Raw genomic sequence first — 118,646 nt, 5'->3', positions numbered from 1 at the left:
GGTTTTGGAGGATCGAACGAATGACTACAATGGATTGAGAACCATTCATCCTTATAGCAACTCTTCCCCATGCCAAACGGGTACGGAATGAGCATGTCTCCGCAATGATCCTGCTCACAGCCTGGCTTTGCCATTGATGGGGCAGTAGCTGATGATTCATCTGCTAGCCATAGTAAGCAGATGATCGTCAGCTGAATCACCCATTGCCCTCTCATTTCTTCTGTAATTTCAGAGGTTAGTTTTATTACCAAGCAGATGTACCTAGGCAATGCTCTTTCATGTAAGCTTTATAGAGGGGAATCAAGACGTGAATCGCGTGATCACCTACAATCTTGAAGACCTTTATTTTGGACTCCATTGACTTAACCATCGGCCATCACAAATTTCGGGCAGATGCTCTTGGACTTGGTCCAGGATTGAATATCTGAGGAGAAAAACTGTAAGTGGACTCCAATGTGGGAATTAATAGAATAAGATTTTCCATGGGAACCATTTGATTTCATCCGTTTCTCATTGGTCTACGCACATTCAGCTGATTTGAAAAAGTAAACACTTCGGAATTAGTATCGGAAATTTCCCACCTTCCATGAAATTCGTTTTCAGTATTGTTGGGTCCCCATCAATGCCATCATTTCCAGAGTGTATTTTATCAAGTTGTGTAAGTGGACTCCATTGACTTAACCATCAGCTATCACAAATTTCGGCCTTTTATGACCTTATTATAATACCCAAATCTAATTTTTCACACAAAATAACACCATTGGCCAAACTTGCCTTTTATACTTAGTACACACACACAAAAAAAAAAAAAAAAACTAGAACCCATCATAAAAACAAAATATTAAAAAAATATTTTAATAAAAAATAATTCCAACTATATTTTTTTTAAATTTCATTTAATTCATCATTAAAAATATAAAAACTATTATGATAATTTTGTTATATTAATTAAATACAAAAACAACATAAATATTAAAATATATATATACATATATTATCATTTATTTGATATCATTAAATATAATTAAATTAAATGAATCATAATTTTAATATTAATTATATTTTAAAGTTAGATATATTATTATTTAATAATATTTAATTTAATTTAATAATTAATACATATTTATAAAATTTATATTTTTTTTATTGATGTATATAATATTATTATTAGATATGATAAAAATATAATTATTATATATTTTTTTATATAGTATAATAAAATATGAAAAAATTATTTCATTGTAATTTTTTTTTTCTTTAATATTTTTTGAGAAGCAAATATAGGAACACGATTACACTCTTTTCGAGTTGACTTGACGCTGGCCAAAGACTCTAAAAATGGGCCAAGGACAATTATTTCCATTGTTTTTTGTAGTCAGAGAGTTGTTGAGTCGACAATAAATTTCTTGTTTGACAGTACGTGGACAAATTTAGACTTCATGCTGGGCAAAGACTTTTGAATGGTTAAAGCCCAAGCAATTATTTCGATTGTTAAGTTGATAATATATTTATTATTTGACAGCACTTGGACAAACTTGAGCCACACACTAAACATGTGTCGGATCCCACGAATGACATGACTTGGTCTTTGTTTCAAATTTCTTTGGAATTAATTACTCTTAAATCTCTTTATTAAGTATAATTTTTTATTTATAAGTTTTTTATTATCACTTTTAATTATTGGTTTAAGTAAAATGTCATTATTTATTATATTTAATTTAAGAATTTAAACTTCATTTAGATATATTTTCATTTTTTTTTTTTGTTTTTAAAATAGAAACTGTTATATAAAAAGTATGAATTTACCTTATGTTTCTATTTTTTTTAAAATATATATTAAAATTTGAGGTAATAAAATTTTTTTAATCTCTCAATTTTTTAATCAATTTAAATAAATCACTGCATTTTTCATATAAGACCATAAGACTTTTTATATTTTATATAGAAGTTAATGTTATTTTTTATTTTTAAAAATATAAAATAAAAAATCTATCCTATTGGACTCTTAATTATTTATACAACTTAATTAATTAAAAAAGATGTATAAATAATAAGCCAAGCAGCATTTTTCTTATGAGACATTTTATACAATAATTTAATTCATGGAACCTATGCATAGTACATTCCCCAACTATTATTATTTATTATTTATTATTTATGATGGTAGTTGTGTTCACTTCAATATGTTCACGTATGGTAGTTGTGTTCTCTTCAATCTATTCATGTACGGGCTGTAAGCATTGATGAGTTTCGTTCGTCTACGAACTGTAAGCATTGATGGGTCAAGACAAAACGTCCAAAAGTAACCTTGGTTCACCACTGGGCAAACCTGCCCTTTTATTATACTTAGTGCACCCAAAAAAAAAAAAACCTAAAATGCATCATAAAAGCAAAGAATATTTTAATAAATAAATTAATTTTAATTATCTTATTTTTAAATTTCATTTAATTAATCACTAAAAATATAAAAACTATTATGATAATTTTCTTAAGATATCTCATTTATATATTAATTGAATATAAAAAAACATAAATATTAAAAAATTTATTCATATTCATATCTAAATATGTAATTACATATCTAAATATGTAATTTAAATTGACAAGTATAATAAAATCACAAATTTAAATGAGGAACTATTCTAAAATGAATATACAAAATTTCAAATCAAAACCAAATTTTTTGCCACCATGCAGTCACTACTTTTATGTCATTCCATAAAAACATAAAAACAAGTGCTTTTAAAAAAAAAAATCACATTTTTATCAATTAAATTTTAAAAAATTAAAAAGTCTAATGTCATATAAATCATATTCAAAACAAAACATTCCTCTAATGTCCGACCATAAAGTTTAGAAACGGTAAGTAATTCCCAATCCAGTCAAAATTATTCAATGCATTAATCTTTACTTTATTCGTAAATTAAATCCTTTAAGACTACCTCTACTTCTCAAAAAAATTGAGAGAAAATGCAACAAAAGAAAAGAAGAAAATAATAAGTATAAGAAAAGAAAAAGTGAAAAAAATAAAAATAAAAATAAAAATTAATAAATTATTCTTATATATCATTTTAAACTCATTTCACTTATTTTTCTCTTTTATGCAAAGATTAAAAAAAAATTAAAATGTATGAAATTTTAACTAATTTTAATTATATTTAATTTTTTTATTTTTTCTAATAAAATCAAATATGATATAATCATTTTCTCTAATTTTTTTTTAATACTTTTCAAAAACCAAGCATTATCTCAATAAACAAATAGTAATCATTTATTAAGAATGCTACCAACCCCATAGCCACTATAAGCAATGTTGAAAGGCAAAATTTACATCCCACAATTACTCTCTATCCAAACACCCAACTAATATGTGTTCTTTCTAAATGAAAATATCATATAGTAGGTTGAAGCAAGTTATGCCCCAAATATGGATAAGTGACTTCCATATTGTGACTAGGTTATTACTTAGAAAAATTTGTTAATCTCACTAAAATAAACTATTGCACTAATCAAACTCCAATTTAACCACCCTTTTATGTTAAACTCATGAACTTAAGAAAAAATAAATTAAAGGTTAGGATAAGAATGTTAACAAGATAGGTTCAAGATGGATTATGTGTTCAAAACCGGAAAAGTAAAAACAAAAAATGAATTAAAATATTTTAAAATTTTTCTATAAATTAGGGGTGAAAAGGAATTTTGGGTAATCGATTTGTGGTTCTTCAAATCCATCTTATTACCAAAAAAAAAAAAAAAGATTTAGACGAGCCCACGTATCTTTGAAAATAACTCTCTTTTATACTTGTCAAATCAGGATCAAGTAGAGTTCAACTTTGCTTTTCAAGTCCTAACTTGTCTATTGGCTTGACAGCTGGACCAAGTTGCCCAGTCATCAAGGCAAGAATTCTTGTGACAACACGATTGATAATTAGGCTAACATTCAATGCTAGAGAAAGATATTGAATTATTGTGAGGACTATTTTTACAAGTCAATATCCAAAAATACTCTTTCTTTTTTTCCCCCTTTTTAAGGACAAATCCTTTGTTGCCAGCCTTGAAATGTGAAGATGGTCACAAGAAGTAAATTTGAACTCAATCCAAACTTTTTTTCGTACTCAAACCCTAAAACATGTATGGATTAAACTCGAGTTGGGTTTGGTTGGATTTAACTCCCATAAGTTATATTTTTAATTTTTTGTCACTTTTTTTAAAAACAATTTTGGAAGGCGAAATTTTTTTAACTTTTAACTTAAAAAAAAAAATCGTTTTTTTTCTTCTTTTTGTTTACCACCTTTTTCACCTTATTATAATAGTCAAATGTAATTTTTCATATAATATAAAACCATCTTCATTTTTTTTTTTAAATTTGGGATAAGTCTTATTTTAAAAACTAATCAAACTAGGTTAATTTTATTCAATTTGAATAAGAAGCAAATTTGGTATAAATTAGTAAAGTAGTAATTCAAAAAATAAAAACAGAATATGATTGAAATTATTGAAATCCGAAAAACAAAAAAATTCAAAGAGAAAAAAAAAATATAGAATTTCTCATTAAGAATTCTCTTACAATACCAATTGTTTTTTTATAATCTCAATTGACAAGTCTACTATATATATTGAAAATTCAAATTTCTGCTACATGTTACATCCATATATACATTCCAAAAGACCATGAGGATATGTCTGGATCATGTGTTGTATCAGTGTGTCATATTCAAGCGACAAAATGAGTGGTTACTAGACATTACCCTAGTCTTTTGAAATATAATGAATTTTTGTTCTAATTTCATTTGAAAAGTTTACTGCCACATAATCATATTTAAAACAAAACATCTCTCTCATATCCAACCATAAGGTTAAGAAGCTGGAAGCAATTCTCAAAGCATTCAAAATTATTTAACCCATTAATCTTTGATTTATTCTCAAATTAAATCCTTTAAGACTACATTTAATTATCAAAAAATTTAAGAGAAAATATAAAAAAGAATCATAAAAAAAATATAAAAATAAAAATAAAAAGCGTTAAACAATAAAATTTAAATTAATAAATTATTTTTATATATTATTTTGAATTTGTTTTCAGTGTTTATGTTCCATCCCTATCATTTCCAGACTGTATTTTATCAAATTTTATCAAGTTGTGTAAGAGGACTCCATTGAGTTGACCATCAGCATCAGCTATCACTGATTTAATGCAGACGCTCTTGGGTCCAGGATTGAATTTCTGAATAGAAACACTCAGGGCACCTTTTTTTTTTTCCTTTTTTCCTTTTTTCTTTTTTTTAAATTTTTTGCACTTTTTTATCTTAATAAAAAAATTACTTTTTTTTCTTATTCCTCTTTCCAACCTTTTAACCTTATTATAATACCCAAATCTAATTTTTCATACAAAATAAAACCATATTCATTTTTGAAAATTCGGGATAAGTCTTATTTTAAAAACTAATCAAATTATGTTAATTTTATTTCATTTTGAGTGAAAAAATAATTTAGTATAAATCATTTAGGAAAAAACTTAATATAATTGAAATATGCTTTTTTATCAATTTTCCTTTTGCTTTAGAAAAAAATAGATTTATTTATTTTTTAAATAAATTGTTACTCAAAAGCAAAACCAATAATATAAAAAATCAGTCATTTAAATGAGGAGCTATTCTAAAATAAATATACAAAATTTCAAATGAAGAAAAAAAATAAAAAATAAAGGGAAAAAAGAAAAGAAAAAATAAAGAAAAAAAATTAATAAAATATTTCTATTAGTTATTTCACTTATGTTTCATCTTTTATATAAAAATTAAATAATTTAAAAATATATAAATTTTTAACTAATTACATTATATTTTATTTTCTTTTGTATCCCTCTAAGTGAAACCATGCATGAGAAAATTATTTTTTTTAATATTTATTTTTCTTTAATCATTTATTAAGATGACTAATTAAGAATGCTAGCAACCCAATAGCCACTATAAACAATATCCAAAGAAAAAATTTACAACCAAGGATTACTCTTTATCCAAACACCCAACTAATGTACCATCTTTAAAAAAAAATGTCACTTAGTAGGTCGAAGCAAGTTATGCCCCAAATATAAATAAGTTACTTCCATATTATGACTAGATTATTACTTAAAAAATTCTATTAATCTAACTAAAATAAGTTATTATGTTAGTGGATTCTATTTTATGTTAACTCCATTTGAGTGACTAAGGTTATATTTGGTTCTCCAAAACTTTATTAAAAAAAAATGAAAAAATAAAATAAAAAAATAAAAAATAAACGAAAATAAAAATAAATTTAAAATTAATAAATTATTTTTATATATTTCTTCAAACTTATTTCATTTTCTTTTTCTATTATATAAAAATTAAATTACTTTTCTAAATTATATAAAAGTTAAATAATTTTAAATATATAAATTTTTAATTAATATTAATTATATTTTATTTTATTTCGTAGCTTTCATAATAAAATCAAAAAGGAAAAAATTATTTTCTTAATATTTTTCTTTCTTCATTATATTTTTATAACCAAATATAACTTAAGTGTATTTTCATCTTCTTCCCTTAGTATTTTTCAATAACCAAATTAAACACTTTATATTATAGTTAAAAAAAATATTAATCCTAAATAAATACAATTTACAAAACATGTAAATAAATTTTTCTTTTAGGAAGTTAAAAAATTTAGACGAGCCTGTGGATCTTTGAAGATAACCTTCCCATTCCTTTGGCATTTTTTTAATTATTTATTTTGTATTTTGGAGGACGATTAGGTAAAGGGGTCTGTCCATCACCATTGGAAAGAGAGACAACGTAGTATGTGTTCTCTAATTCCAATTTTGACAGGTCAGTTGGTGGTACAACTTCTACTCACACGCACAGAAATATTGTAGGAGCCCAATAAAAATTGGCTGGACAGCCGGACTCATCGAGGCAACAATTCTTTTGACAATTATGGATGGCTAACATTCAAAGGAAGAGAAGTGAAGACTGTTTTGACAAGTCAACATTCGAAAATATTCTTCCTTTCTTTTTTAAAACCTATGTAGGAGGAGGATCTTTTGAACCATTTGACGGACTAGTGAAAATTTTAGATATTTTAATATCTTCATTGAAATAGGAATATTAAAATATTTTTATGGAATTTTAAGATAAAATTTTACTATCTCAAAAATCTTAAAATTTGAGATGATAATTTTTTTTTTAATATGTCGATTTCTTAAATATTTTTTAAAATCATTTTCTTTTTAAACTAAGACTTTGAAAGTTCTTCTATTTTTTGTTTTCAAATTTTATTTTAAAATTCAATGAAAAATTATATAATTTTTTTCTTCTATTTTAATTTTATCTTAAAATATAATGATCCATTTTTGCATTTATTTAAAATTTAAAATTTTAAAAATAAAATTTAACACTTTTAAGACTCTAAAATTTATTTTATATTGATTTTAAATTTAATTATATCTTTAAATTTAAATCTTAAATATATATGAATTTTTTAGTCCACTCACTCTCTTTTTATTATTATTATTATTATTATATTTTACCTTCTTCTCCTTCTTTCTTCGATTCCCCTTTCATCCCTTTTTTCTATTTTCTCTTTCTTGTTCTCCCTCTCTCCTCTCACCTCCCACTTACCCGAACTACGACACATTCTCCCACTCCCCGCTTCGGGAGACACCTCCTCCATTCCCCCTCCTCCCTTCTCCCTTCTCCTTTGTCTTTTCTTTTCTTTTTTTATTTTTCCTTTTTTTCTCTCTTTTTCTCCCCATTTTCCCCCCTTTTTCTTTTTCTTTCTTCCATTCTTCTTCTTTCCCCCCCCCCCCCCCCCACACCTAGTCCACTCCGCCCACGCCTCCAGTACGCCACCATCTCCCCCCACCCCCTTTTTCTCCTTTTTTTTTTTTTTCTTTCTCTACCCACTACACCACACCACCTGTCAGCCGATTATCAGCCAGTCGCCGTCGGCCAGCCAGTGACGACACCTCCGGCAGCCGACGACCGCCTCCCGTTCCCCTCATCTCTCATCTCACCACTCTCTCTCTTTTCCTCTAATTCTCTTTCGTTTTTACTTTTTATTTTATTTATTTTCTCAACACACAGTCATCCGAAACCTTCTTTCCATGCTCTCCAAGAAAAAAATGTAAGTTTATTTATACATTTCTTTATTTTATTTTTATTTTTTCTTGATTTGATTTAAATAATAATTGTTTGCAAGATTTTGAGTTGTTAATTATTATGAGATTTGGGCTCTTGTTAGTGAAATATATTGGATTGATTGATAATTGATATGAGTTTTGCTTTTGAATTATTTAATTTAGGTAATATTTTGGATTCTTGGGTTTTACATATTAAATTGGGTTTTAATTTGAGTTGTTGATTTGAATTTTTATATTAAATTAGACTTGAATTATGGAATATGAAATTTAGAATTAAATTTATTTTTATTTGTTATATTTAGGCTTTGGATTGTGGCCTATCATATGGGATATATCCGTTATACTTTATTTATCAATTTAAGCTTGAACAAAATTTATTGCAAATTTCATATCCATACTCTTAGATGTGTATACAAATATATTAATCATGAGTGGTTTCACAAGATTAAAAGATTGCCCCATAAAAAAAAAAAGAAGAAAAAAAATGGCATTAAGCTATTTACAACTATTTTCATAGTTGATAATGAAATTATCTTTTTTAGTAAAAGTTATGATTCACATTAATATTTGGTAGAGTTTGATAAAAATAGTTAACACAATTTGAATCTAATAGATTTTTTTTGTACGTTTAGATTGAATATAATTGTGTTTTAATCAAATTTGCATCAACCATGTTTTGTTTAATAAACATCTTGGTTTTTTTTTTAATCTATATAACTTAAATTCATCTCGAATTGACCTATTTATGTTGATTAACTTTATTATAATTATAATCTATTTAACTTATTTAAAATTTTATTTTGAATAAATAAGTCAATTAAATGGTAAATATATCAAGTTACAAGGGTGATCATATTGATTTAAATAAGACTTAATTTGACCTAATTATTAAATGGGTTAAATGATGTTTTAACCGTTTAATAATTATGTAATATTTAAGTTCATACCGTTAACCTAATTATTACTCATGTCATATTTAGATTGACTTATTTAATTTCGAGTGTCTAAATTTCAAGGCAATATTAACAAAACCCACCAATATGAATCAACAACTCTAATTTTGCATTCAAAAAGATCAATTATGGTGGCTTCAAAAGAGACATTGTTGCACACGTTATCAATGTTTTACATTACGACATTGGAAATTCTTTTCCAAATGTCAAAAAAGTTCTACATTTTTATAAGGCATAAGCTTTGTAAAAGTTGAATCAACCAATAAGCTACAACAAAAACTTCGATAACTAATATTTCAAATTATATTAGGCAAATTATGTGCTACAAAATTTCTTAGAGATCTGCATATTTTCTATGATTCAATCATTATTTTGTTAAAGTAATTAATAGGGAAAAAATAGAGAAAATTTCAAAAAACATAGTAAAAATATTAAAGACTAATTTAGAAAAAAGTTGAATAGTTTTTTATTTTAAAAAAAAAATTATTTAACTAAACAAATTTTAACAGTTTAATATTTTGTGAAAGTCATTTTTGAATTTATCTTCAAAAAATATTTTTCAACAAAATTTTTTAAAATCTCTTGTTTGATTTTGATTGTCATAAAAAAAAAGAGTCAAGCATGTGAGCTATTTACAAGTTGGCCCAAACCATCCTCACTCTTAGGCCCATACTACCACTCTTCTCATGTAACCACCGAAATAAAATCCCTAAAATTCATGAATGTCAATCCAACTATCCAAGAAATAATTTATGATTTTGATTAATTTTACTTGAATTCTTTGACATATTAAAATTTAATGATATTTAAAGAGAGAAAGAAATCAATCCCCATTGAATAAATTCAATTTTTTTTGCACTTTATTGTTTCCATAAGCTAGTATTGGAAACAAATTAGAAAACTAGAAATTTGCTTCACTATTTGTAGCACTAGAAATTTTATAGTTGAAAAAGTTTAAGTTCCTTCATTAATAAAATTATAATTCATATTTCCAAAACATTAACCATGGAACACTTTTATTTTCCCCGTATTATAGCATTATTGTAATATAATTACTACCTTAGGTTTTTATTTGGGTACAAGACTTGCTTTAAAATTAATTCTTATGAACATAAATTTTTTTCCAAAAAGAATACTAATTGTTGCATTTTTACTTATTTTATTTCTTATTATTACTTAGAAATTTTGTAGCCAAATTTTAAACCATCGAACAAATTGCATAGACACGATTTTTAATTTTGAAAATGTTGCTCAAAATCTTAAATTTGTTGAATTAGCATGAAATTTTTGTGGGAAATAAGTGAAGAAAAAAAAATTACGAATGAGTTTCGAGGCACTTCAAAATCAAGTTTTAAGCAATTTTAATCTAAAATCAAGCATTCACGTCTAAAACAATCTCTTAGGCACTTTTGCTCAAGTCTTCATATCATATTGCACCTCATGGGTGCTTCTATATAGCTAATTGATCAAGGATGTGCTTTTTAATCTTAGTTTATTTTCCTCTCTCACATTCATTTCTTTTCCCTTTCTCTTCTCCATATGATATGTTGAACTCTTCCTAGAAACTTGAAATCTTGTAAAATGGTTTAAAAGACCTTGAAAACACATAAGTCTCTTCAAACGATTTGCTAACAATTATTTAAATTAAGAAAGTTGATTAATACTAAATTAATATTTTAAAAGCAACTTTTTAACCTCAAAACATATGCATAATTGAATGTTAATCATCAAAGACAAATGCCAGGTTTAATTTAACCCAAGGCTTGAGCTTATGTAAAGTTAAGGCTCGAGCCCAAATTAAGACCTAACTTGAGTTAAAGTTCAAGCAAACACCAATACCCAATTTAAGCTTTTGCTAATTCTTGTTCAACAATTATATATAAAGGAAGAATTAGGAGATAGAGGAATTGGAGGATACAATAGAGATTATACTCACATTTCTACAAATTAATAAAGATTTCAATTCACTCGTAGATTTTCTATTTAAGAGAATTTTGTGTGTATATATATATAGCATAAGAAGTGAAAAAAAATTGGTGTTATTATTGTTCAAGGAGAGTAATAAAGAATTGTATTCCATGGGTTCAAATTCATAACAATTCAATAAGTGGAAAATACAACATAAATTTCTCATAGATATATATATATATGGTAAGGGATAATACAAGACTTAAAAACACAATCGGTGTACAACAATCATATATCTATTCTATTTTTCTATCATAACGTGTTAAATAACAATGGTTGCACATCAAATGAAGATTCTTTAGTGTCATCTAAACATGATCCCTGGAAGTTGAAGTATCATCCATATCCAAAAACTTTGTTATTTCAGTTACAACACATGCATTTTCTTGGAAATTTTGATCAACATTCAAATGTAGGGCAGACACTCTAATGTTATCTAATTCTATGGTAACTTCTTTCATCGTAGGTCTTTTCCTTCCATTCAAATTTAAGCATCGACCTGCAAGCTTAGCAAATGTCATGATGTCCTCTTTCCGACCTTCCTTCACAACTTGAGCATCAAGAATATCAAATAGACGAGACTCTTGTAAGGATAAAATGAAATGTGTTGCCAAACTTTTTTCTTCTAGTGATCTTGTAGATGAAATTGGCTTTTGCCCGGTTAAAAGCTCAACAAGAACTACTCCAAAACTATATACATCACTCTTTTCAGTAAATTGGCTTGATTGAAAATATTCTGGGTCCAAATAGCCAAAGTCCCTTGTACAATAGTAGTCAAATGAGTTTGATCAATGGAAATAGACCTTGATGTTCCAAAATCTGACACTTTTGCTTTATATTTATCATCTAAAAGTATATTGGTAGACTTAATGTCTCTATGATAAATGGGTATGGAACATGCTGAGTGTAAATAAGAAAGCGCACCCGATACCTCTAAAGCAATTTGTAAACGCATTTCCCATGAAAATCGAAACTCACTATTTTGATCATGGATAAGTTGAAATAAGGTTCCATTAGAAATAAACTCATAAACCAACAAAGGCACTTCTGTCTCCAAGCAACACCCCAAAATCCCAACCACATTCCTATGGTTGATTTGTGAAAGAATCACAATCTCATTAATGAAGTGCTCTAATTGGTTTTCATCAACTATTTTTGACTTTTTAACTGCAACAATTCTTCCATCATTTAACATGCCTTTATAAACGGTTCCTTGACCTCCTTGACCAAGAATTTGATTCTTATTGAAGTTGTCAGTCGCCTTCTCTAACTCGTCAGATGTGAAAATTTTTGTTTTCTCAAAAGCAACTTTATCAGAAGAAATTTGTTGTTGCAACAACAACCCACCATTTCGTTTAAAGAATCGCTTTTTGACTCTAATATCCAATTGTTTTCTCACTACTTTATATAACCCAAAACTGAAAATGAGTAGCAACAATAATCCCCCACTTATACTGCAGCCTGTATGGTCAAAGATATAAAAACAGTTTGATGAAAAGACTTAAATCAATTTAATTTTATTTAAAATACTTTAAATAATGAATAAGAGAAGTCAAAAAGAAAAGAGAAAAATAAATAAATAAAGAGACATATTACTAAGAATTAGATGGACATATGAAATTAAATGGGGTATTACCTAGAATTAAAGCTTTTGATTTGTTCTTTGTGCTGCAATAGAAGTCATATTTGTAAGTGCTGCTATCGTAACGGCCATCACATCCCCAGCGACAGTTGGCACATTCTCTAACAACTAAAACCAGAAAAATGTTGATACTGTAAAATTGTATATCCAAGTTATAATTGCACACTAAAAATTAAAAATAAAAACTGAGAAATTTCTCATTTGATTTTACTCAATGATAAAAGAGAATTAAATATAATTATAATTAATTATAAATTTATATATTTTAAAATATTTAGTTTTTTTATAGAAATATTATAATAAGTAAAATAAGTTTATATATATATATATATATATAACATCTTTTCTTTCTAGCTAGCAGCACTATTTTCAAAATATTATCATTCTTTATAAATTAATCCATCTATGAAAATATTCTATTTTTCTGAGATTCCATTCTGTTGATGAAAAAACTCATTTCTCTTTGAATTCACATGTAGAATTTTCGAGTGAAATTTCGTACAAATATAATTGGTAACTAAAAATTTTTACAAATAAAAACTTTGTATAATTAAATGCTAATTGAAAAAAGTTAATTTTGTAAATAGAATTAAAAGACGAAAAATGTCAAGTTACTTCAATAATCAGTATGTCATGCACACACAAGATATTAAGAAAGAAGCATACCTTGACATCCATGTGCGAGATAAGGGTTCCCTTCTTCAGCCCAGTTACACTCACAACGATAATTGGGATAATTTCCCCGTGAAGTATGGACTGTGTCATCGACGCAGTTCTGAGGGTCGACTTGTTCTGGGATAAGCCAGGATATGAGTAATGGGGCAAATTTCGCATCTCTAACAATGGTAGGAACGTTCGAAACATTGTTGTAATTGTACGCTAAGAAAGCGTATGTGCAATCCTCCCCTCTTTCACTATAACTCACAGTGGTACTCAAATTGTAGACATCCAGATCCTCCTGCAATCTGGTTAGGCAACAGTTGATGCCAGGCAAGCAACCTTTAGTAGTAATAAATTCCTCATTCCTGCCATGATTGTCGCAAGTACTGGAGCTGCAACCTGCCATGATTTCCTCATTCCTGCCTCTCAGCAGCACATTGTGACAACCCACCCCCACGAGATCGTTATGAAGAGAGTAAAGGAATGGGCTTCCCCTCAAATCTTTGCTTTGCCAAGAACTATTGGTCACCTCCACCTCTCCATTTTCACAGTTGTAATATATGGGACTGTTAACCATCACACTTTTCTGGAAGCCGCCCATTTCTATACTCAGCACCTCCAGATTGAGTTTTCTTAGAAAGGGTTTTGGAGGATCGAACGAATGACTACAATGGATTGAGAACCATTCATCCTTATAGCAACTCTTCCCCATGCCAAACGGGTACGGAATGAGCATGTCTCCGCAATGATCCTGCTCACAGCCTGGCTTTGCCATTGATGGGGCAGTAGCTGATGATTCATCTGCTAGCCATAGTAAGCAGATGATCGTCAGCTGAATCACCCATTGCCCTCTCATTTCTTCTGTAATTTCAGAGGTTAGTTTTATTACCAAGCAGATGTACCTAGGCAATGCTCTTTCATGTAAGCTTTATAGAGGGGAATCAAGACGTGAATCGCGTGATCACCTACAATCTTGAAGACCTTTATTTTGGACTCCATTGACTTAACCATCGGCCATCACAAATTTCGGGCAGATGCTCTTGGACTTGGTCCAGGATTGAATTTCTGAGGAGAAAAACTGTAAGTGGACTCCAATGTGGGAATTAATAGAATAAGATTTTCCATGGGAACCATTTGATTTCATCCGTTTCTCATTGGTCTACGCACATTCAGCTGATTTGAAAAAGTAAACACTTCGGAATTAGTATCGGAAATTTCCCACCTTCCATGAAATTCGTTTTCAGTATTGTTGGGTCCCCATCAATGCCATCATTTCCAGAGTGTATTTTATCAAGTTGTGTAAGTGGACTCCATTGACTTAACCATCAGCTATCACAAATTTCGGCCTTTTATGACCTTATTATAATACCCAAATCTAATTTTTCACACAAAATAACACCATTGGCCAAACTTGCCTTTTATACTTAGTACACACAAAAAAAAAAAAAAAAAACTAAAACCCATCATAAAAACAAAATATTAAAAAAATATTTTAATAAAAAATAATTCCAACTATATTTTTTTAAATTTCATTTAATTCATCATTAAAAATATAAAAACTATAATGATAATTTTGTTATATTAATTAAATACAAAAACAACATAAATATTAAAAATATATATACATATATTATCATTTATTTGATATCATTAAATATAATTAAATTAAATAAATCATAATTTTAATATTAATTATATTTTAAAGTTAGATATATTATTATTTAATAATATTTAATTTAATTTAATAATTAATGCATATTTATAAAATTTATATTTTTTATTGATGTATATAATATTATTATTGGATATGATAAAAATATAATTATTATATATATTTTTATATAGTATAATAAAATATGAAAAAATTATTTCATTGTAATTTTTTTTTCTTTCATATTTTTGAGAAGCAAATATAGGAACACGATTACACTCTTTTCGAGTTGACTTGACGCTGGCCAAAGACTCTAAAAATGGGCCAAGGACAATTATTTCCATTGTTTTTTGTAGTCAGAGAGTTGTTGAGTCGACAATAAATTTCTTGTTTGACAGTACGTGGACAAATTTAGACTTCATGCTGGGCAAAGACTTTTAAATGGTCAAAGCCCAAGCAATTATTTCGATTGTTAAGTTGATAATATATTTATTATTTGACAGCACTTGGACAAACTTGAGCCACACACTAAACATGTGTCGGATCCCCACGAATGACATGACTTGGTCTTTGTTTCAAATTTCTTTGGAATTAATTACTCTTAAATCTCTTTATTAAGTATAATTTTTATTTATAAGTTTTTTATTATCACTTTTAATTATTGGTTTAAGTAAAATGTCATTATTTATTATATTTAATTTAAGAATTTAAACTTCATTTAGATATATTTTCATTTTTTTTTTGTTTTTGAAAATAGAAACTGTTATATAAAAAGTATGAATTTACCTTATGTTTCTATTTTTCTAAAAATATATATTAAAATTTGAGGTAATAAAATTTTTTTAATCTCTCAATTTTTTAATCAATTTAAATAAATCACTGCATTTTTCATATAAGATCATAAGACTTTTTATATTTTATATAGAAGTTAATGTTATTTTTTATTTTTATTTTTAAAAATATAAAATAAAAAATCTATCCTACTGGACTCTTAATTATTTATACAACTTAATTAATTAAAAAAATGTATAAATAGTAAGCCAAGCAGCATTTTTCTTATGAGACATTTTATACAATAATTTAATTCATGGAACCTATGAATAGTACATTCCCCAACTATTATTATTTATTATTTATTATTTATGATGGTAGTTGTGTTCACGTATGGTAGTTGTGTTCTCTTCAATCTATTCATGTACCAGCTGTAAACATTGATGAGTTTCGTTCATCTACCAACTGTAAGCATTGATGGGTTTCGTTCACTCTAAGGACGGAAATATCACATTTATCATATTTTTGCCATATTTTTTTCGATTTTTCCCAAATTTTCAATTTGATCAACATCTGGTCAATGCGGGTTGGCTCGAACAAAGCACGATCAAACCCTCAAAAATCTCAAAACTTGGCTTGTGGTAGGCGTTGAGACTGGTCAAGACAAAACGTCCAAAAGTAACCTTGGTTCACCACTGGGCAAACCTGCCCTTTTATTATACTTAGTGCACCCAAAAAAAAAAACCTAAAATGCATCATAAAAGCAAAGAATATTTTAATAAATAAATTAATTTTAATTATCTTATTTTTAAATTTCATTTAATTAATCACTAAAAATATAAAAACTATTATGATAATTTTCTTAAGATATCTCATTTATATATTAATTGAATATAAAAAAACATAAATATTAAAAAATTTATTCATATTCATATCTAAATATGTAATTTAAATTGACAAGTATAATAAAATCACAAATTTAAATGAGGAACTATTCTAAAATGAATATACAAAATTTCAAATCAAAACCAAATTTTTTGCCACCATGCAGTCACTACTTTTATGTCACAAATATATTAATCATCGGTATGTCACAAGAAGAGTCTATAGACCAGTTGTTTTTTGTGAAGGATTTTTGCTTACAAGTATTATTCAATTATACCTTAATTTAATCCTAACCATATAATTGTATCCTAAAACATGAGTATATATAACCTATTGACAACTCATTGAAAAATGTTTGGTGACATGATATATGGCCTGTCCAATTGTTTGGATGAAACCATAAATTCTAATTTGCAGTCCAATGGATCTCCAGGAAATAAAATGTTTAAGATTTAGTAGAAGGGAATAATTATATTGAGCCTATTAATAATAATGCAATTCTTAAATTATTTGAATATAAGTTTGACTTAAATAGGAATTAGGATATATATCTTTGTTAGATGCTCTTAGGCTTTTTGTTGACATCTTCTTAAGGTGCTTAAAAGATTGCCCCATATGAAAAAAATAATAATAAATAAATTGGCATCAATTTATAGCCTATTTACTACTATTTTCATTGTTGATAATGAAATTATCTTTTTTAGTAAAAGTTATGATTCACATTAATATCAAGGTTGGTAAAGTTTGATCAAAATAGTTAACACAATTTGAATCTAATAGATTTTTCATAGGTTTAGATGGAATATAATTGTGTTTTAATCAAATTTGTATCAATTTTTTTTGTTTAATAAAAATATGGATTTATTTTTATTTTTTTTGTTAATCTATATAACTTGAATTCATCTCAAATTGACCTATTTATGTTGATTAACTTTATTATAATTATAGTCTATTTAACTCATTAAAAATTTTATTTTGAATAAATAAGTTAATTAAGTGGTAAATATATCAAGTTACAAGGGTAATCATATTAATTTAAATAAGACTTAATTTGACCTAATTATAAAATAAGTTACACAATGTTATAACTGTTTAATAATTATGTAATATTTAAGTTTATATTGTTAACCTAATTATTACTCATGTCATATTTAGATTGACCTATTTTATTTCGAGAGTTTGAATTTTAAGGCAATATGAACAAAACTTGCCAATATGAATCAACAACTCTAATTTAACGTTCAAAAATATCAACTATGGTGGCGTCAAGAGAGACATTGCACACGTTATCAATGTTTTGCATCACGACATTGAAAATTCTTTTCCAAGGGTCGAAAAAGTTCTACGTTTTTATAAGACATAAGCTTCATGAAAACTTAATCAACTAATAAGTTACAACAAAAACTTCAATAACTAATATTTCAAATTACATGTTGCAAAATTTCCTTGAGATATGGATATTTTCCATGATCCAATCATTATTTTGTTAAAGTAATTAATGGGAAAAAATGGAGAAAATTTTGAAAAACATAGTAAAAATATTTAAAGACTAATTTCGAAAAAAGTTGAATAGTTTTTTATTTTTGTTATTTGTAATTTTTAAAAATTTATTTAACTAAACAAATTTTAACAGTTTAATATTTTGTGAAAGTCACTTTTTAATTTATCTTCAAAAAATATTTTTCAACAAAAATTTTAAAATCTCTTGTTTGATTGTGATTGTGAAAAAGAGCCAAGCATATGGCCTATTTACAAGTCGGCCCAAACCATCCTACCCTTAGGGCCATACTACCACTCCCCACCATTCCGTTTGAAGAATCGCCTTTTGACTCTAATATCCAATTGTTTTCTCACTATCTTATATAACCCGAAAGTGAAAATGAGTAGCAACAATGATCCCCCACTAATACTGAAGCCTGCATGTTTGAAGATAATTAAAAAAAAGTCATCCTATTATCTTACATTAATTAAAAAAAATCAATAAAAGCGCATAGATGATATATATATATATATATATATATGTTACAATTAATAATGAATAGGAAAAGTAAAAAAGAAAAGAAAGAAAGAAAAATAAAGTAAGGAGACATTACTAAAAATTAGATAAACATGAAATTAAACGGGGTATTACCTAGAATTAAAGCTTTTGATTTGTTCTTTGTGCTGCAATGGAACTCATCTTTCTCGGTGTTGTCATTGTAACGGCTATCACATCCCCACTGGCAGTTGGCGCATTCTCTAACAACTAAAACAAGAAAAATGTAGATACCGTAAAAATGTAAATCCAACTAATAATTGCTAAACGCTAAAAATTACAAACAAAAACTGAGAAATGAAGAAAAAAAAAATAAGGCTATGTTTGATTTGGAACGGAAAAAAAAATGCCAAGAAATTTCTCATTTGATTTTACTCCATCATGAAAGAGAATTAAATATGATTATAATTAATTATAAATTTATATATTTTAAACCTTCTTTTGTATAAAAGTGTTAACATAAGTAAAATAAGTTTTTATTTATATATATAGGTTTCTTAATTTTTATAGGAATAACAAAAACATATATACATAAATGTTAGGTCTGTTTGGTAATCATTTTTAAAAATAGTTTTTTTTTTTTTTTTTATCTTAAAATCATAAAAGAATTTTCAAAAATTGAAAACAAGTTTGCTAATTTTGTTGACAAAAAAAATGGTTTTTTAGGAATTTATTTTGAAAATAACATATGTTTTTTTTGTAAAATATTATAGTTGTTTCTCATAACTATTTTAAAAGAAGATTATTTAATTAAAAAATATGAAATAAGTCTAACCTTCCATACTTGGCCTAAAAATACTCTTTTCTTTTTTTTTCTTTTTTTATAAAAATACCCTCATTTTTTTTTGTTGTAAAAATAACTTATTTCTCGCAAATAATGGAAATGTTAATTCAAACAGTGGAGAGTGGAATTTATAAATTTGAGATTATTTTATTGTTTTTAATCGATTAATTTTTTTAAAAAATAATGATATAAATATGAAGAAGGATTGAAAGTAGATAATTACGGATAAAGGTTATTTTAAAAAGTATTAAAAAACATGGAAATCTAGTTGAAAACATTCTGATTTCCAAACATTTATTTCAAAATAATATAAATTAAATTATTTTAAAAAAATGTTTCCAAAACTGTTTTTTGAGAAATTTACTTTGATTTTTACTTTATTCATTTCCAACTTTTCCACTAAAAAGATAAAAATAAAAATAAAAAATAAAAAACACAAAACACAAAACACAAAACACGAACATATCCTTCCCAAGGAGCAACATGGAACCAGACTGGTAAGGATATTGTCTTTTTTTCGATTGTTGCTCTATGAGCTTATACAAGATCGAAGCGCAACATTAAGAAAGAAGCGTACCTTGACATCCATTTTTGAGGTGAGGGTTGCCTTCTGTCTTCGATCCGCAGGTACAAGGATCCCGAGAATAAGTTCCCGTATCAAGGTCATAGTGTAGAGAGCGGTTGCAGCGAGAGCTGGCGTACCCGTCATTCTCTTCTATCGTCCACGCCAGTACCAATGGAGCATATCCCATTTTTATAACATCTTGACTCGAAAAGTTGCGAGAAAACCAGTCTCCGTCCACCATGAGAGCATGTGTCACACAACCCGTTTCTTTACTCTCTGTCGTAAGATTCACACTGTAGTTGTTACGAAAGTAATTATTTGCGTGTGGAATTGTGGTCTGGCAACAGTTGATGCCGTAGCAATTTTTAGTATCAACAGAACCACTCTCGCATATCGCTTCACAACTTGCCAATGCCATGGCTTCATTGGATTTGTCCATGAGGCGTGCACCGCCGCAACGACCCAACACCATGAATATGTTGTCTAGCCTTGAGAACGAAAAGGGACTTTGGTTCAAGTCGATGCTTGCCTTCGTTTCAGTCATCACCTCCTTTGTATCTTTACACAACGAAGATATGGGACTGTTAACCGTCACCGTTTGGTAGTCCAGTGATATATTCAACACTTCCAGATTGAGGCGGGTATGGTTTAAGAAGGGTTTTGAATGGTTGCAGTTGATGGAGTACCAGCTATTGGCATAACAGGCCTCTCCCATACCAAACGGGTAGGGAATGGTGAAATTCCCGCAGTTGAAGTCGGTACAAGTGGGCTTCACCAGATATTCAGGAGGGGGTGATGCTTGTAGTAGCCCAGGTAAGGAGCTGATCAGCACAAGAGCCAACCCTGCAATCATTTCTTCCCTTTTGGGTTTTGATCGAAGAGTGAAGAATTATTGGATGTTTTCTATGATGATTTCCCCACTCTATGCTCACCCCTTTTTCCCAAGGTAGGAATAAATAGAATAAAATTTTCCATGGGAACGATTTGATTTCATCCATTTCTCACTGGTCTACGCACATTCAGTTGATTTGAAAAGGTAAACACTTCGGAATTAGTATTGGAAATTTCCCATCTCCCATGTTCTCAGTACTGTTGGGTATTTCATGGCTCAACCATCAGCTATCACAAATTTCGCCCAGATGATCTGGGACTTCGTCCAGGATTGAATTTCTGAGTAGAAAGACTGAATTTTTTTCTTTGAAGATTAATCAATTCCACAAGCCCCCGCTTTGAGAAAAACATGCTTCGAGATAGTTGAATAGCCTAAGCCTAAAGCTCAGCCAAACATAATTCTAACCAAGCCCAATCGAAAACTTTTTTTTCATTGTCGAATTAGGAAAAAAAAAAATGGAATTGGGCTTGGTTGGATTGAATTCATCTAAATTGTACTTCTAATTTTTTTTTTATCACTTTTTTTTGTAAATAATTTTGTTTTAATACAAAAGGTGAATTTTTTTAAACTCTTATTAAGATAAAAAAAATTTACATTTTTCTTCTTCCTCTTTTCAATCTTTTAAACTTATTATAATACCCAAATCTAATTTTTCATAAATAAAACAAAATAAAATCATATTCATTTTTTAAAATTTTGGGTTGAGTCTTATTTTAAAAACTAATCCAATTATGTAATTTTATTTAATTTGAGTGAGAAATAAACTTAGTAGAAATCAATAAAATTGTAATTTAGGAAAAAACCTAATATAATTGAAATATGTTCTTTGATCAATTTTTCTTTTGCTTTCCGAAAAAAATTAGATTTAATTTTTTTTTTTTTTAATAAATTGTTACTCAAAAGCAAAACCAACAACATACAAAATCACTAATTTAAATGAGGAACTATTCTAAAATAACTATACAAAATTTTAGTTTTTCCCATGCAGCCACTACTTTTATGTCATAGACTCTATAGATTAAAATTCTATAAATTTATACAGATTTTTCATTCAAAATAAAAAAAAAAATCATGAAATTTATATTAAAAGTGAATTTAAGACAAATTTTCAAAATTCAACTTTTTACAATATAATAAAACCAAAATAAACTAATAATTATCCATTCTCAAAATCACTACCAAATAGACTCTTAGCCTTAAATGTTAGCACAGGGAAAGATTTTTTATTTTATTTTTTATTATTGTCATTAAAAAATTGTTGGAGTCACAAATTTGGGGCTCCTTTTGTCGTGAGTGGAGCTCAATCGATTTTATAGTAAATAAAGTCTAGAATAATAAAATTCTTATCATTATGTATTTAAACTTGAAATACTCCCTTAACAACCCAATAATTGTATTTTAAAACATGATTAGTAACATAACTCTATAGATGGCTTGTTAAGAAATGTTTATGTTGAAAAACATTCCAAATTCCTAATTAGTATAGATTCAGTTTTGAAAAAAAAAATTGTGTAAAATATTTTCTAAGTTGATATATTATTGTAATATTAGATTTCTCTATAAAATAAGAAAAATTGTTAAAAATATCTTTACAAATGTAAGGAAAAATGTAAGGTGATGGAACAATGGGCTTGTGGCTCAAAGTATGGATAAAGGAGTGGAGAAATATGAAATGTTCTTTGAACCCATATTTATATTTGATTCTGTCTTTTGTAATATTTTGTGCTATAATGAAAATATTCTCTCATTTGTGGGTGAATGTAAAACCTCGTAATTCTCTATGCAATTATTTTATTTTTGTATCCTTGAACTAATATGTTTGTATCGAAACTTCCAATGGCACAACAATTTAATAGCATGACAAATAGCTTGTTCAAATTGTTGTCCATGTATGATGTCATTGTTTAAGCCATAAATTCTAATTTGCACTCCAATGGAATAGTAGATCTCCTAGAAATGAAATGTTTAAGATTTATGAAAAATGAAGAACTATATCCGGCAATATTATTAGTAATGCATTTCTTAAATTATGTGAATATAAGTTTAACTTAGCTAAGAATAATATATATATATGTTAGATGTTGTTATGCTTTTTATGTATTTCTTTTAAAGGTACTTTTAAGAGTATCTTATCAAAAAATGATATTAATTTCTAATTTATTTATTATTATTTATGTTGGCAAATCGGAGGGTTGATTGCGTTCATCAACTCCCCTCGTGTTGGTCGTGGGCGCTTGGATGAATGCACTATAAGGTTATGATATGTGTATTTTCTAATAACAATTGTTTTTAGGAGAATTAATAGCGTCTGAGGTCCTACAAGTGGTACCAGAGTCGAGATCACAAGTTTGAACCCTAGGACTGTCACTGGGGGAAGATTGTTGGCATATCGAAGGATTGAACACATCCATCAACTCCCCTTAGGAGATGCACATTTCCTAACAACAATTGTTTTTAAGAGAGTTGGTAGTGTCAGAAATCCTACAACTTTCATCGTTGATAATGAGATTTCTCTATTTTAATAGTAGGTATGATTCTCGTTAATACTATGGATGATAAAGTTTGATAAAATCTATCAACATATTTCAAACCTAAAACATTTTTCATGGATTGAGGTTGAGTATAATTGTGTTTGAGTCAAATTCGTGTTAATCTCAATACATTTAATAAACATGTCTTTTTTCTAATTTTTATCTTTATAATACAAATTTGATCTAAATTAACCTATTTAATAATTATATTGGTTGGTTTGATTATAACCATTACTTATTTAACTTATTTAAAATTTGATTTTAAAATAAATTAGTCAATCATGTTATGAACATATCAAGGTGAAAGGTTAATCATATTGACTCAAATAAGATCTATCATAACCTAACTATTAAATGGGTTACATAACATGTCATATTCATATCATTTCTAACCTTTAGTTGTGATCATTACCCGTTGTTATAAACCCTTCTTCCTATGATATCCCACCTAAACTAATTCAAAAACATGGTAAAAGGAAAATTTAAGACTAATTTTGAAAAAAAAGTAGAATAATTTTTAATTTTATTATTTTTAAAAAACATTTCCAATTTATATGACTAAACAATTTTACATAATTTGATATTTTGTGAAAGTCAATTTTGAATTTATCTTTCAAAACATATCTTCAACAAAGAATTTTAAAGTTTGTCGTTTCATTTTGATTGTAAAAAAGAGCCAAGCATACGACCTATTTTCTAGTCAGCTCGAAACATATCTTTAAAATTTTATGATATTTAAAATAGAAAGAGAAATCAACCACATTGAATCAAGCCCATACTTTCTGTACTTTATCCTTTTTATAACCTAGTACTAGGAAGAAATTATAAAATTAAAATAAATTTATAATTTAAATTTACAAAAAATTAACCATGGAACACTTTTATTTTCCCCGAATAATAACATTATTGTAGTATACTATATATGAACAACAATAAAACAGTGCATAAAATTTAAAACCCCGAAATAGATTGTATAACACAAATATATATTTTTTTTTGAAGCGTTGTTTGGAATATTGACATTTATGTAAGAATGAACATAAAGTAGATTTTAAGATATGTGTGGGACCATCTTTGATGCTTTGGAATTGGGAGCGACAATGGTATTGCTTGGGTGATGTATTATGGGGAAATTTATTGAATTAATATGATTTTTTCTTGGGAAAGTGTGGGAAAACTTGTGATTACCTTTTTCCATTGCCCAAAACGTAAAAAGTAGTTGTTTTATTGTTCAATTCTTTAGCTTAAGTTGTGAATAGATCCACATTAAAATTGAAAATTACTTTGTTTTTTTTTTTATAGGCAAACACAATTCATTAAAGAGGCAAAAAACCTCAACGTATACAGGACGTATACAAAGAAAACCAGCCAAAACAGGCAAAAAGACCAAAAAACAAACCATCCCTCATCTGGAGGCAAGCCACTCCAGGAAATCTAAAAGGGAATGCGGCTCCTCTTCCATATACAATTTAGCCCAACCCCAGATATAACAAACAAAAGAAAATTTAAACCTCTGAATAACTAGTACTCCCCCCCTAAAGGCTAATCTATTTCTTTCCTTCCACACCATCCAAAAAATGAATAATGGAATGGAATTCCAGAATTTTTTCTTCTTTTTCCCCACAAAAGAACCCCCCCAACTATATAAAACCTCCTTTACAGTATAAGGGAACACCCATTTGACCCCAACTAAGCCCAACACCAAGTCCCAAAGAACCCTAGCCACTGTACAATGAATAAGTAAATGGTCCACACTTTCCTCTTCACAAGCACACAAAAAACACCTATTCGGGAGCTGCCATCCTCTTCTTTGGATTCTATCAAGAGTCAAAATTGAAAATTACTTTGTTTTACAACACAAAAACCTTTCCCTTTTATTTTTATTTATAGAGAATTTTTCTTCTCGAATTCTCGGATATTTCTAGTAAAAAATGAGAGAGGGATCTCTCATTTTTTATTATTATCTTTACTAGGATGGTTTCTAGATAGTTTTTAACCATTCCAACTCCTAAAAATTGCTTTCCTAATCTCTTATTTGGTTGGATTGAGTTGGATCAGTCAGACTTGGATACTCACCCTACTCGAATAAAAAGAAACGAGAAAAACAACTCTAATAAAAAGAAACAAGAAAAATAAAAAAAAACTTGAAGGGTTATCCATTGAAAGTTATGAAGAGAATAAAATAAGAGGTGCGATGAAGTTTTAAAATAACTAAATATATAGATGATTATTCTTTGAAAATAATAGATTTTGTAAATTGATATAATTCAATATGAGAATAGGGAAATTGTTCAATGTTATACTCTTCCTTTTAAGCTTGTCTTTTTTCTTTTCATTTTTTTTACTTATTACCCATCTCTATTTTACATTGAAATGAATATATCATGCGTACTTCACTATGACATGTATTTAGATGCTAATAAATTATGAATGATAACATAAAAAAATAATAAAAAATTTTATAATCAAAATTTCTTAAACAAATTCTACAAAAATGTTTTTCTTTTGGTTGTTACACATCAATAGATTTTTGTTTCCTTTTTGCTTTTAAAAGCAGAAAAACATAATTGGAATCAGAAATCATATTTGATACTTTTAAAAATAAAAAATATAATTTAAAAAGTATTTCTTATATTATTTTTAAAATTATAAAATAGTAGTGAGTATGAGTCGTGACACATGAATTAAATTTATTTTGTTTGAGTTTTTTTGGCTTACGTGGCTATTAGAGGTTAAAAGAATGAAAATGGGAGGGAGCTGATTCCAGTTTAGTTATTGAAATGCTCCGGGGTTCTTACCCTGCGATCATTTTCAGGAACCCTAATTCTTAATACTCATTTTCGTTAGGATGTTGAATCGATTTCCAAATGAGTAGGAATAAAAAAAAAAAAAAATGATCCGATTGAGCGTGAGGAACAGATGACCAGTCGTAAGAAGAAAGCAGTTGCTGAGTCTTCTGGTCTCTTGCGAAGCCTCCTTCCCTGGAAGCAAGAGGTATTCTCGTTTGCTTTCTTGCTTCTTTGTTTGGTTGCTGAGAAAATGGAGCAAAAATGATAGAGTACAATATGGTAGTATTATTGTAATGTGTCGTGCTGTTTTGGTTTCTGAAGAAAATGGAGAAATCCCCCGTTACTAATTCATATGGCCCTGTTGAATGAAGGTGCTTATTTTTTCTGATCCCAACCCATGGAAACACTCTACTAGTACAATTCAATAGAATGGTATAAATTTATGAAACCTAGATAAGTAGGATCAACAATTAGATAGTTACAGAATCCTTGACTTATTCCCGAATCTGTCCTGATCTTTTGAGTGTTTTTTTTTTTGTCAAATTAATCTATAGAAAATTCATTTGATTATTTGCCAAATAATTATCTAGATTCCCCAATTATTCCAACTAAGTATGCAATTTTATTTTTTAACTTACATATTTCATTTTGGATTTTCTATGAAATATTGCCTCAATAACTCTGATCCTGGATTATTCCTTAATGGAGCTGAGGATTTGTTATCTTCATAGGTCAATGGTTAAAGGGCTGGTAGTGAATGTGACCACAGAAACTTCATATATAATGTGAAAACATATGGATCTAGTGTTGTCTGTGGTCACCAACGCTGGTTGGACTGGCATAAATTTACTTCTGTTTTTTACATAATTTTGGTCCAAGTAAACATATCTGATGCTATATTTTTACTATTTCATTGCATATTCTCAACCACACATTGCCTTTTTTATAATTATGAATTTTCAGGTTACAGATGAAGAATTGCAAAGGTGGTTTCATGGACCATTTATGGGAGGGTTTTCTGCTGGATACTATAATACTGTGGGCTGTAACGAGGGTAATAGTATTATGTGCATTTGAACTAAAGTGGTCCTGTGAATTCTGAATTTCTTTAGTAAAGCCTAATGAGTAAACGAAGTGAAATAAACATGCAGGGTGGGCTCCACAGTCATTTACCTTGTCCTGGAAGAACCAGGCTGAAGTTAAAAAGCAGAGTATGTTTACCATCTTAGATGATGGTGAGAAAGTGGTATGTTATCTCACCTTCTCTTATATAAATATTTATATTTTTTATTTTACTGGATAAGGTTTAAGTCTCCACTTTGGGCATCAATTAGCATTATATGGATCCACTTTAGTAAATATCTAGCAACTGCATTTGGGCAGCTTAAAATTTACTATATGTTTGGGAACTGTTTTAAACATATCAAACTTTGCATGGTACTCAATTTTTTTTCTTATGTAAAAGAGAGGAGTCATAATGCTTATGGTGCTGAATTTTTGTATATGGTTATTAAGATTTTGCAACTATTCTGATATATCAGGAAGCATGCTCAAACGAATAGGTTCCTTATATTTTTTTGCAACTATTGGTTAAATATATGAATAGTTCTCTTCGGTCATCATAACTTGATATTATGTAGCCAAGTTTCTTGAAACTTCACTTCATTTTGGCTGAGTTAATAGCCTTAATCTTCAATCATTGATTGTTAAGTTCTTTATGCTATTGAGAATGGATATAAGTGAGGTTCTTGCTATCTTCTTTTAATTGGAGAGAACAGTAACATATTGTAAATGAAACTGAATGGCCTGAGTTTGGGGCTGTAAAAGGGTTGTGGGATGCCACCTGGTGTGTTGGTAAGATTTTAATACAACTAGATTCCCAGGGGGACTTAGGAATGGTGATAGAATGTCTGCAATCATCAGAAGGTTCATGTAGATTATATAAGATCTAGATTTGCATGATCTCCCTTTGATGGAGGGCCCCTTCACATGGTGTGGTGGCTTGAACAATCAGTCAATGTCAATATTGGACCTTTTTTGGTGTTGGAAAGTTAGGAAAGCCATTTCAATGGGATGTTGTAGTGTCTATTATTGAGAGCTATGTTTGATCACTTGCTTGAGGGGTTGGTTGAGGAGAGGCAAAACTCCATTTAGGTTCAAAAACATTTGTCTCAAAGTAGACGGCTTGAGAGATTAGCTTAAGAATTGGTGGATGGGGTAGAACTTCAAAGGTTCTTATAGTTTCATTCTAGCTTCCAAATTGAAGGCTTTGAAGACACCTCTTAAGGCTTGGAACAAATGGTTGTTTGGTAGTGTATTAGTAAGGAAAGAGCAGGCTTTAAATCAAGTGAGCTCTAGGATTCTAAGGAGATGGGAGTTGCTCTAGTTGTAGGAGAAGTTGAAGTTAGGAGGGTTGCAAGGGAAGAGTATTATGAGTATGCCTTGTTGGAAAAAACTTCTTGGATGTTGGAGTTCAGGGGGATTTTGTTGAAGAATGGAGATAGAAACACTCAATTATTTCTTAAAATGGCTAATATGTGTAGGCTAAGGAACTTTTTTACCTAGGATTAGGGTGAATGGTGTATGGCTCTCCTAAGAATGAGATAAAGGAGGGGATGGCTCACCCTTTCGTAGCCTTTTGTCCAAATTGGGAGATTAAGGACCTAGCATCAGTGTTATAACCTATGAAGCTATGAATTGCAAGAAGCAAGGGGTTTGAAGGTGCCATGCTCAAAGGAGGTGTTAGTACTTTGTTGGATTTAAGTGGAGATAAAGCTCCATATTTGGATGATTTCTCTATGACTTTTTTACGGTTTAGTAAGTTTTCCATCTGTTGGTTGCGGATAATACTTTAGTTTTTTGTGAGGCCTTTTAGGATCAAATGACCTATTTAAGTTGGTTACTTATGTGGTTTGAGGCCAATTTGAGCTTAAAGATAAACTCAATCTAGTTGGGAGGTTGGAGAACATGGAATATTTGGCTTTTGAATTAGGCTGTAAGGTGGGACATTTTTCATCCACTTACTTAGGTCTTATGGTGGGCGCCCCATATAAATTAGTGGCAACTTAGGATGGGGTGGAAGAGAGGTTGTGTAAAAGATTGACAATGTGGAAAGGACAATATATTTCCAAGAGAAGGAAGAGGGGGTAGTAAAGTTTTGACCGTGAAAGGTGACTTAGGGTACAGTTTGGTTTCTTTGTTTGTGGGGTGACTCTGGGGTAAAGTTTTGACCCTCAATCTCTTTCAAAGGATAGGTTGGACATTAGCTAATAGATATTTTTTTATGTCATATCCAAAATGATTCAATTGATCATATCCTTCTACATTGTGGCAAGATGAGGGTTTGGTGATATCTATTGTTTTCTCTTTTTGGAGTGTCTTCGGTGTTATCTTCCTCAATTAGAGAGACCCTCTTAGGATGACGTAACCCCATTGTCAAGAAGAAATGAAAAAAGGTGTGGGAAATAGCTCCTTTATGCATTTTTTGAACAATTTGGAAGGAAATAAACAAAAGATCATTTGAAAACAAGGAGCTTTCTAACCAAAGACTGAAAAATGGTTTTCTTTCTCATTTGTTGTCTTAGACCAAGTTGTATATGGATAAAGAATCAATGTCCTTAATTGACTTTGTTGGTTGGTTTGGTTTTCATTGAGGGGAGAGAGTCGTTTTTTGCTCTCCTTCTTTTGTTTAACTTGTGCCTTTTGAAAATAAGGAGCTTTTTGACCAAAGACCGAAAAATAGTTTTCTTTGTCATTTTTTGTTTTAGACAACTATATAGATAAAGACTCAATGTCCTTAATTGACTTTGTTAGTTGGTTGGGTTCTCATTGAGGGAGGGAGTCATTTTTTATTGTCCTTCTTTTGTTTTGTTTGTGCCTTTTGATGGTTGTTGTATATATCCATTGTATGTTAGTGTGCTTGTTTTGGCGCTTTTTTTGACATAATCCTCTTTTTGTTTATCTATCAAATAATAATAAAAAAAAAAGGCAAGGAAGTTTTGAAAAAGGTATAAAACGCCACTTTTTTTGTTTTGATCTGAAAGAAAGGAGGTGTTGAGGACTTGAAAGGATTTAAATCTATAAGTTTGGTGGGGTCTATGTAAACTTTTAGCTAAGGTCCTGGTGAAAAGATTGAAGAAAATGGTGGAAAAAAATGGTCTCTAAGTCCAGGAATGCTTTTGTAGAGGGGAGGTAAATTCTAGATGTGGTGCTTATTACTAATAAGGTCATCATTCCAATTTAGGCATTTAATTTAGACTGACTCCACTAGTTGAAAGAAGGCATTTAATTTAGACTCAAGTGGCAAGGGTTTGGGGGATGTACTAGTTCAGGTCCTAGCAAGTACCAAAAATGAAATTGTTAACCATTAAAAAGGAAAAGATCATATTTGATGTTGACTCCAAAGGTAGGTAGTTAGACTATATTGCAAACATTGCCCTCCACCAAGTTCCAAAGTGACTGATGGGGTTTGCAAAGTCATAGAAGTTTTCCAAAACCTCCACCTGCTCTGAAATCATCCTACCGGAAGGATTCATGGATGAGGATGGAGCAGGAAATTGTGTCATTTCCACCTGATGAAAGAAAGGGTTCTGATAGTTGGAACCTTAAGATTTGATGACAGGGTTCAACTTTTGTCCAAAAATCTAAATCATGCTGAATCTACTGTATTTATTGCATTTTAGTTCATCAAATACAGAATTACCTACCAGCTACCGGTCCAAATAGGCATAGTTCATTTCTTGTAGCACCGCCAACTCTTGTGGGTTTGTACTTTTTTAATTAAGTTCTGTTTTTGCTCCTTGTATTTGCATAAGGAATGTGACATGGAGCTGTCATGATTGACATGGCAACTACAGAATATTAGAAAATGCCACATCTCTGTAGTACTGAACAATATGCAAGAGCATAAAATGCTTCAATAGGAGCATCCTAGTTACATACTGTTGTGGTTCTATACACCCATATATTCAAACACATTACCCCTGCTTTCCAAACAGTGTTCTGGAGTATTTATGATTTTTGTCTTCTCTTCTGCCATTCAGATTTTTTGTCCATTAATGTTGTGGTTCTACATCTCACTTCTTTTAAAATTTAATGGCCAAGCCCATAGTAAGTGGGTTTTCCTTTTTGTTCAATGGGACATGTCTTCCCTTTTTTATTTCAATAGACTTATTGTCTTCTATGTGTTTATTTCTGCATTGTTTCTAAGTGTGTTAAGTAATGATATTTTTACCGACTTATCAAAGAAATTGATGGCTGTTATCATATTTTCTTTTCATATATTTGAGAAATTCATTTAATGTTGTAGCAACAATTCTACAGTTAATCAGATGTTATGCAAGCTATATTAGTGTTAAATGATCTTGTAATTGTAATAATTTTGTTCAAGTTGTTTATATTTATATTTATATTTGTTTTTATTTATTTTCATACCATTTTTCTGTGTTTTCCTGCTTTAGGAAATGGAAGGCAGTTCCCTGGGGAATCTTTGCAGTTTGATACATTTGGATTTGCTGCTGCAGAACTTGCTCGAAAACAAGCAAAGGTACTGTCAAGTGCATTTCATGCATATTGCTCAATGGGGTTATCAATAGGTTTATAACCTCGTTAAAGTTGGATCTACTTACCTCAGTTAGCACTTACTATTTTACTGCTAGTTTAAAATCTCAGGAGGCAAACCCTCAAAAAGTCCGAACTATGACGTGTTCAAATTCACCACGGTTGAATTCCCTGTAACTGAATGTAAATTAAAAAGTGCTCCTAATACTTATGAAGCAATCCATAAGCACATTTCCCATGAAAGCGGAAACTTACTATTTTGAACAGGGATAAACTGGAATAAGGTTCCATTGGAAATGAGCTCATAAACCCATAGAGTCACTTCTGTATGCAAACAACACCCCAAAATCCCAACCAAGCTCTTATGATTGATTTGTGAAAGAATCACAATCTCATTAATAAAGTGCTCTAATTGGTTTTCATAAATTATTTTTTACTTTTTAGTCGCAACAATTCTTTCATTATTTAATGTACCTTTATAAATAGTTCCTTGACCTCCTTGACCAAGAATTCAATTCTTATTGAAGTTGCTGATTGCCTTCTCTAATTCATTAGAAGTGAAAATTTTTCAAAAACAACTTTATTAAAAGAGACTTGTTGCAACAGCAGCCGACCATTTCCCCCACTTATACTGAAGCCTGCATGCCCAAAGATAATTAAAAAAAGGTCATCCTATTATCTAAAGTTAAAGAAGAAAATCAACAATTAATGCAAAGTCATCCTATATTATATATATATAATCAAAGTCATGTGATAATGGGTAGACTAATTAATGTTTATCCATTTTATCTGGATTGGTATCTGATAATGGGTAGACTAATTTGAGGATAATTTTTATTTATGTATTTAATTATTAGGAAATATGTGCCTTTAGCAAAGTCTTGAGACTGGTCCAAACTCTATGGTTACTCATCTCTGAGTCTTTACAAATAGGGTTTTCTCTTTTTAAGGTAGTATTAGTATATACATAAGTGATAAATTGACGTAAGTGAGATATATGAGTTGTTATCCAAGACTTGAACTAATCTTAACTTTTGGATTTTGGGTTGTTGATTGATGTTGTACATTGCATGGTAATGAGGGCAACAATTGCATCTTAGGATCAATTTAAATATTAAACACACTCTTCAACTAGTTAATTATGTGCTACTTTATATATGTTTGATTTTCTCATACGTTTCATTTAGTCCTTGATGTTTATAGTTATTTTCATGAATAACGAGTCATGGGAACTTCTTTGGAGAGTAGAGTACGAAAAGTTTTATAGTATCAAAGTTGCATGAAGATCAATGACATAGTCCTGTTTTGACCAACCAAAGTTTTAGGTTGGTTAAGGGGGTTAAAGATATCCAAATGAGCTTAAATAATTTGGATATCATTTGTTCGATGCAGAAAAATCAGGAAAGATTAATAAATAAATAGAAAAAGTGTCAAAGGAGTTGGGAAGCTTTATGTCAAAATGGCGTCCAAATGGCGCCACCACAAGCCCTAATGTCATTTCTTCCCTCCCCGGTAGCCATGTCCAGCTCCAGAAGTCCCACCTTCTAGGGAAATAAAAATGGCTCCACCTTATATACATTGGCCATTTTTTTGTGTTGCAACTCTGGGAATGTGTGGTGCCGACATTTTTGAACCCTTCCTAAAGGCACTATATGATCTCCCATCTATATTTGTGATGCCTCCGCGTGGTCTACGGCTTAGAGAAACAAGGGAGAACATATTTGCAGCTTTTTGTAGGCTTCTCCTTTGAAAATAGATTGGGAGGAGACCTTGTTATTTAAGTGTATTTTATTATATTATTTACTAATAATCTAAAGTTAATTATAGTTAATAAAAATTTATTTAGGGTAAATTACTAAATGACTTTTATTTAATATTTTTGTTCTATATGATTTAACATTATTTAGCAATAAATTTAGTCTATTGAACAAAAATATAAAAAATTGATATGATTGCATAGGTGGATTTTTTATTGTATAATATGAATATTATTTGTTGATTTTAAATAACAAAAATTTGAAGTTAATTAGCGTTACTCCATTTGTACCAAAAAATTTAATTGGGATTAATTAGGCTTGCATGTAAAAGGATTAAAGAAATTTAATTAGTTAGGATTGATGATGAGGTAAATAAGGTCAGCTAAAGTAAGATTTTGAGGATATTTTAGTTATTTTTTAAAATAATTTTATTTATGATAGTAAAAATGAAAATATTGGTTTTTAAGGATATATCAGTATTTAGATTGTATGGATAAATTTTGATAAAAATATCAATGAAACGGAAATGGCTTAAACTCATAAAAATCTTTGAAAAGATCCAAAAAAAATATAGAATGCATAATAATATACATATTTAAGTTGTTTTATTTAAAACTTTAAAGTATATAATTTGTGATGTTAAAAAATATTATGTAGAATTTTAAAATACACTTAATATTAAAATATTTACTCTATAATTAATTTTTATTTAAAATATATATAATTTCATTTTTATTTTTTTGTATATAATTATTATATAAGACTTGTGATTTTTACATTTTTAATAATACATTAAAAGGAATTTAAAAAAAATGTAATTAAGAGTAATCAATTTATTATACTTAATTAATTTATAAAAAAATTATTAAAATTAAAGGATTGTAGTTGATGGAGTGCCAACTGCTATTCATAACAGGCCTCTCCATACCAAACGGGTAGGGAGTGGTGAAATTCCACAAAACTTAAATTTCAATCATTCCGTAATTTTGTTTTTAACAAGTTAATTGATAATCATTCGATCCATAAATATTGAGTCTGGATGGGCATTGGTTTTTACACTTGATTTTTTATTTTATTTTTATTTGGTTAGACAGTGTGTTTTTTTAGAACATATATAAACTGTTTTCAACTATTTTTTAGGAGGCGCGTTTTAAAAATCATAGCATGGAGATGATTGGAAAAGAAAAGTATTATAGGTAAAAGTTATTTTTAAGAAATATGTAAAGAAAATAGTTTTAAATATTTGAAACTATTAAGCAGACTCTTATCCTAGAAAATCTTGTAAAATATTTTTTAAAAACAATCTTCAAAAACTAACTAATTTTTTAGTATTGTTTTCAAAAGGGTCCAAAAGAGACCTCAATATATTAATGTCATTTGGATCAACAATGCATTAAAAGTCAAGTATGTGTATTTGACTATTGGCTATGTTAACCTATCAGAGTTCAATGGATATCATCTTCGAAACATATGTTTTTTAAAAACAATTTCTATTCTTTAGAGTAGAAAACAGTTTTATAGCTCTGCCAATAAATTTATGATAGAAAACAGTTTTTTAAGCATTTATTCGAAAAATGGATTGTTTTTTTAGAACGAATTTAAGGTAATTTCAATTTTTTTGTATATGCTGAATAAAAATTAAAATATGAAGATACATTGGAAACAACACTTTCTTGGAAAATAAACCTAAGAAATTGTTTTATCGGAAGGGCATACTAGGAAGATGAAGAGATGAAGTTTGGAATTAAGTTATAGGGAAATTTAGCAAGAAGCTTTGGGTTGGAAAGATACTTGTCCTAGTAGGCCAAGGTGACAAGGTTTTGTTTTTAATGAAATTCACTTTTCATGCCTTTATTCCCTCCTTGTCTGGTCCCGAGAGGAATGATTGGTAGGATTGAAGGAATTTGGATGATACGTCCATGGTCTAGTGTTGGAGGGAGAGCCATAATGAATCTCTTCACATAGGAGAAGGTTCTTTGAAGCTTCAATTTGGAGGCTTGGGCTAAAGCCCAAGCTTTAGCCCAAGCTGGTTGGACTATAAGCTAATTATTCCCAACAAGAATTATTCTAAAGATAATCTTTTGAGAATTGTTTTAAAAAACTTTCTAAATGATTCTAAGTTTCCATTAACTCAAGTAATTTTTTTTTTAATTTATTTAATCTAGTCCTAAAATTTTACATGAACACAAAGGTTGCCACATACCCTAGCACATACAACATGCCTAGCTACTAGATCTAGATAGACATAATTAAAGGATAATTTGACAATTTAAAATACTACAACATAAATTTCTCATAAAAGTCATCAAGAAATAAGACAATCATATCATAATACAATACAAACTAAACATTGTTAAAATACAACACTTGTATTTTAATTGTCAATCATAATGCGTTAAATAACAATGATTGCTCATCGGAGGAAGATGCTTTGGGGTAATTCAAACATGACCTTCTAAAGATGAAGTACTATCTAGAGGGCCTATTATTTCCATTTCGATGCATGCATTCTCTTCAAAATTTTGCTCAACCTTCAAAGGTGGAAGAGACATTCTAATATGCTCTAATTCCATGGTAATCTCTTTCATTGTAGGCCTTTTCCTTCCACTCAAGTTAAGCATTGATATGCCAGGTTAGCAAGAGCCATGATCTCTTCTTTTCTCCTTCCTTTACAACCCAGCATCAAGAATATCAAATAGACGAGACTCTTGTAATGACAAAATAAAATGTGTTGCCAAACTTTTCTCTTCTTGTGATCTTGTTGAACAAATTGGCTTTTGTCCTGTTAAAAGTTCAACAAGAACAACTCCAAAACTGTATACATCACTTTTTTCAGTAAATTGACTTGATTGAAAATATTCTGGATCCAAGTAACCAAAGTCCCATGTACAAGAGTAGTCAAGTGAGTTTGCTCTATAGAAATAGACCTTGATGTTCCAAAATCTGACACTTTGCTCTATGTTTATCATCTAAAAGTATATTTGTAGACTTGATGTCTCTATGATAAATTGGTATTGAACACGCTGAGTGTAAATAAGCAAGTGCCCCAGCTACCTCAATCGCAATTTGTAGACGCATTTCCATGAAAGTGGGAAGTCACTATCTTGATTGTGAATATGTTGGAACAAAGTTCCATTGGAAATGAACTCATAAACCAATAAAGGTACCTCTGTCTCCAAGCAACACCCAAGAGCCCAACTACATTCCTATGATTGATTTGTGAAAGAATCACAATTTCATTAATGAAGTGCTCTATTTGGCTTTCATCAACTATCTTTGACTTTTAACTGCAACAATCCTTCCATCAGTTAACATACCTTTATAAACTGTTCCTTGACCTCCTTGACCAAGAATTCGATCCAAATTGAAGTTGTCAGTAGCCTTTTCCAACTCCTTAGAAGTGAAAATTTTTGTTTTCTCAACAGCAACTTTGTCAGAAGAGATTTGTTGTTCCAACAATAGACCACCGTTTCGTTTAAAGAATCGTTTTTTAAGTCTAATCTCTTTTTTTTCTTCACCACTTTGTACAAGCCAAAAGATCCAAGGAGTAGTAATAATGATCCACCACCAATGCTAAAACCTGCATTAGTTGGAGATAAATTAAAAAGAAAAAAAAAACACTTTATTATCTTAAATCAATGAAGAAAGTCAATAAACTAATGAATACTAGAATCTTCTTGAGAACACAAGGAATGAAATATAGTGAAATATAAATACTTTGTAACTGGTCATATATCCTCATCTTAGTATTTGAAAGAGCATGCTTAATAGCAGTTTAATCTTCCATAATTCCCAATGCAAATTTTACAATCAAGATCATGAGATACAGTACTATTGATTATTGTAATGTAAATTCTACAATATGAAAAGAATTAGAACTTGATGGATCCAAAATTAAAACAAGATGTGGTTTCAAGCTTGAGACAAAGTTATTTATCGTAAGTTACTTATTTTGATGGATTTAGGATATGATATGAAAAATTGAATATAAATTAAACCATGAAAGAAAAAGATCTCATTTACAATTAAGAAAATCATAGTAACCATTATTTTTTTCAAATGAATTTTTCGATAGGCTAAAAGCTATTTGACATACTTAAAATAACGTGTTATCTAAAGAATAAATTTTAAGTTAATCAACAAAATGAATTGGAATGCACTAGTTGATCTACTAATTAAATAGAATTTACTAAGGATCAATACCAAATCATTAATATTTATAAGTTAAATATAAAACATCCCCGTGAACAAGAAATTTGGGCCTTATATATTAGCCTTATACTACAATGGGCATACACACATTGTGAGGTTGATGTCGTGACCATCATCACACAACCTACCCTAGGGTATTGGGTGAAAAAAAACATGTTCTTGATGTTTGAAACTACCTAAAGGGGTTAATAGATAGTTTACTGTTTGGATTCTAATTCAATAATTGAACATCACCTACAGAAAGTAAATATTCCACCAACCACACTAAAGAACACGTAGGCAAATGTGGAAATCTCTTTAAAAAAAACCACTTTCTTCAAGGGGAAAACTACTAGTCGTAGGTCACAAGCCAAATTCATTAAATTAATAAAATAGTGGAAGGTTTTGCCAAACTCCATACTTATTCCTCGGGGGACTTGCTTTGATCTACACTCAAAGTCTTTTCATGTCCTTGATGTGGCGATCACAATCACTTCATGAAGATGATACTTCGAAAACCTCTTTAGAGCATTTGACTCACCAATTTCAAGACATGATTTCAACTTTGAGATCTTAAGGTAGTGAAGCATTATGAATTGCACACTAATATTTCTCTCAAAATTCTCTTATTTTTTTAAGGTTTTCATAGTAGAAAAAATGTTTATATCAAAACGAAACCTTGAATAGCATTAAAGTTGGGTCCACACCATGCTACAAAAAATTTGGCAAATAAAAAATAAAAGATGATAAAGTTTAAAAATTCCCCTAAGTGATCAATCCTTGGTGTGGTGGATCAATTGACCCTTCTTTGGAATGACAACAAAATACATCCTATTTGTAGGGCAATCAATCAACCTTGAGAAATGATCAATCAACCCTTTAAAAAAAAATGATTGAGTGATAAGGTTTGGTTAATCTCAATCTTTTTTCTTTTTTTTTTAAATAATCAGGAAACATTTCATGGCCAAGCTCTTAGGACACAGGGACCCAAACCTTAGGGTGCTGACCGCACCCGTAACAACTAGCAATAGGTAAATCAACGTATTTAACCATTGGCAGAATTCGAAGCTAGGACCGTGCTCCTCTACCACACATCCTAGCATTCACCCTAACCAATTAGGTCACCCTGACATGCTTTAATCTCGATTTTGATGATAATATAACAAAGTTTGAAACTAATGATTTATCTTAAGTGTGTTTAGACAAGAATACTCTTAAAGTAGCAATCATAAAGATAAATCAGGTCAAAGGAAAATCAAGAAGAATGAGCAGACCTCAAAAAAATATCAATCAAGACCATTTCTTAAGTGTGATCAAGTAGCCACGGTTTGGTTAATCTCGATTTTGATGATAATAAAATAAGGTTTGAAACTAATGATTTATCTAAGTGTGTTTAAGCAAGAAGGTTTTCAAAATGTGATAATCATAAAGATAAATTAAGTCAAAGAAAAATCAAGAAGAAAGAGAAAACCTCATAAAATAAAAAGAAAATAAAAAAAATCAATCAAGACCATTTCCATAAGATCTTTTTGTAAGGTTATTAACGCACCAGGACCATGCATTTAATTTACTTAAGCACCTAAAATCATCTAAGTACTAATTTGTCTTCAATTCTTTTATAAATTGGATAAAAAAAAATTGAAATGAGGAAAAACCTAAATTTCAATGTAGTTAAAATATGTTTAAAGGTTTTTCAAAGATTGAGGAGCTATTAGCCAAGGTTTACCAACCTTAATTTAGTCTTAAAAATGTGTTTTCAATGTAATTGATTGAGGTATAGGAAACTGGTTCAACTGTTTAGGCTCAACCAGTTGAAGGGAGTAAAAATGCTAAAAACTGGTAGAACCTTATTTCAACTAGTCTAATCCAAGCCTTAATTGGTCAAGGCTAAGCATCAATCAGTCAAGGCTAAATCTCAACCGGTTAAGCAACCAATTGAGGTTTCAATTAGGCTATGGTAACCCCGATGGTTAGCAGCTAGTCGATCGATTGATCCACTAGTTGAACTCAAACCGTGTCTAATGGCTAGTCTAAGCTTCCAACTCCTATTTAGAAGCTCCAACTTCTTGCATTGATGGAAAACAAGTTTTAAATCATTCTTAAATGTTATTTGAACCTTAGGGGAATGCTTTTAGAGTACACTTGCTTTCAAACTTGCATTTCATCTTAGTAAACTATTCAACCTTAGTTTCTTTGTATTTTATTGTACTAAATTATAACTTAAAAGTTTTATTCTTATCAAATTTTTTATTGTATACCTTGTGAGGAGAGTTTAAGTGTGAGATATCACTTGAAGGAAAAATTTAAGTGTAAGATATCACTTAGGATTTACCAAGTATAGGGTATCACTTGGAAAATTCAAGAGTGAGACATCTCTTGAAGAAAATTGTGAGTGCCTATTGGAGCTAGTTAATTCAAGTGTAAAACTTGAGGGCTTGGTTTAAAAGTCTTAATATAATGAAATCTAAGCTTAGAATTAAAGCTAGATCAGGAAAATGTATGTAAGCCAGATAAGGTTGAACCACTATAAAACTTGAGTTTGCATTTCTCTATTCCCTACTCTCTTTATTTATATACAATTATTCTTTATTATTTTTATCATTTTTTGTTGTTTATTTGTCTCTTATATTTATCATAGTTAATATTTGTTAGAAAGTCTCAAATTCCTAATCAATATAATTTTTTTTATATAGAATATTTATTATATTCATATATCATCATAATATTAGATTTAGGAATATCTCTATAAATATTCTAGGTCATAAGAGAAAAAAGTTATGAGATGAAAATGGACTTGTAAATAATATATGAAGTGGATAGAGATGTGAGGAAGAATAGGACATACCTAGTGGAGTAAAATGACACATCGTTCAAGGTGTAGATACAAGGAGTGAGGAAACATGAAATGTTTTAGGAACTTAATAATTGTATCAATTTTTTGTCATTTGTAATATTCTTTATGATATAGTGGAATGATTCTCTCTCATTCATGAATATAAGTATGGTTGGTCAAACCATATTAAAACCCCATGTACTTTTGTGTGGGTTGTTTTTATCTTTGTGTTGTTAAATTAACATTGCTTGCATGAAAGCTTCTGTTGGTACAACGATGATTGCTATAATTTGTAAAAAGAGATCGACCAACACCCAATTCAACCCCCACCCCTTTAGGTGTTTGCCTTAGGTTGATATAGATAGAATTCTAACAATATTTTTAGGAAGTTCAATATATAAATGAAAAGTTGTGATTGATAAGTAGATGAGAACCAAAATAAGTGCTTGAGAATATATAATAGCATGAAATTATGTGGAAAAGAGTTCAATGAGTTCTTCAATAATGAAAGTATTTTCAAATACTACACAATTAAGCATAGTCCACAATAAAATGATATTGCAAGACAAATGAATGGAACTCTATTAGAGAAGCACAATATATGTTTTCAAACATTCCAAGGCTTTTGTAGGACTTTTATGTCATGGTAGTTAAATCAACTTGTTATCTTTTGGACCTCTTTAATTTTTATTGATTGTAGGACTCTTGAAAGGTTATGGTTTGGTTCTCCCACAAATTATACAAATTAAAAAAAAAAATGTCCTACTTATTCATGTAAATGAAGGCAAGTTGGAACTAAGGAAAAAGAAGTGCATGTTTTTCATATGTGCAAATGGTGTAAAAGGTACATGTTTCAAAATCCACTGAAGTAAATAATTCCTTAATGTGAGAAAAAATGTGGAGCTTGAGCATTAAGTTTTAAGAAATATAGGACAAAAAAGTTTAGAAAAGTTAAATAAAGAAAAGGTGTAAGATCTTGATGATAAAGAAAATACACCATAAAATCACAACAATACATTTTGACAAACACAAAAGGAGGAGGCAAATTAGACCATCTTAGAGATAAGTTAATGATGATTTTGTTCCTTACACACTTAGTGTGAAAGACATTAGTAAAAGGATCACTATAACAGAGAGTACTACATACATGACAACTAAATTTGTTCTTTTGTTTGAACTTAAATAGTAACTACATACATTCTCTAAAGGCCTTGTAGGGACGTGGGAGTGAAGTGACATAGAAAACTTTCAAATCAAAAATAAAAAACACAAAAAAATACATAACAATTTATGTGGTTCAACTGAAATCCTATATTCATAGACAAAGATGATAAAAAAAACTCACTATTATTCAAGGATATTACAATCTTAGAACTTTTATCTTAAAACCCTAAATATATTTGAAAAAAAAAACTCTATTTCAATCAAAATTTCTTCCTATATGTTTCTTGATTAATATATATATATATATATATATATATATATATATATATATATATATATAAGACTCAGGTTGAAATGATCGATCTTACGCCTCCCAACTTTTTCTCTAGTTGTGGGAATCAATACAAGCTGAGCCTAATCCAATTCTAATTATTAGAAATGATTAATAAGTAGTTTCTCATAACTCTAAATCTTCAATCAAAAAATCAAGAAAAGAGGAATTAATAAAAGGCATGATGATAACTTACGTCTAGAATTAAGTTGGAGCACAACATGCCAATATATGTCAATAACTCGATTAAAACCTAACTTTATTACTTTCTCTTCTTCTTCTTTTTTTTTCGTTTTGAATTACGAAGACATTAAAATAGAGGAAATGTTTTTAATGATGTATTACGAAGACATGAAAATAAAGGAGATGTTACCTAGAATTAGAGGTCTTGACAACCTATCCTTGGTGATGCAATGGTACTCAATATGATAACTTTGATTGTCGAATATGTAACTATAATCACATGTCTCCTGACAGTTGGCACATTCTTTGACAACTAGAACACCAAAGAGCATAAATAATATTGAAATCCATTAATAAGAATTTTGAAACTATAAATCATTACAGGAAAAGAGGAATTGAGTTTGAAATTTGTTAATTTGATAATTTTTTTTATTAGTGTTTAATAAAACGTTTGGACAAACTTATCCTATTTCACATATTCTAAGGCTAAAAGTATTTTTTAAAAACATTATCAAACAAATTAATATAATTAGATTAATAACTAATATGTTTTGTTTAAGTTTAATAGATTTCAAATATTTTAAAATAAAGTTAATCATCTTTATCATAGTATAAAATAAGTAAAAAATAAAAATTTAATGTTTATCTAAAATTTGAAGTCTCGAATGGGATATATGACATTTTTGTATCTAGATCATCTAAATAAAGTTTACGCTCCAACACCCAAAATTTTGTGCACGTAACAAGTCTGTCTACATATATTGAGAAAGATAGCCTAAGGACAACATGAAAGACCGGGAATTACAACCTATCAAAAAAGAAGGGATTCACCAAGACATCTAGACCTGGGGATATGTTTGATTTCAAAAAGCACTAAGAAAAAAATACATTAAAAATAATTATTTTCTCATGTATGTTTACATTATGAAAATTATGAAAAAAAATGAAATATAATTAAAATTAGTTTAAAAGCTTATACATTTTTAAATTATTTGATATTTATATTAAAAAATTAAAATAAGTAGAATGAGATTGAAATAACATAAAAAATAATAATAATAATTTTTTTATTTTAAATTTATTTTTTATTTATTTTTCTACTTTTCATATTTGTTTTCATTTTCCGATTAGTTGTTATTTTCCTTCAAATCTTCAGGAAACCTTCTGCTTCATAGCCTAGAAAGAACATGGGGGTCATGCATTTGAGAGGAAATCATGGATTACAGCCGATCAAGAAAGAAGTGCATACCATGATCACATCCATCGTGAAGATAAGGGTTGCCTTCGTAACGCGATGGGCAGCGACAAGAAGAACGAACATAAGATCCAATCGACAAGCTGTAGTAAACGGAGCCGTTACATAAAGAGCTGGCGTTGTCCCCTTCTTTTATCATCCACAACAACGATAACGCAGCATACTTCACACTAACATCCTCCAGTTCAGTGAAGTTGCGAGAAAACCAGTCTCTGTCCACCAAGAAGGCATGAGTGGAGGTAGAGTGGTTGTTTCCTTCATCATCTAGGGTAAAATTCACACTGTAGGTGCTGAGATAGTAGCTATCTATGGTTGGAATTGTGGTTTGGCAACAGTTGATGCCATAGCAACCTTGAGCAGGAGAACTACCGCTGCATTTAATGGAGGTGCAACCTGCCCAGATTTTCTCATGCTCCATGAGTTCTGCATGGCCACAACCCAACACCACGAATATATTATCGAGCCTCGAGAACAGGAACGGGCTTTGGTCTAAATGAATACTTGTATGCAACTCGCTGCTCCCTTTCTGCTCATCATAGGAAGCTATGGGACTATAAACTGTCACTGTTTGGTGTTCCAGTGATACATTCAGCAGCTCCAGGTTGAGTTTACTAGGGTTTAAGAAGGGTTTTGCAGCACCGGAAGTGTTGCTGCAATTTACTGAGTACCACTCGTTCAGATAACAGCTCTCCCCGATCCCAAATGGGAAGGGAATGACAACGTTTCCGCATTGAGACTGACAATTTGGCTTTACCAGATATTCAAGTGGTGTTGATGCTTCAGCTGTTAAGCATAGGCATAGGCATAGCAAGCAGTTGATGAGCAGAAGAACCAACTTCATAACCATTTCTTCGTTGATTTTGGGTATTTTGGAATACAGAAGATGATCAATGATATTATATAAGAGAAAAAGAACCTCTATCCTGCTATTTTATATTGAGTTGAGATCAACTACCATTCAAAAGATATTTTCCAAAAAAGAAAAGTCAATTCCCTTATTGTATGATATCATGCATAGTCGTGGAAGCAAAATAAATTTAAGTTTGTTGACTTTTCCATTTATATAGTACACAAGGAAGAACATAATGGACCACTTCTAAGATTAATTACTTTGACACGCTACTCAACACTATCCCACCCATTCTACGCAATGTGCTAAGGCGCGCTACTTTCCACGTTTAGCTTGCGTACGGACCTTACTCTTGGGAATACGGGTATGGAATAATGGAATTTTGAAACGGAATATAACAAATATTTGATTTTCAATTTCAGTGAAAAAGACAAAGGATAAAACATGGTATTATCATTTCATTATTTCCTCGAAAGAAACTATCTTTGATTCAAGGGATTAAAAGACTAGGGGTTTGTTCCCTTTTTTCTCAAGCCTTAAAGCAATTTGTTATAAGACTTCCATTATTTTTTAAGATAGGTGATTAAAAGAGTGCAATTAATTTAGAGTGTTGGATTATGTAAATAGTCAATTTAAAAATAAATCATATATGTCCGAAATTCAATTTAACATAATGTTAACTTTAGCCCAATGCAAACTATTTTTTCATATTTGGGTTAAAAAAAATGTATAAATAAGACCCAAGTTGGGTTTGATTGGATTGAACATGCATAAGTTATACTTCTAACATTTATGGAATTTTAAACATAATTATCAAAAAGTAAAATTTTTCTAACTTTTATATTATCAAAAAGAAAATTATATTTTTCTTCGTTCTCTTTTCAGTCTTTTAACCTTATTATAATACCCAAATTTAATTTTTCATACAAAATAAAGCCATGCATATTCATTTTTGAAAATTGGAAATAAGTCTTATTTAAAAAAAAAAATTAATCAAACTACATTAATTTTATTCCATTTGAATGAGAAATAAATTTAGTATAAATTAGTAAAGTTGTCATTTAGAAAAAAGAAAAAAGAAAAAAGAAAAAATGGATATGATTGAAATAGGTTTTTTTGTTTTTTTGTCAATTTTACTTTTGCATTTCAAAAAATTTAGATCTAAATTATTTTTTTCATATATTGTTACTGAAAAATGAAACCAACAATATAAAAAGTCACTCAATTAGATGAGAAACTATTCTAAAATAAATATACAAAATTTCAAATCAAAACCAAATTTTTACCACCATGCAGCTACTACTTTTATGTCATAGTCGATCATCAGATTTTGAATAAAATTAAAATTCATGAAATTTATAATAGAAATGAATTTACAATGAATTTTTTAAATTCAACTTCTTGTGATACAATAAAATCAAAATAAATTAACAATTATCCATTGCAGTGTTTTTTTTTTTTTTAATTAGAGCTCAAAAACATAATTTGCTTATTCATTTAAATATCTAGTGAAGTCATCAATTTCAATTACTTTTACAAATAAAAAGTTAGAATTTAATAATTATTCCCAAGTTAGGAATCTAAAAATTAATGAATTAATCCCAACAATGAAAAATATATTTCAATCACATATATAAGATATACAAATCCGAAGACACGTAACATAAAAACAAGTGTTCACTTTCAAAAGAAAATTCATGTTTTTTATTGATCAAAGATAATTAGAAATCTTAATTATTACCTAATTATCAATTTCCAGTTAAATAAAAAATTAATTATTATAAATTTTTTATTGAAATAATAAATTATGATATTTTAGGATATTTTGAAATATGTTAAACTATTTTTAAAAAAAAATTATTTGTTTTCAAATTAAAAGTAGAAAAATAATAATTAATTTTATAAACGGTGTTAACATGTAAAATAAATAGATTTAACATTTAAATATTATTAAATCAAATAACTTAACACTTCCAAACACATATATAAAACAAACAACTTCAACATTTAATGATATTAACTTTGTTCAGATTTAAGTGATATTAACTTCCCCTTAAAAATAAAAATAGAATAGCTTGTCATTTCCTTCAATTGATTGTAGAGTTTTTTCTTTTTCTTTTTCTTTTTTTTTAATAATCTCAGTTGACAAGTCTAGTCTACTATATACATACATAAAATAGCTTGTCATTTCCTTCAATTGATTGCAAAGATTTTTCTCCTTCTTTGTTTGTTTTTCCAATCTGACTAGTCTGCTACATGTTACATCTATATATAATTTCCAAAGATGGGGTAAATGCTTGGAAGCCAGTCATCTTGTATTGTATCAGTGTCATATTCAAGCAACGAGATGGGTGATTTCTAGGCATTTGACTTGTCTATTGATTTTTTTCTTCTAATTTCATTTGACAAACTACTGTCACATCAATCAAATTCAAAACAAAAAATCTCTCTCATCTCGGATCATAGAGTTGAGAAACAGCAAGTAATTTCCAGCCCATTCAAAATTATTCAACTTATTAAGCTTTGATTTATTCCCAAATTAAATCCTTTAAGCTTATGTTTGGCTTTTAGAAAATTTCAAAAAAATTTAATGGAAAAAGATAGAAAGAAAAAATGAGGAAAAAAAAAATTTAAATTAATAAAATATTTTTATCCATTATTTTAAATTCATTTCACCTATGTTTCCCTCTTCTACATAAAAATCAAATAATTTAAAAATATATACAATTTTAACTAATTTTATTTTATATATATATATTGTATTTCTTCATGTGAAACCATGAGAGAATCATTTTTTTAACATTTATTTTTCTTTAATCATTTATTAAGATGACCAATTAAAAATGCTAGCAACCCTTCCCCATTATTTGCATGTTCAAGGGCAAAATTTACAACCAAGAGTTACTCTTTATCCAAACACACAGCCCAACTAATGTGTGATCTTTCAAAAAGTAAATGTCATTTAGTAGGTTAAAGCAAGTTATGCCCCAGAATAAGTTGCTTCCACTAGATTATTACTTGGAAAATTCTAGTAATCAAACTAAAATAAGTTATCATTGGACTCTATCTTATACCAACTCTACTTGATTATCTATGGGTATATTTGATTCTCATAAAATTCATGGGAAAATGTGAGAAAAATAATGTAGAAAGAAAAAGTGTAAGAAAAAAAATAAAAAATAAATTTAAGGTCAAAAAATTATTTTTATATGATTTTTAAACTTATTTTACTTTTTTTTCCCATTATATGAAAATTAAATTACTTTTATGAATTATATAAAATTTAAATAATTTTAAAATATAAAAATTTATAATTAATATTAATTATATTTTATTTTATTTCATATTTTTATAATGAAACCAAATACAAAAAAATCATTTTCTTAACATTTTTTTTCTTTTCTTAATATTTTCAAATAATCAAATATAACCTAAATTTATTTTCATCTTATTTCCTTAGTATTTTTTTATAACCAAATTTTCAATGCTCACCCTACCTAGCCACCATTAAAAATTTTATATTGTATTTAAAAAAAAAATTACTGATCCTAAAATAAATATAATTTATAAAATATGTAAATAAAATTTTCATAAATTTTATATTTTCTTTTAGGAAGTTAAAAAGTCAGCCAGTGGATCTTTGAAAATAACCTATCTTCCCTTTCCCATAAACATCTTCATTTCACGTTTGAATGACTTTTCTTCTTCTTCCCTTTTTTTTTTTTTTTTTTTTGTGTGTGTATGTGTGTGTTTTACTCTCATGTCAATCCGAATGAATCATCTTTTCAACGGAGGTAATGCCTGTTAGGTAAAAGAATAACAAGTTATAAATTCTGTCTCGAAAAGAATTTGTCCATTTTTCGGGGTCTTTACTAGAGGATTAGGTAAAGGGTTCTTTCCATCACCGTTGGAAAAAAGAGGCAACGTGGTATTTAGTCCTTCTATAATTCCAATTTTGACGGGTCGGTTCGTGGTACAAGTTCTAGTGAAAATTTGTAACAGTCCAATAAAAAATTAGAAATAATATCATTTAGAAAATTTCAGCCAGTGGATCTTTGAAAATAGCCTACCTTCCCCTTCCTTTCCCAGAAACATCTTCATTTAGCGTTGAATGGCATTCTTCTTCTTCTTCCCTTTTTTTTTTTTTTTTGGGAAAGAGAGACCACGTTTTTACAAGTCAGTCCATGCATGGTACAAGTTCTAGTCCACGCATAGAAATATTATAAGAATCTAATAAAAAATTAAAAATAATGTCCTTTCTTCCATCATGTTAATTTTATGTCCAAATCTTCTTGTCAAATCAGGATTAAGTGGAGTTCTACTTTGCTTTTAAAGTCCTAGCTTGTCTATTGGCTGGGCGGCTGGACCAAGTTGCCCAGAACATTCATCAGGGCAAGAATTTTTGTGACAACCATGTTTTCCGGATAGATACGATTGATAATTGGGCTAACATTCAAAGGTAGAGAAAGATGTTAAATTATTATGAAGACTATTTTTACTTGTCAACAACAAAAATACTCTGCCCTTCTTTTTTAAAACCTATGTAGGATCCTTTGTTGCCCGCCTTTGAACCATTTTATGAACTTATAAGATAGTAAAAATTTTAGATATTTTAATATCTTAATTGAAATAGGAAAATTAAAATATTTTTATGGAATTTTAAGATAAAATTTTACCATCCAAAAAGCTTAAAATTTGAGATAATAAAAATTTCTAAATCCATCAAGTTTAAAAATCATTTCCTTTTTAAACTAAGACTTCTATTTTATATGAAAGCAAGTATTATTTTTTGTTTTCAAATTTTATTTTAAAATTTAATGAAAATAAATAAATTTAGTTCAAAGGATAATTTTTTTTCTTTCATTTTTAATTTTATCTTAAAAAAATATTAATCTATTTTTATATTTATTGAATTTTTTAAAATTTGAAAATAACATTTAGCACTTATTTTTTTATTGTCATTTATTAAAATGTTTGAAATATTTTGATGAGGAAAAGAAGTAAGTTGTAGATAAACACTCAAATTTCTTCCTAATTAGTTGTCTTGTATACTCTTTATACAGTCTATTCAAATGTTTCATGCAATTAACATAACTATCTTTTACAGATGTTCCGTTCCCTATATTTAAATATTGGCACAAACATGTTAATCATGTTGTCCAATGATTTGATATAAGGAATCAATAGGTCAGTTACTTCCAAAGAAGAGACATTGTACATTAGCGGTGATTAAAATGTTTAAGACTTACCAAAAGGATGAACTATATTGAGCCTATTAATAATAATGCAAAATTTAGAAACGGTGAGTAATTCCCAATCCATTCAAAATTATTCAACTCATTAATCTTTACTTTATTCATAAATTAAATCCTTTAAGACTACCTCTACTTCTCAAAAAAATTGAGAGAAAATGTGAAAAAAGAAAAGTAGAAAATAATTAGTATAAGAAAAGAAAAAGTGAAAACCAATAAAAAAAAATTAAAATCAATAAATTATTCTTATATATCATTTTAAACTCATTTTACTTATTTTTCTCTTTTATGTAAAGATTAAAAAAAAATGTATGAAATTTTAACTAATTTTAATTATATTTAATTTTTTATATTTTTTCTAATAAAATCAAATATATACAATCATTTTCTCTAATTTTTTTTAATACTTTTCAAAAACCAAGCATTATCTCAATAATCAAATAGTAATCATTTATTAAGAATACCAACTAAGAATGCTACCAACCCCATAGCCACTATAAGCAATGTTGAAAGGCAAAATTTACATCCCTGAATTACTCTCTATCCAAACACCCAACTAATATGTGTTCTTTCTAAATGAAAATATCATATAGTAGGTTGAAGGAAGTTATGTCTCAAATATGGATAAGTGACTTCCATACTGTGAATAGGTTATTACTTAGAAAAATTTGTTAATCTCACTAAAATAAACTATTGCACTAATCAAACTCCAATTTACCATCCCTTTTATGTTAATCTCATGAACTTAAGAAAAAATAAATTAAAGATTAGGATAAGAATGTTAACAAGATAGATTCAGGATGGATTATGCGTTCAAAACTGGAAAAGTAAAAACAAAAAATGAATTAAAATATTTTTAAAATTTTCTATAAATTAGGGGTGAAAAGGAATTTTGGGTAATCGATTTGTGGTTCCTTCAAATCCATTTTATTATAAATAAAAAAATAAAAAAATTTAGACGAGCCTACGTATCTTTGAAAATAACTTCTTCTATACATTTTTAGACGATTAGGTAAAGGGCTCTTTTCATCACCGTTGGAAAGAAAGACAACGTAACATTTAATCATTCAATAATTCCAATTTGGTTAAGTCAGTTTGTGGCACAAGTTCTAGTCCACACATAGAGATATTGTAACAGTCAATAAAAATTAATAAGTATATCATTTCTTCTATGCATGGCCAAATCTACTTGTCAAATTAGGATCAAGTGGAGTTCGACTTTGCTTTTCAAGTCCCAACTTGTCTATTGGCTTGACGGCTGGACCAAGTTGCCCAGAAGATTCATCAAGGCAAGAATTCTTGTGACAATTGTATTTTATGGATAGATACGATTGATAATTGGGCTGACATTTAATGGTAGAGAAAGATGTTGAATTATTGTGAAGACTATTTTTACAAGTCAACATCCAAAAATACTCCTTCTTTCTTTTTTTTTTTCCCCCATTTTTAAGGACCTATGTAGAATCCTTTGTTGCCGGCCTTGAAATGTGAAGATGGTCACAAGAAGTAAATTTGAACCATTTGATGAACCAATAAGATGGTAAAATTTTTGGGTATTTTAATATCTTAATTGAAATAGGAAAATTAAAATATTTTGGTTGAATTTTTAGATAAAATTTCATTATCTCAAAAATGTTAAAATTTGAGATAATAAAAAAATTTTGATACCTCAAAATTTTTAAATATTTTTTAAAATCATTACCTTATAAAACTAAGCCTCTAAAGGTTTTTCTATTTTATATGAAGGTAATTATTAATTTTTTTCAATTTTATCTTAAAATCCAACTAAAAAACTAAATTTCAATTCAAAGGATATTTTTTTCTTCCATTTTTTATTTTATCTTAAAAAATAGCATTCTATTTTTATATTTATTGAATTTTAAAAATTTTAAAATAAAATTTAACACTCGGTTTTTTTATTGTCATTTATTAAAGCGTCTGAAGTGTTTTAATGAAGAAAAGAAGCAAATAAGTTGTAGAAAAATACTCAAACTCTTTTCTAATGAGTTGTCTTGTACACTCTTTGTATGATTATTTTAAATATCTTATACATTTAGTGCATTTAATATTCAACGACTACTTAATCAGTCGAACCAGAACTCGATTGATCGATACCTACTTTTATCATTTGGAGTGTCTAAGGATGGTTTTCTATATATTGAGAGCTCTATGCATTTTTGTTAAAAAAAGAACACTTAGATGAAATAGTCTAGCTATTCTTTTCTCTCTTTCAAAACTTTCAAACTCTAGTGTGTTAATTATTCCAATTGTCAATCCATCCTAGTGCACCCATTGGATGCACCCATTTGAGTTCACCCTAACTTTTATTGTATTGAGCCCTAATTGAGCTCAATAAAAATTAAATTTTAAAAATTATAAAAAAATCATTTATAATATTTGTTAAAGAAATACTTTATAAGTGATTGAAAAAAAAAAAAAACAAGTTCTAAAGAAAATACTTCTACCAAAAATTTTGAAAAGAAGCACTTCAATTGAAATAATTTTCCATTAAAATACTTTTATACCGAAGTTTTGATTAGAGTAGACACGGGACACAAACATCCCTTAGTTCTAAAATTATTATTGGCATAGAGATGAGAATTCACAAATATTACAATAGAAATAGATTGTATTTGACGGTAATTTTAGCAAATATTTTTAACATTTATAATACTTGAAACATAAAAAAATTTAAATATTAAAAAAGTTATAAACACTTTTTTAGAATTACTGTCAAACGACTTGTCATTTCCTTCTATTGACAAAGAATTTTTTTTTTTAATAATCTCGGTTGAAAATCCTGCTACATGTTACATTTATATATAAAATTCAAAAGAGCATGGGCAAAATGCTTGGAACCAGTCATCTTGTATGTATCTGTGTCACATTCAAGCAACAAGATGAGTGGTTCCAAGGCATTTGCCCAAGTCTTTTAAATGTAGTGAATTTTTCTTCTGATTTCATTTGACAAGTCTACTACTACATAAATCAAATTCAAAACAAAAACATCTCTCTCATGTCTAACCATAGGGTTGAAAAGCCATAAGTAATTCCTAACCCATTCAAAATTAATCTTGATTTATTCCCCAATTAAATCCTTTAAGATTGACTACGTTTAGTTTTCGAAAAATTTGAGAAAAATATAAAGAAAAAAAGTGGAAGGACAGTAAAAAATTCATTTTAAATTAATAAATTATTTTTATATATCACTTTAAATTCATTTAACTTATTTTCCCTTCGATGAAAAAATTAAAATATATGAATTTTTAATAAATTTTAATTATACTTGATTTTGTTTTATATTTTCTAAACTAAGAGTGCTAGCAACTCCACAACCGTTCTAAGCAATGTCCAAAGACAAAATTTACAAGCAAGAATTACTCTTTATCCAAACATCCAACTAATTTGTGTTCTTTCAAAATAAAAATATCATTTAGTAGTTTGAAACAAGTTATGCCCCATATATGAATAAGTTATTTTCATAAATTAAACTCATAAACGTAAAAAGACAAATTCGGGATGGATTATCTTATCCCAACTCTATGATTACCTCTATATATTTTCATCTTCTTCCCAAACCCATATTGGGCTTTCACAACAGTTCCACCTAGCCATCATTAAAAATTGTATGTTATATTAAAAATAATTTAATTATATTAAATAAATACAATTTCTAAAAAATATAAATACAAAAATAAATTCATACTTCTATTTTATGTGTTCAAAATGCGAAAAGTAAAAATAAAAAATAAATTAAAAAAATAATACAAGTTCTAGACGATTAGGTAAAGGGCTCTTTTCATCACCATTGGAAAGAAAATGTTGTATTTAATAATTCTATAATTCCTACTTTGACAAGTCAGCTCGTGGTACAAGTTCTATAGTCTATAGTCTATAGTCCTGACATTGTATATAGACATAGCCGCCCTCCGGCCCCTTGTCCCCATGCCGTTCCATTGGTGTATAGCGAAAAATGTTGAAAATGTTTTTGTTGATTGTGTGGTTCCATATTCTTGCATGGACTCAAAAACCCAGAACTTGAATAGGTTGTGAGGTGGTTGTCTTGGCATTTATCATATTGACTGGTTCAAGAGCCTTGTCTGAATTTGATCTTTCTGTTTGCTTGTTGGAGATGGCATGCTTTTGTGTCCGTTGATTTAGAGAATTGTCAACCCTTGATTCAAGGGAAATTGATTGTATGGTAAAAAATATTGAAAGCTTACTTACTCCATCTGAATCAAATTCTGATTCAGATTCATGATTTGATCAAGGATGAAAATATTGGTAATTACAGATATATCGATACTTCGATTTTACGGATATATCGACGGATATTTTGAAAAAAAAAATATCGATAAGCTTAAAATTGTTAAAAACTCATGAAAATGTAAGGAAAACCTTATAATAATATAATTAGAAGTATAATAGACATTTTAAAGTTATTTTATTGAAAATTTTGATATATGTATAACATGATTTATCATATTTGATAATAATATCGTATGCATCGATAAAAATATAAATTTTATAAGTGTACATTTATTATTAAATTATATATAATATTATGATATTTGATTATAATATATCGAATTTTAAAATATATATTAATATTAAAATATGATCCATTTAATTCAATTGTATTAAACAATATAAAATAAATTATGATATATATATAATTTTTTAATATTTAATTAATTATTAATGATATTAAAAACATTATGAAGAAAATTATATAATTTTTATATTTTTGGTAATTAATTAAAAGAAAATTTTGCATTTAATTATAAAATAATTATAATTAATTTGTTCTTTAAAATATTCTTTTAATATTTTCTTTATATAATGAGTTTAAGTATATATAAGTTTAGTGCAAATTATATAATAAGGGCAAGTTAGCTCAGATAGCAAGTGGAGTGAACCCCAAAGGGTTTGGGGTTCAAATCTCCTCGGAAGTAAAAGAGAGGCGCACTGTAGTGATACTGTAGGGCATTAATAACTTATTAAATATTTCTTTAAAAAAAATACTATAATTGATATTTCAACATAATAAATTATTTTTAAAAATGTTTTATAAAATTTATCAAATATTTATTTTTTATTTTTTAAAAAACACTTTTTAGAACTACCTTAAATAGGACTCTTAGTTGAACTTAATATTATAGAAAGTTGGTTTTGCTCACTCTTCATTAGTTTTTTAAAATGATATTTATTTATTTTTATTCCTTTTTTTTTATTAATTTAAATCCTACTTGAGAGATTTTATTAAAACAAATTTTAAAAATCAAAATCAAATTCTACTTTAAAAGGTTGTTTGTGTGTAACTCTTCTACATATATCATAAGGATAAGATTCTTTAATGTAAACTTATGCCTTTTAACATAATTGATTTATATATATATATATATTTAAAAAAGAAATACTTAAACTTTATAAACTGAAATATATTTATATTAAATTAAAATTTTAAAATGTCAAAATCACCATTTTTTTAATTTTAATAAAAGCATTTTACCCAATCATACAATACAAATAATTACATCAATAACAAAAAAAAAAGGAAAAATAAATGGTCCCATATAAAAAAAAAATTTGAAAAGAGGGAGGATATTCCCCTTTTGCATCAAAATGAAAAATAGTTAATAATGGAGCCAAATAAATGAGAAAAAAACGAAAACAAAAATTGTCATCCACAATTAGAACTAGAAGATTTTCTATTTTAAAACCCTTCAATTAATAACTCCCAAATTAAATTTACTTAAAAATTATATTAAAAATAAATTGAAGATTTAAATTAGGTTGATTTTAAGGCCTGCTCGATAAAACTTAATGTTTATTATTTAATAAGTTAAGTTAAATTATATTTAATTTATTGATTTAAAACTGATTACTTAATTTTTAGGTTAAATATTAAGGTTGTTTGATAAAATTAATTTAAAAATTATTTTAAATCATTAAATTAACATATTTATATTTATAAATTATAATTAAAAGAAAAAAATCGTGGAAATAATTAGGATAAATGAGGATAAAAAAATATAATAAAAATATGAACATAAGAATAAGTTAATTATTTTTATTTATTATTTAAAATTATTTATTGTTTTAATTTATATCATTATTTTATCTCATAGATAGATATATATATATATATATATATATATATATATATATATATATATATATATATATATACACTTAATTATCACTTAAATTAATTTATTAAGTTATTTTAAATTATTAAAATAATTTATCAAACACCCCTTTAAATAAATCATAGTATTTCATTCTAGAAAATTCATTAAAAGTGCATTTGGTAGGGACTCTAGAAAACGTTTATAATATTTTTAACACTTGAATGATAAAAAATTTTAAGTGTTAAAAATATTGAAAGTATTAATCATTGCCAAACGGGCTTTTAACTCAAGAATAATTTTCCTTTCCTAAATGCATTTAATTACTCCTAATTCTTAGCATCATTGGGCAAGATTTTTTAGCTTTTTTTTTCAGTTATTGTCATTAAAAAAACGTTGGAGTCAACTTTGGGGCTCGTTTGTTGTGAATGAAGCTATGTTACAAATGGAAATGGTACGGGTATTCTCGGGTACCCGTTCTGTCTCTAATAGGACAAGTTTGAGAAAAATGTGAATGAGCATGAGATCGATTTGAAAATTTTTTTAATACCTAGGATGGGTTTGGGTTTGATTTTATCCTACTCCGATCATATATATAATATTAAATAAAAATTATTTTAATTATGTTTTTTTCAAAATTTTGACATACATAAAATATTACTTTCGCAAAAATAAATGATAAAATATTTATAATATTTATTAATTTATAAATTTTATTCATTTTTGATACAATTTAAAATTTTATAAATAAAAATTGAAAAAACTAAAAATTTTGAAAAATAAAAATAACTTTCTTAAATTTGTTTTTTTGGGCGAAAATGAGAATGTATATAAATAAACGACACGACCATCTTGAACTTGCCTCATTGTCATTCTTAAGCTATGTGAATATCTAAATTCTACATTATCTTATAAATATTTTTATGACAAAAAAAATTGAGAATAATAAATTTTTTATACTTAACGTATTTAAACTTGAAATATTCCCTTGATATTCCGCTAATTGTATTTTAAACATGATTATTAATATAACCCTATAGATGGCTTATTAAAAAATGTTTAGTAACATGATAAATGGTTTGTTCAAATCGTTGTCCAATGATGTCATTGTTAAAACCATAAATTCTAATGTGCACTCCAAAGAATAGTTGATGTTCAAGAAATGACATTACACTTTTTATTTATATCTTTTTAAGGCACTTATAAGAGTATCCCATCAAAAAAATGATATTAATTTCTAGTCTATTTATTATTACTTCCATTTTCGAGAATGGGATTTCCCTATTTTAGTAACAAGTATGATTCACCTTAATATTAGAAGTTGTAAAGTTTGATAAAATATGTTAACGTAGTTCAAACCTAAAATATTTTTCATGGGTTTAGGTTGAATATAACTATGTTTGAATCAAATTTGTGTCCATCTCAATCCATTTAATAAACATGATTTTTTGTCAATATATATAACACGAATTTGATATAAATCGACCTATTTAATAATTGAATTGGTTAGTTTGATTATAATCATGACCTATTTAACTTATTTAAAATTTGATTTTAAATGAATAAGTCAATTAAGTTGTGAACATATTAAGTTAAAAGGTTAATCATATAGTCTTTCGAAACATATTTTCAATAAAAAATTTTAAAATCCATTGTTTGATTTTGATTGTAAAAAAAGAGCCAAACATATGACCAATGTTCTAGTCCGCCAAACCATCCTCATCCTTAGGCCCATATCACATTCTGCTCATGTAACTATCGAAATAAAATCCATAAAACTCATGAATATCATAATATATGATTTGATTAATTTTACTTGAATTAGTTGATTTATTAAAATTTTATGATATTTAAAAAAAAAAAAAAGAGAAATCAATCGCATTGAATGAACATGATATTTTCTATACTTTATCGTTTCTATAACCTAGTAAGAGAAGAAATTAGAAAATTAGAAAAATTCTAATACTATCTCTAGTAATAGAAATTTTACACTTTGGAAGAGTTAAGTTCCCTCATTAATAAAATTAAAATAAATTTATAAAAAAATTAACCATGTAGCACTTTTATTTTCCCCAAATTATAACATTATTATACTAGGACAACAATATAATAGTGCATAAAATTTTATAAGTGCCTAAGGTTTTGTTTGGGTACAATTAATTTTTATGAACATAAAATTTTGCCAAAGAAGGATACTAATGGTAGTATTTTATTTCTTATTATTAGAAATTTTGTAACCAAATTTTAAAACACCAACCAGATTGCATTGCACACAAATATTTTTAGAAATGTTGTTTAGAATCTATTAAGAATTGTTGGGATACTTTCGATATTAGTAGTGGTATTCATATGAGAATAACATAATGCATTATTTTTGCTTTATTTTCAGTAAATAGTGAGTTGGAAAATCTATTATAACATAATTTGTTTTCAATCTCTATATAATGTAAACTTCTTGTTCGAACTTTTCCATTTCTCCTACCTTTTGGATTTTGGATGCTGGTGCAACACACCACATTTGTTATTCATTATCCTTATTTGCTCATTCTATTTCTATATCTAATTCTTGTGTTACTTTGCATAATGATCATTTTGTTTCCATCACTCATACAAGCATAATTGTGCTATCTCCCACTTTCACATTGCATAATGTCTTGTTCATTCCCCAATTCAAATTCAATCTAGAATTTGTTAGTGATCTCACTCAAAGTTACTCACATTCTGTTAATTTCTTGTCTAATTGTTGTCATTTAGGACCCTACATAGGTTAAAACGATTAGATAGGTAAAAGACTTAGCAATTTGTACTTGTTGGACCTCACTGGTTTTTCTCTCTACAACCAAGATGTTTTATGTTTCTTGTAATAGTATTTCTTTTTCCAAAAATATTTTGTTGTATTACCGTTTAGGTCACCCTTCTTATGAAAAAATTCATACACTACAAAAATGAATTGGAACTTTCTCATTGTTCTAATGAACTTATTCATTGTTTTATTTGTTATTTGGCTAAACAAAGACACTTAGCTTTTGTTTCTAATAATTCATTGTCTAATACACCATTCAATTGATCCATTGTGACCTATGTGGCTCGTTTCACACATTCACTACTGAAGGTTACAAATACTTCTTGACTATAGTAGATGATTGCACACGTTTCACTTAGATTTATCTATTGCATTCGAAGTATGATGTTACCACTATTTTTCTTAAGTTTTTTGCTCTAATCTAGACATAATTTGGGGCCTAAATCAAATCTATCGGCTCTAATAATGCCCTTGAACTAGCTTTTTCTGATTTTTTTTTTCACGAGTAGGGCATTGTCTTTTTCCACTCTTGTGTCGATTGGCCACAACAAAATTCTATTGTTGAGCATAAACATCAATATCTTCTTAGTGTTGCTCGAACATTGCATTTCCAATCTCATATTCCACTTGTCTATTGGGGTGATTGTATTTTAACTTCTACTTATCTCATTAGTGGGATTCCATCTCCACTCATTTCCCATAAAACTCCTTTTGAACTCTTCATACATAAAAAGCCTTCCTACTCACATCTCTATGCTTTTGAGTGTTTATACTATGGTTCAATATTGCCAAAAACTTGGTCAAAATCCTCTCTAAGAACTATACCTGTTGTCTTTCTTAGTTATCCTCCTGGTTACAAAGGATACAAAGTCCTTGATTTGGTCACTAATTTTGTTTTCATCTTAAGGGATGTTGTGTTTCATCAATCAATTTTTCTTTTCAAAACCAGTTCCAATGTACAACCTAATATGGATATTTTTGTTGACACTATGTTTCATATTCCCTTTTCAGGCACATCACATCCACCTATATTTGGTTCTAGTGATTCCACTTCTAGCTTAACTCCTACAAGCTCTTTTTCGCATCCTTTAGACTCACAAAACGTCCATCTTATCTTCAGGACTATCATTGTTACTCAGTCATTGGTTTCACTAGTCCTTTTCCGCATTCTACATCCCATCATTTGTCTCAAGTCCTTGATTACCACAAGTTACCTTCTTCTTATAGGCATTTTGTGTGCCAACTTTCTTCTAATGTTGAGTCTACTTCCTTCTCTTGAGTTGTTCTTGTTCTAAAATGGAAGAAGATAATGGATGTTGAATTGGAAACTTTGGAAACTAATGGAACCTAGTATCTCACCACACTTCCCCCGAGAAAACATTCGGTAGGTTACAAATAGGTATATCATATAAAATACAATGTTGATGGTTCAATTGAATAATACAAGACTTACCTTGTTGCTAAAGGATATACACAACAAGAGATGTTTGATTATTTGGACACTTTATCTCCTATTACCAAATTAATCACTATTAAGGTTTTACTTACTTTGACTACAATTAATGGTTGGCATTTAACCTAGCTAGATGTGAAGAATGCATTTTTGTACATTGAACTCTTGGAAGAAGTTTATATGACTTTGCCATTGAGATTTCATTGTGAGGGGGAGTCATTGGTTGCTAATACCATTTGCAAGCTTCACAAATCCCTTTATGGTTTAAAACAAGCTTCGTGTCAATGGTTCTCAAAGTTTTCCACCGTCCTTATTAGTTAAGGATTTGTTCAATCTACTACAAACAATACTTTGTTTGTGAAACTCATTGACAATCATTTCATTGCTTTGTTAGGGCGCGTAAATGACATTATCATAGCTAGCAATAATCAAGAATATGTTGATTAGTTGAAGAAGTTTCTTGATAGTCATTTTAAGTTGAAGAACCTTGGAGATTTAAAATATTTTTTAGGTTTTGAGGTTGCTAGATCAAACAAGGGAATCACACTAAATCAACGTCATTATGCTTTACAATTTCTTCAGATGCAAGTGTTCTTGATTGCAAAACAAGAAAAACTCCTATGGATTCAAGTGAGATGCTCTCATAGGATGATGGTGAATTGCTTAATGACCCTACCACTTAATAGAAGGCTAATAGAAAAACTTTTGTATCTTACTACAACAAGACCTGATTTGCCTTATTTGGTTGGTCGCTTAAGTCAATTCCTTGCTCAACCAAGAGTTCTTTATGTGCAAGTTGTTTGTCATGTGCTTCAATACATAAAAGCCACATTTGGTTAGAGACTATTTTATTCATCCTCAACCGTAGTAGAATTAAAGGGATTTGCTAATGATTAAGCATCATGTCCAAATACCCGAAAATCAATTAGTGGTTTTTGTGTATTCATTAGGGATTCATTGGTTTCTTGGAAATCTAAGAAACAATAAACTATTTCTAGGTCTTTTGCTAAAGCAGAGTATCACTCTATGGCTAATGCCACTTACAAGATAGTGTGGTTACTTGCATTGTTTAAAGATTTGCAGGTGCATCATCCCAAACCAACTTTGTTGTTCGATAACAACAAAGCAACGCCTCACATTGCAACAAACCCAATCTTTCATGAACGCACCAAGCAAATTGAAATTGATTGTCATCTTGTAAGAGAGAAAGTCCAAAATGGTGTCATTAAAATATTGCACATTTCTTCCCAACATCAGCTTTCAGAAATGCTAACAAAGCCACTTTTCCTAACTCAATTTGATTTTTTGCTTAGCAAAATGAGAGTTAACAATATATACTCTCCATCTTGAGAGCAAGTATTAAGAATTATTGTGGTACTTTCTATATCAGAAGTAGTATTCATATGAGAATAACATAATGCATTATTTTTACTTTATTTTCAGTAAATAGTGAGCTAGAAAATCTGTTATAACAAAATTTGTTTTCAACCTCTATATAATGTAAATCGGTTTTTTTTTTTTTTGTGAGAGAGAATGAATTCAATATACAGAGTTTTCTTCTCCGTGTTTTTCTACTGGAATCTTAACACTTAACATAAGAATGAAAACAAATTAGAATTAAAGATATATTTGTGATAACCCTTGATGTTTTTGGAGTTGGGAGCTATAAAAGTATTGCTTAGGTGATATATAATGAGAAAATTTATTGAATAAACATAGATCTTTCTAAGGAAAGAAAAAGGAAAAAGAAAAAAATATTGGAGGGTTATCTTTTTGTTTATGTTTTGAATGATATAAAAGGAGTGAAGCAAAAGATCTTTCGAAGATTTAAAATAATTTTAATGTATAAATGATCATTATTTAATTATAATAGATATTGATTGGTTTAATTCAAAGCAATAATAAAGAACTTGTTTTTTTTTTTTATTGTTTTCTCATCTTTAAGCTTGTATTTTTTGTTTTTTGTTTTTCCTTTCTTTTACTTTGAAATATGAATAAATCATGTGTATTTTTTTTGTGTCACGTGTTTAGACGCTAATAAATTATATGTACTTTTTTAAGACATGATTTTATTTTCCGTTTTCAAAATTTGGCACTAAAAACTTAGAAGATAATAAAGTAATAAAAAAGTTTATTATCAAAATTTCTTAAACAAAATCTTAAAAAATTCGTACATCCAATAGATTTTGGTTTAAAAAGAATTTATATTTTAAAAACTATAAAATAGTAGAAGTATGAGTCATGACTCATGAGTATGCGAATGGCACCCAAATTAAAATACTACGAATACCAGAGTTTTTTTTTTTGCTTACGTGGCGATTAGTGGTAAAAAGAACGAAAATGGAAGGGAGGAAGGGTTTGCTGATGCTTATTGGATTGCTTTGGGGTTCTTGTTCTGCGATCATTTTCAGGAACCCTAATTCTAAATACTCATTTTCGTTTGGGTGTTGAATCGATCTCCAAATCTCAATTACGGACTAAGAAAAAAAATGGACGCCGACGAAGAAGATTACGTGTTCTACGGCACGCCGATTGAGCGTGAGGAAGAGATGACCAGTCGTAAGAAGAAAGCTGTTGCTGAGTCATCTGGTCTCTTGCGAAGCCTCCCTCCCTGGAAGCAAGAGGTATTCTCGTTTGCTTTTTTGTTTCTTTGTTTGGTTGCTGAGAAAATTGAGCAAAAATGATAGAGTATAATATGGTAGTATAATTGTAATGTGTCGTCGTGCTGTTTTGGTTTCTGAAGATAATGGAGAAATCCCCCATTACTAATTCATATGGTTTGTTGAATGGAGGTGCTTATTTTTTCTGATCCCAAACCATGGAAACACTCTACTATTACAATTCAATAGAATGGTATAAATTTATGAAACCTAGATAAGTAGGATCAACAATTAGATAGTTACAGAATCCTTTACTTATTCCCGAATTTTTCTTGGTCTTTTGCGTGTTTTTTTGATCAAATTAATCTATATTTCTATAATACCTGACTCATTCTTGTCGATTATTCGAAAAATAATTATCTAGATTCCCCAATTATTCCAAATAAGTACCCAATTTTATTTTTTAACTTACATATTTCATCTTGGATTTTTTATGAAATATTGCCCCCAATAACTCCTGATTCTGGACTATTCCTTAATGGAGCTGAAGATTTGTTATCTTCACGAGGTCAATGGTTCAAAGGCCGGTAGTGAATGTCATCACAGAAGCTTCACATATAATTTGGAAACATATGGATCTAATGTTGTTTGTGGTCATCAATGCTGGTTGGACTGGCATAAATTTACTTCTGTTTTTTGCATAATTTTAGTTCAAGTAAAAATATATGGTGCTATATTTTTACTATTTCATTGCATATTCTCAACCTCATATTGTCTTTTTTGTAATTACAAATTTTCAGGTTACAGATGAAGAAGGCCGAAGGCGGTTTCATGGAGCCTTTACGGGAGGGTTTTCTGCTGGTTTCTACAATACTGTGGGCTCTAAAGAGGGTATAGTATTATGAGCATTTGAACTAAAGTGGTCCCATGAGTTCTGAATTTCTTGAGTAAAGCCTAGTGAGTAAACTGAGTGAAATAAACATGCAGGTTGGGCTCCCCAGTCATTTACATCGTCACGGAAGAACCGGGCTGAAGTTAAAAAACAGAGTATTTTTAGTTTCTTAGATGATGATGAGAAAGCGGTGTGTTATCTCACCTTCCTTTACGTAAATATTTTGTTTTTTATTCTGCTGGATAAGGTTTAAATCTGCACTTTGGGTGTCAACCTAGAAATTAGCATTATATGGTTCCACTTTAGTAACTATCTAGCAACTGCATTTGGAGTGCTGAAAATTTAGTATATGTTTGGCAACTGTTTTAAAGACATCAACCTTTGCATTGATGCTCAATTTTTGTTATGTGAAAAAGAGGATTCATAATGCATATGGTGTTAAATATTTATATATGGTTCTTAAATTTTTGTAATTATTATAATATATCAGGAGGCATGCTCGAATGAATAGGTTCCTTATATTTTTTTGTTATATTGGTTAAATATATGAACAATTCTCTTTGGTCACCATAACTTGATATTATGCAGCTAAGTTTCTTGAAACTTCACTTCATTTTTGGTGAGTTAATAACTTTATTCTCCAAGCTTTGATAGTTAAGTTCTTTATGCTATTGAGAATGGATATAAGCGAGGTTCTTGCAGTCTTCTTTTAATTGGAGAGATCAGTAACAGATCATAGAGAAACCTAAAGGGCTGAATTTGGGGCTGTAAAAGGGTTGTGAGATGACACTTGGTGTGTTGGAGATATTTTAGTACAACTAGATCCCTGGGGGTGTAGGAATGCTGATGGCTTGTCTACAACTATAAGAAGGTTCATGTAGATCATACAAGATCTAGCTTTGTGTGATCTCCCATTGATGGAGGGCCCCTTCACATGGTGTGGTGGCTTGAACAATCGATCAATGTCAATATTGGGCCTTTTTTGGTGTCAAAAAGTCGGGAAGGCCATTTCAATGGGATGCTATAGTGTGTTGAGGACTTGAAAGAATTTAAGTCTATAAGCTTGATGGGGTCTATATAAGCTTTTAGCTAAGGTCTTGGCAAAAAGATTGAAGAAAATGAGGGAGGAAATGGTCTCTCAAGTCTTGGAATGCTTTTGTAGAGGGGAGGTAAATTCTGGATGCAAGGGGTTGTGGTAGAGATGTGGGATATGCTAGTTTTAGGTCTTAGCAAGGACCAAAAAGGAAATTGTTAACCATAAAAAATAAAAAGATCAGATTAATGTTGACTCAAGAGGTAGTTAGTGAGACTATATTGCAAACATTGCCCTCCACCAAGTTCCAAAGTGACGGATAGAGTTTGCAAAGTCATGAAAGTTTTCCAAAGCCTCCACCTGCTCTGAAATCATCCTAATGGAAGGGTTCATGAATGAGGTTGGAGCAGGAAATTCTAGTTGTCATTTCCACCTGATGAAAGAAAGGGTTCTGATGATGGAGATAGAAATCCTCCAAACCATAATAGTTGAAATCTTAAGATTTGATGACAGGATTCAACTTTTGTCCAAAACTCTAAATCACACTGAATCTACTATATGTATTGTATTTTAGTTCATCAAATGTAGAATTACTTACCGGTCTAAATATCCATAGTTCATTCCTTATAGCACTGCCAACTCTTGTGGGTTTGTACTTTTTTAACTATGTTTTTGCTCCTCATATTTGCTTAAGCAATGTGAAATGGAGTTGTCATGATTGAGATGCCAATGAAAGAGATGCTCTTTGGAAGCAAGTCATTAGCCAAAAATATGGAGAAGATGATGGGGGGTGGCATTCCCATGAGGTGAGTGGGAGGTTTGGGGTGGGGTTATGGAAAGCTATAAGGAAGGAACATGATATTTTGAGTAGTAGGTTGGCCTTCCAAGTGGGTAATGCGCAGAGAGTAAGATTCTAGAGGGATAAATGGTGTAGAGATGAGCCACTATGTGAGTCCTTCTCTTCCTTATTTGCCATTTCTTTGTCTAAGGAAGCTTGGGTAGCGGATGTTTGAAATCTTGAAGGTGAAGGGGTTGGATGGACCCCTCTTTTCTCTAGGGCCTTTATCGATTGGGAGTTGGATTCTGTGGAGTGTTTTCTGCATAAGATTCAAGCAATTAGGGTACATAGGGATGTGGATGATAGAGTGATTTGGACAGCTTCGAGGTGTGGGAACTTTTCGGTCAAATCTCTCTATTCTATTTTGGAGCCTAAAGATTCTCCTTTGTTCCCTAGTAGTAGCATCTGGAGATCGTGTGTGCTACCTAAGATGGCTTTTTTCGCTTGGGAGGCATCTTAGGGGATAGTCTTAACTTTGGACCAAATTCAAAGGAGGGGGTACTATTTGGCAAATAGATGCTTCCTTTGCCTCTCTGAAGTAGAGACAGTTGATTACCTTCTTCTTCATTGTGCAAAGCCTTGAGTTCTTTGGCATCTGCTTTTTTCCCTCTTTGGGGTGTCTTGGGTTCTCTCTTGCTCGATGAAGGAAATTCTGCTTGGGTGGCATAGGTTTTTCATGCGTAAAGCACGTAAAAGGGCTTGACAAGTGATCCCTTTATGTATATTTTGGACAATTTGGAAGGAAAGAAACTTGTTAGCATTTGACAATGAGGAGTTATCGATCCAAAGATTGAAAAATTCTTTTGTATATAATTTGTGGTCTTGGTCTAGGGTGTCTGTAGATATGAGTTCAATTTCTTTTGTTAGCTTCATTGATTGGTTAGGTTCAAAGTAAGGGTAAGTGATGTTTTTTTGCTTCTTTCCCTCTCCTTCTGGGATGAGCCTTTAGGCTTTTACTGTATACTTTTTGTATATTTTGAGAGCGTTGCTTTTGGTATCTCCTCTTTTCTATTTATAGTACTTATCTTTACCTATCAAAAAAATTGATTGAGATGACAACGACAGATCTCTGTTGTAGCACTGAACAATATGCAAGAGCATAAAATGCTGAAATAGGAGCATCCTTGTTTCATTGTGTTGTGGGTCCATACACCCATATATTCAAACACATTACCCATGCTTTTCAAACAGTGTTTTGGAGTATTTATGAGTTTTATCTTCTCTTCTGCCATTCAAATTTTTTGTCTGTTAATGTTGTGGTTCTATATTGCTTTTCTTTTAAGATTTAATGGCCAAGCTGATAGTAAATGGGTTTTCCTTTCTGTTCAATAGATCACATCTTCCCTTTTATTTCAGTAGACTTATTGTCTTCTATGTGTTTATTTCTGCTTTGTTTCTAAGTGTGTTAAGTAATGATATTTTTAACGACTTATCAAAGGAATTGATAGCTGTCATCATATTTTCTTTTCATATATTTTTTGAAATTCATTTAATTCTGTATCAACAACTCTAGATTTAATCAGATGTTATGCAAGTTATATTGGTGTAAAATGTTCTTCTAATTATAATAATTTCGTTCAAGTTGTTTATATTAATATTTATATTTGTTTTTATTTATTTTTAAACCAATTTTCTGTGTTTTCCTACTTTAGGAAATGGAAGGCCATTCCCTGGGGACATCTTTGCAGTTTGATACATTTGGATTCACAGCTGCAGAACTTGCTCGAAAACAAGCTGAGAAGGAACAACAGCTAAGGTACTGTCTAAGTGCTTTTGATGCATATTGCTCAATGGGGGATCAATAGGTTTATAACCTCATTGAAGTTGGACCTATTTACCTCAGTTAGCACTTACTTTTTTACCGCTAGTTTAAAATCTTGGGAGGCAAACTCTCAAAAAGTCTGAACTATAATGTGTTCAAATTTGCTACAGTTGAATTCCCTTTAATTGAAATTAATATTGTTTGGATGTAAGTTTTTTTTATAAATATATTGGTTCTCATTTAACTTTTATAATTTGGTTGGGATGATGATACACTGTTACTGTAAGGTTATGTTGTTATGTTGTGCTCTTTTTGGAGGGCTTCCTTTAGGTGCTCCTTGTATACGTCCTGTGTATGTTGGTGTACTTTACTTTTTTTTTTTTCAAATTTATATATACATTCCTTTACCTATCAAAAAAAAAAAAAAAAATCTATTGCAGTTTTTTATTATGTTTTCCAAGTGTGTGAACAACAGTAGTTTTGACCAACTTTACCTTATGTTCCCAAAGTCCTATTATGATTTCTCATTTTGCATTATTTTTAGTCAAATGCCCAAGTTTTGACCATGCCAATCAATTTTAAGAAAAGTTATTAAGATTGCCCTAATGTCAACAAACCTCTTTCTGACCCAAAGCTGGTATATTTTTCAATTGGTATCCCCAAAACCTTGGGTTATAAGAGTAGAAACTCTTGCAAAGATTTTAAGAGATTTCGTATCAATTATTCAAGCTTGGGTATAAGAGTAGAAACTCTTGCAAAGTTTTTTGAGATATATGGTGTCAATTATTCCAAAAATAGAGATGGGAGTTATAGATCCTGCATCTTTTAGAATTGGGGTTACCCCAAGGGAACTGTGGTTCATGGAAACCTTGTCAAATAGTTGACCAAACTTTTGCAAATTCCTGGGACTTCAAATCATCAGGGTAAAATTCTTACTTAAAGACATGCTATTAAGATCTTTCTCATCAATGACATTGGCTAATGGCAAAAAAGGTTGATTTATATAATTATAATGCCCATGGCATCCTCTGGATTTTAAGTTTCATACCACTTTATATATTTGGAGTTCCAGGTAATGTGCCGTGTCAGAACCTTGGGCATATCTGTTTTTATGATTTCTCTCCTTTCAAGCTGTTGTACCAATTATATCCCCTTGTGTAGGGATTTATATCATTTATGCTGCTTCTTTAACAAATCTGTCCATTTGATTTTTGTTGCTTCCTCAAGTCTTTGGGATTAATCATCTTCTTATGGGAGTTAAGAATTTGTTGTGTTAATGTGAGATGGAAAAGAAATGTTGGATCTTCACTGAGGAAGACTAGACATTTGAAAACTTTGGATTCTTACAAAATATTCTTCTGTATAGATGCTGTCTTCCCAGAAATTAGTTTTTGCATTTAGCTTTGGCACTGATACAATACCATATATATGTGCAAATATACAGACACAAAAACTCAAGCAGACATACATATTCATTTTTATGTTGTGAACTTCTGAGAGAAAATTTAATTAGTTTATCTTGATTATGGACAGTCTGCTTCAGCAAATCTATATCCTTTTTACATGGAATTTTCATTTTTTAGTTTTTGGTTTCAATGAACTTTTTATCTTCTGTTTTCCTTTTATACTTCTACAGAAGGCACAATGAAAGTATTTTCTGATTTCGTTCATGTACTTGTGCTATTGCAGGCCATCAGCTATTCCTGGACCTCTTCCTGACGAAATAGTTCTTCTGGCAACAGAATCTATTGGTTTGTTTTAGTCCATCTGCAAGTGATGTTCTGGATAAAATTCTTCAGTTATTTAATCTTTTACGACCTTATTGCTCTTGTTGACAGGTGTCAAATTGCTGCTGAAGATGGGATGGCGACGTGGTAACTCGATCAAAGATTCACATACTAATTCACTGTATGGTATGCTATTCCATATTCCTTTTGAATCTAAACATCTTGCATTTTGTTTAATGTCTGACTCCTAATGTGGGATTTGTTAATCTATTACACATTAATTGTCATCTTGACATTTCTATATGAAGGGTTTTACGTGTGAGCCTGAGATTGAACATTGATGTTTGTTGTTGCTGTGACTTTGAAACTTGATGTATTCATGATGTGGAAAGACCCAAGGTTAGATTGGTCCCACATAATAATAAGTACACTTTCCATGTTATCCTTTTTGCTCTGCTAGGCACAAAACCCATGCATGACTTATTCACAGATTATGGGTTATGATTTTATTTTATTTTTTGGGTTTCCCTTTACCTTGTGCTTCATTTTCTTTTCTGGGATAGATTGGGGTGAGGAAGGGAAAGAACCATGTTTTAAAAGGCCATTGAGGCTCGAGCCTCAAGGCAAGGCTCTACAAATTAGCCTTGAGGCTATAGCCTCAGTTAAGATAATTGAGGCTTAAGCCTCAACTTGTCGAGGCTTATAGCTTTGAGGCTATAGCCTCAACGCTGTTGAGGCCTAAGCTTCAAATATCCAAAGGATTTTCAGCCTTTATGGGCTTTTGGCATATATTTTATAAGAAGCTTAAGTCTCAATAATTCAATGACTTTTAATGGGATCTATCATCTATGTTTTTGTGAACTTCTTATATAGATTTCATGAATTGTGTGTTGGGTTCCCACTTGGTTAAATCTTTTATAAAATAATGACTTAACTTTCAATTAAATTTTAAAGTGGAAGGGAAAAAGAGATTAAGAAGAATGAGGGAATTGTTGTCACTCCTAGTAGTTGATCTCAGATATAATCTAATTATTGATGGATAATAAAAAAAAAAGATACCACTACAATTGTTGGGCGAAGAAAAAGAGGGATGAGTGGATATTAACACAAATAGGGAGGATAATATAGTAATTGGATATTGTTATATTCCTTGGAGGATCCTAGTGATAGTAACAATAATGTTGAAAATTATCAAATAAAACTATGTGAAAGAGCTAAATTTTATGAGAGAAAAGGAACTAAATTACAACTATTGACAATGAAAAATAAACCATGAGAGAGAGCTAAATTTTATAAGAGAAAAAGGAATTAAATTATAATTATTAACAATGAAAAATAATTAATTTTATCATTATAAAGTTTGTCTTTTTTATTATTCAATTTTGTTGTGATTTTATGATTTTTTTTTTTGCTAATTTTTTATTATTTATTTGTTTACGTTGAGGCTTACACCTTGCCTTATTTGGGCAAAACACCTCAAGACTTCCTTTAGCCTTTTAAAACATTGGGGAAGAAAGAGGTTTGATTTCCTTGTCAGATATGAGTACTCAAAATTCTGGCTCTACTCTCCTAAATCTCATTCTTTATGTGCACATCTTTAATAATTTTCCACCATGGAGTATCGAGCACGTACAGATTTTAACTTACAAAATGAAAACATAAGCTGTTATGTTCTTAGATGTGGGAAAAATAACGTAAGCCTTGTGCAAGCAAGAGTTTTGGGATTGTCTGGGGGATTCTGTTGTTGTCATCTCATGGGTGGCTAAAAAGGGAAGAAATTGATGGAGACTTGATAGGTGGCTGTGCTAAATATTCAATATCTTTACAGAGTTGGGATGCTCCATTCAATGGGTGATTATGTGCCATCTTGAGTCTACTTAATGGTTGTTCGATGTTGCTTCACTTTTTGTAACTTCTCTCATTTGTTCAGCTTTATAGTTACTTGTTAAGGAGTCCATTCCCCTGTCTTGATCTAAGTTTCTACATTGTGGAAGGATGTCTCATTCTTCTTGATCTTTTTAATTAATGGAAAAGATCTATTGGCTTTCTGATTATCAAAAAAAATGTTTGTTCTAGAATATTTTTAGTAATTACCAGCATGCCTGTATACGTATTTACGAAGTGAAAGCATAAGCTGTGTTATTCCTAGATCGTGAAAAAAGAACAAAATTTTGTTCTAGAATGTTTTTTGTAATTTCCAGCATATCCACAAATCCTAATTGTTCATGGTTGTTATGCATAATGACAGGTTTTAGTGTGCTTCTATTCTTAGAGTTTTGCCCAAGGTCTTTTGATGTTAGGAACTTTTTCATTGTAGTCAGACAGAGTGAGATGGAAGAAAATTTCAGAGGATTGAGTTTTCTCTCACAAACTTTGTAGATGGTTTAAAGTTTTCCTTTTTGTTGGCCTCATGCTTGGGAGATATTTATAGATCCTCCTTCCTGTAATGGTCTTGGATGTTTGTTAATAAGTTATTTGTATGGTTTCTTCTGGGTATATCTAACTTGTTAATCTTGCGGATTTGGCTGATATCTTTGAGGTTGGGAAGTGATCTACGATCAAGAAGCATATGAAAATTGTAAAGTGGGAAAGTGCTTTGAATTGAACACAAAATCTGGAGGGAACCTAACTGGAAATGGACAAAACATATAGTATGAATGGAAAGAGAATGTGTGGAAGACTAAGAAACTCTAGGAAGACTTAAAAGAGAAGTATGAGAAATCTGTTCTTTTATGTCTTCAATCCATTAAATTTTGTAAATTTTTGAAACAAGTCCCATTCTTATCCTCGACTGTTACCATGAAGATTCAAGAAGTGTGTCCCAGCTTGGAACTTGGTTGGGACTGTACCATCTATCTTTTTCCTTTTTTGGTTTTTTATGATAAGAAAGCTTCAGGCTGTCCATTCTTCTGAAGCAAACAAATTAATTTACTGATAGAAAACAGGCTCTCACAAACAATGTTTGTCAAATGCAATCTTTTTTATGCAATGTGTAGTGATTACAACTTTTGTCTGCCTATTGTTTGGAAATTTAATCAATCTGCGAGAGCATTTTTCTCTTGGAATTTATGTCTGAGTGCTTTCTCACATAGTATCTTCATAATTTAATTTGCTTACAGATGCTCGTCGAGAAGCTAGAAAAGCTTTTCTAGCACTTTCTTCTGATGATGTGAGCACAGACCTTGCTGTCTCTGAGGGTGTTAAGAGTGACCTTCAAAATGTCATTGAGCTGCCTGTGAATGATGATCATAAGTCTTCTGAAAGTACCCCAGTGAGCATTTTTCCTTGTTGATCCTCTGAGTTCATTAATTGTAAATTTGTGCTTTATTGCTTGATTTTACCTTGGAATCTTTTCATACGTCTGATTATGTGTTGCATGAATTGTTCTTCCTCTCCTGAAACTAGTATAGAGTGCTGCTCAGAATTATGCTTTTCCCTGTACTTTAGCAATCATAAATAAAAGTATTGTTGCATTTTACCTTCTAGTGCTATCTCATTAATTATGTATGGTTGTAAGTAAAAATTCATTAGTGACATCTATAATATTTTAGAAGGTGGAAACTGTTTCTAATATCTTAGTCTTCAGGTTTATGTACTCAATCCAAAGCAGGACTTGCATGGTTTAGGTTATGATCCTTTCAAGCATGCTCCAGAGTTTAGGGGTATGTAGTTTCTTTAAGTAAACAGGGTTACTTCTAACAGCTCTGGTGGTGCCAGGAAAATCGCATCTTACAGTTTGATTTATTTTCAGAAAAGAAGAGACTACGCATGTCTGGGAAAAAAGAGCTGGGGTTGAAAAATGATCTCTTTGCTTTCAAGTGTAAGTTTTATTGTCTTACACACTCTTGTTCTTGTGTCCTTAGCTGTATTACTTCCAGCCTTCTTCCTTGTGTTTCTTTTATTTGCTTGCATGAATTGGTTGTCTCAAAGTCACGGTTGATTTAACTCATTAACTTGAATTCATCAGCAAGAAAGGTTGCTCCTGGTTTTGGTATTGGAGCACTTGAAGAACTTGATGTTGAAGATGAGGATGTCTATGCTTCTGGTATGTATTTCTATGTTTTGAAATTAACATTTTAAAATGGTTGTCTTGGTAGTAATAATTGCTCTAGTTAGATTTATAGATTTGTATAAGAAATGACAGGAATGGAATGCCTGCGTACCATGCTAGATGCTTGTTAGAATGTAGTTTTCCTGTTAATGTAGTTTGGAATGCTTGGGTACTGATTAGTCAGCTTTATCACATCCTTCTACATTGTGCTAAATCAAAGATCCTGTAGCATCAGGATATATTCTTTGTTTGGTATGGAGTAAATGTTACCTCTGTCGATAAGAGACTCTGTTAAGCTAGCATGAGACTTTTTTAGGGAAAAAATGATGGAAGGTGTGGACTGCCACTTGTTTGTTCTCGACTATTTGGAAACAAAGAAATTGTAGATCATTTGAAAATGTGGAGTAATGAGATCATACTCCTAAAAGCTAGTCCTGAGTTCTCTTTTGCTTTGGGTTAGATAGTACTTCTTAGACCTCAGGCATACAAGATTTTGTTGATTGGTTGGAAACTAATTAATGGGAGGGAGTTTTTCGGTTTCTCTCATCCATTTCTTTTGCTGTTTGGCACCGTTTGTATACTCCCTATGTATATTAGTGTGCTCTTTTTGTTTGGGTGCTTTTAAATATTATTCTTGTTTGCTTACCAAAAAAAATGTTAGATGCTTGCCAGAGAAAATGTCTGATTTGCAGTTACTGAATAGCTTTCTTTTGCTTCTTTCAGGGTTGAAACCTTTTTAATTGTTTAATATATTTTCTTGTTTTGTGACATTACTTCTTTTATTGTTTTCTTTGGATTCTTATATTATAGATGTTTTCCATGAGATTACTGTTGGGTGATTTAGTATGATGTTAGAACTGATGTTTTGTTATTTAAGTAAAACATGTCTTGCTGGTTGTCTGCTTGGTTTAGACTTTAGAGTGCTTTTTTTGTTTGAAATTTCATTTTTAGGTATTTCCATTAGTATTTGGTTCTTCTCTACCTTATTGAAACTTTCTGTATTTCACCTAAGTACCAAGGATCTAGTTTCCCCTCCTAATTTAACTACTTGGTCAGGTTATGACTTTGAAGATAATTATGTTCAAGAAGTTGAAGAGCCTTCAGGTTTGGTCATTGAAAGTAAGCAAAAGTTGGGAAGCAAGGAAAAGGGTGTTCTCTCTGGTTTTAAAGTTGCATCAAAGCTTGACTATCAGTTGGAGAGGTAATTGGCAGTCGTAGACTTATAATGTACTGAAAGTTTATATATTTATGTCTAACATTAACCAACTATATTTATTTATTCTCCATAACAGCTAATGTTTTGGAACATTATAGTGGTTTGAGGATTAGGAGATCCTGAAATTGTATTTAAAAAAAATTACATAGCGGCTATATTTTTTGTTGGCCTTTTTTATATATCTTTTTGTTTGCCTATCAAAAGCAAAAGTGTTTATTCTTTTGGTTGAATGAAGTTGGTCTTCATTTTCTTCTAATACAGCTTTGTTTTGCAATTTATCATTCAGATTCGATCCTCCAGTTGTTCCAAAGAATTTTGTACCCCACCACAAATTTCCTGCTCCTCTCAATGACAGTAACAAGCATGATGGTGATCCCCCTCCCCAGAGGCTATTGCTCCTGAGGATAATAATCTGAAACTCTTGATTGAGGGGGTTGCAACTTTGGTAGCTAGGTGTGGTAAATTATTTGAGGATCTCTCCAGAGAGAAGAATCAGTCGAACCCATTGTTTTCTTTTCTTACTGGAGGAAATGGCTGTGATTATTATGCAAGAAAGCTGTGGGAGGAGCGACAGAAGCATAATGACAAAAGCAAGCAGCTATTGGATGTGAAATCATCTCCTACCGTGCAGAAGATGACAGCAGAGAGTCGTGGAAAAATTCTAGGAGAAAGGCCTCTAGAAAGAAGCTCCAGAGATACAAACTCATCTGTTGCTTCTGCAGATGTCATTCAACTGCAATTCAATCTGTCAGATACATTTACAAAACCTGCATCACTTGTGAGTAGCATGATCATTTGTGTCCCTCACCAATTTGCAATTTACAGACTCTCTAGCATTAGCAATTTCTTTGCTATCCAACTTGTAGTCTGTCTAAATTTTCACTTCCTCATAATACTGGTGTGTGGTGCCTTATTGAGTTGTTTGTATTGACAGACAATTTGAGAACTTATTTATTTGTTTGCTTTTTTCTTGCTGTAATATAGAAAGAGTTGTCAGAAATTGCAAAACCTTTCAAAGAGGATCCTGCAAAGCAAGAAAGGTTTGAGCTGTTCCTCAAGGAAAAGTACCATGGAGGGCTTCGCTCTACAGATTCTGGTGGAGCTAGTAATATGTCAGAAGCTGCTCGTGCTCGTGAGAAATTGGATTTTGAGGCAGCAGCTGAGACAATAGAGAAAGGGTTGCGGGGCAAGGAAAGTAATCTTTCTACCCAACAGTTTATGGAGATGTCAGCAACTGCAGTAATGGAGTTTGCTCCTGGAGGACTAGAGGTATGTCTTAGGAAGTGTCATTTTTTATTAAAAGCTTGTAGCTTCAGGTTTAATTTGTTTGGTTAATGTCTGAATACAGCAAGCTAAGGTTACTCAAGCTGAAGAACTGGTAATAAAAAAGATGTATCCAAAACGGGAAGAGTTTCAGTGGCGACCTTCACCTATTTTGTGCAAGCGCTTTGATATCATTGATCCATTTATGGGGAAGGTACCCTCTTTTTTTTCCTCCTTCAGTAATCCTGTTCTTATTATTGTTCTGAAAATTCATTTTTTTTTTCCGCTTGCCATTTTTCATTTGGTGAGAGAACTTGTTGTCCTTTTGTTTTAGCATAACCTGAATTCATCTTTAAAGAACAAATGGTGCAAATTTCTCTTTTCTGTGCTGAGCAAGTATCATTGGCTTAGCCCTTTCCCCCTTTTTGCAATGGTGACACATTTACATGTTCACCAGATTTATTATTACTTAAATCCACAAGACTTCCAATATTCCTTATGATCAAGTTGAAGGTAGTCTTATGTTCTTTCTTTCTTTACTTATTTTCCATTTATTCATCTGCAACATTCAAGCTTTTTTTGTTGGAAGTTAAAAGATTTTGTTTCAGAATATATAGACTCATTTGTTCATAGACAATGTTTCTAATTTCTTATTTCACTATAATGAGAAACTCATCCTTAGTTTCTTTAGATTTTACTGGTTCGTTTTGTTAACTAGGAGAAATCCATAAATGTACACATAGTGTAAGTTTTCTTCAGAACTGCACATGCACATCATTTGTCTATCAGAGCATGGTTGGTTATTTGATCTTTTTCCTTCTTTTTATTTTTCTTTTTTCAGCCACCGCCAGCTCCAAGAAGGAGAAGCAAGATGGATTCTCTTGTCTTCACATCAGACTCTGTGAAATCCACAACCGTTGATGAAACTGTTACTTCAAAATTGCCCGTTGCTCAATTAGATCCTCAACAGTTCATCAAAGATGTAAATGACAGAGAAATTGAAGTCAACGTGGAAGTTGAAAAAGTTGAAAGGCCAGTTGACCTGTACAAGGTATTCTTCTTCCATCAACTAGGGGTTTTAATTTTTAGAAAAGGCTCATCATTTGATATCCATTAGTTCTCTTGCTATGCATTTATTTATTGATGCACATTCAAAATTTGCATCAGTGAACTCAGCCTTACACAACTACTTAAGCATTGCTTTTGTGAATTTTGTTCCACCATTATGCTCTCTTGCGATCCACTTAACAAAGGCTTGAGTATATAGCATTGACTAAACAAGTCCTGTATCACCACTTTCCTGCTCTTCAAGATTTTTGAAACTCATTCTCGTATGGGATTTAGTTTAAACAGAAAGGTCTCTTCTTGGCTCTTAACCCAAAGGAGAAAATGGCATCACATAGGCACATCTTCTTATGCAAGCCTCCTTTACCTCCCTTCGGTTTTGAAAGGCAAGAGCATTGGCAGTCTAGGTGGTTCTGTTTAGCGTGATGATAGACTCCAAAGAAAAAGGAAAAAAATTTTGAATTCAGTTTATTGTTCGTTTACACTTATCCATCATTTTACATTCTTTCCATGAATGTTTTTTCAAATTGCTTACCTATTGATACCATGAAATACTGGTGATCTTATCGTCTTATGCAAATCATCTCTTTTAGCTTGGTAGGAGTATCAACCACTCACCACTAGAAAAATACCTTTGTACCTTTATTCAGTCCACTCCTATTGATATTTGGAATCCTTGACAATAGAATGGGAATCGGAAATCATTCCATTTCTTATTCATTACTGTGTTTAGATTACTTATTAGACATGGAAATGGAATAAAAAAACTTGTTCTCATGGAAACCAAAACTCATTCTTATCCTCATGCACCGATGCACCCTATTCAGATTCAATCTCCTCTGTGGATGCTTAACCAGGATGACTGACTTGTACTTTTGTATCTTTAATTAATTGCTTACCTATACTCATAGTTTACTAGAAGAGTGTCCTGCATTTATGCTAATCTTGTTCAATTACAAGGTTTTGGATATATTGCAGTTCCTCTTGCATATGAGTTTGCATCTGCATATTTGCTTTTATTCAAGCACATATTCACACAATCCACATACAAATTGTCCTTTCTTGCATGAGCATGCTATAAGCAGGGTATGCCTTTTGTTTTTTGTTGTTAATGGTTCTTTGTCCTTGTACAGGCCATTTTCTCTGATGATTCAGATGATGAAGGAGAGAATTCTACTAGCAATCAGGTGGATGATCCACAAAGAAAAATTGAAGCAGCTAATACAACACTAAACCGTTTGATGGCTGGCGACTTTTTAGAATCCTTGGGTAAAGAACTAGGCCTGGAGGTTCCCCCTGATATGCCTCAGTCCATAAACAAAGCCAGAACCCCTGATCCTAAGAAGGAAAGTAATGATGTTAATCCAGGAAATATTAGCTCCCTGGCAGTTGAAAATAAGCCTTCCTCTACCTATACTGCTGTTAAAGGTACTTCCGTAAATCAGGAGGCACCGCATGACAAAGCATATGGCCAGGAGTCTACACAAGAGGTTCGATCCCAAAATAATGAACTTATGCTTGATAGCCCAAGTGGTAGCAAAATAAAGGTCACTGGTTCCTCTGAGAATGAATCTAGTAAAATCAAAGCAGAGAAGATGGATCAAGAGGGTAGGAAAGCCAAGACACCCGCTGGCCACCGTCAAAATTGGAGCAGTGATTCGTCATCAGAGGATGAAAGGAGTAGAAAACGTTCGAGGCGACGTCGGCATAGAAGTGATAGTTCAGACACTGATATATCGAGCGAGCATCAAGATCGTTATCACTCAAGGTCAAAAGGGAGAAAGAAAGGTTCCTCTCGAGAAAAGAGTAGCAGCAGCAGAAGATACTCAAAGCACCATAAACGTGGAAGCAGAGACTCTCCCAGCAGATCTTCTCGTCACAGCAGTGAGAGAGAACGTTCAGATAGCAAGAGAGAGAAACGGAGATGAGGGGACTAAAGAATTATGCTTCTTCAAAACTCCAATTCTCATAATTGGGAAGATCCACAACAGAACCTCAAATTGGAAATGTTCATAGGAGAATCACTACTTAACCGGAAGAACAATTTTTGCAGGGCATTTTGGTTAGTGGCTTCCTCCTGTCTTCGTAATCTCTTCCAAGGCTTCCTATTGTGAAACAGATTTTCAAGCACACAGGAGGATTTATGTCAGCTTCAACTTTCTGGTCCAATTTTTACAACCAAAATCTGAAGTCATCAGATTAAGAGACGGACCAATATGATCTATCTCCAGAAAATCACTGTTGTTTTCTACTTTTAATAACCTGGAACTGTGGTCAAGTTTTGCTTGTATGCCTGCTAGTGTATAAATATTAACATCAGTTATTATATTATCAAATGATTTTCTATTAATTAAACACTTATTGCTCACGCAACCGGTATCCAAATGTTATCATAGTTGTAAGGGCTTCCTCACCCGTTGCCCTCTTTGGCTGCTCAATCGTGATCTTCATGTTTTCTGATCTTAGGCTTTTGTAAGAGGGTGTTGGTATTAAAATTCATGTTCTTTTAAGTTCATTAGATTTAGCTTATAGAAAATTGATGTTATGCTTTCCATGTGATTCTTTTGAGGCTATTGTCAATGAAAACCAAAGAAATTCTTCTAATTGATGCAAAAGCTGGAGGGGATTGGACAGGCAGTTGTTTGTAAAGACTCGTACCTGTGAAAGATAGATTCATAAAAGGAAGAGATGTGGTGTTAAAAGTTAAAACTTACTACACTAAATGGAGTTCTCCTTCTTCAATGGAAAGTTAACGGGTTTCAAAAGAAATATAGAGCAGTTTGGCACATAGTTCTCATTTGCTTATTTTGGTGCGTTTGGAAAGAGAAGGACCTTCAAAGATGAAGAACCCTCCAACCAGAGTTTAGATCTTTTCATTCAGACTGTTTTTGAATGAACTAGGATTCTTTGGAGTTGGATTTTATATTGATTTTCCTAACTACTTTTTTTTTGTGGTTAATTTTACTTTATTTGTTAGTGTGGACTTTCTTTGTTTGAGATGTGTTTTTGCTTATTTCTGTGTATATAGCCTGTATGCATAGGGCGTGTCTCTCTCCTTGTTTGGCGTTCATTAATGGATGTTTTTGTTGTCTATAAAAAAAATAAAAAATTATTACTCTAAAAGATAAAAAAGTTTGCAGCATCTCATAGTTTCAAGAAAGAATTGAATTTAGAAAAGTAAAAGTTACAAAAAATTATAAAATACCTTCATCAATTATAAATTTTTGTTTTCCTGGGCCCTTAAAGAATTTTTTTTTTTATTATTTTTATTTTTTTTTATGGAGTACTTATTTATGGCGATTTTATTAGAAAGTTGCTCCCTTTTATTTCATCTGCAATTGAACACAAACTTTGGTGTGAAACAGAGACTACATCTGACTGACAGACCCACAATGGATTTGACAGAAAAATGTAGAAACACAGCCACATCCCGCCTGTTGATTTGAAATAGACATTAGGTCTGAAGAAAAGGCAAGTTCCCCCCTTGAGTTTACGAGGTAGTTAGCATACGGAGGCATTAGAATCCTGGGTGGAGAAATGAGTTGGCGAGCCCACAAGGCAACTGTTAGGTAAGATATTTGATGGCCTCTTTCTACAGTATCTAGTTAAATATTTGTCCTGTTTTGGATGTTAATACTTTAGAACCTTGGTCCTCCAGAGTACCACCAGTTGTACAGCTGTTACTTGAACACTTGTATAGTCTCCCCATGGTCTACTTTTGTGGTGATGAATTCACCCACCTTCATTACAAATGTGCCCATGGGCCATGTCTCTTCACCATCCCTAGGCATTTTTTGATTATATGTGGCCAGGAGCAGTTGATTTTACTAGTACCCTACAACCATCACTTAACATTTGGCAATTGGGTGGTCTAATTTGAACTTAAAATTATCAGGTGTTTGGTCAGAGATGCTATCTCCTTTCCATTCTCTGCCTGAATTTATCACTCCCACGAAATCTAAAGCCATGATAGGCTTGTAAGAGTCATAAACCATAGGAAGTTGTTGGTTGTGTCAGAAGATTGTTCATTAAGTAATGTATCTCAACCCATTATTTTCATAAACTAAATCCACTTCCTCAGAAAGAATAAATAAAACAAAAATTACACCTTCTACTTCCCAACTAATTCTCAAACTCTCTCCCCCGTAACCAACTACTCTTATGCTAGACCATGACCCATATTTATTAGCTAGACTTGTTGGGGCCTAACCCTTAAGAGTCGCATTCCTAGTTCTAGTTCAAGAGGTTGGCTCACCACATGGCACCTGCACCATGAATTGTCAACTTATGCTACCAAACGATCCCTGCCAGTCCCAAGTTCTCAGATTGCTTCTGTTGATGGGTTGCCCCCCCATGAGTCAAATCATTTTAACCTTCCAGTTTTTCTAGTTGGGTTGTTACAACTTACAGCATACTATGGATCAGATGGCACCAACACGCACACAGATACGAGTGGAACTGTGGGCACCTTGTGAAGGCACTAAAAAAAAAAAAAAGGGAAAATTAAAATTTACATTCAACCATTCAATGAGTGAAATGTACCCATAATTGAAGGGCACCATCTACGCACAAACCCAAAAGCTGGCGGAGATGACTTTAATAAGAGTCAAAATACCGAAAAAAAAAAAAAAAAAAGGAGATAGAAAGAAAGAAAGAAAAGTAAGGAGGCAGCAGGCCGCATTTAGTTAATAAATTGGGGAGGGGCAGATCTCTTTCAACATGGATGAGCCACATTTACAGCTATTGCATGTGGCCATGACCCACCCACATCTAGAGCTTCATCTCCAAATCAGGGTTTTTCTTTTTCCCCTTTTTGGCTTTCTCTACTCACCTACCATTCCTTCTTTTTGCCACTCCAATTTGTTGGGACTCTGCCACATACCCCCCATGAATCTACTTAACTGATCCTCTGCAGATCTTCCATTCTTTCTAGTAGTCAAGGCTCCAATCCAGCCTAAGCCAACTCACCCTAACTCCTCTGATTTTTTTTTTTAAATATGATTTGAAAATAAATATAAAAATATAATACTTTTTATCATCTGTTTTTTAATGAACTCCTCCGCCCTCTTCTTTAACAATAATACTTGAAAAAGTATAACACCGTGGCATTAAATTAATGGAAGTAACAAAAATAGTTATTTTCTTGGTGTTTATAACAAAAAAAAAAAAACACTTATATTGAGAAATCAAAACCCTATTCCTTTTTGCAAAAACTCATCCATGTTGCCATGAAATTCTGTTATATTTCCTGTACCATTATAGGGGGAGACTGTAGCTATCATTGTCAAGGGAGTTACATGTATCTATTTCTATGCTCTTAATTGACTGAGATGAGAGTGGTGTCTGTCTTCATCAAGCTACATGTTGCTTTAAGAAAACTCACACTCTTCATTCACATAAATTTAAATTAAAAATAATGAAGCACTTAGAGAAAAGATGGACATTTTGAGTTTTTTATATCAATTTTTCACTTTCTTTTAGTTTGTTCTTGCTGATAACTATAAATGAATCTGTTATGAACACTGTTCCTTCCTCTCTAGACTTCAGAAACTTGGAAATAAATTCTGCAGAATGGGAAATGTGTTTATTCATTAAATTAAGCTAGGCCCCCATGTCTTGTTTTACAAGGAAAATACTCCTAATCCTACAAGAAAGACAAATTTATTTGAAGTCAAAGTAGAATGTGGTGCAAATTCTAACAGGTACAGCTGTGGTTCTGAGTCCATATGAATTTGCTCTGTTTTGTGGGTTTTTCAGTCTGGGTAATTCAGGTAGTTGAAATTTTGTACCAAGGGCTGTCTAGATATGAAATTTGCACGTTTGGGTTCTGGTGCTTCTTAGCTGCAAGTCAAACATATCCATACAAGTCTTGGTCCACAACTACTTCCCCTTTGATATTTGATAAAAGAAAAGGAAAAAAATATGGAGGAGGAGTTGTTGCTTTCTCTCTTCAATTTTATAGAAACTTTAACATGGTTTGAATCATTTGCTAATTTTAAATTGAGGGCTTGAAGTTTAAAGGGTTTTGGTTTCTGGGTTTTGTTTTGTTTTTTTTTTTTTTTCATATTGAGGCCTGAGGTTACAATTGGATCAAGAATTTTTTCTCAAGTTCTTACTGTTCTTTTGGTTGGTCCAGGTTGGTGTTTTGGGATTTTGAAGTACCTCAGGCCTTTTCTTTCTTTTTTGGACTTCTATATGAGTTTTGTAGCCTTCCTGGGAATTGGTTTGGACTTTAGGAATCCAATTTTGGACTAGTGGGTGTTGAGGACTCATCGAAAAACTTGAAGTTTTCAGAAGATATTTCAATTTTGAAAAAGCAAAGTTTGTGATTGAAGAACTGGGATAGTGATTATGGTTGCATAGAATGGCTGGTGGGAGAAGAAAAAGGCAACACTTTGGTAGAATCCATGCCTTCTCATGTGGGAGAGCATCATTCAATGGTGAACACTCACTGATTGGAGGTCCTGGCTTCTCCAGGATAGTCTTCTGTAATGACCCAGAGTGCTTTGAGGCCGGTCAGCTCAAATATGGAGGCAACTATGTCAGAACTACAAAGTACACACTTGCAACATACTTTCCAAAAGCACTTTTTGAGCAGTTCAGGCGGGTGGCGAACATATATTTCCTCTTCTGTGCAATCTTGTCTTTCACCGCCCTCTCACCTTACTCTGCTTTCAGTACTGTTTTTCCTCTTGTTGTTGTGGTGGGAGTGACAATGGGGAAGGAGGCTGTGGAAGATTGGAGGCGAAAAAGGCAGGTAATGGGGTTCTGCAATCTAATTTGCCTGTCACTCTAATCCTTTTTTTTCTCCTTAATAGTATATGCATATGGGGTTTGAATTTGGGCAAAGAATAACCTTTTACTGAATAATTTTGAGTTATATGACGCCATTTCTAATTACATTCCACTGTCATTTCTTTGTTCTCTTTCACCTTTCCAGTTCTGTTTGCATGTTCCTCTTTCTGTTTACCAGAGTTCATACCCTGCTTCATGATCTAATCTTGGAAATGTTATCAGGATATTGAGATGAACAACAGGAAGGTTAAATACCATCGCGGTGATGGTGTTTTTGATTATGCTAAATGGATGGATTTGAAAGTTGGAGATGTAGTGAAAGTGGAAAAGGATGAATTTTTCCCTGCTGATCTCATATTGCTTTCATCAAGTTACGACGATGCGATTTGCTATGTTGAGACTACAAATCTTGATGGAGAAACCAATTTGAAACTAAAACAAGCACTCGATGTAACTGCAAACTTACTTGATGACTCTAGGTTTGAAAATTTCAGGGCAATCATTAAATGTGAAGATCCAAATGCAAATTTGTACTCCTTTGTTGGAAATTTGCAGCTGGAAGAACAACAGTTCCCTCTTACACCTCAGCAGCTTCTGCTAAGGGACTCAAAGCTACGAAACACAGATTATATCTATGGGGTGGTCATCTTCACAGGGCATGACACAAAGGTTATTCAAAATTCAACAGCACCTCCATCAAAGAGAAGCAAAATTGAGAGAAGAATGGATAAAATGGTTTACCTTTTGTTTTCTGCATTAGTCCTTCTGTCTTTCATTGGGTCCGTTTTCTTTGGGATTACAACTAGCGAGGACCTAGAAAATGGAGTGATGACAAGATGGTATCTGAGGCCAGATGATACTACAATTTACTATGATCCAAAAAGAGCTCCAGTTGCAGCAATTTTGCATTTCTTGACTGCCCTTATGCTGTATGGATACTTGATCCCCATTTCCTTGTATGTGTCAATAGAAATTGTGAAAGTTCTCCAGAGTGTTTTCATCAATCAGGATCCGCTCATGTACTATGAGGAAGGTGACAAGCCAGCACGAGCACGTACCTCAAATTTGAATGAGGAGCTTGGCCAAGTTGATACTATACTTTCTGATAAAACAGGAACCTTGACTTGCAACTCAATGGAATTTATCAAGTGTTCTATTGCTGGGACTGCTTATGGCCGTGGAATTACAGAGGTCGAAAGGGCTCAGGCTAGGGGGAAAGAGACGCCTTTAGCTCAGGAGGTTGTAGAAGACAAGGACAATGTTGAGGAGATTACTGAAACAAAGCCTTCCATTAAAGGGTATAATTTTATTGATGAAAGGATCACAAATGGTAACTGGGTTAATGAGCCTCGCGCAGATGTCATTCAGAATTTCTTAAGGTTGCTGGCAGTCTGTCATACTGCCATACCTGAAGTGGATGATGAAACAGGGAAAATCTCCTATGAAGCTGAATCACCAGATGAGGCAGCATTTGTTATTGGAGCAAGAGAACTGGGGTTTGAATTTTATGAAAGAACTCAAACGAGCATCTCGCTGCATGAGTTGGATCCTATGTCTGGCACAAAGGTTGCAAGGTCAGTGTCTTGAACTAAAAACTTAACAAATTTTGAACTTCAGGTTTATGTTGGTTGTTTCAGAGAATGAAAAACAGAGAAACAAAGCTCTACTAAAACATATAATTGTATTAGACTCTTGTTAAAGTAGAGGTTTCTGTTTTGTTGCATCCCATATGATAAGAAATCTAACATCAAAACTTTCATTGCCATTGCCCAGGTAACCCAGCATAGATTCTTCACATCTATAAGTATTTTCTATCATCTTTTGCTGCTTTAGTATGTTTAAGTCAATTCACCCATCAAATTTTAGCTGTTAGCAGCATCTCTTTATTCTGTAATATGATCAGCCCAAGGCAGTGAGAGAACTTCTGAATGATTTAAATGTTTAAAGACTTTTTTTCTTTTCTTTTCTTTTTTTTTTTTCATTTTTGCAGGACATACAAACTTATGAACATCATAGAATTCAGTAGTACAAGAAAGAGGATGTCTGTGATTGTAAGAAATGAGGAGGGAAGGCTGCTGCTACTTTCTAAAGGTGCTGACAGGTTTGTAAAATGAAACATCTACTCTCAACATAATGAGCTTCGGATCCTATATTTGCATCAAATGGTTTCATGTTTTGTCAATAGAGTGGCCGAGTCTATCTCTCTCTGCTAAGCAATATTAGTTTTCTAGCATGTATCAATCTCATGGGACCTTACAATTGATTCCTTTCTTTTAACTGTTTCTTAAAGCAAAAGCATGGAAAATTTTATTATTCTTGAAGTTCTTTGTTCATCTTTTATTTGTACTTTAACACATAATAATTTCTTTACCATGATCAGTGTCATGTTTGAGAGGCTTGCTCAAGATGGAAGAGAGTTTGAAGTACAGACTAGGCTGCACATTAATGAGTATGCTGATGCTGGTTTGAGGACTTTGGTACTTGCATATCGAGAACTTGATGAGGAAGAATACAATGAGTTCAACGAGGAATTCTCTCAAGCCAAGAACATAGTCAGTGCAGATCGTGAGGAGATTATTGAGGAAGTGGCAGAAAGGATTGAGAAAGACTTGATTCTTCTTGGTGCTACTGCTGTTGAAGACAAACTCCAAAATGGGGTAGGTTTTAAAAAGCATATGGTAGTCTTTCAAAGTAGAATGACCTATAAAAGTACATAAATAATTCTTGGATTTATCAGCAAACTGGTGTTTATAGTTAAAAATAATAAATAAATTATGGGAAAAATAAATAAATATACACATCCTGTCCTGACCAAATGTTCAAGTGCTCATTAAATGATGACATTTCAGAGAGGGTACAGGATTTATGATTGAATTTTTCTCTGTTGGGATGGATAGGTTCCTGAGTGCATTGACAAGCTTGCACAAGCTGGAATAAAGTTATGGGTTCTGACTGGAGATAAGATGGAGACTGCAATAAATATTGGGTATGGTTAGTGGATAATGGCATTCCAAATCAATGGCTGTTGAAGTATAATGGCCATAAATTTCTGACTATGTTCAAATTTTGCAGGTTTGCCTGTAGTTTGCTTAGACAAGGAATGAAGCAAATAATAATAAATTCAGAAACTCCAGGAATTAAAGCACTGGAGAAAGCAGGGGATAAGTCTGCTGTCGATGAGGTAATCGTGAATTCCTTTTGCTGATCTGTTTCCAATGAACATCTCTATCATTACTCAGGCAGCAATACAATATTTTCTTGGAATTTGTGAAAGAGGTTCCTCTGTATAACAAGGTATTTCTTCCCCACTTAGGCTTTATTGGGTAGAGAAGAGAAAATAGGAAAAGGAATGGCAACTAGGCAAAACTCTTGGCCATCTGGGGTTGTAGTAGCTGTTAAAGAACTACTTCGTTCTCTATTCTTTTTTGTATATTTAACAGCTCAACAATGGAATTACTCTTATCATTGAAGGGAGAGCTCTCTTGAGTTCAATAACCCAGTGATAGGGATGGGATTAGCTTTGTTTGTATGCAACCTATGTGACAAGGGTACTGACATGGTAGTTTGTCTGCTGATTCTTCAGGCAGCGAAGGCGAATGTCATTCAACAGATAAGTGAGGGTAAGGCACTGCTTAACATAGCAAGTGAAGACTCCGAGGCATTGGCTTTGATCATTGATGGGAAGTCACTCATTTATGCTCTGGAGGACGATGTCAAGGACATGTTTCTAGAGCTAGCCATTGGCTGTGCATCTGTTATCTGCTGCCGCTCATCACCTAAACAGAAAGCACTTGTGAGTCAAACAATGAGTCTAAGCACTTCCTTCTTGTTGGTGAGGTCTACGAAATGCTCATAATATATATTTTTTTTTTTCCGTGAAAAACTTGCAGGTTACAAGGCTGGTTAAAGTAAAAACAGGGAGCACAACATTAGCAATTGGTGATGGGGCAAATGATGTTGGAATGCTTCAAGAAGCAGATATTGGGGTTGGTATCAGTGGGGTTGAAGGAATGCAGGTAAATGCTTAAAAGGATCTCTTTAAGGTTTATTATCGTTTGAATGTGTAAATTCACATCCTTGGATTTGTTTCACTTCATGGCTTCTGTAGTCTATCTTTGATGATGTCTTTCAAAATTTCAGGCAGTTATGTCAAGTGACATTGCAATTGCACAGTTCCGGTTTTTGGAGCGCTTGCTACTTGTGCATGGACATTGGTGTTATAGACGGATCTCGTCTATGGTAACATCTCATTCTGGAAATCTCAAGTCATAATACAAATGCTCTTATAGCTTATGACTAGAAAGTTATTTTTTGTGGATGAGCTTAAGTCCAACTCTTTAAACCCAATATTTGCTTCAATATCAACTCTTCTCTGAATCAAAATATATATGTGAAAAGCCACAAAACTCACACACAGAGACACACTTGGGTTCATTGAAGTAATGAAAGATTTTGCATAGAAAATGGTTGAAAAGCTACTTGTCCTTCAATACCAACCCAACCCAAGAAAATGGATGATAATTGCTTTACTTTTGCTCTTGGCAGATATGCTATTTCTTCTACAAAAACATTGCATTTGGATTTACACTCTTCTTCTTTGAAGCATATGCTTCATTCTCTGGTCAAGCTGCCTACAATGATTGGTACTTGTCGCTCTATAACGTCTTCTTCACATCACTTCCTGTGATTGCCATGGGAGTGTTTGATCAAGACGTCGCTGCGCGCTTTTGTCTCAAGGTATAGCCATATTCTTACACACCTATTCCTCTTCTTTTTCTTTTTAATGGAAAGATGATTCCTAATTGTACTATAAATTATGACAGTTCCCTCTGCTATACCAAGAAGGTGTACAGAATATGCTATTCAGCTGGACCAGAATCCTTGGCTGGGCATTTAATGGGGTTTTGAGCTCCACCTTGATTTTCTTCTTCTGCGCCTGTGCAATGGAGCATCAAGCCTTCCGCAAAGGCGGGGAGGTGGTTGGCATGGAAATCTTTGGGGCAGTAATGTTTACATGCGTGGTTTGGGTTGTCAACTGTCAGATGGCACTCTCCATCAACTATTTCACACTAATTCAGCATGTCTTCATCTGGGGTAGCATTGTTTTTTGGTATATATTCCTCTTGGTATATGGGGCCATGGACCCCAACATCTCCACGACCGCCTACCAGGTCTTCATTGAAGCCTGTGCACCAGCTCTATCTTTCTGGCTTGTCACACTCTTTGTAACTGTTGCCACCCTCCTTCCATACTTCAGTTATGCTGCCATTCAAATGAGGTTTTTCCCCATGTATCATCAGATGATTCAATGGATAAGAAATGACGGACACTCTGAGGACCCTGAGTATTGCCAAATGGTAAGGCAGAGATCATTGCGATCCACAACAGTAGGTTATACCGCACGTTTCAGTCGCTCCAAATTGGAGCTTCCAGAGCAGATATGACACACTTTTGCAAAGGACCAGTTCCTTCTCAAGTATATATTTATTGCAGAAATTGGGCTTTCACCATTTCTGCTAGGAAAGAGAGTATCCCATGGCTAATGAGGTATCAAGGGAGATCTTTTGGTTAGAAGATAAAATGTGCAAAGCTCCAGAACTTTAATTTTGATGTTTTGGTTGCTTTGAGGCCATATTTTGTCGCTTTCTATTGCTGTATCAGTCACTCCATGTTCGATCTTTTCACTCTCAAAGAGTACGAATGAGAGGGGTGTTACATCTTTTTCCATTCAACTTTCACTACAATAAAGATAGCTCCATGTTGACATTCTCAATTTGGATTTTAAGAAATTTATATTCTCCTTTTCCTTTCCTCTTCTCAGCAACCAGACAGAGGACCTTCACTGCTAACTTTCAACATTTTCCTGTACTTTTTGTTTTCTTCTTTGTTCCAAAAAGGAAAAAACAATTAAGAAGATTGCTGGAATATGGCATCCTGGAGTTGAGAAAAGGAAGCAATTTCCAGTATTTTTGAAGTAGGTGGTATCTATATTATTGTCCCAAGATCAAAAGAAAGGATGGGGTCTGGGGTTTGGTGTTGGAAATTTCCTGGGATCTACCTTTCCCACATGCCAATCACAGCTTTATATAGCTCTAGCTGGTGGGGATCAAGGACTGTTGGATCAGGACAACACTCCATGTTAATCTACTCTCCTCTTGGATGACCCATTTGGCCACAAAAAGTGTAGTCAAAATGGACTCCATGCCCATCCTGCTGGCACATGAACCCCATTCAATGCTTCAACCCCCACAATTAGAAGTTAAAGAGATTAGGAAACCAAATTCAAAACCCCAAATTCTTTGAAGAATACGAAACTAAAAGCTAATCAAATTAAACGTTTCTGAATTAACGATGTGTAAATACAATTTCTCTATCTTAACCCCCAAACAGAGTTTCTCAGTAAAGGATATTGATTCATATCATTTCTTTCCATGTTCTCTCTGTTTCTTTCTCTTTTCTCTTCAATGATGTGCATAGAATTCCAAGAAACAAACAACATCCCATTACAACCATCTAAAATTAGTTTTAAAGAGATGATGATAATGAAGATGTGTATGGCAACAAGGATGAAAGTTATAACAAAGTAAGGCCTAAGAAGTCCCCAGCAGACTTGGCCATTATAGATGAAAACTCATTAAAACTAATGACGCCATCTCCGTTTGTATCAGCCTCCCGGATCATATCAGTGAGCTCTCGATACGTCAAAGGTTGTCCCATTTTAGCCATGGCGCCTGCAAGCTCAACTGCAGTAATGTAGCCATTTCTGTCGCGATCAAAGGACCGAAAAACCTCGAGTAGCTGTTGTTGGTTTATCAGTATCTCCTCGTTCATGTCAGGCATTATGGCACTCACCAACTCATCAAATTCCACCGACCCATTACCGTTTGAGTCTATGTTAGCTAACAGGGAATGAATTTGATCGCCTGAGGGCTTGAGTCCCAATGATCTTAACAGCGCCGCAAGCTCCAGAAGGGTCAGGCTGCCATCAGAGTCCATGTCAAAGCGCGAAAATATGGATCTTAGCTGCTTGATTTGATTAACTTCAAGCTCCGCCATGAAGATGAATAGGAATCAAAGATGGAGGAGAAGAGGAAGGCGGTTCTTTGTGAGGAGTAAGAGGATTGTGATAGGCCTGAGGGGGGTCCTGTTTACATAGAATATCTGCAAACAGAAAGCGCGTCGGTGAATTTATTTTTGTGACAAATCGGTGTTGAAGATTCCATGAATCATTGAATGTTTCTCGTAAGTTCAAGGAACCTCCTTAAAAATAGTTGTTCCAGGTCTTACTATAACCCATCCCCTGTCTTGGTCAGAAACTGATCAGTAGAATTGATAAAAAAGAAAACTCATCATACAAGGAGTTCTCCATTTTTAGATAAATTACCCAACAAAAGCTTGATTTTGGGTACATCCCAAAATCTAAATTTAGCATATTTTACAAAGAATGGGTCACAAAAAAATGGTGTTTCTTATCCTTTTTCTTCATTCTGACATGTTGTGATAGAGTTGAGCTGTAACCAATTCTGTGGACACTGGAAAATTTGGTGGATTATCCAAGTCTTGTACCATCCAAACAGCTCAAAAGAGGTGGATGTCTACTCAATTCTTTAACCAATTGAGGGCCCATGAAGAAACCTTCTCTCAAAATAGGATACCCCAGCTAAGTCAACTGCTAGTCCCATCATCTACTGCTGCTTCAAATCTTAGGTTTCTCTTCAAAATATACATGTATGACACAATAGAGATAATTTATCAGACAACCCTCTTTGGGGTACCCACAAAACCAAGGATTATTTAGGGCAAAGTCAGTAGATATATAGATTAATATTCTCACTGGCACACACCCCCAGCCTTGTGCCGGCCACTGCTCTCTTTTTACAAGTTGTCCTCTATCTATATAATATCAAGACTTGTACCTATAAAGAAGAGAAATACTGGGGAGCTTCTCAACAGGCTTACTGATGGGACGAAGTGCAGAAACCGACTTTGACTTAATGAATAAATTATTTAGAGAACATGTATGAAAAAAGTATGCATGTTCCCATGAATAAATAAAGAATAAATGCCTAAATGTATGCCAAGAATCATAGAGCTGGGAGGCCAAGAAATGTATAGGTAGCTGCATGCATTTGTTTGAAAATGATCACTAAATCATCAGGTGGAAACAAAGACTTACTAGGTTTGGCAAATAAATGGATCAAACCCAAGAACAAAAGGGTCCAAAAACAAACCAAAATGAGTCCAAACCACCATTATTGATCTGCAACACAACTATCCTAAACATGGGATTAAGCTGGAGGTGGAGGCCCTGGAGGGGGCTGCTGATCATTACCACCTGCAACTTCAACTTGAGCATTCCCATCATTGGTTCCAGTTTGATCACCAGACGCATGTCCTACTTCAACAGCACCAGCCTTTCCACGCCTGAACCTCTTCTTGATCCGTTCGACCCAGTTTCCAGGCCTAATATTAATGTTGACACCACTCTGCAATGGAGTTGATAGCGCTACGCGACGGGAGTAAATGCGACCAACTACACAGGAAACTATGGAGATAACCGCCACAATGCATATCACAACAATGAATGGCACAATATTCCCAAAACTGGCGGCAGCAGCTGAAGTCTTCTGTGGGGGATTTGGCACTGACCCTGGTGTCTGCTGCTGATCCTGCAGTAATGGAGATGTTATTGCCATAGTCTAATTGTTAAGCTCTACTATAGAGATTTAATATATAGAGAAACAAAGAGCAAAGGCCAGTACAAGTCTGCATGAAAATGAACCAAAGTATATAGTAGACAATTCTTTGCCTGCCCCTAAGCGTATGAGTGGAGGACAACATGGAAAGCCCAAAAGCTGTGATTTTTGTCTATTTTACTTGATTATATATAGTGCTGGCATACATACATTTTCATGGGCCTATAAGAAAACCAGGCTTTTCTTCTCTTAAAGATGATATATACAGGGAATCCATGGAGTTAAAGTGAATCCCATGTGATCTGTTTGATCTCTTCCCTACTAGTTGATAATATACAATATCATTCTTCTCAGAACTTTTCATATAAAAGTTGAATCAATTTCTGAGCCTCAAAGATTAAACCTTAGGATGAGCAACATGAAGTTCTTCAAAGCATGCTTGTAGACAATAGATGTAGATGCTACAAAATATAAAAATATTTTATCTACTCATCAATCTGAACAAATTGATGAAAACTTACCATTGGAGTTGGTTGATGCAATTGAAGTGCTTTTCTGAATTTCTGTAAAAGAAGAAGTTGAGAATATATAAAATAGAAAAATAGAAAAAGTTGAGATATCAAAAAGCTACCTACTAAACATTTTGAGATCTCTTCTCCATCACTGAGACCGCATTGATAAATTTTACGTCATTAAATAATGGTACAAACAAAAGAAAAAAACCGAGATACAAATAATGAGGCCTATTAATTTATAAATAAAAAAAATGAAACTAAGTTACAAAATAATAAAATCAAACTTTGTACAAAGTAATGAAATTTAAATGTATAAGTGCTTTTTCAATATGAACAGAATTGATGGTATACCTTGGCTCAAATAAAAATTATCATACAAACTTTTTTGTATTAATAAATGTAAAATGTTTTAAGCTAACAATCTTTCTTAACCTAGTGTGTTCCAAATTTCGTTAGAAATATTTATTAATCTTGATACCACGAAAAATTGTGAGTTACTTAAAAAAGAAGAGTAACTCAAATACTAGGATTTGACACATAAATTGCACATATAAAAAAATTTAAGTGCTAAAAAGATTATAATCGCTACCAAAATTTAAGAATCTATTTGACAATGATCTTAAGAAGCACTTTTAACCTAAAAAATGTTTTTGAAAAATAAAAAAAATAAAAATATGTATTTGATAAATTTTAGGAAAAACTTTTAAAAATTTTGAAAATTACTTGTAATATTGTGAATCATTTACAGAGTTTTTTTTTCAAAGAAACATTTGATAAATAATTCTTCAAAAAGAAAAGTAACTCAAATACTACGATTTGACGTATAAATTGCACATAAATGGTACAAAGTGAAGTGATATCTTCGTAATCTAGCTACTAAAAATAAATAAATAAATAAATCAAAAGAGATGTCATCTTGAAGATCTCATCCAATTTATTTTAATATATACTCACTTTCATTATAATATATGAAATGAAAAATTAATAAAATAAGTTTATGATAAAAGAAAAGATTTAAAAAATAATTTTTAAAATAAATAAACTCCATCTAAAAAAATTAGTTAGAAGCACATTTTTATCTTTAATTATAAATTGATTAATAAAATGATTCACGTGTGCCTACAACAATCCCTAAACAAACCCAATTGTCAATGAATATAAATTGATCAATAAAATAACTAATATATGGTTACCTACAACAATCACGAACAATCATTCTCAATAAATAGAAATTCATAGTTAAAACAATTTAAAAAAAAAATAGAAGAAAAAAGAAAGAAACCCTCACAAATCAAGATGAACAAATTTCTTTTGACGTCCCCTAAATCAATGTAAAATTCTTATATGGGATAAGACTTTGTCTATTGAAAGTTATATGGGATTATACTTTTTATTTTAACCTAAAAAGTATTTTTATAAAAATTAAATATTTGACAAAAAAAAAAAAAATCACTTATAGCATTCTCTAATAAAACACTTGAAAGATAGTTCTTTTAAAAACACTTTAAAAAAAATATTTTCATTAAAAATATTTTGAATAAAACTATTGTCAAACGCAATGTTTGACAATGGTTTTACTTTAACTGTTTTTAGATAAAATATTTTTTCTGAAATTATTTTTTAAAAGAATTATTTATCAAATGTTTATATGAAAAAACTCTATAAATAATTTCCCAATATTACAAGTAATTTTCAAAATTTTTAAAAGTTTTTCCTAAAACTTATCAAATACAAATTTTTTATTTTTTTTCAAAAGTATTTTTTAGGTTAAAAGTGCTTCTTAAGATCATTGTCAAATAGATTCTTAAATTTTGGTAGCAATTATAATTTTTTTAGCACTTAAATTTTTTTATTTTTCAAATATTAGAAAAACTATAAATATTTCCTAAATTCACTATTAAAAAAGTTCTAAATCCAGATAAATAAATATTTTTTATTTGACAAAAATTCATGAACCAAAACCAAAAAAAAAATATATCAAGAAAAAAAAAAGGAATTCTAAGAGATAAGTAAAATAAGCTTAGAAAGAAAATCAAGAAGTACCTGATACTCCGATGACAAGATGAATTGTTTGAATAGACGAACTTACAAAATTAAAAAGAAAATTAAGAGTTTTACACATGGTATTCCGCCCATGGTTTGCCCAACGGATATAATTCTAAACACCTGGAATGGAACGTTAGGGGCAAAATTTCTACTTTTAAGCTTCCCACCAACCCTTTTTTTTACACTTTTTTAAGACAAAAGTTAAAAAATAAATTAGTATTAAACAACTCCTTTTTGCCTTAATTTAAAAAATTAATTTGCATAGTTTAGAAATTAATAGTCTTAGTTGTTAACACGTGAATAGCACGCACGACTCACACAAGCCAAGTTTTTTAAATTTAAATAAATTTTAAAATTATATATTTTTTTTAGCTTTCAAATTTAAAAAAAAAAAAAAAATTAAACCATTTTACCTAATTCTCTCAGCATGCTCCTCATAAAATAATATTATTAGCTAAGTTAGTAATTTCAAATAAAATTCTTTTAAGTGTCTTTTAACTTAGTTTCTTTAAATCTTTTTCGAATTATTTGCCCAATAAAAAATAAGTTGCTGAAATCACTAAGGGAGCAAGGTAAGTAGCTGAGGTTAGGATTGGATGAATTCAATCATATGTTTTTAAATGTTGTTTGCCTGGAAACATTTTTTTAAGTGTTAAGGAAGCTTGGGAAATATCTTTTGCTAAAGTATTCGAAATGCTTATTCTTGGATCGATTCACCTTCAAGCCAGATCAATCCAAGTCACAATTTGTTTGATCTTTTTCTGACTATAGGATGAAGGGTTTCTCATACTTTTAAAAGACAATATCAGCTTCCAGAATTGTGGAGAGACACTATAGCGTTCCCTTTAGTTTTTCTCATTCATTTCCTATTTTAGGGTGTTTGGTTGTCAAGAAAATCCAACTTTTTTTTTTGTTTTTTAAATTTGTTTTTCAATATATTTTCTTAAAGAAAAAAATGGGTTAATTGTTTGTTTAATTCATCTCTCAACTTCTATACTATTTGAGTTTGGGTGAAAATTCATTTCTTATTTAATGAGTTTTAAGAGATGGTCGAGATAAAGTTTGGTGAAGATGTCGAGTATGTTCCAAAAGATGAAGTTATGCAGCTGAGGTGTGAAGGTGTTGGTCAAGTAATTTGTGAAGGATTAAAGAACTTAAATTAGGTAAATCATTGTTCACAATACTTGTCCTTCATAGTGGAGTTTTTAATCAATTGTAAGTCCGTGATTTTTTACCTCTTCGGATGTTTTCTACATAAATCCTTTTGTCTCTTTTTTCTTTTGTTTAAATGCTTGATTAATTTTCAATTTAGCTTTACATTTGATACTTGTGGATATAATTGATTGGAAAAACAATGAGCTAATTTAGATGTGATTTTAATTGGACATCATGGATAGTGTCCGGTCATTTTAGAAATGTTATTTAGTAGGAGTGAAAACTTGAAGCAATGAGAAAATGCACTTATGAAGGGAAATGTTATTATATTTGCTTGTGAATTACATTTGAAATATGTTGGGATAGTATCGTTGCATTCATATTTATATGTGATCTTTAGTTTGTATTAAAAGTGTTTTGAGAAGAAAAGTAAAGAATTATAAAAATATCTAATATTAGACAAATTATATTCAAAAATCTTAAATTTTTCGATAATACATATTCACTCCACCTTTAGGTGTAGTTAATATTTGAATATGAAAAATATATAAATGCATAATGCATTTAAATTATAATGAAAAAAAATCTGTTTCTTATAATTGACTTTTCAAATAAAATTTTATTTTTAAAAATATTTTCCAAAAAATATATTTTTTAGAAAAATGTAGCCATAAAAAAAAAAAAAAAAAAAAAAAAAAAAAAAAAAAGCGCCAGCAACAACTCCACTTTATTCGTAACTAAACAGGTTAGCAGCGGAGGGAGTTACACGTGGCCGCATAAGGGGCGCTTCAGAAGTTCAGATTGGGGTACCCCTACCTTATTTCCCAGGATGCCACGTTTTTTTTTTCCAATCTTTCATAAAAATAAAAAAAATAATAAAAAAGAAAAGAAATTATAATTATTTTTTAAAAATATTATTATTAACATTTTTAAAATCCACATAATTCATTTTAATATTTTTTTCTGAAATTTAATTTGTAATTAAAAAAAAAAAATTGGTGTTGGGACGTGGGTGGACCACGCTCACCGGAGGGCAGGGACCCCTTTTGTGTAGGGTAGGGACCACGGCCACCAGTGACCAACCATGGCAGAGTTGAAATGCTTCCACAAAGGTGTACTGGACATAAAAACCAATCATTGAGCGCCACGTCAAGCTCTCTGCACTTTGTGGGCGCTAGGTGTCTTCTTCGTATTGGCCATCGTACCACGTGATCCTGGCCCAAAATCGTAAATTCACAGGTGATCTTAATAGAAGGTCACTGTGTCCTATGAGTCATCACCTCCCACCAAAATCCAAATAGAGAAGGGAGAGAGAGAGAGGGAGAAAAACGTACGGCAATGGTGACCCTTCAGATTCCTGGTTCACGCTGTTACTCTTTCTACTCTTCTCTCTCTAAACTGTTTTCCTTTCTTCTTTCTTTTATTTTTCTCAGTTCATTTGGTCAGATCTGTGGTTTTTTATTTTGTGTTTTTGAAAACATAGTTTTGCTTTCGTTTAGTGAATGGGTTTGTTTTTATGTTTTTGTTTTTTGCTTTTGTTTTCTGCTTCTGGTGTTGCGAAATTGAGTGGGTTTGAGTTGGGGTTGGTTTGAAGTCACTGGATGCAGCGGTTCATCGATCTCTTCCTGAAATTGTTGTGAAAAAAGCAGATCAAGAATCGGTCGATAAACCTCTGCATCCAGCGTTCACTCCCTCTCTCTTATTCTCTCTTTCAGAATTTAGTGTTTATTTTATGTTCTGCTCTGTTTTTTTTTAATGATTGGGGTTGTCTGTAAGATTATGGACCCGTTTGGCTGCTGGGAAAGCGTGGGAAAACAGTTGAAACTCAGGAACCTTCTTAATTACATCATGAAGTGGGACGGGCTGTTGCATGATTCCGGGTTTCCTTTCCTTTTTCCTATGATTTCTTGGCAAGCAAATAGACCATGTTCACAAATAGTCTTGTAAAGCTGTAACAGCCTGAAAATGCTGTTCTTGGAATTAGAATCGATTATTATTTAAAAAATTTCAACGAATTGTAGTTTATTGCAGGGAAGGAGATCCGCCCTGTGTTCTTCTGTGTTTCGAACAGACTCTGGTAGCATCACAACGCCAAATTCTTGCTGAATGTAGTAATTTCCAGTAAATTTTAATTATCTGTAACTTATGTGTATTCTTTTATAATTTTCCATTATTATGTATTATGATTTGAATTCATTTTAGGTGCCTGTAGCCTTGATTTAGACCCTTTTTTTAGTTTGATTGCATAATTATTGTTGTATTTGTAATTAACTATGTTTCTACTTTCTACTGACAGATCTTTAGTGTAGTCTCATGAAATTAATGAAGTTTCATGGATACTTTGTTTTTTTTATAATACATGGTAGTGATCTTGAGGATTCAATGTGATACTGTGACTGACACTTTTTCTTTGGCTACTGGTTGAGACCAATCCTCTTAACTTCAGTCATGCTGGTGTGGATTTTAATTGCTATGTGCTTTATAACTTGTTAAGAGCATGATTATTTCCGGGTTACTTGATTCTGCATTGAGGAAATTAATTATCTTTGGGGGGGGGCGCGGTGGTGGGGTTGGGTTTCTCTTCCGATGGAGAACAAAGGGGGTATTCAAAATTTCCAATCTCAAACATATCATTTATCTTTGTGTGTGTGAGAATTTGCCTCACCCTCCATAAGGTTTTTTAATTGGGTTAACTTCTATTCTCATTCATTTTGTGATTATTCTCTAAGTTCTTCCATCAACAATTAAGCCCCCTTGGTGCTTTGTTCTTAGTACCTGGTAGATGTCTGATGACTGGTAATAGTTCTAATCACAAACATATCATTTATCTTTGGGTGTGTGAGAATTTGCCTCACACTCCATAAGGTTTTTTGATTGGGTTAACTTCTATTCTCATGTATTTTGTGATTATTCTCTAAGTTCTTCCATCAACAATTAAGCCCCCTTGGTGTTTTGTTGTTAGTTCCTGGTAGATGTCTGATGACTGGTAATAGTTCTCAAAGACTTTGAGATTACAGTTGGTTTGTTTTTCCTGTTCTTGATTAGGGGGGATAAGGCTGCTGGTTTTGCGAAGTGCTCAAAAGAATCATGATAGATTGGGAATCTTAATATCAAATATAAACATGAGCTCATGGTACCTTTTGACTGAAAAAGATTTTAGCCCCAGGCAGCAAAATTTAGTGTTTCCTCAGGTTGCATTTTTGTTGTCTTTTATTATAATTATTTGTGGTTTTAGACTTGAAGGTGACAATCTTGGGACTTAAATTCTTTTACAATCATGTGTCATTTTCTTGAGCAGGTATCTGGAATCAGAAAGTTGTTTCTTGTTTCTTTCAACTATGAGGGGAAAGTTACTTCAAAAGGAAGTTATGGAAGTGGCAGACACATTGTCATCATTGCCACATGAAAGTGCAAGAAAAATGCAGTGATGGGAGTACCAAACGGCTAGAGAATCCACTCTTTTGATGTGAACTAAGAGCATCTCGAATCAAATTCTTTTAGCAAGACTAGGATGGAAGAGGAAATGATTCTTAAATCTTGTTTGGGGGGAACCAACCAAAGTGTGGAAGCTTTTGTTGCCCTTAGATTGCCGTAATGTATCAGGCCACAACCAAAGTAAAGGTTCTTGTTAACTTTCCCAAGCTGAGTATATTCTGTTGTTTGGTTGTTATTCTGATTCATGGTGGAAAATTTGCCTCCTCTTCAAACTTATCTAAGGCAATTCAGTTTTATGCTTCCTTTAGGAAAGCTTGAATCTTTCAGCTGTAGCTGTAACCCCTGATAGTTTCAAGATTCCACATTTGTTTCGACTTCCCCCTCTTTGTAACATTTTAATGTAAAAAAAAATGTTTGAATTCTTACAAAGATTCTCATCTTTCCTTTTCTTCTGTTCCTCACAATGGCGGTTGCTTTATTTCGCAATTAGGATGGATGGTCCTTAATGCCTTACTATTTAGCTTTGATTGTATTTCCTTTGAATTTGGTTTCCCAGAGTGACTTTGCTGGGTTGGGTTTGGACTCTCTAACATGACATGCAATGTATTTAAGAGAAAAGTAGGGTGGGAGCATAACTGTCCCCAGGCCTAAAAACAGAGTGAACCACATAAAATATGAATAGATCTAGACATTTTCAAGCATGAGGTAGTGATGTTTCAATGTTCACCTTGTCTTCATGGTAAGGTGTTGGTGGACAATAATGTTGTTGATAATGAAAATGACTGATGATAAGGACATTGTGATGGGAACATGACAAATGAGACATGAAAATAACCGTAATTATGAAGTAATGGTGATGATGATGGCACCACCATTCACAAATGTAAGACAGTTGTATGCCTAACTTCTTGTTTTGTTGATGGTGCTTAGGGCATTTTTTTTCCTAGTTCCAAACGAATTAACATAATGAAGAGGGCAGGTCTAATTTTGAATCGGTCAAATTGGGAGGCATCCAATCTTTAAGGGATAAAGCATACTTCCCAAGGAGGGAGGACCACCACTCAATGCCCTCCTGGCCTTAGCCTTTGTGGATCTTTATGTGGCCAATTTGGGCTTCCTTTGAAGTACACATAAACCCCAAAAATTCAACAAGGCTCCAGACCAGGATATGGAACTACAAAACAAACACCAATCCATTAGTTTGCTGCTTTTCAGACACTATTAAAGAAGTAATAACTCTATTCAATGTGATCCTAAACACAGAAGTTTCCCTCTTAAGGACATCTTTCTAGCATCGAAAGGAAGGATAATAAGAAGGAGAGACCCATGTTGCCTATAAAATTTAGAGAATAAGGCAGCCCAAAAGTTAAAGGCCTTCTTATGGTCCTCCTTGGAGGAGCAGTCTGATTATCTGAAGCCAAGGTAACCATGCCATCTGGGAAAATATTTTTCTTTTGCCTTTCCATATTTCCCATGATTTAGTAGGAGGTGATCTGTAGTATTCCCTACCAGGTCTTCAAATGGAGATCAAAGTTCTGTACATTGGTCATCGGGTTTTTTTTTTTAATTATTATTATTATTATTAATTTATTTATTTATTTATCTGGGTTCTCTCCTTCCTTTCCAGTTCATTTGCAATCAACCTGGATATTCTTCAGGTTTTATTTTAGAAGGTCAGGATGTTGGAATTCCTCTACTCCACATGCTAAAATGCAGAGTTATAGGGAGTGGGACAAACTATTAATCTCAAGCCATCAAATATAAAGACATCTCCATCGATGCTCATACATGACTCACTTGAATCTGATCCTATCTTTTGACTTCCACTGCATCATTTTCTATTTTTACACCCTTGAATTCAGAAAATAAAAATAAAACAAAAAAACACCAGAAGAGAGCATAAGAGCAAATTATGGCAAGGAATTGTTATGATAGATTGATAGCTAAACCAACTTTGCATCAAGCTTCTACTTGTCACTCATGAAAACAGAAGAAAAAGAACACAGTCCTATGTGATTTAGACTTTAGATTATCAGTGGTTAAAGAGGAACAGCACTTCAGCTAAAATTACAGGTTTCCAAGCTAGGAAATAAGGAACATGGTTCTACAAGAAAAACTAGCTACCTCTTCTCTTGCATTAACACAGAAATTCAAAGTGATTCTGCCTCTTGACAACTGTTTTCTTCTCCTCCTTGGCAGAGAGAAGCACTAAAGGAAGGAGCTACAATAACAGAAGAATAAACCTTAGAACTACCAAAGGAGATTTCGCCAAGGTTATCTCTATTTTGAAAGCCATAACACCCCAGCTCATCTTCTGAACTCGAAGAACAAACTATAGTTTCTTCAACAAGTGTATTGGAATCCAGAGATTCAGCTTCATTTCCTCTATTTGGATCATTCGATGGAGTATTCACAGAGTATAGAGATGAGGATCTTGCATGGTTCTTCATGATGGTATGCCGAAGGAGATGATAGAGCTTTGGGTTTTTTCCTAGTAATCTGCAATTTTCCTGGTAAGTATTCGTGATCCCATGGTAGGAGAAGTTGGTCTTAGCATTTCTTCCTCTCAGAATCCGAGCAGCGCTATCATAAGCGAAGGCAGCCTCTTCTGCACTATCAAAAGTCCCTAACCATAGCCTAAGCTTATGTGAGGAGTCCTTGATTTCAGCAACCCATCTTCCTGAGGGCCTTTGCCTCACCCCAAGGAACCTGCTTTGAACATCATTAGCTCCTTTTGGAAGCTTCATTCTTCTTTCCTCTCCAGCCTCATGAAAAGCTTCTGTTTCAGCAGGTACAGATATAAGATTTTCACATTGATTTTGAGACTGATCAGATGGCATGTTTCAGCTCTCAATGCTGTCCATGAGAGTATGAGAAAGGTGGATTAGCCACGGAAGAAAGGAACATATAGATATTATTATAGAATGATGATGATGACGACAATGGTGGCCGTGATAATAGCATGTTGATTGTCTGATTAGGGTTTATTATGTGTAATAAACTCAATATTTAACTGAAAATTTCCACTAGTAAGAATGCAAGATTCTCATTGAGGGGAAGATTTCCAAAATGCCCACTAACTGAAATGGACTTGCCTGCTATATAGCCCTCAAAGAACTGTCAAAAAATGCTATTACTCGCCTAACATTGCCACATTGGTCTGAGTACTTGAGTTTGGAGGACATCGACAAGGGGCATATTTATCATAATCAACTGTTTAGACGATGGGTCTTCTTTTGTACTTGTGCTTCATAGATTAGACTACCACGCAATTAAGATTAGAAGAAATAAATTAATACGCTAGATCGATCAACACTATGACAGAACTGCCCTGACAAAGGGAAAACAGCATATATCTGCTAGCATCCCTCTAATAGTTCATGTACTCGTTACTAAACTGCAGATTCACAATACTAAGCTTCTTTGATGAAATCAGAAAACCATGCCAAAATTCAAACATATATGTTGTTAACTGCAAATTCACTATAAACTGTAGTCAAGGCAAGTTATCTGAAGCACCCCAATGAGGATGAGTGTGTAAGACAATAGGCATAGAGAATGTTTTACCATCACCTGAAAACTTAATAAGAAGGGTATATCAGGAATGTTAGCTCAATAGGGTTGAAGAAAACTCCAAAGCAAAGAGGTGATATGAGCTATGCCTATTGTCCCTTTGCATTATTTAGAGAAAGTCCAAGCATGGAATTCACATTCAGTAGCATAAGTCCAAAAAATAAGTGAGCAATCACAGGGGTGTATTGGTACTTTGAGCAGCTGCTAAGGTAATGATCTGAGGTGGAGCATTAGCTCAATGGAGTTCAAGAAAACTCCAAAGTGATGAGGTGACATAAGCTATGTTAATTGTGATTAATATAGTATTAAACTCACTGTATAGCCCGATTAATGCCCCTAGTGGCATATATCCAGTAGCATACAAACAAAACTCACACCTCAAAAGTGCAAAACCAAACAGAGCCTCCCACATTGCCTTTTAACTTCACCCTCACCCTCACCCTCATCTCTGCTCCTAAAGCTAAAAAATTAATGCTGGGTATTTGTCATTTAATGGGTGTCTTTGTTAATCCCCTAGAACGTGCTCTCTTGCTTTGTTTCACTTGCTTTTCAAATTTGAATAAAGACCCACAACTCATTCTGTACTGCAAATCCTCAGAAGTACCCTTCGGGTAGCTTTATTTTTGGATTCTTGATGCACTTTTCAGAGCCCTTTAGTTTAATCCACTTCAAAACCTATTGCGATAAATGCCAACAAAATGAAAGATACCTAAAGCATCAATATGCATGCAAAGCTGATCAAACACCATTGGTGGTGTTTGGATAGAGTATGCTATGGCCCCCATAAGGCAGCCTTCTTCAACTGCATTCACACAAGTTATCTGTAATCAATTGAAACCGATGTCCCAATCAGCATTCATATTTTTCTAAGCAAGTTCTATAAGTGGGTTGTCATCTTGCTAGCCCAACTAGATATAATCTTCCAGACACATAACAGAGATGCTGCTGTACTTGAAGGTTTGAGCTTTGATTGAGCTAAAGCTGACCCACAGCTGTACCCCTGAAAGTAACCAGGTGTGTACATGCTGAATGTTTCCATTGAAACATTTTGAGGCTTATTAGAAGCTTGATCAGAATCGCATTGGTCTATCAGTATTTGCAGGTATAAGAAACCATGGCCTTTTCTGTGTCACCAGGGCCCAATTGGCCCCTTTCTAGCTGTGTTTGGAATGGGGGAATTTGGTGAAAAAGGAATGGAATTGCCAAACAATTTTGAATTCCCAACTTTGAAATTTGGAGGATTTGCAACGGGAAGGGAATATGAGAGAGGTACTGGGATTCACTACAGCTTAAATTTTGCACAGAAGATGGAATTTGGATGGAATAATTCACTCTTAATACTTCTTTACCTTTATCTTTGAGGGCAAAAAAGATGCCGAGTGTACAATTCCAATGCAATTAAATTGTCTCCATTGTCAGACTGGACAAAGAATATAAAAGATTAGACAGAGTTATGATTTAGGTACAATTGATCTATGCAATCACATGTCTTAAGCATCCGTTCATGAACTCTTTTAACTGCATTTGTCCTCTAAATCTCTCCTAATGATTGCTCTAGATGGGGTTCTTAATATCATGATTTTGAGTCGGTGATTGCGAGAGGGTTGGAATCACTTCCTAATACTTAGAAGCGCTTCTTTACAGAAATTAGGTATTTGGGAAAATCATATTAGTCAATTGGATATTAATGGATATTAAGGGATGAGTTTGCTTGGTTTGAACAAATATTTTGTAGTGTCGGCAGGCCATTCAACTTGTTTGCTTCTAGTCACAGAGGAAGACCTGGGAACTCAAGGGCTGATGCGGCATCCAATTGTCAAAATCACACTAGTCCATGACGACACCAGATAAAGCTGGCAGGGTTGCCTCACCGGTCAAGTAGCTAGATCAATCTGTTGATCACCAGCTGTACTTGCTGTGGATCATTATGAAAGGAATAGTCTGTGTGAATGAGTGGTTAATATATAATTTGGTGGACCAAAGGGAGAAAATCAGACAAAGCAAACGGTGTTAGGTGATGTTTTTGTAGAAAAAAAAACCGCAACATTTTACTGGCGTAAAAAGGGGCTTGGGCGGTGGCGGCATAGAGCAAACAGAAACCAAAAATATTGGTTTCTCAAGATGGCTGCCTGTCATTGGCTTCATAATGGGGATGGAACCCACCATGTGGTGCTTCAGTTTTGGTCAAATTGTGAAGCAAGGAAGGAAAGAAACCATTCTGAAACTCTTATCAAATCTCAAAATCTCTAAGCCACTTCCTTCCTCAGAGAAAACAAGTAGAGATCATACATGGCTGAGTTCATTGTCTCCTTTGTTGTGGAAAAAATTGCTGGCCAACTTGTTGAGGAAGCTTGCTCCTTGTCAAACGTACGTGACAGAGTTGAATGGATTGAAGCAGAATTAAGGCGAATGCAATGCTTCCTTAAAGATGCAGAGGCAAAACAGGATGGTGATCAAAGAGTTAAAAACTGGGTGGCTGACATAAGAGATGTTGCCTATGATATTGATGATGTTATCGACACGTTCCTCTGCAAAACGGCACAGCAAAGGAAGGAGGGATTCTTCAGGCTTTCTGGGAGATACCCTTTTGTGTTGAGTGACCCAGTTGCTCACTGGAAGATCAGCAAGAAGATCAATAGGATCATGGAGAAAATTCATGAAATTACTGATAGCAGGTCAACTTATGGAATTGAAAATATTGGGAGAGGAGGAGGGAGGAGTTTTGCTACTGACAGGCTTCAAGAGAAGAGACGTTCCTCTTCCCATGCTTGTGAGGAGGATGTAGTTGGTCCGTTGCAAGACATAAGAACTCTGGAATCCTGGCTGATTCATGGGGAGACACGGCTCTGTATACTCTCAATTGTTGGCATGGCGGGTTTAGGTAAGACCACTCTTGCTAAGAAACTTTATCACAGTAACGATGTTAAGAAGAACTTTGATTTTTGTGGATGGGTTTATGTTTCTCAAGAATATAGACCAAAAGACACCTTGCAGAATTTGGTAAAAAAGGTCACAGGGCTCCCAAGAGCAGAGTTAGAAAAGATGGACAAAGAGGACTTGGAGGAGGCATTATCGAAATTCTTGGAGGAGAAGAAGTACTTTATCGTTTTGGATGATATATGGAAGAAGGAAGTTTGGGATGATCTAAAAGCAGCCTTTCCAGACAGAAAGAATGGAAGTAGAATCATTTTCACAACTCGTTTCAAAGATGTTGCTTTACATGCTGATCCAAGAAGTCCACTGCATGAACCATGCCTTCTCAGTGATGAGGATGGATGGGAATTGCTATCCAGGAAGGTATGCCTAGAATGGAATGCAAAGACAAGTCTACCACCATGGTCCAAGGAACTGGGAATACAGATAGTGAAAAGATGTGGGGGCTTACCTCTTGCAATTGTTGTAATGGGAGGCCTGTTATCGAGAAAAGATGCGACCTTCAATGAATGGCTAAAAGTTCTGCAGAGTGTGCATTGGCAGCTAGCTCAAGATCCAACACAGTGTGCAGAAATTTTAGCATTGAGTTACTCAGACCTACCCTACTACTTGAAATCATGTTTTCTTTACTTTGGTCTCTTCCCTGAAGATTATGAGATTTCTGCTAGGAGATTGATCTTGTTGTGGGTTGCAGAGGGGTTTGTGCAACCAAGAGGCCAAGAACCACTAGAAGATGTTGCAGAGGATTACTTGGAAGAACTAGTAGGAAGGAGCATGATTCAAGTTGCAACAAGGAAATCTAATGGAAGGATCAAAACATGTTGTGTACATGATCTTCTACATGAACTCTCAGTATCCAAAGGCAAGGAAGATCAGTTTTTGGACATAATCCATGGAGAATTCACTGTCAGTTCCCTTACAAGAGCGCGTCGACATGCTATTCATTTTGGGGTCCCTCCTACAACAAAGAACACTCCAAAAGTTCGTTCATTGTTATGCTTTGATATCTGTGAACCAAGTTTCCAAGAGTTGAGGAAATTTAAACTTCTGCGAATTCTTGATTTGGAGGGTGTCTACATGTCTAGGCTTCACTCTTCTATAGGAAATCTCATCCATTTGAGGTACTTGGGCCTGAGAGGAACTTGGTTAAAGAAGCTCCCACCATCCATACAGTTTCTTTTAAACTTGCAAACCCTGGATTTGAGATCTACTTTGCTTAATCCCATTCCAATTGTCATTTGGAAGATGCAAAAATTGAGACACCTGTATTTCAATGAGCTAGAAGAGATGTCAGTTAACCCACCTACAGATGCATCCCTTGCAAACCTTCAAACATTACATGGAATATGCATCAATCAAACTAGTTATGTAGAAAATGGCTTGAGCAAGTTAACAAACCTTAGAGAATTAGGCCTGCATGGTGACTTACTTTTGCATGAAGAAGCTATAGGTAAATGGATTTTCAGTTCAGAGAGGCTTGAGTGCTTAAAGCTGCACACAAGAGCTGTAATGGGAGACTTTGCTAAAAATGCAATACCAAAATTGAACTTTTCTAGTCACCCGCATCTTATCAAGCTACATTTGAAAGGATTCATGGCCAAGCTTTTTGATGCCGAGTACTTCCCACAGAATCTTACTGAGCTATCCTTGAAAGGCTCATTCCTGATGGAAGACCCCATGGTAAAGCTGGAGATGTTGCAGAGCCTAAGAGTATTAAAACTGAAACAATCGGCATATGTGGGGAAAGAAATGATTTGCTCCTGTGGGGGTTTCCCTCAGCTCCATTTCTTGAAACTTTCTTTTCTAAATACAGTTGAGAGATGGAGGATAGAAGACGGAGCGATGGGCAGACTCAGACAGTTAGAGATCATTGAGTGCAAACGGTTAAAGATTGTTCCAAGAGGGTTGCAGCCAGTCACTACCATTCACAAATTGAAGCTGGGCTACATGCCTCATGAATTTGAAATGAAGGTTCAAGAACGCCAGGGGGAGAACTGGTATAAAATTGAACATGTACTTCCAATATAAGGTAACAATTCTGATCTCTTAACTGAAACCTTCACAATCCAGGCCGTGGTTGCCTTGAATCCCGGTGGAGGTTTCAGCCAATTGACCATAACCCTACTTTGTTGAACTGAAACATTCCACAAAAGAAAAACAATCACCAAAGAAAAGTAAATACACAATGGACCCATTCACACTCCATATGAAACAAGATTGACCACTCCCTACACTTCCAATGAAAATCAAATGCCTCAATGTTTTCTTTTCTGCAATATAATTTTTGTGAAAATTACAAAATCAGGAACATTTAGGTCCACCAAATTACACCATATATGATACTTGAGGGTGAAGTTGAAACTTAGAAAGGACAAAGATGCAGAAGTGGCCTGGTGTGGGTGGCTCCATTGAATTCTCAGCGCCACGTAGGATAAATGGGCCAATGGGAAAAAGGTACTAGATTGACAGAAAAACAGTTGTTTCCCATCATACAATCCACATAGAGGCCTCTCAACCAGACATTCAACAGCATAAGCAGATACACACACTGTCCCTCTAGGTGGCTGTTGGCAGTGGAGATGGCTCTCCAAGCTTCAGCCACTGTTAGACATCCTTTCTCTGCTCCTCCTCCTTCATTATCTCCCACACCTAGAGCTTCTTCTTCCCCCTTTAAACCCCCACCAAAACCCCAGTTAAGACCCATCTCAATATCACTGCCAGCATCCATTACCATCCCTCTATTTTCTCTCTTCACACCTCCCCATGAAGCCAAGGCTCTCTCCATCCCCAAAGATCAGATAGTCTCATCTATCACTGAAGTATATTCACAGATCTTACACACTTTGATGCGTCGTTTTAAGGGATTTTTTGGATACTATTTTCAAAGTAGTTTTCTTGATGTTGAAAGTAAAGTATTATGAAGATGCCAAACAACTTCCAAGAAGTTATTTTCTGTCTTTTGATCAATACCCATTTCTTGAATTGCTGCTTTTGTTCTGAATTGGTAGGTGGAGAAAAAAATTGATGAAATTCAGGAGGTGGGTTCGGGTTTTCTGGACACTACACAGCGTATTCTGGAAGTTGTGGCAAATGCACTGAAACCCGGTATTGATGCAGCAGGCCCGATCTTAAAACAGGCCGGAGAACAGGCCTCAAAGATCGCTTCTCCAGCTATCTCTGAGGCTTCTAAGACAGCAGAAGAAGCAATTCAAAGCTCAGGACTTGACACAGCCCCTATTCTCAACGCTGCTAAGGTTTTCCGTTTCCTATGACTCTACTTCTCTTTCATTGTGCAGTATATATTTGCTATACAGCCTCTGGGATTTTCTGAAATTCACAACTTGGGATTATATGGAATATATGTTTTGGATTTAGGGTTTGCTGAGTGAAATGTGGGGCATTGGGTTCAATATTGTATTGATGAGAAATATTGAAAAAATGAATTATGTTGGCACTTCCATGTATAGCAGCAGACAACAGGGGACCAAAGCATTCAATTCATATGCAATTAGTGTAGAGAACCAATTTGTGAATGAAGCTTGAAGAGGATACAATGGCAGTGAAGAAATTAGAAACTGAAGCAGCCCAAATATGCTCTGTTTAGAATCTGAAATCAGTCTGTTTTCCACAACATGCTTTCAAAAATGTTTTAACATTTTTGGAAAATATTTCATTTCTCTGCTTTGCATTTTTGTAAAATAAACGATCCCTTTGTTGCAGACGGTAACTGAGGCAGCACAACAGACCACAAAGTTGATTCAAGAGGCAAAGCCTATTGCTTCATCTACTGTTGAAACGATCTCAACAGCAGAACCCACTGTGATAGTGGGAACTGCTGGAGCATTATTTGTCGCATACCTCCTCTTTCCTCCCATCTGGTCTGTCATTTCTTTCAGCCTTCGCGGTTACAAAGGTAAATTATCTGTTTTCTGACATGGAATGGCTTTATTCTGTGGCTGCTCCTGGAAACAACTGGAAATGGGAAAAGAAAGAATGATATCATTTCAAATTTGAGATGTGATTGTGAAAGCAAATATGATTAAGTGATACTGAAAATTTTGAAACTCAGGAAGTAAAATACTATTTCATATTCAAGAATTGGAAGATTTGAGAGTTTTGAGTTATGTCATAGCATTTCATAGATTTCCTCCATCATTGTGGGTTAATGTGTTATGTTTTCCCACTCTTCAGGTGAGCTTACCCCTGCCCAAACCCTTGATCTAGTGTCTACAAAAAATTATGTTATGATTGATATTCGATCAGAGAAGGACAAGGAAAAAACTGGCATTCCTCGCTTTCCCTCTGGAGCTAAAAACAGGATCTTTGCAATTCCGTAAGTAATGCTGCTCCCTCAACCTCAAACAGAAATGTGTCTTGCTGCTCAGTCTGGCCAATAAATTATAACTCCTATTGTCTAGATGGTGAAGGCAAAATCAGCATCATGAGCTAGACCCTTTTCAATTTCCCCCATGGGGACAGATAGCTGAAAGCCTGAAACACATGTTGTCTTAGTTTTCTATTTCTTCAACCACACAAAATTTAGAAAGAAAGACAATTGAGAAGAACATGTTTCCAACAAGAAAAACAAGGTCCCCTGAGATGTTTGTGATCGTGACAGTGTCCTCTTGGGCCTTGCCTGTGCACTAAACTATTGTTTTCCACCCTTAATAATCTACTTGACCATATTGTAACTACCCATTGTGCCTCAAATGTTTCAGGTTAGAAGAACTACCCAGCAAGCTGAGAGGCCTTGTCAGAAATTCAAAGAAGGTAGAAGCCGAAATAGTGGCTGTGAAGATTTCATATCTCAAGAAAATAAGTAAAAGCTCCAACATTGTGATCATGGACTCGTGGGTTCTCGCCTCCCTTCATCTATCTCATTTCAAATAATGTGGCATTGAGTTAAAAGTTGAAATAGCTCCTTCATCAACCTTAATCTGTAATTCTTTGATAAATTCAGGTACTCTGATTCAGCCAAAATAGTAGCAAGAGTACTCACAAGCCTTGGCTTCAAGGACTGCTGGACTGTGGCTGGGGGGTTCTCTGGAAGCAGGGGGTGGTTGCAGAGTCGTTTAGGAACAGACTATTATAACTTTGCTTTTGCTGAGATTGTGTCACCATCCCGGGTCATCCCTGCAGCAGTAAGACGCTTTGGCACAATTGGCTCAAGATCTGGTCAAAAGTTGCTTCCTGGGAGCTCTGATTAACCATCTTTACTTCTTTTGATTGAAGAATTCTCTTCATGTGAATTACTGGTTTTATATTATAATCCTTCACAACCATCTCTTGTAATTCTTTCACCATAGCAATTCAATTCTCTCTCTCTCTCTCTTTTTTTTTTTTTTATGTGTTTCATCTTTTTCTTTTCTTCCATTCTTTAAATTGTTTCTGATGTAAAATAAGGTTTTAGGATTACCTTTTAAAATGTCTAAGAAATCCTGATTGATTCTTTTACTAATCAATTTTCTCGTCTCAAGTCGTGAATGGAACTATAAACATGGTAACCATTCTTTTCTACAATATAAGAGCTTTGACCTTGTTTTTATGAAAAAAAAAAAAAACTAAAAAAGAGGACTTCTAATTTAGGAGAAAAAAAATGTGTTTTTTACAAAATATGTTTCTTTTTATCGTCTGAAAGGGATCTTCTCCAAGAGAGAGAAAGAAAAGAAAACCTCTTTTTATCTCATTTATTAGGTCGAGCCTAGTTAATTCACTTGGGCGCCCAAATCCAGCTCCAACTGTTTCCAACGTAAGGCCTAAACGACAAACAACATGAAGAGGATTCCTTGGGTTTTATGAGGTTTTGGTGAATTGGTGAAGCTAAGTACCCTCAAGTTAAGATTCAATACTTTCATCTCTTCATCTTTAATCGTGATGAGGATAAAATCTAAATTTATGAGATTATTAAGTTATAAAGTGATAAGGGTAAAATAAAATTTTGTTATTTAAATTTTAATAACTATATATTCTATCATTTTACTATATATCCTAAATATTAACACTTGATTTTGTCTAACCTATTCACCTATTCAACCATCAATCGGTGCCTTCTCTAGTTCAATTGGGTCTTTTGATAGAACTTTTATAACCAATGACCCACATCCACATGGGTGCAGGTTTGAGTTTGATGGCAACTACCAAAGACTTGAAGATATGTGAATGAATGGAGGAGCCCATTTTTAGAATTTTGGAAATTTAGGCGCAAAAAGCTAACTTAGGAATGTGTCTATGTATTTATCATGTAAATTTATCTCATCCTATATTATAAATATTACATAAAGAAGATTTTTTGAGTGAAAAGAACTCGATAAATGGAGAAGATGTTATCAAAATTTTTGTAGAATTTTTTATTTTAAAATTTTTTAAATTAATTTAATTTTAATATATAAATTATATATCTTTGATGTCATAATGATGTTATAGTTCAATTGTAGTTTAACCATTTGACTAGTGTTCAACATTTCAACTATTATATCCATTGTGGTTCGGGTGGACTGTTAAATCATTATTTGATAACTTTTATAATTCAATAACTTGTTCAATTTTGAAAACATTGCATTGAATCATTATTTTCAAATAGGGAAAAAAAATGTTAAGGAAAAGGGGTCACAATACTTTCAAAATATGCATAATCACCCTGTTTGTCAACTTGACAATTGAACCATTAATTTACCCAATTTAATTTTGGTTCAATCTATAATTTGATTTAAAATATGAATCAAATCAAACAATGATTCAATCCATTTAACTAATAATTCCAATTCGAATTATAAAAAATTGGTATAATTGAATAAAAAAGAGACATCGATTTCACCTAAAAAATCATTCAAAGCGAAGAAAAACCCTAAAAGGGTTGTAGCTCAATTTTAACTTTCATTATATCAATAATGAGTTAAAAAATTGTCTTTATAAATAAACTACAACTCCCAACAATATAACCTGATCAAGAACACAACATTTTGGCATTAACAATGCTAATCATCATTTGCAAAGATGGAATTTTTTATAAAACAACAAAGGAAGTATGGGTCTCATTTCAACAAAGCAACAAAGAAAGTTTATATTTCATCAAGCAAATATTTTTCAAAAATTTAATACGAGTATTTTTTTTATTATATTAATAAATAGAAATATTTGGTTAAAAGGGATGAAATAATCCCAAAATTATGAATGTAATCTTTTTCATGTTTTTTCTTGAAAAATAACCTATTTTTGACATAAATGTTATTTGTCATTTCAAGTATTTACATATAGGTTTTAAAAGATATAATTATTTTTATAAGAAAATAATGAAGACATTTTTGTCTAAATGCGACCCAAAATGGATGAGATGTTAAATTTCAAATTTTAGTTTTTCAAATACCGTTTTAATCAAAGAACCCCAAAGATGGACCTGACCCTACTAACACCCGTTTTCGTTGAAGTAAAAATTCAAAGGGAATCATGTAATCATGCATCATTTATATATATATATATATATATATATATATATATATATATTTAAACTATGACTTTACATTTTCAAAGAATATGTGTTTTGTGGAAAATAACCCACAAAACATGCACTCAAATAGTAAAATTAATCAATATTCCAAACCTGCCCTCAAGTCCTCTTCTCTTACCTCCAGCCAACTACCATTTTTTTTGTCTACCTTTTTTTTCTATTTTATTTTATTATTATTATTATTATTATTATTATTATTATTTTGACAAGACAAATGTACTATCATTATTATTATTATTTTTTAAAAAAAAAACATAACTTTGACGTATGGCAATCACCATACCACATGATTTTTCATTTTTATTTATCCCTTCCTCAATCATATATTCATCTTTGTTTTTTTGGCTTTTGTTTTTTAAAATATTTTAGCTTGATGAAATCTTTTCAATTTCATTTTTTTAATATTTCATCTTTTTTATATTTATTAATTTTAATTATTTATGGACATTTTAAAACATAAAATAATAATATATAATAAATAATTAATGATAATAAATTTAATATAAAATTCAATACATGATAAACAAATTTAGAGATTTAGAACATAAAATTTTCTAATGTTTAATATTTTTAATTAAAGAAGATGAAAATTTGGTTGTGATTCTAATATTTTGGTTTAATAAAATTTTTAAATTTTTATTTATATTTTTCATAAAAAAAAATTGTATTTAATTGGTTTTATTAATGTTTCTTAATTTTATTATTTTATACTGACGTTGTGCATTGATCAACATAACCATAAAATAAAAAAAAAATAAAAAAAAATCGTTCCTTTATGAAAAATGTATTACTAAAAAATATCACTTTTTAATGAGAAAAGAAACACTAAAGTCTATTACTTTTAACACACTATGGTATTTTTAACATATTGTAATGTTACTTTTTTTTTTTCATAAAAGAGTTATATTTTCTTTTCCAAAAGTTATGTTTACTAATGCGCAACTTTATTATAAAATAAATTAATTTTTTAATAAATTTAAAAGAAATTTAACATAAATGATTAAACACAATTTTTATGAAAAATATATTTTAATTTTATTTTATATAAATAAAAATTTTATAATTTTAATAAAACAAAATGTTAGAACCACAATCAAGTTTTTTTTAATGAAAATATTAAACATTTTAATTAAAAAAAAAAAGTTAAAAACTACATTCAAGTAAGAATTATAAGCAAAAAGTTAAAAAATCATGATAATTGATTTTCAATTTCACATGAAATTTAAAAAATTTTAAAAAAATAAAAACAGTAAAATAATACGATAACAATATTTTATTTAATTTATAATAAGATATATCAAATAAATAAATATTTTATTTGACATGATATATAAAATCTTATATTCTAAACCTCTTTATATATTAATTTTTTTCATTAATTATTTATTATACATCATTATTGTTATTGTTATTATTACTATTATTATATGTTTAAAGTGTCTTTAAATAATTGAAATCAATAATTATGAAAAAAAAGTGCAAGAGGAAACAAAATATTGATTATTTTTTAGATTAAATGGAGAAAAAAGAAAAATAATGTTGATTAGTCACGTGTCAATCTTAAAAGCAATTGACATTTTTTGGTTTATCATTTCAAGGTTTAAAAATAAAAATAAAAAATAAAAACAAATGGGTTAATCCATAAGGATAAAAGAATAAAGGTAATTTTGGACTTCGAATAAAATTACTATTTGAATGGATGTTTATTGGATTACTTTTAAAAAATGGTTAAATATTCTATCTATTTTATTAGGATAACCGGGGATAAAATTCTCTCAATATTGTAAAACTAACCCCCCACTTATATAAGTCTCAAAAATGACCCAACTTGGACAAAAATACCCCTCAGTTATCTCTTCAGCCCATTTTTCCTCCAACTCCAATCTTCCCTTGTGTTGCGTCCCTTCCTCACCCTACAAACTCATTTGTTCCATTTATTAACCTCTAAGAAAGAAATCATGAAGGACTTTTCCATTTATTGCAAGAGATCAAAAAGACAACACAATACAAGGAAAAAACAGAAAGTGAGTTTCACTATTTCTTTTTTTGATTTCAGTTTTTCGAACTATACATATGAACCTTCATCCATGAAATGAGAAGAAACCCTAAGTGTCTTATTTTGGTTCTTTTAATTTTTATTTTTAAATAAAACCCTATTTTTCATCTTTATGATATTATTTGTTGATTTAGTTTATGAAAATAACGGAAGAAGAAAATTCATTGATGAAAAATATGAAACGGAAAAAGTATAAAATTTTGGGAAAAAAGGGAAGTGAAACAAAGTAAGGTTTTGAAACCTCGTCATCGTCATCGGAAAATGAGAAGAAATCAACTGGTTCAATAAGCATTAATTTTCTATTTAAAATTTTGGTTTATAATTTTTTTAAAAATTTTATCCATTTTAATCGATTATCCTTTTTTTATGAATTTATTTTTCATGAATTGATAATCTAATTGAATAAAACTTTTATGGAATTGAAGTTGAAAATTTTCTCAGTGAGGTTATAGTCCAGGGTTTAAAACAATATTTGAATGATTAGAAAAAGCTAAACTTAACTAGTATCGAGTTCACCATCAAAAGGTTTTGAAATTTTGTGTAATGAAGTTATTTGTTATGAATTTATAATGTAATTGAATATAATTTTTATGAAATTATTTTAGCTAAATATTTAGAATTTTGATTTAAATATATATGTTAAGAAATAATTGAACTTAACTACTATCAAGTTCATTGTCAACAGGTTCCAATTTCAAAATGGTTTGGTTCTGTTTCAAATTTCAATAAACATTAGAATAATGTCTGCATTTTTTTTTTAGCTACAACTTAGTAAAATATAATAGCTTCAATTGCATTAGTAAAATAATATCTTTAGAATATTAGCATTTGACATGACATCTTTAAATAATATGAAAATAAAGTTTATGTTAAGAAGTAATACGAAATGATGGATTTAACATAGTTGGATAAGTTTGGTAATAAATGTTGTAAGTGTTAAAATTTTATTTTATTTATGTGTGATATGTGCATAAATTATGGATGGAGTTTGTAAAATTCAAACAAAGCTTAAAGTTAAATTTCAGTCATCTAAAGAAAGAAATTGAAGGACTCAACTTGAAGATGGATAAATTGAAACAACTTTTATTAGAAGTTAGTGACATGTTTACTATGTTTATATTTTCTAATACTTCAATGTTTTGACATTTTTGTTTTCTCATATTTATTATTATTGGGTGGTGTATGCAATTTCAGGTTAAGAGTTCGAATGAGGAACATGTTATGCATGACACTAGATTCACAAAATTTAGTACAAAGGAAAATGACAACAATATGGGCTTTGATTTCCAGACTGGAATTTTTTAGGATGTTATAAATGATGAAGTGGAGAGAAATGACATTCCCATGGATGTGAACATTGGAATGGAAGCTTCTAAAACCTTCAGCTTGTAGAAAAACACAAGACTCAAGAGTTGAAAGATGATTACTCTAATGATGAACCAGTTATTAATATTGCCAAGTTGTTTGGTACCCCAACTATGTCGGGAAAGTTTTCAGTATATGTCACACCTCACCATCTATCTCCTATCATTTTTAAGCAAAGACATGAGATTCAAAAAACTTGTATCTTGCAACACCCTTTTACAGATCCCACAAAGAGAAAGAAACTAAGAAAAGAGATTGGGGAACCATTAACTTTATTTAATCCTTTGCATCCAACCCCTGAAGAAACATTAAAGTCCTTTCAAAAGTGGATGAGTGATGACAAGGGGTGAGTTGTATACATCCATACTTGTAAATTTGTGTTCTTCACAAGTTATAAATTTACTAATATTTTTTTTCTACTTTGATGTCAAAGGTCCACAATTGACATTGACTACATGCATATAGATAAAAAAAAAAAAAAAAATGGTTTCAATCATTGTCTAATCATGGTTCATGGCTTGATGACACGGTTTGTAAATGATGCATTTTGTTTTTATTTTTATTTATTATTATGTTCAACTTACAACTAAATAATATAACTAATTTACTTTATTGTAATTGTTAGCACATTGATGTTGCCTTCTTCTTTTTCCGAAAACGGCAAATAGAAAATCCTCATATTTTTCCCAAAATTTCACCACAGTGGATACTATGTTTTGGGTATGTGTAGTTTGAATTTTAGTTATCATTTTTAATTTTTTGTAATAATGAATCTTATGATCTTGGTTATTTATTTATGCATGTTAACTTTATTCTATATAGCAAAATGCTCGAGCAAGATGGATTAAGCATGACAAGAAATGGAACCAATTCAAATTACTAGAGAATGACATTCTTATTGATTATGCCAATGGTTCACAACCTCTTTATTCTGTCAAATGACCTAATGTTGACATTGTGTATGTCCCCATCAATGTTCAGGCTAATCACTGGGTATTAGGAGTTGTCCACCTTCGTCAAGGGATTTTATATGTATATGACTCATTGATGGGCATCAATAATAATGCAAGATTGCAAGTTGCCATTAAACCATTAGCCAAATTGTTGCCGCATATATTGAATGCCATAACATATTATAGGTTTCATGGTAAGACAAAAGTTAACTATCAGGAATGGGAAATTGAATGGCTGCAAGATATTCCTCAATATGAACATGAGTAAGTGATCTTAAATTTACTTTCATATCTTATACACTTAATCCTTAATAATAGCTTTAACATTGATTATCTGTGTAACATGCAGTAGTGACTATGGCATGTTTGTTATCAAATATGTTGAATACTTAATGCACAACCATCTATTGAAGTCATTAACAAGTACTCGAATGGATTAGTTTTGTGCAAAGATGGTAGCAAAGCTATTTTATATGAAATACTTGCGTATGTAATGAATTCATGTTGATATTTCACATTTTGATAATGTAGTTGGATGGTTTGTTATATGTAATTGAACAACTTGATATATATACTTGGATATTTTGATGGATGTAGTTTGATAATTATGTATACAATTGACCTTTTAAACTAAACTTGACTATAGTCAAGTTGTTTTCTGTACAAACTTGAAGGTAGTTAAGTCCACAATCTTAATAGAACACCTGAAATTAACTACTATCAAGTTAACTATGAATAAACTTGAAAGTTATTAAGTCGAAGTCTATTCTAAAATAACATATTTAATCTGGACTTAACAGGTATCAAGTTAATCTTGTATAGACTCATAGGAAGTTGTGTCTACAGTTGCCATTTTAACATAAACTTAACTATTGTCAAGTTGTTTTATGAACAAACTTGAAGGTAGTTAAGTCCACAGTCTTTTGGCAAAACTTGTAGTTAAGTCTACAGTCTTCAAACAAATCCTAAACTTAACTACTGTCAAGTTGTTTTATGTACAAACTTGAAGGTAGTTAAGTCCACAATCTTCAGACAAAACCTGAACTTAACTATTGTCAAGTTCTTTATCAATAAACGTGAGGACAGTTGAGTCCATAGTTTGAGAATGAACATGCAATTTTCATTC

The 118,646-nt window shown here is 31.5% G+C and overlaps 8 protein-coding genes and 2 pseudogenes across 8 annotated transcripts; 4 read left to right on the top strand and 6 right to left on the bottom strand.

Moving 5' to 3' along the window:
• Window positions 1-11,287: 11,287 nt before the first annotated feature.
• LOC117904902 lies at window positions 11,288-14,479 on the bottom strand (annotated as a pseudogene).
• A 5,588-nt stretch (window positions 14,480-20,067) lies between these two features.
• Window positions 20,068-20,925, bottom strand: LOC117904153 (wall-associated receptor kinase-like 6). The gene has a single exon (XM_034816666.1). It carries the CDS (start codon window positions 20,923-20,925, stop codon window positions 20,068-20,070), a length of 858 nt encoding a protein of 285 aa, XP_034672557.1.
• A 5,361-nt stretch (window positions 20,926-26,286) lies between these two features.
• LOC117905033 (G patch domain-containing protein TGH-like) lies at window positions 26,287-32,172 on the top strand. Its single transcript, XM_034817895.1, has 4 exons — window positions 26,287-26,489; window positions 27,248-27,338; window positions 27,436-27,530; window positions 31,744-32,172. The coding sequence occupies exons 1-4, from the start codon at window positions 26,415-26,417 to the stop codon at window positions 31,876-31,878; spliced, it is 396 nt and encodes a 131-aa protein (XP_034673786.1). The 5' UTR covers window positions 26,287-26,414; the 3' UTR covers window positions 31,879-32,172.
• Window positions 32,173-36,041: 3,869 nt separating this feature from the next.
• Window positions 36,042-44,404, bottom strand: LOC117904152 (annotated as a pseudogene).
• Window positions 44,405-62,348: 17,944 nt separating this feature from the next.
• On the top strand, window positions 62,349-78,866 carry LOC117904650 (G patch domain-containing protein TGH). Its single transcript, XM_034817359.1, is given in 17 exon segments — window positions 62,349-62,670; window positions 63,447-63,537; window positions 63,634-63,728; window positions 67,062-67,165; window positions 68,861-68,922; window positions 69,010-69,084; window positions 72,018-72,169; window positions 72,485-72,560; window positions 72,650-72,718; window positions 72,866-72,943; window positions 74,006-74,150; window positions 74,452-74,545; window positions 74,548-74,943; window positions 75,150-75,434; window positions 75,514-75,642; window positions 76,270-76,479; window positions 77,627-78,866. Coding segments are annotated over 17 exon segments (2,991 nt in total). The 5' UTR covers window positions 62,349-62,535; the 3' UTR covers window positions 78,422-78,866.
• A 3,446-nt stretch (window positions 78,867-82,312) lies between these two features.
• Window positions 82,313-89,095, top strand: LOC117904552 (putative phospholipid-transporting ATPase 9). The gene is made up of 11 exons (XM_034817224.1): window positions 82,313-83,250; window positions 83,511-84,862; window positions 85,279-85,389; window positions 85,669-85,945; window positions 86,186-86,274; window positions 86,361-86,469; window positions 86,872-87,081; window positions 87,179-87,304; window positions 87,429-87,527; window positions 87,834-88,025; window positions 88,112-89,095. Exons 1-11 carry the CDS (start codon window positions 82,858-82,860, stop codon window positions 88,730-88,732), a joined length of 3,579 nt encoding a protein of 1,192 aa, XP_034673115.1. The 5' UTR covers window positions 82,313-82,857; the 3' UTR covers window positions 88,733-89,095.
• A 508-nt stretch (window positions 89,096-89,603) lies between these two features.
• On the bottom strand, window positions 89,604-90,579 carry LOC117904553 (probable calcium-binding protein CML15). Its single transcript, XM_034817225.1, has one exon. It carries the CDS (start codon window positions 90,342-90,344, stop codon window positions 89,862-89,864), a length of 483 nt encoding a protein of 160 aa, XP_034673116.1. The 5' UTR covers window positions 90,345-90,579; the 3' UTR covers window positions 89,604-89,861.
• Window positions 90,580-91,443: 864 nt separating this feature from the next.
• Window positions 91,444-92,029, bottom strand: LOC117934384. The gene has a single exon (XM_034856036.1). It carries the CDS (start codon window positions 91,982-91,984, stop codon window positions 91,577-91,579), a length of 408 nt encoding a protein of 135 aa, XP_034711927.1. The 5' UTR covers window positions 91,985-92,029; the 3' UTR covers window positions 91,444-91,576.
• A 9,042-nt stretch (window positions 92,030-101,071) lies between these two features.
• LOC117904371 (ethylene-responsive transcription factor RAP2-11-like) lies at window positions 101,072-102,064 on the bottom strand. Its single transcript, XM_034816951.1, has one exon. It carries the CDS (start codon window positions 101,973-101,975, stop codon window positions 101,286-101,288), a length of 690 nt encoding a protein of 229 aa, XP_034672842.1. The 5' UTR covers window positions 101,976-102,064; the 3' UTR covers window positions 101,072-101,285.
• A 2,933-nt stretch (window positions 102,065-104,997) lies between these two features.
• On the top strand, window positions 104,998-110,983 carry LOC117904151 (putative disease resistance protein At1g50180). The gene is made up of 7 exons (XM_034816665.1): window positions 104,998-107,655; window positions 108,147-108,461; window positions 108,651-108,896; window positions 109,363-109,555; window positions 109,834-109,975; window positions 110,361-110,492; window positions 110,603-110,983. The coding sequence occupies exons 1-7, from the start codon at window positions 104,998-105,000 to the stop codon at window positions 110,847-110,849; spliced, it is 3,933 nt and encodes a 1,310-aa protein (XP_034672556.1). The 3' UTR covers window positions 110,850-110,983.
• The last annotated feature ends 7,663 nt before the right edge of the window (window positions 110,984-118,646 follow it).

The sequence above is a fragment of the Vitis riparia genome, chromosome 17 (assembly GCF_004353265.1).
Source record: "Vitis riparia cultivar Riparia Gloire de Montpellier isolate 1030 chromosome 17, EGFV_Vit.rip_1.0, whole genome shotgun sequence".
In the NCBI taxonomy this organism is placed as follows: Eukaryota; Viridiplantae; Streptophyta; class Magnoliopsida; order Vitales; family Vitaceae; genus Vitis; species Vitis riparia.
Note: the sequence above shows the minus strand (reverse complement) of the source record. Positions and strands in the feature narration are given on the sequence as shown.

Bases quoted from the DNA above. Each gene is read 5' to 3' on its own strand.
- LOC117904153 (XM_034816666.1), bottom strand. From the start codon at position 20,925: ATGATTGCAGGGTTGGCTCTTGTGCTGATCAGCTCCTTACCTGGGCTA.
- LOC117905033 (XM_034817895.1), top strand. From the start codon at position 26,415: ATGACCAGTCGTAAGAAGAAAGCAGTTGCTGAGTCTTCTGGTCTCTTG. The intron at 27,339-27,435 runs GTAATAGTATTA...ATAAACATGCAG, and splicing joins TACTGTGGGCTGTAACGAGG to GGTGGGCTCCACAGTCATTT. The intron at 27,531-31,743 runs GTATGTTATCTC...TTCCTGCTTTAG, and splicing joins TAGATGATGGTGAGAAAGTG to GAAATGGAAGGCAGTTCCCT.
- LOC117904552 (XM_034817224.1), top strand. From the start codon at position 82,858: ATGGCTGGTGGGAGAAGAAAAAGGCAACACTTTGGTAGAATCCATGCC. The intron at 85,390-85,668 runs GTTTGTAAAATG...TACCATGATCAG, and splicing joins CTTTCTAAAGGTGCTGACAG to TGTCATGTTTGAGAGGCTTG. The intron at 86,470-86,871 runs GTAATCGTGAAT...CTGATTCTTCAG, and splicing joins ATAAGTCTGCTGTCGATGAG to GCAGCGAAGGCGAATGTCAT.
- LOC117904553 (XM_034817225.1), bottom strand. From the start codon at position 90,344: ATGGCGGAGCTTGAAGTTAATCAAATCAAGCAGCTAAGATCCATATTT.
- LOC117934384 (XM_034856036.1), bottom strand. From the start codon at position 91,984: ATGGCAATAACATCTCCATTACTGCAGGATCAGCAGCAGACACCAGGG.
- LOC117904371 (XM_034816951.1), bottom strand. From the start codon at position 101,975: ATGCCATCTGATCAGTCTCAAAATCAATGTGAAAATCTTATATCTGTA.
- LOC117904151 (XM_034816665.1), top strand. From the start codon at position 104,998: ATGGCTGAGTTCATTGTCTCCTTTGTTGTGGAAAAAATTGCTGGCCAA. The intron at 108,897-109,362 runs GTTTTCCGTTTC...CCTTTGTTGCAG, and splicing joins CTATTCTCAACGCTGCTAAG to ACGGTAACTGAGGCAGCACA. The intron at 110,493-110,602 runs GTGGGTTCTCGC...TGATAAATTCAG, and splicing joins AACATTGTGATCATGGACTC to GTACTCTGATTCAGCCAAAA.